We start from the raw sequence: 144,179 nt of genomic DNA, 5'->3' as shown, positions 1-144,179 counted from the left end.
GTAAAGTTCCCAGGTATCGTTGGGCAAAATTAGCAAACTGTTTAATGCAAAGCCCTTCAGTGAACTAACAAGGACAAAAGTGAGTTTGGGGAGCTCACTAAGAAAAGACTGTGAGCCTTTCCCAGTGCTATTTCTTTCTCCCCTGTGTTCTGAGCCCCTCACAATAAAAACGTAAAGGTTTTCTTGATGTCCCTACAAAAATATCACTGAAGGACTCATAGCAATTGGAGTCTACAGCTGCAAGGAAATAAGATGCAATCTATCATCCTGGCAAGATTGTAAATGTGGTGGGGCAGGATGGAAAGAGGTCCTGTGACCAAATTCATTGCAAATATCTAAGCACAATGGAACTTGGAAGACTCTGGGAAGGGTATTTGATTGTTTTTAGAAAGAGATTAGTTAGAGAAGGTTCAGAGAAAACCCCCAAGAATGATTGAAGGATTAAAAAACATGCCATATAATGATACTCAAGGAGCTCAGACTATTTAGCTTAGCAAAGAGACTGTTAAGGGTGACTTGATGACAGGCTATACTTACCTACATAAGGAACATATATTTTGTAATGGGATCGTCACAGTCTAGTGGAGTAAGGTAGATCATGGTCCAATGGCTGAAAGTTGAAGCTAAACACATTCAAACTGGAAGTAAGATGCAAGTTTTTAACGGTGACAGTAACTATCCACAGGGACAATTTACCAAGGGTCATGGTGGATTCTCCCATCACTGACCATTTTTAAATCAAGATGGGATGATTTGCTAAAAGATCTGCTCTAGGATTTATTTTGGAGGAGTTCTGTGGCCTGTGCTGTATAAGAGGTCAGACTAGGTGATCACAATGGTCCCTTCTGGCCTTGGAATCTATGAATCTATATGCCTAGGAAAAGAGATGGCTCTTGGGATAGGAAGTGAAAAAGAGTCCAGAGACCCCAGTTCAGGAAAACACTTAAGCACATGTTCAAATCAAATTGGCTTCAATGGGACTTTAGAAGGTTCTTATACTTAAGCATGCACTGGTGTGCTTTGCTGAACCAGGGCCAGAGAAGTTCTTCCAAAAGGACTGGGGCAATGTGGGAAAAGACTCTCCCGTCCTCCTTTGAGAGGCAGCCAGAGGGTATGTTCCAGAAGTCGGAAGGGAATGGGCTGCAGAATGGAGGTAAGAGAGATGGGGGTGGGACAGTGTGGAAATCCTGGCAGATCTTGAAGATGAGCAAATTAAGGTTGCCGAGGGGGCGGGGGAGGCACAGATGATCCCATTTCCAGGAACAGGTGGTGAGATGGGTTACACATTTTGGAAGAGCTAAAGGCCAGAGCACTGGAATCAAGGGATATGAAAAAGGCTGGTGTTGAAGGAGTCAACACAAGAGATGAAATGACAGGAATAAAGAATTTGGCAGCGGATTGGCTCAGATAGTGACTAACAAGAATGATAGAGGGAGGCCTACGGACCAAAGAGAAGGAGTTTGGGGTTAAGGTTCCTGACAACTGGGATAAATGTGAGATTCCAGTTGAGGAGGGAGAAGGAGGAAGTTTGATTGCAGGTGCCCTGTGTTTCCTGTCCACATCTTTGCTACTTTCTATTTTTCTTGATTTCTCTTACTACTCTTTATGTTCTCTCTCTTCTTCCTTCTTCCACTTCCCTCCTGGTTTTCTGCCTCTAGCCCCCTCTCCTCCGGTCCAGACACTGCGTTCCTCTCCTCGTGGTTCACTGAAATGCAGTGTTAGAAGTGTGAGAGGAGCTAGAATCCTGACGCTGCTGCATTGGCATCAGGCACTGGCCGTCCCCTCCAGGAAAGCTGGGCTTAAAATGGCTTTTGGGTTCAGAATCTTTTCAAGGGTACAAAGGGCCCAGGGCTCTGTACAACCTTGTATTGATTGTGTGAGCATAAATTAAACACTATGTAATGATGCACATGCATGAGGAGGATGAGTTAAAATTATCTGAACTTTTTTGTTGAAGGCTTAACTATATAATCTGTATGACTGTTATAGTGGCTTGTATTATTTTTGCATTTATGGTGAAATTCACCATTGTGCAGAGCTGTTGCAAAAGCTAAGGCACTGCTTAAGTCTCACTTAACCCTATTTTGAAGAGTCAAGTAAGATTTGAGTCTTTGTAGATGATGTCTAGCTACACAGGGGTGAATTGCAGCATTAAACAGTGGTATGTTCACACAGTGCTAGGATCTTTATTTAAACACCTACAATATACTGCATATACAGACACGGATCAATCCATATTTATATAAACCAGTACATAATATAAGAATTACAATCAGCAAAACAATATATTCATGCTATGATTGTCTCTAAAATAAATACACTTCATACTAAAGTCCATAGATATAAAGTGCCCTGCCTCCATGTTACTTCTTTCCTCTGATGTTTCTTCTCAATGACATCTTTTGAAAACTCCAGGTCACACTTTTCCCTCTATTATAAGCAAATCCAGAGGCAGGTAACGTGTCTAGAAGTCAGGTGGAGTTTTTCCTGTATCCCTCACCAGTGCAGAGCCTTCTGCCCTATTTATAATATTAAATGCTGTGATGATGGAAAACGTCGCACCTGTTAATTTTCATGCGTGTCACCTTGGCTGTACTGTTGCATTTATTTTCCGGAAGCACTGCCGTTTCCTAGCAACAGGTGAGTGGCAGCATGAGTTCTCCCACGGCCAGCTGGCTCTGCTTGAGAGCAGGAGGGAAGGAGGGGCTGGAACTGTCAATGAAAGTTACAAAGCTGTTATTACAGCGCAAATGGATGAACCATAAAAACTATCCTAATATCACTTACATCCTCATCCTGTGCTCATTAAGGGGCAGGATCCCAGTCAGTTTCAACTTCTCATTGAACTCAGTGGGAGCAGAACCAGCCCCCAACCACCCCTAACTAATTCAAGTAGTTCCAGGAAAGTCAATGGGAGTATTTACATGAGCAAGGACTATCCACCTGTTCAAGAATTTGCAAGATCAAACTGCAGCACAAAATACAGGGCCAGATCCTGCTCTGCCTATTCATGCAAGCAGATCCCTTGAGTACCCATGTGCTCAATGGAAATAGGGTCTGGCCATCAGCAAGCAGTTTATGCTACATCCCTGCGAGGACTTGATGAACAATTCTGAACAAATCAGTTTCCCATCAGAAAATGGGGTTTCACCAACATCTAAATTTCTGCAGGATGAGATCAATCTGAGAAGAATTTTCCATCAGGAAAATCAAAACCTTTCTTTTCAGGTCAGGTCAATATATATTTCTGCTTCTGCCTGTGCCATTGTGGTGTATCATAGGCCTCCCAGGATGCACTGCAGTGGCTCAGCAACAGGGATAGGCAGCAATGTATTATAAGAGATGTAGTTTAGCAGGGGAAGCAGATCCCATAGGAGAAAATGGGGGCACGAGGGAACCTGGAACAACATGGATCACTGTGGTGGATTAGGCAGACACAGTTTAATGACAACCTGCCCTAACACAAAACAGTTTGACATTTCCAAATTGAAACTTTTCTGAACTTTGTTCAATGAAAAGTTTTGATATTTCCAGCCTTTGTCCCAAACAAATATAGCAATATTGGAATTATCTGCTGGATGGAGATTCCGGGCTCTGTTCCCAACATTAGGGTCAGACCTGTGGGCTTGTCTACACTACTGCGTAAGTCAATGTAACTTACATCACTCAGGGGTGTGAAAAAGCCACCCCCTTAAGTGACACAAGTTACATCGACCTAAGAGCTGCCATACCAGTAGCACAGCAGTGTAGACTAGCCCTGGGGCAGGAAGGATATCTGCTTTCTTCTAGTGGCCCCATCATTATCAGTGTCATATATGGAGGCAGGAGAGTGGATCAGACATGTAAGGAAGGGCTGGATTCTGCCTTTTCTTCAACATAACTGAACTCAAAATAGCAAGTACCGCTTTGCATACCAAGGGCCAGATTGTCAAAAGCTCACGGCCACTTCAGCACCAAAATAAGAGGCCAGCACGTTGTGCCCTGAGCACTTCTGAAAATCTGGCCTCAATGGGATTTGCTGTTGACTGAATGCTCTAGAAGATAAGGCCCTGAGCTCTTTAGAAAATCTAGCCCAAAGGGGCCAGTCCTGAAGTTCTTAGTCAGGCAAAACTCCCCTTGTTTTCAGCGTGAGTTTTGCCTGTGTAAAGACTGGGAGAACGGCCCCGACAATGGCAGCATGATTTACATTGGCTACTGCTCCATTTGTCTTGGCAGATCTGCGTGTATGATTCTGCCTCTGGGTGGGGTTCCCAGATCCAGGCTCCTGGCAACTCTGCTCATTGCTTCACCCAAACCTGTGCTCATGCAGGGCTCTCCATTGACACAGCTTTTGTCTGCTATGTGCCTCGTTGTGGCTGTCATCCCAGAATGGTTTCCTAGTCACTTCTTTATTACACAGCTATTGTGGTTAGCATAATGACCCAAACTTTGTCTTGGCTTAGCCCTCCAGCCTATGCCAGAATATTAGGAATAAACTACCTTTGGCAGAAGACTACAGGATCCAAAGATCTTTGCTAATATACTGCGTGACTCAGAAACACAATGGGCCAGATTCTGAGCTCATTTGCTCTGGTATAAATCCAGAAGGACTCCATTATTGTCAAAAACTTATAGACCACCTCCTTCAGTGCAGGCCAGGCGAATAGTTACTGCAAGTTATTGTTGCCCTGGTATAGCTGTTTGGTGGCCCATATGAAGAGAACTGGTGGTTACCAGCCAGCTCCTAATGGAGCTGTTTCTGCATCACAATCCTCTTGTGGGCAGTCTCTCTCTCTGTCTCTTTTTCTGGTAGCTGAGCCCCTACCCTTCAAGATCAAGACAGAATCTTGTGCTGTCAATGCCTGTGCCCTCTTTGGTCTCCAGGGCTGTCCTTCTGTACCTCACACCAGCAGTACATTGATAAACACACAACAGGGTAAAACTCCTGACAAATGTCAGGCAACCCAACCGGGCTGTGTATCAATGATCACACAATAATTGTTAATTGGTTTTTACTGTTGTTGTTGTGGAGATATGGGCCCAAACCAAGCCCCTGGATGATCCAATCAGGGGTTAAATTGTGGGGGAGTAGAGTGAAGGACAGCTTCATCTCCTTTGCTAATGATACAGGGACAGCTCCCCTTTCTCTCCCTGGAGCACCCCCAGATCTCCCCTTCCTTTTGGGGGACTTACATCTGATTTACCACAGGGAAGATCAGATCTGCCTGTGACATCTGAAGCTCAAAATCCATCTCTAACCCTTGGCCAACATTTTGCAGTCAGGTTTGTAGCATGCGTTTCAGTGAGGGGAAAGCCAGATGCATATATTGCCAGCTGAATTCTCAGGAATTGCAGGCCACAATGTTAGATAAAATATGATGTGTCTGTCACTTAAGATGCATGCCACAAAATGCTACTCTCTCCTCCTCACAATATTGTATAAGCAATACCCATTGGCTTTAGCTCTCTTCTTGCACATGCTTCCCTGAAACAGTTAAATATTCTTCATTTTACTAAACTTTTATTACTCACTTGTATTGAATTATTCTTGGATCACTTATTAAATGGAGGTTTTCCATACTATGTCTGTCACAGATGGAAAAAACACCTGTCATCTATGGATGAGTGTAATCCATTCATTGGTTTATGGATAAAAACCTCTTTGGGGATTGTCAGAAATAAACCCTAGGTCCCTGGTTGTAGGATTTTGCATTTGGATTGCTGAGCTAGCTGACAAAAACTGTGTGAAATCACATGTAAGCAGACAGCTCTCTATTGACTAGGCGTATGAAGAGACTTGTGTGTCTTATTTATTACAGCAAGGGCATGGAATACATGGTACACAGGAAATGACACACTATTTTAAAATAGGAGGATAAAAATATTTTATCCTTATAGAACCCTTTAATCTGGAAAAATCAAAGCACTTCACAATGGACTGTAACTATTAGTGTCCCCATTTCACACAGGGGGAAACTCTAGCACAAAGAAGCTAAATGTCTTAACCAGGATCATACAGAAAGTCAGTAGCAAAAATGAGACTGGAGCCAGTCCGTTTATTCTAAGCAGCACCATAAATGATGAACTTCTGAGTGCCTAACAGGTGATATAATGCCCCACTTTGGGGGCTCTTCCAGCAAAGGTGAGTTAACAATGTAGATGCTTTGAAGAAGAGCCCCATTCTCATGGAGCAACAGCTTTGTGTCATGTTTGCTATTAATGTCCCCCAAAATGCAGAGCTGATTTGGGGTTTGGTTTGGCTGATTTTGATGCTGTTTGTGTGGTTTGAGGGGTTTGTACCATTAATGAGGAATTGAGGTCCTAATCGAGCCCCACTTGAGGATACACTGCAAGGGGAAACCAAATACAGATTTCCTAGAATATTCCAGGCCTTCCTCTCTTTCCCCAATGATATAATCGGGTTGTGACACTCCCCGGGGGTACCCAGAGTTGTGAGGTACCTCACTACCATTTAACAAAGAACAGAGATTCAAATGTTAGCAAGGAGGATTAATGGAAACAAAGATTGCATATAAAATCATACGCTTCTAGAGCTTAAATTTAACAAGATGCCCTCTTGTCTAATACAGCACTGCTTACCTCAAATCCTCACAGGGTTTTTCAGCCAGGACAGCTGAAATCCTCTTTTCATGAGACCAAGCCCGCTGGCAACTTGTCTCCCCAAATGAAGGATGTCAGGGCATTTTTCTGCACTCCTAGATATAACAGACCAGGTCTTTGTTCTTCACCTGTAAATAGGCTCTCCCTCCCCCACAGTTCAACCCCATCCTATTAATCTCTTTCCCTGAAGTCCCCACAATCAGTGTGCAAATAGACTTCTATTGCAAGACACAAAGGTCAGCCAGGGAGATTAGTGCCTCCCATGTCCTGTTTGGTGGGACCTGACTTAAGGCATGTTACTTCTGGGTAACCTGCCTCTAACTACAAGGTCTTCGGAACATATGTACCTATCTCTTTACATGTTATCTGCACATATATTTCGCAAAGGCTATGATGATCGGTGTGACACAGGCTTTCAACAGACACCTCACACAACACTCTTAGGTGAACTAGAATGTAAATACCAGACCCAGGGAATCCCTGCAACCCTCTGCCAGTTGGCATCAAAAGGTCCTTGGGTCACACAGATCTTAAAGAGCGCTCTCTGCTTCCCAGCCTGACAGCCATCTTTTCAATGGCAATGTAATTCCAGATCTGCTTGAACCGTCCAGAGGCATTTCCTTTTTCTATTTTTGTACATTGATCTACTAGCAAAAGCGATTATCTTTAAAGTGACTTTGCCTCATGGCCCAGCTCCAGAGTTTTATCCCCACCACTGTACCTTTATAGGCTTTGGGGCTAATTAGTTTCTGAGTCCCACTTGCTAGATTGGTACTTTCAGTGAAAATTATGTCAGAGTGCTTCGTTGCTCACGCTGCCTCCAGAGATGTTTCTGATGGATTCGCACATTGTGGCTCTCTGGCAATCGGGGGAACATTCAAAGCTATGAGTAGGCAGAGCAGGACATTTGAAATCTGGCCTCTGCTTTGGGCATGCAAGTGCCCTGGGCGCTTTGGCAGAAGTTGCAGAAGTGGAATGTACACCAGATAAGAGGCTTCTGCAGCACACTCACGTAACCATGATCCATGTCCTATAACACTGGCACACCACACCAGGTGACTGAACTCCATCCACAGTGAGCCAGGGAACCCACAATACAGGGAGCTCTGCTTAGGGAATCTGCCATTGGTGCACAGCCCATGAAGGAGGGCAAGGTATGCTCTCTCTATACAACTGGCTTGCAGGCACATAGATGTAGAAACCCCTCTAACCAGAGACACTACCTGCAGGGAATTCTGCTTCATATTCCCCTGCCCACCATAAATCAACTGTACGCCAAGTGCAATAGGTCACCCGATAACTTTGCTTTTGAGCAGTTGAAAAGGACAGTGCCAGCCAACATCAAGACAGAATGGAAGCAGGCTGACAGCAGGAAAAGGAGGACTCAGTCTGATGCAACAGAGGATCTGCTGGCCACCACAAATGTGCTTATCACAGCATCTAGGTCCAATCAGATGGAATAACTAGGTTACTGAACAGTGTCCCATGCCAGTGCCCCACAGATCGAGCAAAGCCAAACTCTAATAGCAAATGGCAGGCAGCAGGTATGGGGTACCAGCTCATTTACCATTTGGCTTCAGCCGGATTTTGTTAAGGGGAGGCTGATAGGAACTCTAATTTTCAATAGTAATAATTCTTAACTGTAATAGCAGATCATTAAGTACTTTAGAAAGGAGGTCACTACCCCATTTTACAGGTGGGGAAGCTGAGGCATAGACAGGGGAAGCGACTTGTCCAAGGTCAGCCAGTGGCTAGTGACCCAGGTCTCTTGCATTCCAGTTTAATGCACTAGCCATGAGGCCACACAGCCTCACGACTGCTGTTTTCAGTGATGACAGAGTGCCTAGAATGACTTTAGTATTCCCATCTCAATGGTCTTCTCCCCAAAAATCTTGAAAGGTTCTCCAAACCTAATAAAAGCACCACTGATATAATGGAAAGGATAATTAGAAGTTCAGGGCCTCATTTTCAAAAGTGGCCTTGAAGTTTCAGTCTCTGATATCTTTATTCAAGCTGAGTGGCCCCTTCCAGTCAAAGGGACTTCATATGAAGTAAGGTGCTTGGCTAGGAAAGTAAGTGAACCAGAATCTGGCCATAAGTTCAGGGACCTCTGGCTTTGGGTGCTCAACTTCTGAAAGTGAAGCCATTTTTTTTTTAACATGAGCCCCTGGATCTATATTTAGACACATATATGACCCAGTTTTGGTGCAATCAAAATTAAAGGCCATTTTTAAAAAACTGGCTATATACTTTCAGATATCTTTTTGTACCAATAAGTCTACATTATGGAGTCCCTGTGGTCTACAGGAAAGCATATGCACCTGGGAGTCAAGAAGTTCTGGGCTGACTTTGACAATAGCTCATTGTGCAGAGTTGGGTGACTTACTTCACCTTTCTGTCTCTGGTTCTCCATCTGCTGAATAGGGATAAAGCACATTTCCAGCTAACTTCACAGGAATCTTGTGAAAATTCATTACTTACTGTCTGCACTGCTTTGGACCTATTGAGAACTATAAAAATGCATGAAAAAGGTACTGAGATTGCTAAATACATGATATTTTAAGAAATGTATGTTCCACATCTACTTTTTCTTTAAGGCTGTTCTTGCAGCCCAGATCACTAACTCAGGGCAAACAGATTTCAGTTTTTAAATTGTAAAACTTCTCCTTAGACTGTAAATCCTTTCAAGAGGGACCATGTCTCTGTTTTGTACAACACCGAGCACGCTGTCAGAGCTCAACAACCAACAAAGCAAAATGAATCCCTTTCGCCACAAGACTGGTTGTCCACCAACTAATTCCCATGCAGAAGAGCATGTAGGTCCTGCCTTGCATGACACTTTGTCGTCCACCTACCACTTTAAATCCAGCCTTTGCAAGTCACAGACAAGGGAAGACACTGAGAAACGACTAGAGACCAAATGCAGACAACAGAATTAATATTGCTCTCAGCAGCAGACTTCTTTCCTGCATTAAAGTCAACACATCACTGAACAGTTACTTCACACTCTCCCTGGGGTGACCTCAGAGTTCCCTTTATAAGGTTAGGACAGACTCCAACACTCCCCTTAAAGAAACTGGATATTTCCTAGCTAATTTGTACATGTCTAATTTTCATATCAACAAAATTGCAATCATGATTAAGGTCTTTTATTTTAGGTTTCATTTCCCCTCAAATTTCCTTTCTCATTTGTTTCACATGTCCCTCTTTTCCCAGGCTTCACTAAACTTTTGGTTAACAACAAAACAATACATGCTGGAGCCTGTTCAGATGATTTTCTCTTGGTTGGAAAACCTTCCCCCACCCTTTAGCCTCCTTGCTTAGGAGTTCAAAAGGGACACGTTCCCAAACATACACCATGCTCACCGCACCCACGCTTGCTACCTAGAGTGAGGTTGCTGCGAGATAATTTGCTGGTGAACATTTGTGCAAATATTCATTCGGAGTGTGCCAATGCTGAGTTCTGGCTGCATTTGGACTAGAGGCTGTTCAGCAGCAGAAATGAATCGGGCAGACAGCAAACACCCAGATACATTTTATGCAGGCGTCAAGTCTGGGGAGTTTTGCCTTCTTACAGAATACAGATTCCAGCACTTTCTTTGTAATTCATTTCTTTGGAATTTCATTCCACATTTAAAAAATATATATTATTTACCTTGTGGTAGCACACAGAAATCCCAACTGAGATGAAGGCCCTGTTCTAGGAGCTGTACAAACAATTAGTAAGAGACAGTCCCTCCCCAAGAAGTTTGCAGTCTAAATAGACAAGCGAGACAAAAGATGGGAAGGGAAATCTTAGCACAGGGGGTGAGGGGATTTGCCAGCAGGTTGGTAGTATAGCTGGATCTAGAACCAGGGCTCCTGTGTTTCAAGCCAGTGACCTAGCCACTGGGCCCCTCAGCCCAGCAGTATTATGCTGTGTTTGTTCATTCATGCTTTTTTCATGTTTAAAAGTTTAGCTATGCCCTCTGAAGTGTCTGCAGAATTGCACTGTTAACAAGAAAGTCTCTCAATTTCTTCCCTTCTCCTCTGCATCTTCCATTGTTTTGAACAGCCTTAGCATATCTCCGGTCCAGTGACTCACTATTTCCTTTCTCCCTTGCCTGGGGCTCTGAATTTCTCTACCCCATTGCTAGTATTTGTTATTTAATTCTGTAAAACATTTTGAGATAGACTTTGTCTGAAAGGCACTATCCAAAATAAGGACCCAAACCAGCCAGCTCCCTTACTACAGGGGGCAGTAAGTACAAATGCAAATAGCCCCGTTGACTTTGAAGTACACGTTCCTGTAGGGGGCACCAGCAAGTGGACTTCAGTGGGCATCCCCCGGATAGCCACAACACAGAGAGTGAATTTCTGGAAACATCCAGCATGTATAGAATTAAGGCAAGTTACAGGGCACCGTCTAAAATTCTAGGGCAAAACTCCCATTGACTTCAATGGGGATGGGATTTCACCCCTGACCTCTGAGCATAGCAGGGTGGAGGATGGGATTGTCAGCTCCAGTAGAGCTTCAGGGCCTTCTAATGGAGCAGAAGTGATCCAGCTCAGGTGCATAGCTGTCTATCTACTGATCTGTCTACTTAAGGGGTTTTATACTGCCTCCTATCACCACAGTATCTGAGCACCTTCCACATAAAACTGCAATTAGGGAAGTCCCTAGTGGATTTCATGGAGTCTCTGGCTTTTCTCCCTTTTGGGGTTTAAAACTCTGCTTGGGGAGGGAATTTGGGGTTTGATTTTTTAGATTTTATTAATTTATTGTTGAGGCGGGGAGGGGGGGCAGTTAGTACCACGAGGGGGTAATAAGTGTACTGGTCCAGTGCCTTGGTTCTTCTTGAACACCCGTGAACTCACACCTACCTATAAAATCCAGATTGTGAGTAGAGGCTACTCAACATAATAGCATGAAAACACACTATGTTCCCTACTACAATAGCAAACACTGGACTTCTTAAAACTGCCTTTGCACAATAGGTATGTGTTAACTACCTATCTGTATACTGAAGGCAAGCTTTAGAATAGATTGCATAACTGTGTACATCATACCAAATACTTGTATACTCACCTATCTATCTACCTATATATACTGTCGTAGATGTACCTCTGTTAAGTATGAACAGCTTAAACACACAGGCCATCTCACAGTTTTAACTGTGTTCTCCCTGTAGAGCAGTAAGAAAAGGAGTACTTGTGGCACCTTAGAGGCTAACTAATTTATTTGAGCATAAGCTTTCGTGAACTACAGCTCACTTCATCGGATACCTTCCCTGAATGCATCCGATGAAGTGGGCTGTAGCTCACAAAAGCTTATGCTCAAATAAATTTGTTAGTCTCTAAGGTGCACAAGTCCTCCTTTTCTTTTTGCGAATACAGAGTAAAACGGCTGCTACTCTGACACCTGTAGAGCAGTGATTCTCAACCAGGGGTCCAGGGCCCCGCGAGCAGGTTTCAGGGGTTCTGTCAAGCAGGGCCAGCATTAGACTCACTGGGGTCCAGAGCAGAAAGCCAAAGCCCCATTGCATGGTGCTGAAGCCCAGGGCCCTGAGCCCCGCCACTTGGGACCGAAGCCGAAGCCCGAGCAATGTAGTTTCGCGGGGGCACCTGTGTCCTGGGGGCCCCAGGCAATTGCCATGCTTGGTATCCCTTAACACTGGCCCAGGCTTTTATATGAAGAAAATCAGTTGTTCTGGCACAGGTGGGCCATGGAGTTTTTATAGCATGTTTGAGGGGCCTCAGAAAGAAAAAGGTAGAGAACCCCTGCTGTAGAGAACTGCTCTATTAGTATAGACATTAAGGATCAGACCTTCAGCTGGTGCATATCACTGCCTCTCTGTTGACTTCAGTGGATCTACACTGATATACAGAAGCAAAGGTTCCTGCCCCCAGAGTTATATCACATTTGTTTTTCTGTCAGCCAGTGATTGCAGCAATGTTAAGCCATAGATATTTCACAAGATATGAATAGGTTGATGAAACTTAGTTCACAGTTTAGTAGCTAACTGCAAAAGTTAATCCACACTAAAGCTGCTTGAACATTTTCCATCTATTTTTCTATTAAACAGATCTGCTTATGAACACAATTCATTTTCATCAGGGTTTTTTCCCAGTCGTCAGTAACTGAAAACTGATTTTTTTGTTGTTGTTTTAAACTGAAAAGATTTTTTTTTTTTGAAAATCTGAAACCTTTCAAAGAAAATATGTGACCAAAAAAAATTGCTACATTTTTTTTTTCTGGGCAGAAAGAATCATTTCCAAACCAGCTGTAATCCACAGCCACTTAACTAGTTATTTGCCATTTGGAGTTTGGTTTTACCAAGGTCATTCATGTGTTTTGAACAGTAGTTTAATCATGAACACCTGCAAAGGTCAACCCATGGATTCACCTGGCCTAGAGGCTTCATCTGAGGCTGACAACAACATCAAACCGCAGACCAGGACATTATAACAGATGCCATGTTCCTACTAAATATAACTGGTAAGACGGCCTGGGGGCTGAGCAGTAATTAGGTTCGCTACAGCACAAGAGGCCTGGTTTGTGTGGGTTAGGCTTTAGCCTCTCACTTCAGTGGCCAACAATGATTTCTCCAAGGTCACCCAATGAATCAGAGACAGAACCCAGGTGCCCTGACACCCTCCTATAACTACTTCTTAACTCTCTTGCTCTCTGTTTCTCATGCAAATCCCACATGTTTGCTTATTCACTCCTGCATTACAGTTGCCCAGATATTTCACTTTGTGCCACTGGGATTCAAAACTACTTTATGTTTTACAAATATGTTGAAAAATCAATTAGGGCCAGAGTCTGAGCTCTGTTACATACTTGCACACGTGGAAAAACTCGATTGACATCCATGGTTAGTAAAACCAGTGTAAATCTGGAGTAACTCCAATGACACCTGAGGGAACTACTCCAGATTTACACCAGCGTGACTGAGGTAGAACCCTGGCTGTTTGTAAGTATTTCTGAACCAAGTGGACATAGCCCTTGGTTTATTTTTAAACCACAGTTCAGGCAAAAGTGCTTGAGCTGCCGTGATGAGGTAAGAAAGAAGGTGAATGAGAATGAATGGATTCATCCGTCACAGTCATTGCACATTGTGTAAATTAAGAAACATTTTTTTAATGTACTGACCCTCTGCTGGGCTGCTCCTTGCCAGCTCAGCTGCCCACAAATTCTGTCTTCCTTTTCACCGCTCTTCAGGTATTCGCTCCTGGAACACAGCACAGCAAAACATCAATAGGGTGACCATGTGTAAGGACTGTAGCAGCCGTGTGTTATTGCTGTCATACTGGAGGGACTTCTGATGGTAGAGGAAGCAGAAGCAATGTTATGGTAGCTGCCCACCAAACCCCATTCGCTGGTTGGCAGCCATACTTCCGTGAAGCCAAAAACCCACTTTTGGGAGGCATTAAAGCCATATGTACACAGATGGGTCTGAGCACAGCCATTGAGATGCTGCAGGTGTGTTTGGTGACGGGCGGGACGTCTGACAAGGCGGGAAGGGATGGCGGGCCTGAGCTTTCACAACACACGCTTTAGCAGCAATGCTGTTGCTACGGCGGCACCTCTGAGCCAGAGGAGTTTCCGACAGAGAGTTCTGATGGGCAGACATCTCTGGAGGCTGGGGGAGGCTATCCTGAGTGTGCAGAGGGAGGGCGAGCTGGAAGAGTTCACCCAGAGAAATTTCTACTTGCCTTTAGCTTTACTAGGGACTCCAGAAATCTAGCTATAGAAATTATGATATGGCCATGTCCTTCTGGCTGACTCCCAGAGGATTTCATATGATATGATCTGTTTTCCAGGGTTTGGGGACCATCCTGTAGAACCGACGAGACAATTCTATCCCTGCTATCGAATTCTATAAGGTGGTTCAAAAAAAAAGCTATAGAAAAGGACCTCATTAAATCAGTATTAAATTCTGTACATTTCTAGAGAACCCTATTAATCTCTCGAGAACCCTCTTCATTTCCTCCCTGTTAACTTCCATAGGGCTTGCCCTTAAGGGCTCAGTGGTTGGGGCAAGGGTATAGAAGCCTGCCATCCATGTTCAGCTAAACCAAAATCCTCCTTCCAGGACCTAGGCCAAGTTACTGGGACTTGTGCTGGGGAACTCCCCAAGGGAAGGGTAAATGCCACTCACAGCTACTACTCCACTCTAGTGTATGAGGTGGCCTCTGCAGCCTTTCCCCATACACATACAGACATGCTGGTAGATGGATTAAAGAACCTGTCTCAGAAGCAGGCCCTCCACTGTCACTTCCTCCCTCTGCCCTCCTGGCCCACTCTTCACCCCTATGCACAAGAATGTACACGGAGTATCTATGGATCTATGCTCCTTGGTGCACAGGTGGTCCACACTGCATCAGATCCATGACAGGAGAGCTCTGTGCATGGGATGGACCCACAAAGGAAGGGCCAGGATTTGGTCCTTCCTGAATAGGACTGTTACAAAACTGCTTCTCATTTAGGACCTCATCCTGTGAGAGGCTGCATGCCCTCGATTCCCATCATACTCAGGGACTGAAGATGCTCAGTACCTTGCAAGATCAGGCCCCTCAGTGCTGTTTTTAGGCCAAGGTATCAAGGTCTTCAGCAGAAATGTACAGGCCTGAGCCTGAAATCCCTCTGTGCATGGTACTCTTGATTGCTTCACTGATTGTCTATTCCCAGAGGGCTCCCTGGGTCAGACCTTCCCTTTCTCCAGTCAGGAACAGGGTCCCGTTCATTCCTTGTTTGGGTAACAGTGAAAATAGCTACTGATGCAAAGGTCCCATTTCAGAGCCTAGGGAAGTGGGAAAGGAAGACCAGCAGCTCACTCCTGCTGTCACCCCACTGACTGCCTCTCTTGGCCATCTCCGCAGGTCCCTATGGTGATCATTCCACATGCCTCAAGCCTGTCTCTCTGTTCTTAGTGGGAGTTCCTGGACGTACCAAAGAAGTTTAGGGGTCATATTTGGGAACAGTCATCTGACAAATGGGACCATTTTTAATGCTGGCACAGATCTCCGCCTGCACTGTGTAACGGATTGTAATGAAAATGTAACTCAGGAAATTTCCAGTAAGGCCTAATAGTAAACATCACGATGTGACTGCAATTTACAAATCGACAGCGCTGCTTCTTTGTTTAATTTGTTTGCCCAGAAAAATAATTAGCACAAAACTCACCACGGTTTTGGTTTGTGCCCTAAGACAATGTGATCCATACTCATCCCCAGTACATACTTTGCTGAAATTGTTTAGGTTTTGCCAGCAGTTGGAGAAAGATTTGGCTTGTCTATAAATAAATTTTTAAAAAAGGTATTTACTATTGGAGAAAAGGTTTAGAGAGAAAGGATTAAGCATCACTTGCAAGACAGCTGGTTAAAGATAATGGGCCAAATTCAGGTGGGGTGTAACTCTATTGACCTCACTGATGTTAAACTAGGTTGAATTTGGCCCAGTGACTTACCTGTATGTAACTCCAAAGGTTGCCTAAGTACTTTACTCACTGTGGTCCAGATCCTGCAATTGACTCCATGTAAGTGGATGGTCAATAGGCTTCCTGTGAGTGCAAAAGTCCACCTAGACACTTCTGACTGCAGGATCAGCCCCCCAATATAGGTATGACTTCACTTGCCACTAAAATACAGCTACCTCTGGAACGAAACATGATAGTGAGGCTATATAACAATTGATGCAAACAATACTGCATCTAAGTGAAACTGCAGGGGAAATGTCAAGCAGATAGAACGTAAAGATTACTCAAATTAGGCTGGGTTCTGGATACCTGAGTTACCACGCTCATGGAGCATTTAATGATCATAACCGGTCATGCTCATTATCTTACATCTTGTCCAGAAGGTGTTCTCATAAGCCTCTAGACCAGATAACTCTGGTTCTGTTCTCACTGACATTCCCCACGACATCGGGCAATGGCTACAGAAGTGACTTATTAACTCTTTACCAGAATAGGGAGCAAGCTATCTTTATAAATGATTGCCACTTACATTGAGGCTATTCCAGGTGCTTCAAGCTTAACTGACACTTGTTGCCAAAGGTTTTCTTTGGTGCATAGAAGGACAGCACAGCCCTGTTTTGTCTGGTTGTGAAGGAGCCAAAACAGGCTTTGATTTCCGTTCTGGTCTGCAAACCTCTTGGCTTTCTTGGAAAGGTGTTTAATGAAGCACATACTGTCACAAAATCCTGTTCCTGGCTTCTTCACAATACACTGCTACACAGAAGCCCCCTCTACATTAAAAAGGGGAGACTGATGAGTAGTTAGGAAATGGAGCCATCCCACTGGAATATGTGACCCACTTTCCAGGTGACCTGCAAAGGACTAAAACCAAAAGAAACAGCAAAGTTTGTACTTAGGAAAGGGATGGATCCTGTGGCCCTTTTTCAGATTTTGCTTCGTCCTTACTAAGGTAAAGGTCCAATGGATTTCAACGGACTCAGGAAAAGTGGAGTGAAGACTTCAGGATTTTTGGCCCCACACCTTAAGGGGAGGATTTCAGTTTATTCACCAAGTTGACTTACTTTTTCAAACAGCTCACTGCAGCACAGATTCCCTGCGAGCTGTCAGCTGACCCTCGGTGTCAGACCCAGGTTGCACCTGTCACCCAGCAAAGAGCAGGGCCAGCATCCACCTTAGATGAGCAAGGCCAGTTGGGGAGCGGTATTTATTTTTTGGGGGGGTATGTGTTTATTTCAATATTATGTTTCTCTAATGTTTTTAATATTCGGATTTCACACCTTTAAATGGTAGAAAGTAAACGCAACAGTCCTGATCCGTGCTGGGGACTCCTAGGTGCTGCAATAATACAACTAACCACGTCATCAATAACAGCAATAAAATGATTACACCAGATACAATGCAGAGGTGTATATGTTGTTTCCTGCACTGGATCCCAGATCAGTGCACTTTGCCCTTTCCCCGAGGGCCTCCAAGGACTCTCACTCACCTCAGACTCACACACTACAGCAGATTTTCTTGATGCGTACTCGAGAATCACATGGCACTCACTTGGAGGTCCTTAACAAAGGGTCTGATTCCTTCTGGGAACTTGGTTTAAGCTCTTTTGAATAGGAGTTGGGCATGCACTTCGTCCGGCTGACTCAAAAGCCCAGCTTCCCAGTATGAGGCGTTTGCAGCATCAGGCTGCAAATGCTTTATGTTTTTTAAACAAAAGCTTTCCAGCAAATGTTAGCCATCCACAGAGAAGCACACCTTCAATTTACCTACCCATGCCATGGTGCTAATTATATTGCTCTGCCTGGCCTAGGTGCTGAATAAATCGCTGTTGGAGAAGAACTTGGAGACCCCAAGCTGCAGTGGGCTATGCAAGTGCCAATGTTTGCCTCCAGTCCTAAACTGTTGTGCAGCATTACGGCGTGCCACTTGAACAGCGCCATGCCCCAGAGCCAGCTGCCTTTCAAAGGCAAGGGAACTGCCTTGTGTACATTGTGGGTGCAAAGTGCTTTGGGGTCCTTCCTCATAAAGGTGCTAATAGAAATGTAAGATGTGGTTCATAAAGATAGAATGGAGCTCTCACTGAGGAAAAAACAGCTACCAGAGGGAGACTGGAAGTATGTGGTGTGGAATCTGCTATGTGGGGGTTTCAAATTCTCAAGGAAAGAAATTCCATCTGAGCAGAGACATTGCATTTTGCTTTGTGGGATTACTGTCCTGCAGGAGAATAGCACTGAGAGGCCGTGGTCGGCACCTTATGCTGAACTTCACAATTTGCGACTTTTACATTGTGGCTGCTGTTCTGGAAATGACTAGGTCATAGAAAGTAGAAATAGAAAAGATCTCCTAGGTCAGTCAGTCCTCATCTCCTGGAGCAGGATTGTTTCCAGCTAGACACAGTCCAGTGCTTTCTTCAGTCCAGTTTTACATGGGTTTGATCCACAAGAATGTACTGCAGTGCCAATTCATATGCAACATTGCAGAGGTAGAACAAGGAGGAATGAATCTATTCACATGGCAAATGTGGTGCTGAGGAACATCCACCCTAAATACAAACCTTGGGGGACATCCTGGCTATGTGGAAATCAATAGCAAAGCTCTCCTTTGAAGCGTATGGGGCCAGGTTCACATGCCGTCTGTCTTTAGACCCTGGTAATACTAACTCTTCATTGTCAGAGAGTTGGTGCTAAATTCACCCCAGAAGCTTTTCCCCATTAATCTTTCCCTATTATGCCTGTGATACACTGGCCCCTTTCCGGGACACCCTGCTGTGGCAGACCATGGCACAACTGATGCACCTGCCTTAGCTTCCCCTTTCTACTGGACTCCTCAGTAACTCCACATACATTTTCAGTGAATGTAAATAGCCCTTTGAGGAGTTAATTTATGACAAAAATTCCCACAACAATACCACAATTCCCCAGCATAGTCTAACAAGAACACTCACTCTTTCAAGTCCCAACAGTCCATCAACCCCAAGTACAGCTCCAGCATCTCTTGCCATGACCCCAGCTGTCTGGCATGGCCCCAGCATCTCTCAGCATGTCTCTCCTCAGTCTGTCCAGTGGGGTTGTTTTTCTGACCTGTTTCCTTCCCAGTTATGGTTCTAGTTCTTCCCTGGAGACATCTGCAGGCTCACCCCTCCATCGTTCCCCAATCTTCCGCCCTCTATGGCCGTCCAGTTTCATCTGTCCACCTCTGAGAGCCAGTAGACATCTCCCACTTCTGCTCATAGCCTTCAGCCCCCTCTGGCCATGACTATTTAGTCTGGGGAAGTTTGTAGGTGATCCCCCAGTTGACTTCCTGGCTTCTACTTTCACCAGTCTGAACTGGTTCCCCTGCTCCTCCTTCGGGGGCATTCACCTCCCTGAAGCTCTCAGCCCAGCTCTGCTTTGCTCTCCTGAGAGCTCTCACAGGACTCTGGATCTCTGAATTGTGGACCCTTCTTTGCTGTTGGGCTGTATCATTTAATTCTCCCAGGGCAGCCTTGACCTCCTCATTACGCCAAACTGGGGCAAACCTGAACTGGAGCAGGAGAGATGAGCCTGATTTCATTTAAGGGACCATCAACCCTGCTACAATGTCCCTTCCTCCTAATGCTCTTGGCATTTGATTAATGCCTAAGATGAATTCTCCAAATTCTGTGCTATATTGCAATGATCATATTACCAGGGCCTGAAGACAGAAGGGAGAAAATCCTGGCCCCATAAAAGTCTGTTTCTTGTTTGTGTCCTACTAAATTCTTGGCCTCAATGATACCTTGTGGCAATGAGTTCCATGGATTAATTATAATGATGTTAAAAACTACTCTCTTTTGTCAGTTTTGAAAGTTTGCTGCCTTTCTATTTCATTGAATTTCCTCTCGTCTGTGTATTAGAACAGAGGTTGAATAGGAGACCACAATTTACTTTTTCTAGACCATTCAGTACTTTTTCCTCTCTAAACTACACAGCCCCAATCTTTTCAATACCTCTTCATATGGCAGTCTTTCTAGGCCTCTAATCATTTTCATTGTCAGTGTCTGAACTCCTCTTTCCACTATTTCCTTTCTGAGCTCAGGCATCCAGAGCAGAACACAGTATTTTAGTGAGGATGTACTATTGATGTATACAATGGCATTATAACCTTTTCAGTATTTTTAGATCCCATTCTTTATCCATCCAAATAGTTTGTTTGCTTTTCTGACTGCGCCGTGGTTTTTGTTGAGCTGTCTCATGTAACCCCCAGGTCTTTTTCCTAAGTGATTACAGTTCATTTAGAACCCAACAATGTGTATGCCTAATTCAAAGGACCCCTTCCCGTATGCATTGCCTTGTATATGTCAACAGCAAATTTCATCTGCCATTGTGCTGCCCATTCACCTACCGTTGTGTGGTCTGACAATATCACAACCCACAGCGGAATATGGTGGTAGGCACTACTGCTCTTGTTATTTACAATGGTTAATTAAGATCCTGCTACAACCCTCATCCCACCCCTATTTCTTACGAACCAGCCAACAAAAGGTTTTGATTTCCTTTTTGGCTGGGAGACCTTTTGGCTTCTGAGAAAAGGGGATTAAGAATGAAAGCGCATAAAGGTATGTGCACAATCACAAAGTCATAACAGCTCTCAAAGGGCAGTCTCCCAGGAATGAACATGGTATTAGCAAGGAGGGCTAATTGGGAGCTGGTTTAAAGATTGCACATTGTGTGGCAGAGTCCGGTAACACTTTTGATCATGCAGACAGCCCAGCCACGTATTGCATTCTTCCCTCTCCAAACTGTCTGAACCCAGAGGAAATGGCATTTTACCTTCCATGGAGTGGTATGTCTGATTCAAACGTAGCCAGATCTAGGGATTAATGCACCCTAACAGAGTGAGCACCTTCGGCAATGTTTGCTACAACCATTTCTCAATGGAAATCACTGATTTAGCTATTTTTCCTTTTCCTGTAACATTAGGAACCACCCCAGCAAAAACAAGGATCAGCTTGATGGATGAAGCCATGTTAACAAAACTCTCCAAAGATTTCTGCTCAAAGCTTCCGTGGCCATTTTCTGCTATAAACTTGGCTGAAACTTTCAAGACAGTGCAAGAAATTTAACCATCCATCATCCTTTGGCTTTAATGGAAGATGGGTGGCTTAAGTCCCCTGAAGTGCTTTGAAAAGCTCAGCCCTCATGTCTCCCCTTGTTCCCTGTACAGACCCAGCTATTTCCCTGGAATCTTTATCCAGACAAAGAGTGAGGAAGCTGTTCCTGCACATTCAATGCTACTCTTGTTCCTCAAGAGCCAGCAGGGGGTGCTTGGAGTCCAAGGTCCCCCAAGCTGCCTCTCTGAACAGAAGCCTGGTCTGAAAGCCACTGCCCAGAGAGCAAAAGCCTCGCTTGAGCTCTTGTGCCACAGAGCCGGCTGTGCGAGCCAACCCTTTAGAATCAGGAGCATTAGCTGCTGGCAGTGCCATCCAGAACATGGCATGGCATGAAGGAATCAATGAAAAACAGTCACCCAAGGACATGTGTTTTCATCTGTTTGCACGCGCCAGAATTTCTAGCTCCTCAAGGGCATGTGCCTGCGAAAGTTGCAAGTATGTTATTAATTTAATATTATTTTTGACCCTTATGACAGGAGGCTGCTTTTATCCTTTAAAACACTCTTAAGCAAAGATGGTCATAGCCCCACAGCCTGCCACTACTGTAAAGAACATTTAAGCTCCACATAGCAGGCTTTCAGCAGGAAACAGGTCCCTGAAGGAGTGGAAAGGTTTGCACCGTTTGTCTGCTGGGTAGACAGGTTATTCTCTTCGGGTCCTTCAGAAATCCCAGCCACCATTTTTATACTTTCTGATTGGTGCAAATGCAGTCATATGATCCAAGCAGTACCTGTGACCCCCCAGAAACTAATACTCTGATGTGAAATGACACTTCCACTGCTGTCCTGGGCAGCACCAGGGACTGCACGAATAAAAATGAAAACCTGGGAAAGAAAAGTCATTTGATTCCAGTTGGGGATGAAGGCTCAGGGTGTTTTTTATTTATCTGCAACATTTTACCCATCTCTGGTTATGCTACCCCCGCCTTAATAGTGATCTACCTCAAAATGGGTTATAAACAGCCCTACAAATCACACACCACCTCTGTGTTTGTCTCAGTGAGAAACTAACATTAATGAATGTAACATTGTGGGATGCATCAGGAGAGGTCTTCAGATATTGCTTTATAAACAAAGTTGTCATTTTCCTAACCTTTCACTTTGATTTTCTGTAACATTGTGCCTAGAAATGGATCCAGCCACAACACTGGAAGCAACATATCTGAACACAATGGAAGTGTCTATCTTGATACAGGACTTCATAGCTTGGCTCATCTCTAAATGTAACTGTTAAATATACCTTATACTTTACTCCCATTAAGACTAAAGCAATGTTTGTTCAACTATGGCACAGGACAACCTCAATACCCTCAAACAAGTTGCAACTTATCCCTCACTATAGGAGAAAACACAGAGTGGCACTGTTCCCTCTAAGCTGTGCGCATGTGTGCGTGCACACAGATCCTAAACCCCATGCGCACGGTGAAACACCATGAGCACAAAAATTTGCACAGAAGCAAAACAATTTGCACAGAAGAAATTTTTTGCGCACACGGCCTGTCAAAAATTAAAGGGAACATTGCAGAGTGGCTACTTATTACCCAACCCATAGTCTTTCTGCTTGCATTTTGCACCCTAACACACACATATCATTTAACTAGTACCTGATCCTACCATGTGCTTTATCACAGGAGAAGCGAGAGGAGGTTCCAGTTGCTTTCACCCAGCTGCCTTTGCTGAAGAAACATCATCCTCACTAGTGTCAGCCCAGTTGCGATGGCATCAGAGAAGTGACAGAGTGCAACCAACAAGATGTCATCTGGTCACTGTTTCACCCTAAATAGAGCTGGTCATTGCAATCCCAACATTGCTCCAATGAGGGACTGTTGGAGTCACAGTCCAGTGGCCTAATTATCAAAGGTGTTGAGCACATGCAACTCCTGTTGACTTCAACGGGACTGCAGGGTGCTCACCACCTTTGAAAATCAAACTAGTGTTGAGCCAGAAGTTACTTGCCAAGAGGGATGGGGGGAGGTTGAGATGATTCTGCTTCTTTTTCCTTTAAAAATGCAGGCTTTGTCTACCTTGGAGGATCCCGGGGTGACTGGAGAATTAGTGAAATAAGGGTATCTCAAGAGAGTGAGTGTTGAGGAACTGAGAAAGGAAAAGAGTTTTAGTTAGACTGTTTAAAATTCTGTATTGATTTTGTTAACTCCTATTTAGCTTCAAAGACTAGGTAACTTTATGAAAAAAGGAAACTTCTCTTAAAGGTTCAACACCCCAATCCCTTTAACCCAACTGGGAGAGACTACGAAAAGCAATACCCTGAGATATCCAATAGGGCTTCCAGCAAACTCAGACTTGATATTCCTGGGGTTTTTTTAAGCTGAAGATAGAGTATTCAATTTTCCCCCCTTTGATGTCACCATTTGGAACCCAGCCCATGTATACCTATAAGTGGGACAGACTGAAAATCATCCAATGGTTGTCGGGAAGGCCTACATGAAATGTGTTGGTGGATCTCCTTGCGGTTTCTATTAGACAGATGTCCACAATTTTCCTCATTATTTGCACTTATCAGAACCCTTGGTGACAGTGTTTGCATGCAGGCCAAGGAGGGAATAGATAAAGAGTCTGAGCTACCTTCTCATTTCTAATAGGCGTCCCTCCGTGTCTGGATAGAAGCATACATATGTAAATTATTTATGAAAGGAACACTCATACTGACCCAAGAAGAAAATAAGTGAAGAGCTGAGTTTTAGTTATATGAGACTTGCAATTAACAATTACTAGCATTTCACTTTAGGAGTCTCCATCTTTGAGCAACATAGGTTTTGCTTTGCAGCAAAACAAAATTTAGGGCCATCTTCCATCACCATACCATCACCTGCTACTTCCGACCATTGGTAGTATTATTTATTACGTGTATTGCTTAATGTCTCACCTCAACATTGCTTGAAATAATACGATCTGCACAGGTTACTAATTTTTATCAGGGATCTTCCTGCCTCCAGGATCTGAATATGAACATGGGGGGAAAAAAGGCAATGAACTAATGGTAGAACAGGGGTTTGTAATTTGGTGACAGAAGTCACCGACAGCTGTCGGGGTCATGATCATCCAGCTCTTCCCATATTAGTAAACGGGAGGAGTGTCCCAGTTAGAGGGGTGGGGATGCTGGACAGGTCATGTTATGGAAAAGACTGAGAGCCCCTGTTGAGCATATTTGTGTACTGCTGCACTAATGTAAATGTTGGGAATCGGTGGTGACAAAACCTTCTTGGATTAAAGAAGCTAACCTGTCTGCTAACGCTGTTTCAGTTTCATTAGTTTAGCCTAAAAGTACATTTAGTAGCAGAGAGACAAAGAATGTACCAACATGCCCAGAAAATCAGTGACCATCTACTGAGCAATACATCACTATTATTCTGTGGTAGACTCTATACATGCCTGTATAGTTGTATGCCCAGCAAGGCAATCTGAGACAGCTCATGAAGACTATGTATTTGCTTAAATCAGAACTAGGTTTACATCAAGTTCTACTTATTTTTAGCAAGATTGAATCAGCTAAAATAATTCCAAGAGTGACAGACAAGATGGTGATGTATTGAACGCAGTCCTTACAGCTATGAAGCATAACACATCACGGTATTCACTACAAAGTTATGCTTCCATTGTGCTCAGCTACATATGATGCCCTGAAAAGATACCCACTGTCAGTGGCATGAAAAGATAAAATATTTTGCCAAAGGATGCTGTAGTCCTGACTCCAGAAGCTATGTATATGAAGTCATGGTCTCATGGTTATACTCCCAGTAAAACCAATGGCAAAACTCCCAGCGTCACTGTCACAGGCCCTGATATTTCTGTCTTTATTATATACTGTGGGGTTCCTCACCCTGTTTATAAACTACTTTGCTGTGTTGACATTTTTATGCCTGGGGGACAGCCACACTCCTACCAGACGGTATTTCTTCTGCCTGAATCTTATCAGATTCAGACACTATTCTATGCAGATGATTACCTTAAAGGCATCTGTCTCTGTGCATGGGTGGCTTTCCACTTTAATAAAATATAACACAGTTAGCTGCAGAGTTCTGTAGTGCGAAAACCAGCAATCCTGATCTTGTTATGGGCCTTCTCACTGATTTAACCTACAAAAGAATAATGGGTACATCTCGAAAGGCCAGCCTGTGACTAAGTGGATGATATTGAAGGAAGAAAGGCATCAGTCATGAGGCTGGTTTGAAACTTAGTATTGACAAGTTTCAGAGTGGTCACCGTGTTAGTTTGTATCAGCAAAAAGAACGAGGAGTACTTGTGGCACCTTAGAGACTTAACAAATTTATTTGAGCATAAGCTTTGGTGGTCTCTAAGGTGCCACAAGTACTCCTCGTTCTTTTAGTATTGACAAATTCTACTCTAGATAGGGATGGTTTTTATGCTTAAAAGAAGGAGTTGCTAAAAGCCCACTGTTTACAAAGTAGGCAAATTAGACTCAACAATCCAACTATAGACCAGGTGCAGCAGCCACATGCTGATAAGTGAGGTGAGAGCTGTATTTGCATCAACAACCCTAAGGCCAAACAAGAATACCGTGTTGCTGAACAGGAAGCACTGTACTAGCTTGTGCCTGGGGAACTGAAAACCCCAGCTTCGGGGTTGCAAACTTACCTGGCAAGTTGGTCACATGTGCCAGCAACATTTTGTCTATGAGCTTGAACACACATTGTGCAATGGCTAGGCTACTGTCTGCCTTTTAAAGGATAACGAAGTACAAGCCAGGACATGATAATGTTGTTGTGAATGGCTTTCCTCATCTACCTTGACCAATAATCGGTACCTGCTTGGAAGAGGAGTTAAAATGATTCCTCTAGTAGTATGGATCTTGGTCCTGGGCCTACAGAATAGTTCAAGGCAGTGGAAGGGAACCAATATTTGATTTTACCTGCCTAGAGGACAGCCAAAGACTGCAAAACAAGCTGACCCACATGTTACCCTTCTTTGCCTTTGTGATGACTTTTTTTTAAACATAGTGTAAGGAGTGAGTCCAAGCTACAGAGTTCAAATCTGGACTGAGATCCAAAATTTTCCCAAAGTCTTTGGGGTGTTTGGATCTTTGGGTTTAGCTTACCACATCATAAAGATAAGGGACAACTACAAAGTTCAAAGTTCATATCCTGAGCTTGCAGATGCCGGGATGTGAGGTTTTCCTTCCAACCCATCCATCTCTGGTGTATACGCCATAGGTGGCACTCACCATCAGGTCGTTCCAACTGAACTGCAATACAGGTTTGTTCAACATGGTCGAGAAACTTGTCAGGGATTTGTCTGAACCAAACAAAGGCTCAGAGTTCTCACCTGGGGGCCTGGGATGGATGTACACATTGAAAATGCTATAGCATCCTGAGTTACTTGCTAAATTCATGAGAAAAAAACCCAGACATAACCCACATTGTACCATTGCATCCACCACTGCATTCCTTTACCTGACTCTGGACAGAAAAATGTTGCTATTGATACAACAGTATCTTCAGAACAATACCTGTGATATGCTATTATTATTATTATTATTAAATTAAATTAATTAATGTATTTATTTACAAGGTGCCCACCTGAAGCTCTGGGCACATTACGGTCATCAATTACTTCAGCAAATGGCTTGTGGTTGCCTTTCCTATCAAGGTTATTTCAACAGCAGTACTCACATCACAATTCACAAAGTAAATTAAAAAGTAACAGTCTACACAGCGAACCTCAGCTCACATACAGGGCATTGGAAGAATTTCTGAAATGTTAAGAGAAATGTTAAGCACAGATTTTCTTCCATGGTATAATCCTCAAGCCAGTGGGGAAATAGAATGTTTTAATCAAGTTTGCCAAGGCTGTTTGCAAACCTCTGACCCAGAAGGAAATCAGTTGCCATAGATTGTACAGAAATACAGAGCAACCTGACATGCAGCGAGCCAGATGTCTACAGCAGAATTGCTGCTTAGGAGGAGTATGAAGATCTAGTTAAGTGTTCCCCACTGGCCAGATTTTCAAAAATATTTGGAAGCCAGCAGCTCCTATGGCTCCCAATTTTTGGAGTGTTTCCTCCACCTCCATTTTCTTGCTGCTTTCTCCTGCCATCAGAATGCCCTCTGCCCTAAGGTGCACCGGACTGGGAAGCAGAAACCTATGAGATTTTGTCTCATCTCTTATGCAGACTGGTGTTAATAATCCTGTGTATGTCACAAACTTTCTTACTGAACAAGGCCTCATGAACGTATCATAGGAGAAAGGTAAGCATTATTCCCTCCTTTTTAGGGCTAGGTAACTGATCATTTGAGAGGTTACCCATGGTCACTTTTGGTAGAGCTATGAATAGAACTCATGACTATGCCAAGTCCATGTGCATGTCCATAGAGTTTGTAAAGTGAGGCTGCTCCTGCATTCCCACCTTCTAGACATAAGTGCATATTATTAACATGCCATTATGAACAGGCAAATAGCTTCCAGGAGTTCTAAATTAGTGCTGTGACCACTAGACCACACTCCCCTCCCAGAGCCAGGAAGAGAACCCAGGAATCCTAATTCACTACTGTCTGCCAAATAGCTTTGTAGCCAATGGCAAAGTGTGTGTCAGCCTCCCCACTAGTGGCTGGTCCATATGGTTAATCACCTCCTACTGCTACCATCTGAAGAACCTAGCCCTTTAGCTCAAGTGGTAGAGGTTCGTGCTGAAGTTCCTTTTACCCTCATACAAAGAGTTAAAAACCTCTTTCCAGATCCCATCATGGCACTCCTTATCCTAATGGAGTTCTGCTCCTCCCCCCCATCCTCTCAGCCCCATAAGATATTCCTCCTGCCCAAGACTAGAGCCTCCAAATGGTTTTAACTTTCCCCCATATGATTTTCTCCTAGGAAGTGGGAGTCCCATCCGTTTCCTCCCTGCCCCCAGAACCCAAATACTGGGTGACATGACCAAGCCTCAAGGACAAGACAATTATAATTCTCTGTTTATCCTACCCATCTGCCTGGATAAACCAACCCACGCAAATTTACACCCAGCACTTGTCAAAAAACCCCACTGAACCTTCCCCAACTCCTTCACCACACAAACAACAACTGACGCCAAATCCAAAAGGACCCCGACATACACTCTTTGACCAATCTGCAAGTATGCTACTGCTGCTACACGGGAGAGACTCATTCCCCTCCTCAACAGAAACTGAGGCTGCCGGGGGTGGGCTAGAGCTATGGGGCAGCAGCAGCTCCAGTCCTGGCCCCAGTGCTGCTGCCACCTATACTTCACCTCTGTAATAGCTCTGTCCCGCACAACCCCAGAGAAAGCTGTTTCAGCGCCTTCCTTCAGAACTCCTCTTCCTGGCAGATGTACATCGGTTTGCCAGCTCTTGCGGGCCTCATGCTATTTGCTGATAGCCCCAGCGGCTCTGTGAAACACGTGAGAATATCAGCTTCCATTTTAAAAAAAGAAAGATTCGAGTGCTCTTGGCACTGAAGAAAAGCCAGGAATTGTGAACCCAACGGTTCCAACGCCAGACCACCAAGACAAAAGAAGCCTGAATTTAGCCTTTTTAAAAATGTAATGATTTTAAGGCAATCTTGTGATTTTTGAACATTTGGGGTTGGCAATACTGGATTCAGTTTTCCTCCGCAGTGCAGAGATGTACTTCTACTACACAGATGCCTTCAGCTGCTGCTAGTAGAGATATGGGGTGAGGTTTTCAGGGGGCTCTCAACCCCTCGAGGCAGTTCTAGCTGCTGGATTGGTCAGGTGGGCTGGACCCACATTGATGCAGCAACCCCTAGATCCAGCTCCCACTTGTTTGTTTTAATGGGACTCTCACCCTCCCCAAAACACACATGAACGGTTGGAGTACAAACCCAGGTAGTTGCTAGAGTAAAGAAACTGTTAGCTGTGTGGTGCTTAGTACATAGTTATATGCAAACAACAGGCTTGGTTGTACAATGCAGTAGATTGGGAGACAGAAGACCTCTGTTCTAGTCCCAGCTCTGACTTACTGTATGACCTGGAGCAAATCACCTTGTCTCTCTGCTTCCCTTCCTACCCTTTTTCTGTCTCATCTATTTAGACTTGAAGCTCTTCAAAGTAGGCACTGTTGAGGGTTGGAAGTCCTACTGTCCTACCAACAATGCATAGCAGATTCATTGGAAGATGGGTTGTCAGGTCATTCTGGTTTGGTTGAGATTTTGGCCAAAGGTTTGGACCAACTAGTATTGGCTTGGAATCCTAATATTTATGGTTCCCATCTACTCTGACAGGAGTTGAACAGGTTGATACTAGGGCTGTCAATTAATAGCAGTTAACTCATGCAATTAACTCAAAAAAATTAATCGTGATTAAGTGCAGTTTTAATCACACTGTTAAACAATAAAATACTAATTGAAATGTATTAAATTTTTTGAATGTTTTTCTACCTTTTCAAATATATTGATTTCAATTGCAATGCAGAATACAAAGTGTACAGTGCTCACTTTTTATTATTTTATTATAAATATTTTCATTGTAAAAATTATAAAAGAAATAGCATGTTTCAATTCACCTCATGCAAGTACTGTAGTGCAATCTCTTTATCGTGAAAGTGCAACTTACAAATGTAGATTTTTTTTGTTACATAACTGCACTTAAAAACAAAACAAGGTAAAACTTCAGAGCCTAGAAGTCCACTCAGTCCTACTTCTTGTTCAGCCAATTGCTAAGACAAACACGTTTGTTTACATTTGCAGGCGATAATGCTGCCCACTTCTTATTTTAAATGTCTCCTGAAAGTGAGAACAGGCATTCATATGGCACTTCTGTAGCCAGTGTCTCAAGATATTTATGTGCCAGATGTGCTACAGATTCATATGTCCCGTCATGCTTCAACCACCATTCCAGAGGACATGCTTCTATGCTGATGATGCTCGTTAAAAAAAACTGTGTTCATGAAATTTGTGACTGAACTCCTTGGGGAGAATTGTATGTCTCCTGCTCTGTTTTACCCACATTCTGCCATATATTTCCTGTTATAGCACTCTTGGATGATGACCCAGCACATGTTGTTTGTTTTAAGAACACTTTTACTGCAGATTTGACAAAACGCAAAGAAGGTACCAGTGTGAGATTTCTAAAGATAGCTACAGCACTCGACCCAAGGTTTAAGAATCTGAAGTGTCTTTCAAAAATCTGAGAGGAATAAGGCGTGGAGCATGCTTTCAGAAGTCTTAAAAGAGCAACACTATGATACGGAAACTACAGAACCCAAACCACCAAAAAAAGAAAATCAATCTTCTGCTGGTGGCATCATCTGACTCAGATGATGAACATGAACATGCATCGGGCTGCACTGCTTTGGATCGTTATCATGCAAAACCCGTCATCAGCATGGACGCATGTCCTCTGGAATGGTGGTTGAAGCATGACGGGAAATATGAATCTTTAGCACATCTGGCATGTAAATATCTTGCAATACCGGCTACAATGGTGCCATGCGAACACCTGTTCTCACTTTCAGGAGACATTTTAAATAAGAAGCGGGCAGCATTATCTCCTGCAAATGTAAACAAATGTGTTTGTCTGAGCAATTGGCTGAACAAGAAGTAGGACTGAGTGGACTTGTAGGCTCTAGTTTTACATTGTTTTATTTTTGAATGCAGCTATTTTTTGTACATAATTCTACATTTGTAAGTTCAACTTTCACAATAAAGAGATCACACTATAGTACTTGTATTAGGTGAATTGAAATATACTATTTCTTTTGTTTTTTACAGTGCAAATATTGTTAATAAAAATAAACATAAAATGAGCACTGTACACTTTGTATTCTGTGTTTTAATTGAAATCAATATATTTGAAAATGTAGAAAACATACAAAATATTTAAATAAATGGTATTCTAGTATAGTTTAAATGGATGATTAATCATGATTAATTTTTTTCATCGCTTGACAGCCCTAGTTGATGTATGCTGTTCTGCAGTTAAATGTTTCTCATTAATATTTATCATTTACATAAGGGTTTTCATTGTCCAAAAACAGTACAAAACCATGAACTAGTTCATACTCACCCTGTAAGGTAGATAAGTGGTTGGTATTCTCATTTTACATGTGGAGAAACTGGGTTCCAGAAATGTTAAGTGGTCATGAACAAGGTCATGAACAAAGTCAAGGTTCTAGGGTTTAAAGGTATGATATTAAACTATATCGGCTAGCCTGAAACAAATAATGCCTTCTAAAACTCTAGTCAAGACAAGACAAGTTGTACTTTAACATATGTTAAACTGGTCACATCAAAGTCTATGGGGCAGATTAGCATAAAACTAGAGTTTTAGAAAGTGTCCATTAGATCTAACAACACAGCTTTCAATCTTAGTCTGGACAAAGTTTCAGTGGTGGAAGAACTCTGGGAATTCCTGGTTCCCAACATAGTGCTCAGCCCATTATGCCATGAAAGACTGATTTCTACTGGGGAAAACTGGGGGAGGATTGAAAATCAAGCTTATAATGGGAAGCTAGTTCTGACCTTAACTACAGAGTGGCTATCGCTGTGACATAAGGATAAAAGTTCATAGCAATAATCAAAAAGTGTGAATTACAGCAATATTTACATGTGTTTTAAATAATTTTTTTAATTGTTGAGGCAGTAATACTTGGTTCATGGAACTGCAATATACAGAGAGGTGAAATAAATAGCTTATATATATATAATATATATAATATAGCTGGTTTTAAAATATTCCCTTATCATTGGTGTATTAGGTCATTTTTAGTCACTTGAATGTATTTAGCAGCATTCTCCAGAACTGAGCATAATGCAGGATCACAGAGCCGTGACACCTTATGTCATCAGAAAGGTTACAGAAGATCAATGCATTGAGAACTCCACGGAAACTCAATCACTGCCGCACACACCATCTTGTCTCGGGACAGTTTGCAGCAGACAATAAATAGATTACTGCAAAACTGGTGATTTTTCGGGGCAGGGTCTCAGTAACTTTGGGAAAGAACTTTGGTTTTCTTTGGTTTTATTTTATTTAATATTAATTGTTTTTCCTCTGGGGATCTGCTTGAAAAGTTGTCCGTTCCAAAAAGAGAAATAAGCACCTATGTGTCAACAACAAGAAGTCAATTTAAATAGAGCAGTTCATTTTGTTTTTCAAGTCACAATAAATCCCTAACAGCTTCCCCCAGCATTTGCCATCCAGTCTTTTATTTTTTTAAAAAAAAATTTAATTATTTTTTTAAACACAATGTACAAAAATAGAGCTTCTTCCTTATTTTTAATGTAAAAATATTCCTCTGGTGCAGTTTTTTTGTGGTTTATTATTGTGACACTGTTTTTGTCTATCTTTTAACTGGGGTTGGTAGGTCGTATTCTCTTAGTCCTCTTGGTCACTGTGGTGTACTTGAAAGGTTTCTGTAACTCCACTTGACCCTTTGGGTACCTTTTCATAAAGTGTACATCTTGTTGGTTTTCCTGGGTCTTGGGCCCCTTTCGTGGCCTTCCCTTTTTGGTAAATCCAACGTACCAGCCAGAGTATTTCGCAGACATCAGTGCTGTGTAGTTGTTTTCTAGGACTTTTTCAATGAAGACACACTCTTTGCTGGTGCCGTCAGGCTGCAAAAGGGAAAGAAAATTCATTTCAATCAGTTGTAAACCCCTTGGCCAAATAGCAATTTTGCATAAAAGAACAATTACAGGATCTGGTTCTGTTCTCTCCTGCTTTCAGTCCAGTAGCTGGGGGGAGAAATACCAGCTGAAATATTCAAAATGAACCATTAACATTATTGTTTGATTCAAGGGTGCTTTTTTTTTTTAAAACACTCCTAACACAGGGATCTAGTTTTTGTGGGGAGATTTTCAAAGTCACAAATAGCAAGTAGTCACCGAACTTCGTAAACCTCCCCCATTGTGGCCTGTCCCAATAAAACATATCCCTCTGTGAAGCATACATCAGAAGAGCTACTTGTAGGAATCTTGAACAGGGCAAATAACAACACTTAATGTTTGTTTAGAGAAACCCTAAATTCTCAGCAAGCTGGGGCATCAATCTACCATTTCGAAGCGGGATAGATCAAAGAGCACTTGGGAACTTTTAATGCACAGCAGCAGGGTCCACAAGGACACTTAGTGTGCGGCAGGATAGTGTAGAATAGATTTACACCCCAGCTTGCCACGAACTAAGTATTCATTTAGCCCAGCCCCCAGAATTTAGACTGCTCTTTTCAAAAAGGTTTTAGGGGTTAGATGCCCAATTGCCATTGAACCCACCACACCCATGGAAGATGGGGAACTTCCCCCAGTTAGGTGCTTTTGAAATTTCATCCTTAATTTCCAGTGCGCTGGAACCCAAACATTAACTAGCCCTACGATTCCTGGGATGTGCAGATTGGTATTTTCATTGGAGAGATGGGGAGCTGAGACACAAAAAGGTGCTGAGTACCTAGTGGGAGATCTGAGTACCTAGATCTCCCACTGACATCAGTGGGACGTCCGGATTGCTTACCATTTTTGAAAATTTGGCCATTTACTTAGGTACCCATTTACTTAGGTACATTTTTCAAAATCTTGTCCCAGGCTCTTTATTTCGGTGCTGAACTGTGGAATCTAACTTTTGGCCTCTATTTTTTTTTTAAATCTTGGAGTAAAAATGGACACCCAAACATCAAAGAACTTACTTTTAAAAGTTTACCTTTACATCATTTTACTATGGCTACTAAGGCTACAGATGGTGCCATCATCAGAGCCAGAACTGGAGCTCCTAGGTCTGTACCCAGAGCACTAGGCTCACTTTCTCAGGCAGGTCTCCTAAGCCTCCTTTTCAAGGGCAATCATAATAATGGAGAATGGGGCATTTATACTAAGACAGGGGTGGCCAAACTGTAGCTCCGGAGACACATGCGGCTCTTCAGAAGTGAATATGCAACCCCTTGTATAGGCACCGAATCCGGGGCTGGAGCTACAGGTGCCAACTTTCCAATGTGACAGGGGGTGCTCACTGCTCAACCCCTCGCTCTGCCACAGGCCCTGCCTCCACTCCACCCCTTCCCACTCCCTCCCCTGAGCCTGCCATGCCCTCGCTCCTTCCCCTTCCCCCCTCCCCCCCCGAGCCTCTTGCACGCCACGAAACAGCTGATCAGGAGGGAGGGGAAGGCGCTGATTGGCGGGGCTGCCAGTGCGTGGCAGGTGCTAGGAGCAAGGGGAGCTGATGGGGGGCTGCTTATGTATTACTGTGGCTCTTTGGCAACGTACATTGATAAATTCTGGCTCCTTCTCAGGCTCAGGCTGGCCACCCCTGTACTAGAAATTCAGATGTCAAACATCCCACCATTTGGGACTAATGCTACTGAGGGTTTTGGTTCAGGCCAGTTTACAGTTGGGACCATTTGCAAAATTCTAAACCAGATCTGGATTTGGAACTCCAGCAACATTTTGATCTGTGGTTTAGATTCAGGCAAATCTCTAATTTATACAACACATGCAGCAGCACTGCAAGAGTCATGGCATCACATAATAGGATATTTACGTATTTCAGCCAAGTGGAAATCCTACAAACACTATAATCCTATGCCAGAATATATAGCTATTTTACCTTCAACTGCTGAATAACTGGAACAGCCTATGGAACAAATCACAGGTCAGATGATGACTCCTGTATCAAGTCTTTCTTTAACTTCTTTTTCTTTTCTAAATACATCAAAACTATAGCTATCCATCCCATCTTTGGGAATAGTTCCAGAACCTTCACAATAGTGTTCTGATCTGGGTAAAACCTCATTATGGGCTGAATTAATACCCCATTGAGATTGGTAGGTGTGAACTCACCCTTCCATTAACGTAACTGTAAGCGTAAGTACCACCTAAGACAAAAGGTGTGTGTGAACCTGCTGAGGAGCTTTTGACTATTTATTCTTTTGGATAGGGGAAGATGCCGGGATGAGAGATCTGAAACTGAGGTCAGACAAGAACAGACAGAGTGAGAGAGGCAGCCTGAATGAGCAGCTAAATGTGCATCACTGACCCTGGGTAGAGGTTTTTCAGGTCAAGGTGCAGGCTAAAAAAAACCCCAAAAACAAAGCACTCTTGGTGCTGTGAGCAAAAGAAGCTGTTTCTTGCTATTTTATTCCTTCTGTGTTCCAAGACACAGGGCTTCATACATTCTTTGTATATACACAAAACTGCATCAGAGAAATACCTGACTACCATCATTTTCTACTCTCAGTTCTAACACTGACAGGCCCCCAAACGTCAACTCTCATGTCAAAAAGGGGCAACAATAGTAAACAAAATATGGAACATTATATAGGGCCTAATCCACAATTCACTTAAGCAAAAGGAAAGATTCCCACTGACTTCAAAGGGAGCTGGATTAGACGGCTCCAACTAATTAATAAAGAATATAGGGCTTTTCATCTGTAGCCCTCAAAGTGCTTTCCAAAGGTGGGTAAGTACCATATAAGTTGCTTATACTACACTGAATAGCTATTATGTAGAATTATTACTGTGAACAAACAAAACAGTCAAAGTGCTTTCAGTCCTTAGCAAACTAATTCCCCAAATGCCCAAGAAAAATTAACATGTCACGGCACAGAAGCTGCAGCAGATCACAGGAAGCAAAGGATTGATCACAGAGCTCTGGCAGAATCATTGCTATGTATGTCTGAAAATGGGCCAGGTGGAACAGATGGGAATAGCACCAGCCGTTCACCTCCACAGACATGAGCACACAGAGTGAAACTGGTACTCTTCGGTCTGCTCCCTTCTAAACGCTTGTCTAGAAAATCGTTGCAGAGCTTGGTACAATTTGTCAGATGCTGTTAAACTCAGAATCTGAGTCAAGAGCAAAGCACAGCCACTCTGAGCTGGTTTAGAATTCATTAGACCTGTGATCTCCAAATAATTTTATATGAGCCCAAAATCAGCTGTAACTCAGAGTCAATGCCATCCCAGGCTGGATTCAAAGAGGCAACCAAAGGGGAAAGGCTCCATAATTCACCACTAATCTCCATAACTATCCATTCCCCCTTAGATCTTCTATTCATGGATGCATTTATGTTATTTGAAACTTGAAATCATTAACATATCATCTTGTCAAAGCTTTTTGTTTGCTACACAAACTGTACAGTACCTGTCTCCTTAAGAAGGTAAGGGGAGATCATAAATAATTCTACAACAGCAAAACAGAATCATATGAGGGAAACGTTTGAGAAGAGGCCCAGAAATATACATTGCCCACCAAATTTACATAATCAAGAGTCCATGCACATTGACAGGGGTTGAAGCCAGCTCTGCTACTAACTAGCATCCTCCATACTTGGGGAAACATAAAGGTCATGATTTTATTATCTGTAATTTTGAGCTTACAAATGCTTTGAGGAATGGCAGGGCTGTGCAAAACCCAGTGGTTTCAGTTCACCAGGGCTCATCCTTCGAGTTCAGAGTTTGATCAAAACCACAGCGAGAAAACAGTTGACACTGCAGAATTCCACCAAGTTTCAATGTGAAACCAGAAACAGCCCCTGGTTCACTCAAAACTGGGCCCGGCACATACCTTTCAACAATTAATACAATTTAAACACTAATGTGGCTGAGTCTCAAGTTCACACAAAATTAGGTGCTGATGAATCTACCAAATTCCTTCTGAGCTATTAGGTATAGCAGGGAACTGGAAAGCTCATTTCCCCTACATTTGCACAAAGGTCCTGGATTTGACCCATGACCTCGTTGCTATGAAAATGTGACCACTTTTAATATATCCATTTTGGGGCTTTCTGCTTGCACTACAATGTCATTTTCTTGTGGAACGCTTAGACATACACAAGGATGAGACTGGAATTAAAAGAAGAAAATGTTGGGGTGGGGGTTAAATTATTATTAAAGGTATTTTCTGTGTTTAGGTCTCAAAATTTGCCAGCAGAGTCTAAGGAAGAGCAATGAAAAGTAGGAAGAGAGGATACTACTTCAGGCCAGGTTCAGGGCTAATTTGAAGCAAATAAGGTCCATAAAAATAAATTTAGCCTGCAAAAGAAGGCACTAAATCATATAACAATGTGAAATTAAGGTGACATGTACACGTACTTTAAGATAATTCATGGATAATGAACAGAAATTGCTTTTCTCCAAGTAAATCATTCTTATATGTGCTAGGGCATGTTGTAGAGACAGACAGATGATTTTATAGCATCTGTTTTAAACCTCTGATAGACTGGGAATATAGAACATAAATCACTTATATAGAAGGGTCTCTACATCATGTAATCTGTCCCTTAGATAATCTATTAGTGAAAAAGCAATTTCTATTCATCCTTTAGGGATTATTAATAAAATAATTTATAAATGTCACCTTAATTTCAACAGTTGCCACTCATTTAAGGCCCAGTTCTGTTCCCATTTAAATCAGTGACAAAACTCTTATTGGTATCAGGCTCTCATTGTATGAATATATGAGCATGTCTCTTGTCAAGCCAGAACATGTCATCAATATGGGGCCAAACTGACTTTGCGTAACTGCACTGCCTTCATTGGAGACACAACAGGGAGGGAATTGGCTCAAATTCAATTCCAATGCACTTCAACTGAACAAAATCCCACCATCCTCCTGGGAAGTCAGCTGAAGTATCGAAATTAAAGCAGTAAAATACATGAGTGTGGAGTCCTGAAGGAGTCTAAGGTGTCTGGTGCACAAAAAAATATTTTGGTCTCCCTCTGTTCTCCTCTCATTCCAGTCAGATTCTGTAGTGTAAGGGACAATCCATCCAACCAACCACCCGCCTCCAGGGATGCAAATGGCCCAACACACAGCAATATTGATGCAGTTCCCTTACACAGAAGAAGAGGGTAGGAACTGGGGAGGCAGAAAAGAGAGATTTACTACCCAGTACACTGTGTTGGTGGAGATTATTAGTGCAGCAGAAGAGCTAGAAGTTCTACCAGTTCACAGAACTTCCAGTCTTTCGGGGAGGTGCGGAGGGGAGGGGGGCAAGGGTGCTAGGGCCAAAGAGTCTATGCTGAGTTATCTGCTGAGAGGATCCTCAGTCTGAAAGGTGAGTCCATTTCCCTTCTTCCAATGAGAACCTCAGTGCCCAGCCAAGTTACTACACCAAGGCGCTCAGCAGAGAATTTGGGCCTAAGAGTTATTATGTCAGCATTGCATTTGCCCCTCAGTGTGGCGATTTTCTGGAGTGCATTGTATTCTTCAGACTGACTGAGCCTCCTATGACACCTAGACAAGCTTCTAAGAAATGCTATTTGGTACAGGCACCAGTTCAGGCAGGGCACTTCAGCACTTCCCTAGCTTTGGCAAAGTCTCATTGAAGTCAATAAAAATTAAGCGCAGGCTTAAAATAAAGCACATGGTTAAGTGCCTTCCTGAACTGTGGCACAGTCCTCAGATTCATGTTCCTAAATCACAAGCAGCTTCCAATTTAAACCTCTAGCAGAAAATAGCAGTAAATCCCCAAGCTAAAAATGCTTTCAATGCTCCCTGGTGTCTTGTTTGTCCTGAAACTCCCACTGCCGCACCTGCCACACACACACACAGTCACCCGCGCTCCCCCACCCCCGTCCTCCAGCTCCTGATACAGCAACTCCCCTTAAGAAGATTCAAGAGGAGGAGAAAGAGAAATGGCCCCAGCCAGGTTTAGCTGTCAAAGGCAAGAACTGACTGTTTGAGGGTAAAGAAAAAAAAACCCCTGTATTCTAGCTGACTGTCTTTTCCAAAGAATTCTTAGTCCAAACATACGCTGCTGATATTGGGTTGCACACTACTCAAGTAGACTTCAGTGGGAAGATCCTGCCAAGTTACAGTATGTATTAATTTCATAGATACTTAGCTGGCAAAATGCACTCTAAATACAAAGTAGTAGTGCTCTAATTAAAGCAAGGTATTCTGAGAAAGATTCTTTAAACGTATAGAATCCCGGGAAAGCATGAGAGATGGACACTGCAGTGTGTCCCTTGCATGATGACACTGCTGTGCAGTGAGGGAGCGGGAGCTTCACACCAGTGCATGGGGCTGACACAAAGCTGCCCACCACTTCAATTCTACTTCAGCCCACAAAATAGGACTTATGTGATAACACAAGCCTGGTGCACACCTCAGCACAGGAGTGAATTTCATGCCGGGTTGGCACCTTTCTAGGACACAGTGCAGGTAAAGACCAGAGAGAGATATTCCACTTGTGAAGTTTGGATCCAGATCTGGAATTGGAAGGGCTCAGATCCAGGATCTTGGTCCAGTCCCAAACTTTAACTTCCAGGAAAGGCAACTTGATCTATAACATTTATACATTAAACAACACCCTTTTACGTAGGCTTAGGAACCTACTTTGTCCTTCTTTGCCTAATACTGTGCAGAGTGCTTGTGTGCTGGCTGGCCACCACCACCCTCCCCAGAGATGGCTGTGTTATTGCTGTACGTGGATTGCTCATAAGGGACTGGAGAGCCTTTGAGGTGAAATGTGCTGAGTACAATAGTCATCAAACAGTCGCACGGTTGGGCTACTGGGGCTGATTCCTCACAAGAACTGACACAAGTTCTATGGCTATTTCACTTTCTCAAGCTAGCCCCATTCAACTTTTATTACTTCCTCAGACACATTCCTTAGCCAGCAAAATAACTTGGGATGGAGTGTTATCTCCTGTATCCTTTAGATAGTAACTGAAAAACTCATGGAGATCTGCCTCCCTCACACATTCAATGTAATGTGTTACATCCTCACACATTCAATGTAACTCAGTTATACTGACAAACTATTTTATACTTAGAACATAAGAATGGCCATACTGGGTCAGGACAAAGGTCCATCTAGCCCAGTATCCTGTCTTCCAACAGTGGCCAATGCCAGGTGCCCCAGAGGGAATGAACAGAACAGGTAATCATCAAGTGAGTCATCCCCTGTCACCCATTCCCAGCTTCTGGCAAATAGAAGCTTCTGGCTGATAGGTCCATCAATGGCTATCCTCCATGAACTTATCTACTTCTTTTTTTAACTCTGTTATAGTCTGCGCCTTCACAACATCCTCTGGCAAGGAGTTCCACAGGTTGACTGTTCATTGTGTGAAAAAATATTTCTGTTGTTTGTTTTAAACCTGCTGCCTATTAATTTCATTTGGTGACCCCTAGTTCTTGTGTTATGAAAAGGAGTAAACAACACTTCCTTATTTACTTTCTCCACACCAGCCATGATTTTATAGACCTCTATCATATCCTCCCTTATTTATCATGCCGGTTCCTGAGCCAGTGTCAAACAGCATAGCTCTGTAGACATCAATTCTTAGGAAGAAAATTATCTATCATAGATATGTATATGGGGCTGTCCATAAATCATGTAACACATTCGGGGGTGAGTGGGTCCTTACTTGTGTGTTGTTTGTTTCAGCATCACAAAGAGTTACAAGGGGTGGGTGGGTCTTCAAAAACATCACCAAACAATGTGTTCTGTAATGTATGGACAGCCCTTAGCACTGGAACAACTGAGCAGCTCACAATCATTACTGCATTTCTCCTCATAAAACCCCTGTAAGGTAGGGGTTTTATCCCCACTGCACAGATGGGGAACTGAGTGTCACCCCACCTAATTTTTAGCCATCTACAAAACCTCTGGGATCCACAACCTCTGAGTTAGGTGCGTGGGTTCCTTATACAAAGAATAAGGAGAGAGAGAAACTTGGAATGGGATTCACAATAACTAACTAGGAGGCTCCTCAACTAAGGCATACAATGGGAGAAGGCAAGATGAGGGGTGTATGCTAAGCCCCGCCCCTCCCTCAGAGATGGGTGTGGGGAGGCCCTTCCCTCTGCTTGGGAGTCTCAGTTGCAAACACTCTTGGCATTAGGTGCCTATGATGCTGCTGCGAGCAGCAGTCTTGGAACTTTGAGCCCAGTGTCTGGAGCACTCACCTGGAAGGTGGGAGACCACCAGGTCAAGTCCCCCTTTCACCTGAGTGGGAGAGAGGATCTGAACAGGGATCTGCCACCTCTCAGGCAAGTGTCCTAACCATAGGGATATGGGACACTCTGATGTGGAGCTCGCCTCTTGAAATTGTTCCACTGCGGATAAATAATTTTTAAAAGTCATTGGCGCAGGGGACTGGATCCCAGCGTCTTTCACCTTCCAAGTGAGTGCTGTAACCACCAGGCTACAGGGTCCTTTTCATTCTTGCTCTCTCTGTCTGGCCAATGATTCTTTCATTATTTGTCCACAGTGGAAGAGGTTCAACATGAGAGAGTCCCCCATGAGAATATCCCACAGCCCAGCGGTCAGGGCACTCCCTTGAAAGGTGACAAATCCCAGTTTAAATCCCTTCTCTGCCTGAGGGGGGACTGGAACCAGGGATCTCCCATATCCTAGCTGAGTCCTAGCCACTGGGCTAAAAGTTATAAGGGACTTCCTCCTCTCCCCCTCCTCAGCCATTGTGCATAAGTTCCTACTGGACTGAGTCATGCAGGCGAGTTAGGAAGAGGAATGCCCATCTTCTGTGGTTTGTGCATCACTCTGGAGCTTAGGCATTCACACACCTCGTGTGGAGCTGCAATGCGCACACTCAGAGGCACAAATACAGGCACCTAGAGCACTTTTACTGCAAAAATTTAGGTGCCAAGAGAGTTTAGGCACCTACAGGGTTCGGGGGCACCTGAGTGGGGGTTTTATGAATCCCAGTGGGGCCTGATTCTGGGATCCAAGTGCCTAAAGTGGCAGGTAGGTACCTACGTCCCTTTGTGAATTTAGCCTTAAGTGGCTTGCCCAAGAAATCTGTGGTGGAGCAGGGAATTAAACCCAGATCTCCTAAGTCCCAAGCTGGTGTCCAAACCACCAGACCATCCCTTTGCTCATATTTCCTCAAAACATAATCCTATCAAACATTTGTATTGCTGACACGGACCCATTAATAAGACAGAAGTCTTGCAATCATGCATGAATATAAATGCCTGAAGGTTTATGTAAAAATAAGCCAAGAAATTAACTCCTAATACAAACCGTCAACGGCAATGTCATTCCAGAGTGAAGGCAGGCAATCTCAGTTCCTTGGAACAAATCTTGTCGAGCACATGTTTTTTAGGCAAGCTATGGAGGCTTTTTCCCCCACCTGACATAACTGCTTTGATACAAACACCCGGTCACAGTGCCACCACACGACACCTAGGCACTATATCACATCATCACTACAAATCACAGGTAATTACACAACACAGTCAAAAGCCATCAAAGGAAAATGCATATGGGAAGTAAGTGCTCATTAAAGAGGGTTGGGAAAAATAAGCTATGCAAACAAAACACCTTCCCAGTTCCAGTAGCTACCCTACCCTACCCATAGATACATCAGGTACTAGAGAGATGCCCCGTTCTTATATCACGAATAGATATTCTACCTTAGACAGGTACAATTTTTATGAGTGGGAAAAAAAAAAACCCACATCTTCCCAATCAATACTAGTTAAAGCTGTGGCTTAACTCCCAGAAACAACAGGGGCAGGATTTAGTGAAGAGACACCCAATCTTACAGTGCATTGCTGGTTTGGAAGCAAACACTCCACCTGTCTAACACCAAGGATGTGATTTTCTCTGCAGCCCATTGCTATATGCCCACATGAAAGGCATTTTCTTGTAGGGAAGCCTGTGGGCAAATGAAACTTTAAAGCATAAATGCTTTAGCTGCTGTTGCTCTGCTTTCCTTCTCCCTCTCAAAGCAGAGACTATTTGCAGCAGGCCTCGTCTTGCTTGCATCTGGCACACATGCATCCATCTGCAGGAGTCTGCACCAGTCAGAAGGTTCGGCTTCCAACTCACTCTGTGATCTGCATTGGGAAGAGTGATCGCAACCCGGATCCTTGCAGGTGGGGCTACAGGAGGGACAGTGTCCCAGTCCAGTAGTGAGGAGAACAACCAGGTACTAGAAAAACCCTTTCCTGGGACATCGGTTCTCACCTTGGATTTTAATTCAGTGAATTTTTTTTTAAACACATCCTTAATCCAGGCACAAAGATGTGGTAGCTGTTAGCTATTCTTTGATAAGTTTCTTATAAACTACGGTGTAAAAAGCTTGATCTATATTCCAGCTCCCAGAGAAAATTCTCATATATCCCTCATGGTTGTATAAAGGCGAGAGATGGCACTGCAGTGAGGAGAAAACAAACCCTGCTGGACTAAAGGAGCCAGAACCGCAGCTGGGGTAAATTGGCATAGCTCCATTGATTTCAATGGAGCGTCTCCAGTTCACACCAGCTGAAGATCTGTCCCACATTTTAAAATTGCTACCAGGTCATGAGATAATGAACACATATGGCTGCAGCTTCTTTATCCAGTGGGCTCAGCGAGGTAATATCTGCCCTGTGCTACCACTTCACAATGAGGTGTCTCTGTAAATGGAGCCTTTTATGCACAGCAGGCCAAGGTCACCCCTGATGTAACTGAACTCAGTGGAGTTAAAAGGGCTGAGTTTGAGCCAGTCTCTCCCCAAATGCCCTGGAATTACCAGTAGGCGGCCTTGTATTGTTTGTGCAGAGCATTTGGTGAATGGCTCTCCAGTATTAAACATGAAACATCTTGAACTGACACGAAGCAGATCAAAGTGCCAAAACATTTGCTACTTCTACAATTACACTCCCGAGTTCTTTGGTGCTCCTTCTTTCCCCGTCTCCTTTTACAGCCCAACTTGGTCTTATTGGAGTTTTGTTTTCTTGTTTTAAGTTCTCCAAATGGAAAGGATCAAAGGGCTCTTTGTTGTTGTAGCAGAAGTGCTTCTCCGAGCTAGGCATTACTTCCACTAATAGCTTCCTGCTCGTAGGCAATTCTCAGGAGCCTCTGTGCCACTGGACTGAGAGAAAGCATTATCAGGTGCAACACCAGCACCCCTCTCCACCCGCATTAAACTGGGGCACTAAGCCACCTGAGCAGCTTTGTATGGGAAAGGGAGGGCTAGGCAAATTCTTATTTATGCTTCAGAAATGCAGCTGTGCAGACAGGCTTTGTGGGACCCCCAAATCCTGCACCTCTCTTGGCTTCTGCAGCAAGAGAACCCCTGCATGAACAGTTCAGATAATAACAAGGTACAGTGATAGAGGCCCCCATCGTTTGAAGGTTTCTCTGTTTGAAAAAGATTATCTCATTCAGTAAGCCTCACATGTAAAGCTGTGCAAAGCTTTTGTTAGGCAGCCCACCCATCTTAGATTGGAAGCTCTTCAGGATGGTCTCCATTTTGTGTCTTGTTCAACTGAGCACATTGCCGGTGCTTCACAACTAATAACAAACAACAAGCTGCATGAAACTTGCCCACCTGCAGGTTTCTTTTCAACCTAGAAGCACATGTTTGTTGAAAGGTTCAGTGAGACTCACACCCTTCAAGAGAGACTGGGACAATTTACAGTTTCAAGACAAATACTATGATGTGCCCGTTTTGATTAATTATCACCTTCTTGCGGCTTGTTCGCAGCTGAATCGCGAAGTGATATTTGAGAGGGTGCAAACCCATCTGAAAATGAGGAAAACTTTGGTTCACAAATTTTGAACCCAAAACCCTTGAGCAGAGCTGGGTGAAAATGTTCTAAATTTTTTTTTGACGGAAAATTGGGGGGGGTTGACTAAATAAAAAAGTTCAGGGAAAGTGCCTGCTTTCTGTGGAAAAGATGGGCATGTCAAAAAAATGAAAACTGACATTTCTTTGCTTTTTGTCTGAAACCCAAAAGCATTTTAGTTTTTACATTTTTGTTTTTTCAAAGAAATGTTGAAATCTTCTGCAGAAAAGTCCCCATTTTCTGACCGACTCTGCCACTGAGCTTCTTGTTCTAATGCCATCCCCATGTGACAGGTACAGTATTATAGAATCATAGACTCATAGGGATAGAAGGGACTGCAAGGGTCAGTAAGTTAATGATTGCTTCTAGCTGTTACTCAAAAGGCTTCCTTTGTAACTGTGTATTTTTGCAAAAAGAAAAGGAGTACTTGTGGCACCTTAGAGACTAACCAATTTATTTGAGCATGAGCTTTCGTGAGCTACAGCTCACTTCATCAGCTGTAGCTCACGAAAGCTCATGCTCAAATAAATTGGTTAGTCTCTAAGGTGCTACAAGTACTCCTTTTCTTTTTGCGAATACAGACTAACACGGCTGTTCCTCTGAAACCTGTGTATTTTTGATTCCTCATTATTATACATGGTTTCATAACATACTATATATTATACATCGGCTGGGCAGAATTTGATTTGTATTTTTGTGTAATTTTGATGGATAATATTGATGTTTAGTTGTAATTATTTAGTCTATTTTTATCTGTTTACATTTTCAGTTGTGGGAAATTATATGGGATCAACCAATAATTATTTAATGACAGTAGACTTCGAGATTCAAAAAGTTAAAGCTTTATAATTGTTGGAACACAAATTGTCCACATCACATATCAACATATACAAAGTTAATATCTTTAAATCAAACTCTAATGAGTTCTCAAGCAGCATCCTTCTTACTTTGCTTATCGTAAATTTCAATTATCAACATAAATATTTCTCCTAGGTTTGTGTGTACACAATGAAATCCATGTTTACTGACATTTACAGATAAAAATCCAGTCCTTCCAAGTGTAATTAGACAGCACACATGGCCTACATTTTCAAAGTGACTAGTGATTTTGGGTGCTATTGTAATAATTGGCAACGAATTAAACAGTGTCTCCATTCTTGGGTGCCCAATTTGAGAAGCCTTAAAAAGGTGCTCAGCACTTTCTGACGGCCAGGCCCAAGGTGTCTCAAGTTAAGCACCAAAACCTGAGGCACCCGAAATCACTCATCACTTTTGAAAACATAGGGCTCTCTGTACAGAATCTGATGAAGTGAGCTGTGGCTCACGAAAGCTCATGCTCAAATAAATTGGTTAGTCTCTAAGGTGCCACAAGTACTCCTTTTCTTTTTGCGAATACAGACTAACACGGCTGTTCCTCTGAAAAGAATCTGCACAGTGACCCATGGTTTTCTGCAAGGGTCCCACTCTTCAGCACACTAGCAGAAGTTTGAGTTGTCTTGTTAGACTAACCTCTAACTTGGTAAGGCAATTCACATCTTTTCATGTATTTGTACCTGCTCCTGTGTTTTCTACTCCATGCATCTGATGAAGTGGGTTCTAGCCCCAAAAGCTTGTGCCAAAATAAATTTGTTAGTCTCTAAGGTGCCACAAGGACTCTTCGTTGTTTTAGCAGAAGTTTAGTGAAGGAACCAAAAGCTGCAGGGGTGTCAAAGAGCTCATCCTACCCAAAGCCGAAAATCTCAGTGGGGGAAAGGTAGGCCCAGGCCAGGTTGGAGCCATAGCATCTCTTGGCTGTGACTCTGCCACTGTCTGTGACAGGAAAGGAAGTGGGTGTCTCTTAAAGGGCTCACCCCACAACTTATTCACAGCTTGGAAATTCCCAGCAGTGTGACAAGCAGGATGGGTGAGAGCTGCATGTTAGTGGAGCAGCTCCCAGGCAGATGCAGATTAAGATTTACTGGGGCCCTGGACACAAAGAACATTTGAGCCCTCCACACCCTGGGAGCCCAGAGGTGCCAGCACTGAAGGCTCCGGGGGGGCATGCCCCCCCACTTTTTAACATAGGCATAGTAGTCTCAGGCAGGTGCGAAGCGGCGGCGGCATGGGCGTAGTTTGGGGGGCAGGGAACATTGCCCCCCCCGCAAACAGCAAGCTTCAGGCCAGAGATAACAGGAGGAGTGATGCCACATGTGGTGGCTGCCTTGGGCACAAAGCCCAGGCAGCAGCAGGGGCAACCTATCACTGGGAGCAGGAGGGACCTGGCAGGGGCAGCCTGGCAGCAGGACCGGGGCAGGCACTGAGTGAGCCCAGGCAGAGTGCAGCAGCTGCTGAGGCTGGGCCAGTAGCATTGGGAGCTGTGCCGGAGGAGTCCTCCCTGCCCGTTTCTTTCCTGCCTGTGACCTAGCCGGGGCAGGGCATCCTCTCCTCACAGAGCGTTCTGCTGGCCCTGGGGAGGGGGCAGGAGGCTGGACTGGAGCCCCCGCCCTGGGTCCCACTGGCAGCGGCATGCCCCGGGGGGGCGGGGACTTGGGCTGGCACCTGCTCGTGGGCACCCCAGCTCCCACCCAGGGCAGATGGAGTGTCTGGGGCTCCTCACAGCGACCTGGGCTCCCTGGGAAGCTCTTACCACTGCTCGGCTCCTGATTCAGGGGAAGAGTTGGAGCAGGGGGCAGGGCCCCAGTTCCAGTACACCCCCCCACTTCTACCCAGGTTCTGGCGCTCCTGCGGGGGAGGGGGCAAATGGCTGGGGTCCCTGGGCACGGACCCTGTCGACCTGGGCCCCATTGACCCGTGCAGTAATCTACCACTGCTTCCAAGTAGGTCGCTGTGGCTGCTCCTACCACTGGACGCTCAGAGGCTTCTCTTGAAGGGCTTGCCCTCCAGCAGCTTGAGAAATCCAAGTGAAAGGCTGCAGGCAGACCAGACCCAAGACATGTTCTTGCCCTTTACGTGAAGTAATGGGATAGACCTCTCATGAACATCTCCAGTGCTCTGCATTCTGAATGTATGCCAAGGAATCCTGAAACCATAACCACAAAGATCCTTCTTGATCCAAATGCAATTTCAGCTGCTGCACAGAGCTGTAAATCAGACCATATACATCTGTAACTGTATGCCAAGAGTTACTCCATTTCACGAACACTTTCTCCAACTTACTGGCCTCTGAACTTGCAGTGTCCTCAGAGGAAAATACTTGGGAGTCATGGCAGACAGTTCAATAAAGGTGACTGCCAGTGCACTGCAGTAGTTAATGATATATATAGAATGTCTAATTGCCTTACAAAGGCAATGGAAAATAATATAAAGTATAATGCGAAGATGTTATATTGAACAAGAGCACATATTGATTTGGGACCCACTTTTTAAATAGTCATGCACACTTACACACACACACACCCTCATAGTGCATACAAGCATACCTGTATGTGTGCATGTATACTCCTGATTTGTGCATATGCACTGGGGGATATACACACCTATACCAGGAACATTGAAGTACTGTGTCCACTCTTGATCACGACATCTTAAGGAAAGTACAGAAGAAACTGAAGAGGTCCAGAGAAGGAAAAGATGGTTACTTTTTTTTTTTTAAATACTCTTCTAGCACCTTTCACCTAAGCATCTCAGAGGGATCCAAAGATCTCAAATTCTTCACTAATATTTACAAATTAAGCCACCTAGCACCCTTGTGAGGTAGGTAAGTATCATTAACCCCATTTTATTGATGGAGAAACTGAGGCACATAACAGTGAAGTGATTTCCCTAGGGTAACACAGCAGTCTGCAGCAAAGTCAGGACCTCCTCCCAGTCCATCAGCTCTATCACAAGGTCATCCTTTCTGACATCATGGCAGGTTACCATTAGCAGTATGATAGGATAGAGGTATGTATGTGACAAGAGCAAATCTTAGAATTGCTTCACTTGGAAAGGAGTCTTGCAGGTGAACTTGATTGCTGAATTCAGAAGTATGAAGGGGAGGTATTCCAATTGAGTGCTAAGGATTCCTATAATCAATAATAATAAGACCAGTCACTTCCTTCTTTTGCCCTCTTCCATAAATAGAAAATTTATGTAATTAATTAATTCAAAATTCAGAAAGAGTAAATGAAGTGAAATACTTCTGATTTTATACTGAGTGTAGTCAACTGTGGAAATCACTTCTTCAGGAGGCCATCAAATCAAACACCCTAGCTGGGTTTCAAAAGGTCAGGATAATTTCATGACCCTTAACATCTGTATCTATGTTTGCTAACATAATAGATCTAACTGAGTCTCATGCTTCAGGATGTAAATTGATTACCTTCAAGGGTAGGAAAGTAATTTCCACCCAGCCACATAGAACATGACATATTTGGCTAAATATATTGGGGTGGGGGGGACTGCGCTTTTGTTGAAGCATCGGGTATTGATTATGACCAGAGGCAGAACATTGGCTTCAGAGGACCAGTGGTCTGGTCTGGCAAATCCCAGGCTACATAGTGAATAAACATAGAAACTGGCTTTGTACATTATAAGATTCCATTTACAGTAACACAATCCTATGCAGAAAGGGACAAATTACAGCCTAACATCCTAGTGACATGATTGGCACCTGAGTTTATATCAAGGTAGGGTTTAGCTTCAGCACAGGCAGTCACTGATTGTCTGCAGGGCAGATGCAAATCTCTGTGTTTCAGCTCATAAGGATGAAGAAAGGAAATAATCCCACAACCAAACTGGGAGCCTTTCTTAAAAGGTAATGTCAACAGCTGATCCAGTCTGGAAATGACAAGGTTCTTTCTGTTGAGGTGGAGGTGTATAGCAAATGCAAGGGCTTCATCACCTTTTACAAAAACCTAACACCTTTCTTTACATAACAAAATATAACATAGGAAAAGGCCTAGGACAAATCCTATTTTTAGCAATCTTCTGTACTTCTGCGCTTAAAAGTAGCTTTGCAATTGCCTCACCAACCGAGTTATTTTTTGCAGTGGTTAGATGGTAAATTAAATTCCTCCCTTCTAAATTACTCTCTTGTAAGTGACCCTGACTTCACTTTCCAAGAACATTCCAGAGAGCCAAGCAGAAGCAGTCCATGAACGACAGTGAGGTTCACCACAACCCGTGTCTCATTAGCTGCCTCTTCTAGAAGGTGATAGAGAAGTGCTCTGCTCAGCCCGTTTCCTATAAGTTAACGCGTCACTGTGTTTACCAAGTGTCACCAAATAGTTTCATTTGCATTCGGGGGGGGGGGGGGAGAAAGGGGGAATCAGAAAACCCAGAAGATGCTTAAATGCAAAAGAGAGACAAAAAATGTACTTGGGAGAATGTGGTGATTATCTGGTCAGGAAACCCACTTGCCTGGGTGGGTGAAATTCCCATCTGTGCAGGGACCCAAGGCAAGACTTACGCAACACTCCCATTCCACTTAAACTGTGTCTTGCACTGCTCATTGCCCAGGGGTGAATGTCTCCATCCTGAAAGCGATTGATTGACTTTGTAGTAAATAATTTAATCTCAATATTTGATCTGAAAGAACAGGAATATCCTTTTTCAATGTGGGAAAAACAGTCTTCCTTAGTGGCTAAAATATTCTCCCAACCCTGCCGCAATGCTCTCCTGGATGCAGAGATACTTTTTGCATTAAACAGGAACCATGCACCAACAGAAGGAAGAGGCATTCAGAATAAGCTTTTCAGAATCACAGCCATGGTAAGGGTACAACACACTCAGCTGCTGCCTAAGAAAAACATAAGGGCCAGGACATTAGCAGTTTTACAGTGAAAGTTGCTCCCTGAGCATATGAAGATAGTCAATTAATAACTCAAATGTTTTGAGATCAAATATTTTCTCTTAAAAGGGTTTTCAGCCAGCTTCCAATTGCAGATCAATAAAAGAGGCAGAGGTAAAGGGCTCTTGAGCTTCCAAGCTAAGCTTTACAAACAGTTCCCCACCTCTCCCTGGGCTGTGCTCCCCAACTCAGACCTGTGCTACAGTTTTGCAGGAGTTCTCTCTCTCTCTCTCCCTCTCTTCCCCTTCTTCCTACCTTTTATTATTCCTGTTAGGTTTTATTTCCAGTTTACTACTTTTTCTGCTTTATTAAAGATCTCCTAAAACTCATACTATGTGCTAGATCCAACTCCCAGCAAAGTTATCTGGAGTCTTTCTAATGACTTCCAAAGGATCTGGATTGGGCCCCAAGTAACTTGCATAGTTCCCTCTGCTTGGTGACCAGTTGTACCGCTCTTGTTTTGGGAAGCGGACTCTGTAACCAGAGTGTATGAAAATGTTTCCTTCTTATATAATCTGATGTACGTCACTTCTCATTCCAATGCCAATATTTTAAAAGAAAAAAAAAACAGAGTAAATGGCTGTCAATAGGAATACTTAGCTCTAGCTTAGAGCGAAAACTCAATTAAAAAAAAGAGAACAGCATTTGGGTACCAGTACTCTAGTACTTAGAGCCTGTCACTGTAGTAACTATTGAAACACCTAGGATAGGCAGAGACTTTGATATGCACTTAAAATGTGATTCAGACTATCTTTAGACCATTGAGCTGCCCTGTAGGTTGCCCTGTGCGCTGTGATATTGCAAATTCAGTTCCACATGAAGGGTTCTCACTGAAATCAAAGAAAGCCCCATTCACAGAACCCAGAGCTGAGATCCAGACTGCAGATAAGCAGCCCAAAATATGGAACCAGGAGGAAAAGTTTGCCCATAGTTTGGCTGAAGTAAAAAAATTCCTGCCCTCAGTCAGCCCAAGAGTATCTGTATTAACCTGGAGTGCTTTGAAGGCAATATAAACTGAACGTAATGTAAAGCAGCTTTGCTCAGATCTTAAATATTTACATTATTGTTATACACGTCAGGCTGACAGTGTCTAACATTGAAAACATTCTACCTGGCAAAGAAGCCAAATCCGAATCCAACTGCATCAACTAAAGGGGTGTTTACATATGCTTAATAACTTCCATTTATGAAATCTGTGACCAAAACCAGACAGAAAGAACACTAAAAATGTGTGCACAATACATGTCCTCTGAATATTACAGACTAAATGCTCCATAGATCAGTGAACGCGAGTGAGACTACATATGTAAATCCAGCATGCTTGGGCCTATGCTACTCTTTTCACAACCCATGCCATGATTATTATAGATTGTCAGCTAAACTGGGCCATCAGAGGCTTGGCACCAATTGCTTTAAATGAGAGTCACAGATATTCATCCCAGGGCAGAGTCTGTCCCCCAATGGAATTACAGCACCTTTTAGCTGCATATGCCAATATGTCCGTTTATTACATAGAATAGCAAAATTTCACTATCTCCTCTGACTTGCACCATCATCATGTGTACCTGAGTGCCTCTATGATACCTCCCCCTAGAAATCCCTTGATCATCTCAGATTCAAACTTCCTCATCTTTCCTCCCAAGCTCTGCCTCACCCATTTCTTCCAGCATCATTGCCACTGCTCTCCCTATCTCCAAGACCTGCAATCTCCTCTCTCTACACATCTGGGCTCCTTCCATGTCCTACTGCTTCTTCCTCTACATCCTTGCAAAAAATCCAACCTTTCTCCCACATCCTGGCCACTAAAACCCTTGTCCACATATTGGTCTCTCCTTGTCTTTCCCCCGCTCTCCTTCTCCCCCCGTAAAAAAACATATACAAAATGCTGCTGTTCGAATCATCTTCCTCCGGACAGTCTGCCAATGTGACTCCTCTCTTGGAATCCTTCCACCTGCTTCATCTCAGCTTCTGCGTCAGAGTGCTCAAAGATTTCCCCTCTGTGACTCAGCACAGCCTTGCCTCTGTCTAGATCTCTGCTCTCATTTCCTTACAAGCATCCCTCTTACATGCTCTGTTTGTACCTTCACTTCTCACCTTCATGCCTTTTTCCACACTGCCCCTTACACTTAGAAGTCCTCCACTTCCTTGTGCCTCAAACAACCTCCTTCTCTTCATACAAATTCCTCCTGGAAACATGTTCTTCTGCAAAACTTTTCACAGTCACTCAGAGCTGATAACCCGGATAGTTACTAAAAATAACTGCATCACAAAGAGACAGCTCTTAACCCATGCTTTGTCTATACCTATTATCTGTGCCTTAATTAGAATGGGAGCTCATTGGTGCTTGTCTTCCTCTGTGTTTGTACAGCAGCAGACACACTGTTGCCATTCAATAAATAGTAACATCAAGAAGAAGAAATTAATGATTTTGTCAGATCTGAACCAGATGGCAAACTCCTGGAGGCAGGGACTGGATCTTCTTCCATATTTATTCAGCACCAAACACACTGTGCATGCTCAATAATAGTATTAATAATGCACAGGCAAAAATAATTTGCCCAGTGCCTACACAGCTTTGAAAAAGCATCCCTTCCTGTACTTTAAACACAGTTATTTTGTGCCTGAATCTATAGGGAGCCCATTTTCAAAAGAGCTCAGCACCTGACAGTTCCCAATGTGACACTTAGGGCCAGGTTTGCAAAAGAGCTCAGCTCTCAATGTGTCAGGTACTTTGGAAAATATGTCTTCTTCTGACTGTGACTGAACCGGAGCTGAGCTCTTTGGAAAACCTGGCTTGGTACGTCCTGCATCAGAGCTGTTCTGACAAAAAGATGGTTGAAAACACAGACCCATGACAAGAACCGCTGCTACTTGCAAATGTTAATACTCTAAAGATCCAGTTTATTTATATAAACTCCTACCATTTTGGAGGAGTCGCTGCAATGTACTACGTCACCTCACCGTTGTGATGAATCAGCCTCCATATAACAAAGGGTAGTTTCACTGGGCCTTAACAGTAGGGCAATAAGCAACTGCTCTGGTAGCGTACCATGGTGTAATGCTATTCATAGTAAGAATTCTTGGAAAACCCATTCAACACTCAGCACTCTATATGTACCTTGAGGTAGCATGTGATCAATGAAAGAAACATTCCAATTTAATTCTGACTGTTCTGGATGCACAAAATGCTCCAGTAGAACGTGGGTGGGGTGGGAGATGTGTAATGTTTAGAAAGCATTCAGAAGACAGGCTGAATGGAGAGAAGGCAGAGCACTTGTTAACTGCCCAAGCATTCAGCTCAGACTGAGTCTGCTCAGGCTTCTGGAAGTTGGATATTAGGAAAAACTTTTTCACTAGGAGGGTGGTGAAACACTGGAATGCGTTGCCTAGGGAGGTGGTGGAATCTCCTTCCTTAGAAGTTTTTAAGGTCAGGCTTGACAAAGCCCTGGCTGGGATGATTTAATTGGGGATGGGTCCTGCTTTTGAGCAGGGGGTTGGACTAGATGACCTACTGAGGTCCCTTCCAACCCTGATATTCAATGATTCTATGATTCTATAAGTAATTTGTTCACAGTGGCGTTTGCTCAGGGGCTACAAAACAGGCATTGTCAGAGTCAAGCTCACACTAACCTTCTATCATATGTCTCACTTGTGTAGTCACTACATGCCAGTAACTTGATACTTTAGTCCTGGTCTACACACAGTTTACGTACCAGTATAATGACATTAGTTAGGGGGATGATTTTTTTTTACTGAAATAGTTATACCAGTACAATGCCAAATGTGGACACAGTTATATCAGTATAAAAGGTTTCTCACACCAGTATAGCTTATTCCCCTTCTTGTATGGGAATACACTAAACCGATGTTTGCACTATTATCCTGGTATAGCGGTGTCCATCCTAGGGTGGGAGCTGTAGCACTTTAACTTGACCAGTATAATTAAAATTGTACAACTTTTGTGTTTAGACAGCCTTAGAAGAGGGGGCTGTTCCTTTGTTTTTAATCTGTTTTAATCAATGATGTTTTACGCACTATTTTACATGTTAAATATACAGGAAAAGATGATGACAAATACTACAAGCAGAAATTGCATGTCCAAGTAAACTGAGTGTATGTAACAACATACACACTGTATAACAGCAACATCAACACACACACCCTTTGAGAACACATAGGACATGATTGAAGCACTGAAAAGATTAGAGACTGAGGCAGCTAGACCCAGATCCAGATTCTTCAGAGATCAGAGGTGTGTGGATTCAGGGACGCTGTTCAGTCTATACTAGATGGGGTAAGCTATGAAGTTCATAGTATTGCCAATTCTCATGAGTTTATCACAAGTTTCTGGAATCAAGTGGTTGCATGAGAATTTCGCTTTTATTTTGACCCCCCCCCCCCCCCCAAAAAAAAAAAAAGAGAGAGAGCACATTTCTTGCCTGCATGGCTGCAGAGGAAAGTCTGAAAACGTGACCCAAATAAGAAGAGAAAGAAAAAACCCAAATATTTGTTGTTCAAAACTCAACATTTTAAAGCCAATCTCATGGTTTTGGGAAGTCAGATTCATGATCTCTGAACACTTGGGGTTAGCAATACCGCAGTTGAGTTCCAGATCCAAAGTTCCTCAGAGTTCAAGGGCATTTGGGGTGCCTAAATAGACTATTAAAATGGGAAAGGAAGAGAAGTGTAAAGACAAAGTGTAGAAAGGAAAGGAGGAGGGTGCGGGGCCAGGAGCAGCTCACTTAACAAAGAACAAATCTCACTGAATATGAAGAATCACACTGCAGTTCATAAAGCGCCCTGACTGAAACTCACAAAAGCCAGGTAATTCAAAACCCTGACAAGCCTTGCCTCTGAGGGAAGTGCCGTCAGGACAGTCCATGACAAAAGAGAACTTTGAAAAAATGTGTGAGATTAAAGCTCAGATTGCATCAAACATTCCTTGGTTCTGGTTTTGTTGTAAACTCAGTGCTAAACCCAGGAATTGCTAGGGTTTACAGAGCTTTTGAATGAGCCTGGGTCCAGGACTGAGTGAGCCTGATAAGACTGACTGTTTAATGTCAAAACCTTGTGAAATTCGCAGTTCTGACCCAAAGCCAAGTGAAATCTGATAGTTTTCACTGGGCATCGCTTTGAAGTTTGGGGTCAGTTTTAATCTCAAACTCAGGGGGGCAAATCTGATGCACATTGAACTGGGAGGAAAATGTTTGAGCAACAAACCCCCGCAAAGCAGAAGGGCGGAGTTCAATACAGCTCAAGGTCTACGGGCAGAATTCTCCACTGCCACGTGCACACCTCCACTGCCACACAGCTCTCTGTGGCACCCTCTGCATTTGGTCCATGCTCAGAACTCACACTGACCGGCAACAGAGAATCCCCATGCAGAGAAGAGATCTGAAGTGCAGACATGCAGAGGGGAATCATGCACCATGTATGCTGCACCATGCATGCTGCATAGGCACATTCATGTGAGTTAAGGGCACAGTTCCAACCTTACCTTGGAATCTTTCTTCATCTCTATTTAAATCAGACCCTTAATATTACCTTAAAATAATATTAAAATGTTTCTGTTTAATCCGTGGTTTATGGGTGGGTTTTCCCAAGGCTCCCAAAGAAGTCAGTAGTAAGACTCCCACTGGTGCAGCTAGGCTAGTGCTGAGTGCTTTTAAGAACTCCACCCTGTATTTCCCACCAGATAGTCCTGGCCCTTAAAACATTCTTTTTGTCCTCCAGGGGTTTTCCCACCCTGCATGGAGCATTCCATTGAAGTTCTTGTAAAAGAAGACACCCCTTTTCCTGTAAACCAGGACTACATACATGTACAATAACCAACACCTTCGCTCTTTGATGCTGTTGGATTTACTTTTCCCCCAACCGTCCTGTTTTAACACACACACACATATACCCACACACGCTTCAAGAAACCCCCCATTACATTTGCTGTAATGTAAACAACCCCAAATTATTACTTTCCCCTAAAGACCACTGCTGGCAGGATTCAGTGATAAAGCTCTGCCAAAACAGTCTTTGGCATTGAGCAACAGTTTGCAAAAATACAGAGATCCTTACCATATGGTATTAGCAACAAGCTGGTAACATTAAATTGGTTTGGAAAGCCACAAGGAAATGGTTAGTTTCTTAGGCCAGGTCTACATTACAAACTTCTTTTGCCGGCCATAGCTGTGTCAGTCAGGGCTATGATGGGGTGTGATCTCTGACCAACTGTGCAGGCAAAGTCCCTAATGCAGACACAGTTAGATCAGCAAACTAGATTTTTTTCTAGTACTGCTTATTTTGCTCAGGGGGCTGGAATAAGCTATACTAGCAAAACTGCATCCACATCAGGAACACTTTGGCAGTATAATATACCAGTAAAGCAGGGATCGGCAGCCTTTGGCACGCGGCCCACCAGGGTAAGCCACCGCTCCGGGCCAATGGGGGCTGCGGGAAGCGGCGGCTAGCACATCCCTCGGCCTGCGCCGCTTCCCACAGCCCCCATTGGCCTGGAGCGGCGAACCGCGGCCAGTGGGAGCTGCGATCGGCCGAACCTGCGGACACGGCAGGTAAACAAACCGGCCCAGCCCACCAGGGGGCTTACCCTGGGGGGCCGTAGGCCAAAGGTTGCTGATCCCTGCAGTAAAGCTATACTGGCAAAGCCTTCCTAGTATAGGCCTGAATGTAGCGTAAAACTTTGCTTCATCTGTTTTTATTGTAGAGTGAGTTTAAGTTCAGACCATTCAAGTGGCTGCATTTTATTCCCTTTAATAGGAACAGGGGTAGGAGGTGGAAATTGTCCATAAAAGATACAGAAAGGGGGAATAAAAGAAAACCCTTACAATTCCAAACTTATCTCAAGAAATATTGAAAATATTAAGGTGATTTCCTGGGGAGTTTGAATTTCAAGTCCTTGTGGTTTTTAAAAGAAAACTCAGAGAGCTACGGTAAAAGTTAGAGTGCTAGTTTGGCGCACAACAGCGTATTGTACAATACGGACATGTTGCACCTTATTATATTTTGTGTTCTTAGTAAATAGCTGAGTTAATGTAATGGGTCTGAGATTTTGTTAGGACATGACCTTACATTTTCTTTTTGCCCGCAATGTCATACAATCCCAATCCCCACTTGCTGAAAGGAGCCAAACCCTGAGGAATCTACTTACTCCTTACTCAGGCAGAACTCCCACTGGGCCAAATTCTGAGGCCCTTGGCAGCTTTTATCAATGGGTGTTTTGTAGAGTGTAGCTGCCACTGGAGCACGAGTCCCCGATGGGAGAGGTCCCACCCCAGAGACTCTTACAGATTTGGGACGGGGCAGCACAGTGGTTTTCATTTGACAGCTCTCTGGAAGATGTAAAATGGGTGGAAGGGCTACCCGTCACCCCTGAAGAACACATGACGGGGCCTCTGTCCCAGAGAGGAAGTGGGAAGAGGAAGTCAGACCACCATCTTCCAGAAGACACCTCAGATTGGGATGGGATGGGGGAAGGGCAGCTAGGGCACCAGCTGGGGGTAGGTGCCTGTGGGATGGGAGCAGGAACTGGATGCCTTACAGTGGTGCAGATAGAATCAGCACAGGCCCACAAACTGCGCATGGACCCAAGCTGTTGTTCACAGGAGACTAGAACATGAACCCACCTTGTCTGCAAGTTCCAGGAGATGCACTGCCCAACTCATGAATTCTGTTCCCAGAGTGACATTCATATATGGCTAACCAAACACTTGTATGCTGCATAACCATGGACCGCTGCATGACCCTCCTTATTGGGGAGCAAAGGGGAAACGTCACAGTGTCCCCAAATTCTATATAGCACCTAATTCTGCAACAGAAGGAACACTGTGTAGCAAGCTTGTGGAGCCTGGCATGATGAGCCTCGTCTACAGTGCTTGTTTTGAAATGAAAATTCAAGTTCTCAGAACCGACACACCTCCAGTATGCTTAGCAGTGTACAAACCAACAGCCATTGGCTTGCATGACTGTCTGCCATTCCCTGCTGTAAAGATTTTGTAGTCCTTATTGCACACAGAATATTACTTAGCTCTTAACTTCAAAGTCCCTTACCAACATTGTCTCATAACTCTCCTACGTTATATGTATTATTATCCCCATTTCTGAGATAGAGCAGCTGAAGCAGAAAGGAAAGCGACTTGTTTGAGGCCCCAGTGGGAGTCACTGGAGGTGTAATTTCCAGCTCAGGGAGACATACCTGTGCTAGCTCTGATCGAGCCCATGGGCGGTGAGAGTGGGTACCTGCCCCCAGGATGGTCCTGTCTGAAAAAGTAGGCAAGTATTTGGGGCTGCCAGTCCATCCCGCTACTCACACTGCTAGGACTACATAGGTAGTCAGTCAAAGTCAATCAAAGCTAACATGGGAAAATTACACCTTCTGCTCCAGTGTGGATACACCCACTGTCAGAATCAGGGTTAGAATTCAGGAGATCCTGCACAAAGACTACCAAGCAGGCCTCACCTCTCTCACACCAAAAATTCAACTTTCGCAAAAACATTGAGCCCTTACGCATCCGGTTAGCCACGAGGCATGGAATTAAGCAACATCTAAAATAATTGCGCCAGATTGCCAACTGATGTAAATCAGAGTCTCTCTGATGCTATTGTGTCATTACAATTAGCAGCCAGTCTGAAAGAGAAAGTGTGCGTGTACATACACATACACCAGTGTGCACACAGCAGTGAGAGAGAAAACCAGTCAGAACAAATAATGGATAGTATCCATTGGTTATCATCCTGTCTGGAACACATAGGAAACCAGATTTATTTAATATGGAAATCCCAAAGCTAGGAGAGATTACTAAAATTAGCTGATTAGAGAACTGGAATTGAAACTTTCTCAGCTTTCATTTGTATGGGCCAGAGTGTTAAATCTTTCACATAAAGCACTCTTCTCCCAAGTGTGGGTCAGAAGGCTGAGTTAAATGAGCATTAACAAACAAAAAAAAAACAACCCAGAAAACAAAATTTAAACAAAACTAACAATTCCCTTACACCTAAATTGCTGTTTTCAGTCTCTTTCCTAGTGATGTCATAATCTCACTTAGTTCATCAGCGGGCCACAGGCACCGCTAGTAAAAACAGGGAAATTAAGACATGGTGTTTCTAAGGTAAAATAAACAAATAACTAAAGCAGAAAACAAATATTTGAAACCAACCACCAAATAAAAACCAAATTAGGCCTTCTTTACACAACATCAAGCAGCAACTTGAGAGCATGCACAATTCAATTTGCTTTTCGGCTGCACAGGTCACTTTGTAACATAAAAACAGTCATTCCCTATCCAGCACTTGCCTAGTCTCCAGTTTTCATTGGACTTGGGAGGTAGTGGGTCAGCATGCGGAACTTGAGGATGAGAGCCAGCAGCTTCCAAGTTCTAATCCTAGATCCACCACTAATTCCCTCTCTAACCTTGGACAAATAACTTAAACTCTCTCTACCTCAGTTTCCCCATCTAGGAAAACTCAGAAGTGGCCTGCAGTAACAACAGAGTTAGAATCCTGCCTCTGACACTTTTCATACCTTTGGCCAATGTTAGCTGTGAAGCCACAAAGAATAACTAACAAGAAAGGAAAAACAACGAGGAGTCCTTGTGGCACCTTAGAACTAACAGGTTTATTTGGGCATAAGCTTTCGTGTTCTAAAAGTGGGGTTTAGCCCAGGAAAGCTTATGCCCAAATAAACCTGTTAGTCTCTAAGGTGCCACAAGGACTCCTCATTGTTTTTGCTGATACAGACTAACACAGCTGCCACTCTGAAACAAGAAAGGGAGAGCACTGCTGCAAACACCAGATTCTGAGCTGCTGAAAAAGCGCCATTGGAAGCCTTGACTCAGAAGAACTGGCACGGATGTAAATGAGTCGATGAAAAAGAAAAATGAAGGCTGCTCTTTTGAACTCTGAGGATTAATCTGTTTGCCTTCAACATAACTAGCTCCAAGGTAGGGAACGAGCCCAGTTTCTGAAATGGTCACTTTCGTCAGACGTTCCAGCTGCGAATAACAACAACCTGCTCCGATTTGTAAAACCCTTTGTAGGTGATTATGGGAAACAAAAAAGAACTAAATTCAAAGCAGGTTTTCAACTGGGGAGAATCCAAAAATGCTGACTGAGGAGGAGAACAAAGCCAGATGGCATCTGTTGGTATTGTTACGGATTATGCAGTGTAAGGCAATAGGAAACGAGCAGAGAAAAAGAACCAGTTTTGCCTCAAATTTCCACTATTGCCAGATGGACATGCTGGGGCAACTGCAAAATGATCATCGTGTGTTTCGTATTTCCTCTCAGAATGTACTTCGAGATTTGCATTAGCCCAGGCATGAATTTTTATCTAACGTTTTCCTTGGGGTTTACTAGCTGTTTAGAGCATTCAGCCTAAAAAGCACTCCCTCAAACTCTTCCCACAAAAAGAGCTGAAACTATGATACTAATTAAAACCACACTCTTTGGTATCAAGAAGACATGCTGTTATTTTCATTTGTGCTCTTGAGAAGCTGTTAATATGGGCAACGCGTCTGGAACATTTTCCTTCCAAACAGAACGTTCAATGCCCCCTCCTGCTCAAGGCGGCATGTTTTATGAACTTGTCAGCAATCTGGGTCTTTACCGGCGTGGGGCAGGAAGGCTCAGATACGATATTTACAATAAAAGATTTATTTTAAAATGAGGTGTTTGCCAGCTTAACATCATGAAAAGCACATTGAGAGAAACTGAAACATCACATTGCATGACGAGAACAAGCTAAACAAGTGTCCTGACTCACACCCAATGAGCCAAATTGAGAGACTTGTCCTGAAAAAGACTTAGGCCTAAATTTTCAAAAGTGGCATCTGATAAGCCTGTTTCTGGATATCTGGCTTAAGCCCACTAAGGCTCATTGGTTGCTGCCTGCACCATTTGCGGTCATTTGCACCAGTGTAAACACCACTGAAGCAGAATGGTGGCATTTTACAGTCACTTTACATGTATCTATCTTAGATTCTTGCACAGCCCTCACGGCTGTGGTATCTCAGCACCTCACAGCCATTAACATATTTAACCCCACAACACTCCCCGTGAGCAGGGCAGTGTTGTTAGCCTCACCATGCAGAGGGGAAACGGAGGCACAGAGAGGTTTAGGGCTAGATTTTTAAAGGTATTTAGGCACCTAAAGCAGGGCTAGCTCTACAGTTTTTGCAGCCCCAAGCAGTGAAAAAAACTACCGCTGTGGACGGCAAAAGGGAGAGACTGCCACCAATTTGCCACCATGGCCAGTGGAACAGACAAGCTGCCACCGAATTGCCGTGGCTGCGGAAACACTGCCCCTTTCCAACTGCCACCCCAAGCACCTGAGTGGAAAGCTGGTGCCTGGAGCCGGCCCTGGCCTACAGATACAAATAGGAGCCTAGTAGGTTTTTCAAAAGCACGTAGGTGCCTAACTCCCATTGGCCCTGGGAGTTAGGCACTTAGGAGCTTTTGAAGATCCCACGATCTTTTTCACCTATCTGTAGGCGATTAAATACCTTAAAAACTATGGCCCCATGTTACTTCTCCAAAGTCACACAAGACATCTGTGACAGAGCAGAGAACCAAATGTGCTTCTGTTAAATTCCAGGCCAGGGCCTTAACCAGTGAATGATCCTTCCTCTCATGATGAAGGGTGATGGTGAATCCAGCATCTAGGTCCGATTTTCCAGGGTGCTGAGAATTTGCAAATCCCATTGATTTAAAATGGAATCCCAGAGCTCAGCACTTCAGAGAATCAGGTCGTCAGCATCTTAGGTTGGGCACCCAAAATTAATGGGTGCTTTTGAAAATTATGTCTACACTACCCCCCGGATCGACGCTCTGGGGATTGATGCATTGGGGTCGATTTAGCAGGTCTAATGAAGACCTGTCAAATTGACCACAGATCGCTCTCCAGTTGACACCGGTACTCTACCCAGAACGAGAAGAGTAAGGTTAGTCAATAAGAGAATGTCTGCTGTCGACCCAGCGTAGTGAGGACCCCGCAGTAAGTCAACCTAAGCTACATCGACTCCAGCTACGTTATTCACATAGCCGGAGTTGCGTAGCTTAGGTCAACTTACTGAGGTAGTGTAGATATCAGTATTTAAGGTAGCCTTTACTTGCATGAGTAAAGGGACAGGAGAGCACCCTATGAAAAGACTTTCCCATCCCCTCAAGCATCACTCCTGGGACCACCGTAGTACATAACATCTCACCAGAGTGGCTATGACACCTGGTTTCTATTTGGGAATGTGGCTTTCAGTGCCTTTGTTGACTCAAAGCAAAAAACTCAGCTTCCCTTTTTCACTGCCACAGGGATAGCCAGTGTTTTAATTCATGTGGTACAGAGGGTGAGTGCTTTTTATGTGCATTTGGTGGTATTTAACTTTGACAGCCTCCTGCCCAATTATTTAACTTTGGATTCACCAGCAATACAAAGAACCCATGTAAGTTACAAAAACAAGTTAATGCATTAAAAAAAATATGACTTCAGCAAAGAAGTTAAGCTACACAGGCAAATATGTGTAATTTGTTACATGCTTCTATTGTGCTGGGATCCAAAGTAATAAAATATTCCTGTAATGCTAGAACCGTGGGGCCCAGCCCTAATAAGATGTTCAGATTCCAATATTAGTTTTGCTACAGTATATTCTGACTCTTGTTATTAAAACAGGCATTACACTGCTAACCTCCCTAACATGTTCCTAACAATTTTATTTATTTTTTTTACCACCAAGGTAAAAGAGATTTATATCATGTAATGCGAGTGCTCGATTGTTTTTGAGATGCATACATCTTTTGTCAATCTATGCAACTGTAAAATGGAAACCTGTGCATACCCAAGGCATCAGTAATAAAATCCCGGTGGTTGGCTGCTTTATTTTATTGTGGGGGAAGGGTTGGTAAAGGGATGGACTGCTTTAAAAATTCCACATTCCTCAAGTCCTGCTTTTCATTTGGGGTTGACAGGCAAAGTTCGGAACACATCATTACGACTTCGCAGTCACTGCTAAAGGTAATGCTCATGTTACAAATGAATTAATAGGAAACACTTACCTTCCCCACTAGCTTGCCTTTCCTGTTCATGCAAAGGTAAAAGTCTGTCTCTTTCCCTTTGATCCGGACTTGACTGCCAAATGTGTCTGTTTCCACTAGAAGCTGGGCTTGTAAAAGGAAGAAGAAAAAAAGGCATTTACCAGCGCAGTCAGATCAAGTCATGGCATGAATGAGGTAAGTCAAGAAGTTCTCCTGTGTCCACCTGGATCACTGAATGTAGACACAGTCCATATGGAAAAAAACCCCACACAACCGACCAACCCACACACCTTACCTCAGGCTGAATTCTGCTCTTGGTTACACAGGTATAAATCTAAAATAATGCTACTAACTTTATCTGATTACCCCAGATTTACATCAGTGTAACTGAGAATTTATACACACATGCACACTTTTACTGCCCAGATTAACAAAGCTATATTAATATTTTTGTGTGGGGAGGGGAGTCCCCCTGTAAAACGTCTTGTGAATTACGTTCTCAGGAATGGTGCCATTAACAGCAAAGTGAAAACTAAATTCTTTACCACAGGCCAATGTTTGGTGTGCCAGCCCTAACCGAAACAGACAAAAGTGCACTTGATTCTCATGGCCCCTTCAGGCTCTGGCAATTTCACTGAAACCGACAACAGGGAGCAAATTAGTACCATTGCTTTGGTGCCTTTTTTGATGGGGACGCCGGCTCTTTAAAAGTCCTGTATGTGTCCCCTGGCATACTCAGGAGCCCACCAACTACCATTGTGACAATCCCGTGGGGCAGAGCCTAGAACCCTGCCCATGGCTGGGCATTTAATGCCTTACACAACGTAACCTGGTCACCATGTTGGAGTGCAGAGTTTCCCTGGCCCTGCCTCCATGGTGGAAGATGGTTTTCTTCTCTAAGTTAATATGCCACTTGCCATGTCACAAGTTTGTTGTCAGAGATGGGCCAAAATTGGCATCCAGGTCTGCAACCCATCGCTACAACCACCCCCACAATGGGGAGGCATTTGGACCCAGAATTTTCATTTTGTCTCATTACAGAGTTAGGGGCCAGCTGCAACATTCAGTTCAGGACCAAGGTTAAAGCCAAAACATCCTCCCATAAAGTTTGGGGTGTTCAGATCTGGCCTTTTGGCCCAGGCCATCTCTAGAGCTCAGAATAGAAAGCAGACATGATAGAAATAAAATCTGAGAATGTCTAAATGTCAGTGCACGGAAACCCGGGCCCTGTACTGGAAATTCATACGAATTAATTCTTACCCTAAAAATACAGCTATGGCCAAACACGGAAGAATGTTTGATCTGTGCTACAGAAAGTCACATTCTTTTTGACCTTCATATTTCAGAACTGTAAAACCCTCTAAGAGCAAATATGTTCACTGTAAGGATTTACCAAGGGGATAGAAATACGAGTTTGTTTCATTTAAGCACATTAATATTTTTCCCACTTGTAAAGTCAGAATTTGGCTTTTTCAGCAGTGTAAATATCACAAAACTTTAACCCTCAATGGAGATTTCCTTCTGCAGCTCAGACAGAGATGTGATTTTTGGTATTTTTATTCTTACAATTACCAAATGTTCAACAGATGCTTACATTTATTTAGATTCTTCATTTGTTAAAAGGGTATCCCGTGAAATTAAACCTATATCAAGGGAGAGAGAAATTATTGTTTAAGTGTCTAACAGCAGATGGATTTAACATGTATGTGTATTATATATATTTCAGTGTCTAAGAAATGTACCAACCTACTTGACCACTGGGGCTGGTGGGTCAACCTACTGCTGATTATTTGGACCCTCCCTCAGCTGAGGAGGTGGGCACCAAGACCCACTTCATTTGGGCGGGGGGGGCAAAGAAACCAGAAATTGACATTGTGGGAGACAAAAAAAGAACAAACAAGGATAGGGGTGCAGGTCAAAACAAGGGATCCAGAAGGTGACACCAGGCAGGGAACCCCAGATAATGCCCACTGCTTCAAGAAGGTGTCCAATGAGTTAGTTTGGACACCCCTCAGAGGAACCCTGCCCAGAAGTGGGAACAATTAAGGGACCAGAAAATAGCATACATGGAAGCTCTGAAGGCTGAAGTCCTCCATTTATCTACAGACCAGGGAGGGCATAGGCAATAGCAATGCAAGTTACCTCCACACTGACAGCATGCCTCAGCCTTCTTCTGGAAGCACTGCCTCTATGGGCTAGAGAGTAATTCATTCTCCGTGTCCATTCAGTTCTGGGAGCCTCGGTTAAAACTACTAAGTGTGATGCTGACCATCAGATAACAACTCTTGGTCACTTTGGTTTGAGAATTATAAAGGGCAACGTAACAATGAAAAGACTTCATATTCCATTACCAGTTCCTTCAGTCACCTCTTACCCCTCTGATGGCTTTAATTTTAGAGATAAGCAACCTGCACCTTTTTAATCCAAAGGATTGTTTCACTAGGGCAGAACACAGACGTGAACGCGGCGTAGGTTAGAAATCAGAGGACACACCACGTCACCTTCAAACTACAGCATGTATGAGTAATATCCAGGCTGATTTTAATTTGAAAAATATCACCTTCAAAAGAGGCCGGTTCCCTGCTGTGAAAATTAAAACCATCTGGACAGAGTAATTTCCAATAATTAATCTAGCTCTCCTTTGACACGGCTACTAATTAAAATATGATACCCCCTCTTTTTTGCCAAATAAAGAATTTAAATAAAGTTTAAAGATCTAGTAAAATAATGTAATAATTTTAGAAATAAATTGAACTTACCTTTCCTCCTACTCTCCCTGGGCTGCAGAAGGTTATGTCTGTGCCCTCACATCATCATGCATTAGTACCCAGAACAGAAACTGAGAGCAGCAGCCTTGATGGGAAAACATCAAGAGTGACGTTTATACCAATAAAAACAGGCCCCCAACAAAACCCACAAAGGGGTTCTCAAATTCTAGAAGCAGTTATTTCAGCCAAGATTTTCAAAAGTGGGTGCCCTTAGTTAGGCTCCTGAGTGTACATTTAGGACCCTAAATAAGAGGCCTGATTTTCAAAAGTGCTGAGCACTCAGCCACTCTCATTGAGCTCACTGGGAGCTAAGACGTGTTCAGCACTTTCAAAAGTCAGGTCAGACTTATTTAGGTGCCTATATATGGACTTAGAAGCCTTACTTGAGGCGCTCACTTTTGAAAATATTGGTCTTGTGCTCCTCGGTTGTTAAAATGTTATTAGCTGAAATTAAACTTTTATCCAGGTGAGATACAAATTATTGTTTAGGAAGCTAACTGCAGGTGGATTTACAGCTATGATTCTTTTTCATGCTTGAGTTTTTTCATTATTTGTATTACTTTTAGGGATCGTGACACACGCTGGATTGACAACCCACCAAAGCTCTGTCCTTCTTCCACAGAAAACAGTGGGAGTTTTGCCATCATGCAGACAAAGCACAGATAATTGCATAAACTTCTATATCTTGCCCGTGTGTCTCAATGATTCTCTATGGGCACCAGGCCAAATCTTGTTCTCCGTTATAATGACGTAACCTCACGGAAGTCAATGGGGCTACTCCTGATTTCCCGTGGTATAACCAAGCGCAGAATTTGGTCCTCCAAATTCTAGAAGTGGAGAGGCCAATTCAGTCTCAGTGGCCTATTCCAACCTTGATCTCTCTGCTGACACTACCAGTCACAATGATGGTTTCTGTGATATGGACACATATCCACCAGAACCAGGATTGATATTACCAGCTCATTACACATAGGCCAGATGAACAAGGATGAGACAGTAACAATTTTCAGTCACCACAAACATTCAACAAAATGCTTGAATGCAAATTTTCTTGAGTTACCTCTTGGATAAAGTCTCTACATCTCCATGAACAGGTGGAGGTAATTTGTAGGGGAATTTTTCCTAGTTTTTCTGTGGGAATCAGTTAGAGAGGATTGTAGGTTTCTCCCCTGCTGTACTTTTCAGCTAGACGGACTTTCATGACATATTGCTTTGAACCCAATTAATCTCTAGGTGCGCTGTAGGGAGATTGCAATCTTTATATTACGAAGCACTGCACTCCAGTCTGTAGATCAGGTATTATTGTTTAAATTCTTTGACAGTTAGATATTCTGACATATTTTAAAAAAAAATTCTTTAGAGGGTAAAATCTTCTGCTACATGCTTTTCCCTTATTGGCCCATTTAACCTGAACCTTCCTGAGAACTCCCACTGGAAGAAAGTGGAATTCCTCACATGTCTAGGTGAAAAGGATTTTATTTATATATATATATATATGTTGAAAAGCTATCTTCCAGCTAAAAAAACATTAAGTCAGGGAGATATTTGACGGTGGTAGAAAATATACCAACTTATCTTTCAAATATTTCCCTTGAGTGGGAGGATGGGAGCCAGAATGGTAGAAAGAAGATATAGGGGGCAATGGAAAAGGCCAAGGCTTGGCTTGCCTATATCATAAAACCTTAAGTTCTGTCCAGTTTCACTGAGAGAAGGCAAACGAGATACAGATAAGTTTAGCAATATGGGGGGGAAAGATTGGTTGGAGCAGAGGTGAGGGGACTGGCTTCTTGCAAATATGTTTCACATCAAGATCTGATTTTAAGCACCCACAAAGGGTCTCAACCTGCTCACTGAAGTCAACAATTTTGCTATTGACTTCAATGGGAATAAGATAACCCCAAACCCAGATGTCTGAGGAGTCTCTCTCATAGATTCATAAATTCTAAGTCTGGAAGTGACCATTATGACTATCTATTCTGACCTCCTGTACATCGCAGGCCAGAGAACATCCCCAAAATAATTCCTAGAGCAGATCTTTTAGAAAATCATGCAAACATCCACTTGGATTTAAAAAGTGGCAGTGATGGAGAATCCACCCTGACCCTTTGTAAATTGTTCCAATGGCTAATTACTGTCACAGTTAAAAATATATGTTTTATTTTGAGTCTAAATTTCTCTAATTTCAACTTCCAGCCACTGGATCATGTTATACTTTTCTCTTTTAGATTGAAGAGGACCATCATTAAATATTTGTTCCCCATGTAGGTACTTACAGACTGTAGTCAAGTCACCCCTTAACCTTCTCTTTGTTAAGCTAAATAGATTGAGCTCCTTCAGTCTATTGCTGCAAGGCATTTTCTACTCCTTTAATCATTCTTGCAGCTCTTCTCTGAACCTTCTTCAATTTATTAACATCCTACTTGAACTGTGGACACCAGAACTGAACACAGGATTCCAGCTGTAGTTGCATCAGTGCCAAATACAGAGGTAAAATAACCTCTCTACTCCTACTTGAGATTCTCCTGTTTCTGAAACCCAGGATTGTGTTAGCTCTTTTGGCCTCAGATCTTCTATTAGGCCCTCCCAGTAAAATGATCAGCACCTGGAGTTCAGGGGGCAAACGTGGCTCCCTGACTTATGGACTCTTTAGCTTAACCTGAGCTTCAAGGTAGCTCTGAGTAGCACCCACTGCAATGTCCTCCAAAGGGCTGGCAGATTTGGCCAGAATGCAGGAATGCTGCAGCCATGCCCACTTTCCCCGGTCACAACCCCTGTATCAGGAGCCATGAGGAAGAGGAGCATGGAGCCAGCTGTGCAACCCAGAGATTCACACACACGTCTTCAGCAGGCAGGTTAAACTGGCTTTACCAGCAAAGTCCCTCGCAGGGACCAGAATCTGACCCCTGATCCCACATTTTTCTGGTTAGCATCTTGAATTATTACTAATTCAGTGAACAATTTTTAGAGGAGAACACACAAAACCCTTTTCAGTTAACTAATGTAAATGATTTACAGATAAATCCAGGTTGAGGCTGTCTGACTTTGACCACAACTTCTGCAAGGGAGAGCAAGGGAGAGCAGCTTTCCAGTTCAGTTCATCTAAAGCAGAGAGCAGAGGTGGAGTGTGCTTTCCACAAACCTCATCTACCATGTCTAGCTCTCCCTTGTGACAGCTGTAGAAAATAAGATTTACTTTCTTGTAAGACCCTATCTTCTGATGAAAACCCCAGTATTGCTAAGGAAGAATTCATATGTACATCCATGCTTAGAACAGTTGAAACACAGTTTGCCCCAAGAAAAGTTGAATCCTATTACATGACCACAACATATGATAGAATGACCCTGTCTCCACGTTTATGACATAATGAAGAGGGAAGCATGCCAACATTATATAAAGTCTGTGGGGAGCACTAAAACCTGCAGGCCCTGAACAAGTGAGAGAATCTATGCTGCGCACATATTGAAATCATATTTGTACATTTGCATATTTCTCAAAAATTATCATCCCAGATGGTAAAGCCTATATGACCTGATTCTCATCTCACTTACTCCGGTACAAATCAGGAGTAACTCTGGTGAAGTCAGTGGAGCGACCCTGGTATAAAACTGCTACAAGCGAGAGAAGTACTGGGTGCATAGCCCTTGCCTACACCCATTATATTTAGCAATCTTAAATTATAAGATCAACACAGAGTGTATGTTAAGTTAGAAAACCAGAGGCAGATCCACTGGTGCGTTCCTGCTGATTTGTGCCACTCCAGTGGTAAAAAGCAACCACAATGTGCATCTGACTCCAAGATTTGAGCTGATGTTATTTTTTATCATGACTTTACCCAATAATATACTGTCCAGTTCTGTATCTGTGTGAATGTAAAGGGAGTGGCCCTGAAATTCTGAATCAGATGTAGAATTTCTAAAAAAGAAGGGTCTCTGTTTCAATGAGATTTTCTTGTAGATGCCCAAAAGAACCCATAATCCCAAAGCAAAGTAAGAGGTTTGACTTTTTCATACTTCTATTTGTGTGGGAGCTTATCAAGTCAGAGCCCAATCTTGCACACACTTTCACACACAAGTAACACATCTCATTGGCTTCAGCAGAGACCTGAGGCACCTTCCCTCTGAACAAGCCAATAAGACCTGCGCTAAGCTCATCTCAGGGAAAACCACTGACCATATTTTACAAGAACTTGTCTTCAAAGGGTCTCATCCAAGGGCAAGATGTTCTCTAAAGGAGTATGTCAAGGCATGTTATTATGTTTACCATGACACTTTCCATTCTATTTTATTCAGGTTCTTATACCACCCTCTTCACCATAGTACCGGAGTGCTTTCCAGTAGAGTAGTAAGTGTTATGACGAACATCGGTCACACCAATGTTTTTCAGTCCCAAACATGTTCTCTCCTACTTGGGCTCAAACATAAAGGGATACAAGCATAAGAATGCAAAATGTCAGCACCAAGAGTTCATCAGAACATACACAAGGGATGAACCTGACTTGTCGCTCTACTGGATGTCAATGGTGTTAGACCAGGAATAAATCTGGCTCAGTGTTCCCCAAGAGAGCTGTCATCTCAGCCCAGCATGAGGACACGAAGAAGAGCTACAAAATTATGGAACAAAGATGTACTTTTTCAGAACCACCTCACTCCATCTTCCAAAATATGGAATAGATCTTCAAACGGATGATCTATCCCCCCACCAATCCATTAAGCGATCACTATTCCCCAGTGCTTCTGAAGAACTTAAACATGATGGGCTAAAACTTGAAGCCTTTAATCAGGCCCTACTTGGGCAAAATTCTCATTAATTTAACCAAAGCAAGGATAGAATAATAACTAAGTAAGGCCCTTCGGATTTGGTCCAATTTTAAAAGTGATTTTTTTAGGATAGTGCTCAAGCTATAAGCCACATGCTACAGGCCTGACTGTCCACTGCCTTGAGCCCCCAGGCCCATTTACTGATGTGCAAAGTGAATGCAAAATGCTGCCATTATGAGTGGATTGCCTTTTGCACCCATTTTGCACAGGTGTACATGCATCATAATGGTGCCAGTAAGTAGAGAATCAGCCCTGCAACTCGTGCAGATGTTTTGTACCTAATTCACCATCAGCTAAAGTAAAAATATACCAGACAGGTGTCAAAAGTCTGCTAAACAAGATCCAGTAGAATGGCAGTGAGGCAATAGGCCACAAGCTGTAAAAATCTGTCGGCGTGGCAAGTAGGGACAAACAATCTCTGGACTGTGCTTTAGCACCTCCAACTGTCCTGTGACTAAGAAGCAGGCCTGGACAGTGAAACGTAAAATTTAGAAACTGAAATTCCTCCATCACAACAGGGTGTCGTGCTGTCTCCACACACTGCTCAAGTGGACAGTATTTCTACAGAGGCAGGAAAACTGATTGAAAAGCAGCCAGCTTCAGAGTCTGGAAGTAGTGATGGATGAGCCTCAAAAGGTTCAGAAGTTCTATTATGCTTGAATAAGCACCTAAAACTAATGTCCTTGCTCACACACACTCCCATTGACTCAGTAAAGACCAGTAAATAAGGACCTTAAAATTTGGGCCCAAATGCTTAGTAGAACTGTACGCAAGCTATTTGAACCTTTTGGGTTTGGAAATCTCATCAGTACTTCCTTCTCCCCATGAGGGTAGAAAAATACCATGAGAGCAACTTTGTTCTTGGTATTTTGACTCTCTTGTTTCCAGTCCCAGCTGAGACCAAGAAGTGCTGATGTATACAATAAACAAACACCAGAGAACAACAATGATGTAAACTTCACGCATCTTCTTCCTCAAAGTGATTTTAGTTCTGCCCAATGGTTCATGTCAGATCAGATTTTCTCTGACCCATGTTGCCTGTCTATCTTTGGAAGTTTGGTGATTGACTGCTCATCTCCAGTTATGAAGTAGGTGTGATGTTAGCACCACTATATCTTCTTACCGAGGAGTTGCAAACACACGAATTTCTCAGCATGCCAACACCATGATGGCTTTACATGCTCCAAAAAGTCAGTCTGCCCAGCTCCCACTGTTGTGTGTGTGAAGGCTCCAAACTGAAGCTAATGAGGAGAAATCTGTTGCATATTGAAAGTATTGCTTGGATTCAGGCTACAAGCTGTGCCTGATATAAAAAGATGTTATTTTCTCTGTATGGTGAGCAGGTTTTATTACTCGGTACCCTCCAATAAAAGTTGAAATTATGATGATTAATTTTACGGATGGGAATATGTGTGTGTTTGTACATTTTCTCAAAAGGGCTCATTGTAACTTTTTTTTCCCCCAGCAAGTGAGAAGTATGCTGAAAAGAAAGTTGCACTATGCTACTGTATCTTCAACAGGATTCTTATGGCTCTGGAACTCAGGAAAGAAAAGGCAGTAACATAATCTAATGCAGCCTGGGCTGAATGCGGGGAGGATTTTTTCACTTTTTAAAATTAAAAACAGCCTTTGTTATGTATGACAAATGGATGTGAAAGTAAACGAAAATATATTCGGCCTTGATCTTTAACCTTCACACTCCTGCCGTGTAAAGGATAACGTATTATAAGTAAAAGTGGTGAAGTGCTACGTATGCTACAGTAATCTTCAGATAAAAAATGGGGATAAGGGAAGAAAAGGAAGAGCAAGGAGTTTCCCCTCTGCAGAGCCAGGGTCCATAGGGTCCATCTTCTCTAAGGACTTGCATAGTTTGGAACATTATGGGTATTTCCAGCTGAATGAAACTCTTATTTTAGTGGAAGCTGCTCTATTCTATTCACCTGGTAAAAATAAATTCTCTCTCAGTACACTAAAAACAGCAACAACAACAACAAACAACCTTAGCTCTGCCCTCTGGCACTGGACAATAACCATACAATTACAATTAATGTATTTTAGCATCTGTGGTCCCACATTAGAGGACACTGATTTTTAAAGACATTCATTTTTTTCATATATATGTCACTACAAGATAGAGTTATGATTGTTTGAGTGTCTTTCGATGAATTTTAACTATGGAAATTTTGAAGAATCTGTTACTTCATTACTGAAAGATCATCTGGGACAAAAAAGGTCTGATACAGGATGCTAAATTTCTAAAAGGACCCCTTTTAAATCTAATTTTAAACTCAATCTTATGAATTCTCAGCACATTAATTCAATACTCAAAGAATAAGTACTAAAATTTAGCAGAGGATATACCATATTCTATGTACATAACAGAGAGTGAATCCCTGCCATTAAGTGCAAAAGTCAATCCATCTTTAACTATCGAGGCACAACCAATGTCTCCATAAGATGTAAAAGAATTCATTGATCTCCAGGATTCTTTCTTTGGGTTTAGATGCTGGACATTGATAGCACAATACCTGTGTTATGTTGTTTGCTATGTATCCTATCTATCCCAGAGACAGGCCAAAGCCACCAAAACCAGAGAAGATCTGCCTTCATATCTGAACTTCCTTGACATTCTGGGTGGTGGGGTGGGGATTGGATCAGGGTTTTGATTTGGGCTCAGCTCTACTTGACACCTGTAGGTGAAGGATTTTTCAATAAAGGCCCAAATTCTGCCCTGCTTTACACACGGTGTGACCCAGCTGAAACCAATTCAATTGCATGGGCAGCAAGTTAGAGCAAAATGTGGCCCTTTCATTTGACTAAATATTGATGTTCTATTATTATTTATGCTTATTGATCTTTTGCTAGGCAAAAGTTTGGTGCTAAGGTGACCCTTTGGATGGTGCAAGTGAACCTAAATGAGTCCTCATAGAGGGAATTATCCTCGAAGCAAGGGAAGGCACACTAACGGGAGACAGGATGTGAGAAGCTGGCAATGCTGAGGCCCAGGCAATGCCATGGATAAACAGTTCTTTCAGACTCTAGGGCTCTCAACCCAGAACCTTTCACCAGCAGATAACTCACTTTAAAAAGCAACCTCAGAAATACATGCCTTCTCCAGCACTCATTTCTGTACTCCCCCAGAGCAGGTCTCTCCTCCTTTATTGTGCTACCTCATTATCCCCGGTTATTTTATCCCCTTTTGTGATCTTTAAGCAGAGAGGAGTGAAGATGTCCTCAGCAGCTGAAATGTATCTTAGGCTACCAGTGTAAAAATATCTCTGTAACAGATGTGAGAGTGCATTGTGGGGTGAATGCATTATAGATAGAGATGTGATCACATTTTCACCTGCTCCTATTGTGCACATCTGGGGCACACTGGCAAACTGTGTGGCTGAAGCGTGGGAGGTTCCCTGCTCCGGAACTCCCCTCGTGCCTTTCAGCTCACCTCTGTGCATCTCTTCCCCACCCCAAGGAGGTTTTATAAATAGGCGAGTTGTATTTTTAAAATGCAGCCCTGACAGCCAAATCTCTGACCTAGTTTGCAATTCCAAGGAGTGGGGCTGTTTACTGGACTGCTCCACAAGAGCAGGGGAAGGAATCCTCCTTCCAGGCCATGCAACAGCAGTGGAGACACTCCACAACTGCTACTGCTGCTGGTAACTGGTGACTGATGACTTCTGTGGGATCAATTGATCGGTGATTTTCACAGCTGCAGATCTTCCCTAATGCACCCACATGCTATGGCGAGTGTGTGGACCACCTGCACTCAACTGTCCTCACATCCCACTCTGCCTTTAACATAATGGAACTGCACAGGTTCAACTGGGTCACAATCTTCTGAACTTGCAGAGGATGGAGCAACAGTGAGTCCTTATAGAATAAGTCTGTATATTTTTTAATGTGTTCCGCTAGGAACCCTATGTGGTTTACAGAGTATCTACGTCAAAATCACTTTAGCCAGTGCTGAAATGAAACTGTTTCTGAGGATGGAACATGGCAGGCAATCTATGCCAACAACACTATACAAGAGCTTTTGTGGGGGAAGTGAAGAGTAACTTCACCACCTGAAAGTTCAGGGGAAGCCAATGAACCAGTTAATTTGAAAGAATAAGCAACCACAAAGTTCACTATTGGCTCCTGAAGAGGAGACTGGGTTGCTGAAAGAAGAGTGGACGGGCCATCAGTTCATCCTAAATCAGTAGAAGACTCACCAAAGACAGGGAGCAACAGACCACCAGGCCTCTCCCTTCTCCAAGAACGGTTCTTAGTGAGAGATGAGCGGAGGTTGTTTGGAGGTGGGGGTGGCATGGGTACCCAGAAGGGAGAGAGATAACTGGAGACTCAAGATTTCAGAGAAGATTTGGGGTGTTTATCCCAATCCCTCAGACCTGGTGTTCTGCTTCAGGCCCCCTCCCATTTGAAAAGTTAAAATTCATCCCCAAATGTGCAAGGATGAACAGGAGACAGAAAGACAGGATGCCAGTGAATGAGAACAGTGGGTGGCCAAACCCCTGCTGCCAGTGTGCTCTGTATACAACAGGCACAGCCAAGTGTGTCTGGCAATTTCTCCTTCTCGGCAACACACAATTATTTCACTCTAGGTGTATGAATTGTGCGTTCCCAGGGCCATTCTCAAGGCGAGTCAACCAGCCATGTCCGCTAACAAAAACCACTCTCCGTGACACGTCGCTCTCCTTGCTCTCATCTCCTCACCAGGTTTTTCAATGTTGTCCTTCCTGCTGTGGCATTTGCAGCTCTCAAAGCAGCAGGTCAAACATCCTCAAATCCTGTCTTCCGCAATTCCCTCAAGTTTCCACAGCTTTTTTGCCATTTTCCTACTGGACTTCCAAGTGCAAGCAGTATTTATTGGGTAGCAAAATGACCCTTTGGCACTGGTGGTCTAGAGTGCTTGACGTTAAGTGCTGCTAATGCGTTTTGCATTAGTGCTTCGGGGCAGGAAATCTCAACTTCCAGTGCCAAGGGGTTAATTATAATTTATATAGCAAGATCCTGGGCTGAGGATTTTTTCAGCTAATTAAAAAGTACAATTACCTCTGAGAATCAAAGGGACTTTGGTACCCAGCTTATAGAAATGGCTTATGAGCATTTAATACACAAGAACATCTTGGCTTTTTACTTACTCAGTCTTCAATTTAGAAATTAAAGAAAAGAACATCTTATTCCCAGGTTTTACCATTCTGATTACTGTGGATGTCTTGTGAAAGCTATTGCAATATAGTAATATTCTGTATTGGTGCTTTAGAGGGCCTCATAATAATGCTTTGTACGGACACATCCCCTGTCATTCAAGGATCTTAGAGTGCTTTCTGTGTGTTAATTAATGAAATCTCATAACATCCCTTGGGTAAAAAACAAGTCAACTGACTTGGCCAAGGTCAGACTGCAAATTTTTCCCTTATTCCTCCTACTAGATGGATACTTTTTACTGTATTATCAGTAAACAAAGGACAATGGACAATGAATAGTTACCAAGCACTGTATAATGTGGGGATTCAGAAGAGCAACTTGGGGAAGTGAACTTTCAGCAAATGTATGTTTATTTGCCTGTGTTTCCCATGTTCTGTCTGACAGGACAATATAACCATATGGGACTCATTTCCAAGATCCCTTGGTTACTGTGCCTGGAGATTTTACATGGGCACACTGGGTAGTTAGATATACTATCACCCAGTTTTCAGACACAAATGCCCATCTGCACACACAAAGAGGTTCATACCCAAAACTTGCTTGTGCAATGGTGGAGGTTTGGAAATATGAATCTTGAAGCTACCCTCAACTGACTCCTCAGCTCATGGAATCTCTCAGGGCATATGCTGTACGGTCCAGCAAAGCAGCACAGCTTTGGGCAGACTCACACTTTTTTTTTAAGAGCTATTCAATCACCTCTCATAATCTCTCTCTGTTGGCTGCTTTCCTGTATGTTTGTGCATGGGCTACAGCCAACCCTGTTCTCTCTTCCCCATAATTATTGGAGGTGTTTGCAAAGGAATTAGGTTGATATCACTGAATATTCTGAAGTATGAAAAAAAGTTTAGTTTGAGGCTAAAAACAAAGATTCTGTGGGACCCTTAAAGCCCTCCTCTGGGGAGTCACTATAGTTACATACATAACACAGGCTGTAATCTCAGCTTAATTTGGCTCACACTATCTGAATACGTATTCCATCATTCATTATTTTTTAGGGAGGTGAAGGGCTATTTCACTCTGGGAAATTAAGCGCTACAGTTGGAAACCGATATATAATTGTCAGCAGACCACATAGGCTGCAGGCAGTTACAATGCAGGCTGTCTTACACTTTCATATCAGCGACCTTCACCCTGACCTAAAAGGTAGTTCAAAATGTGCATGCTAGTTGAGCACTGACAATGCAGACCACTCATTTTTCTAAATGAGACAGGATAGGTTTTGGAGCTGATTTGAACTGCTGTCCACTTGGACTGGAACCGAGGCATCTGCTGCAATTAGAAACTTCATGTGCTAGTACCAACAGGGGTCCTCAGGATGGGGAAGCTTGACTATCACAAACACTCTGCCAACACCCTGACTCAATCTGCACTGGTTTACTGGGTTATTCTTTGATCCGGGGCCCATGCTGAAATCAGCAAACTTATGCATGTCACTGTTGCCATAGAGTTGGGGAAAGTAGCAAACACATAACATGTATAAGGCATTATTGTTGGGGAGATAATATAGGGAAGGACTCAGTACAGTTAGATCTGTAGATTAATATACCTCATCTCAAAGAGAGTCTGAGGAGAATTTGAAACTGACATTCAAGAGCTTGTGACCTTAAAAAAATGCCCCTGCTTTTTAAGTCTAAATGTTTTGTTGACCAAAACCTTCACTTAATGGTCTGTTGCAGAATTGTAGTCCAAGCTGTATTTCCATTCTTCTAAATCACTCCCTCTCAATAGGCTGTTGTCAAGGAACAAGCATGTTGATTTAATGAAACCTCTCATGGCAAAGATCTACCAAGAAGCCATGTGATTCTTTAACAAATATAATGTTAGCTGTATTTTCACACTGTACCACAGGAGGTAAAAGTAGGATACTAAGTGCAAATTAGGAATGCTATCCCATTTAAAGGCAGAGAATCTCAGGGGGAGTTTAATAAGACCAGGGAGGTGCTCCTTAGAGAGTTTGTTATTGTATACAGAAAGGGGATAATCAAAGGAGGGGGAGAGAGAGAGGAAAATATACAAGATCTACCATATGGCCAATGCTAGTGAGGCTCCACCAAAGGGAAAAATAAAGATTGCAGCAGTGTTGCATCCTCCTCATCAATAAATCTGCAGCATCTTTCCTAACACCAGGTGTTATAATGAGCACTGGTGCAGAAGAGAAATTAATAGCTTGAAAAGGAGCCTGGCATGGCCCTGGAAAAAGTAAGATGGAAATTACAAAATGTCACTCATGTTCATGGCTCAACCCGCTACCCTGCATTGGGGCTCAGTGGATGGGACTGCTAAATGTTATTCTAGTCCCAACACGTGTCATATTTAACTAGCAATTTGGCAGAGAAAGAGGAAGGAGAAGTAGATCCAGAGAGTATTCCAGTGTTACTTTTCCTCACCACTTGACATTTATTGAGAAAGAACTCAAAGCTCCAAAGCACAGATACAATACAAACGCTGACACTGAAATTCACAGTCCTGCTTCATTTCCAATAGGGAAAATATCATACTGACCGCAGTCTGTTTGGAGGTCAAACAAAATCAATAGCCTTTCTCTAGTCTGTCTCTAAGGTAAGCCTCTTTCAAAGACATCCGGAGAAAATGGATCAGCTTTTGTTGTTGTTGTTGTTGAGTGAGGCTTTTCTTAGTTGCCAAACATTCATATGAATATAGGAGATTCCTTCCTCCGCCAGCGTGCTGATAAGATTGTAGTGCTGTCAAAATATCCCATCCTTTTTATTACACAGTGGATGGGGTTTGCAATTCTTGGGGAGGGAGCCAGGTTGGAAGCTGCTTAGCACTTGGTAAGGGGGAGGGGGGAAATAAATCAATGAATCTGATTGATCAGGGGTTATATTTAAAGCCGGTCGTCAATTAGTTTAACGCAGGTTGCAGCTAAAGAGCACAACAATTTAGCCACAGGAGCTGAAATTTGCTGTCTCCCCTCAGTCTCTTCCTGCTGAGAGACTGAGAGACAGATATCGGTTTTAGCTGGGTCAAACTGCAAGGAGGTGGTTTGTAGCTGAAAGTCACATTTGCAAAGTTAGCTCTGAGAGAGCAGGATCAATAGGAGACACAGCGGGAATTCTAAGGCAACCCAGAGAGTTTGGGGAGGGATCCAAAGAGTTTCAATCAGGCCAAGAAATGTCTATCACCCAAAGGGCTATGTAGAGGAGTGAAATCCTTGAGGAATGAATGAAGATTATAAAGCATCAGTCAATGTGCCTCTGGGTAAAATTTGCCTCTCTAATCCACATTGCATACCTTTTATCCCTACTGGAGAAGCACTGTTTACTACAGATTATATACTCATTTTCCATGAAGAGCATCCACCGACTTGAATGCACACCCCATGCTCAGGCAAAAGGCAAAATGTTCAGCAGAGATGTACAGGACAAAGTGGAGAATTTTTCCTTTTTTCCTCCATGTTTACAAAATGCAAAATCAGTAGGAAGTGACAAACTGGTGCAAAAAAGGACAGACCAACATAATAGTGCTACTAGTGGCCCCAATTAAGTCAGCCAAAGTTTCACTATTGACTTCAGTGGGAGCAGGAACAGTATTGCTGACAATTTATGACAAAAGAATCCTAGGCTTATAGTAGTCAGAGTTGGAAAAGACACACTGGATCATGGTGGTTAGAAGGGGAATGGGAGTCCTCAGCCTTATTTCCAGCTCTGCCAATGACTATGAAACACTGACGGGGGTACGGAGGGGGGTTGTCAGGAGTGGGGATTGAATCTGGGACCTCTCAATCTTAACACGTGAGCCTCTGATGCCTGAGCTAAAAGATTCCCCTGTGTTAGCCCAGGCGGTAGCAGGCTTATCAAAGTCTAGTTGGACTAGTCACCACTAGAGGGAGAAAAGCATCACTCTGAGGCGGTATGGCCTACAACTATATGACTGTGTGTCTTGTCTACACAAGAAAGTTGCTCCTTTGTATTGGTTAAAGAGTGCTATATTGATTTAGCTTAAGTCTGTTCCTTCCCAACATTCTCATGCAGACAAAGCTTTAGGCAAGTCACTTCTCCCACTGGGCCTCAGTCTATAGCCATCAGTAAAATGGGATACCAATACCTACCTACATACCTCACGGTATGGGTGCACACAAGTATTCTTATAGATCAGCATACACTGATATGCTATGCTAACTGTCTTACAGAAAGGGAACGTGACCAAGTCCCTTCCTTCTACAGGTTGCAGTCTAAATTAGGTTTGCAATTGTTTTCTTCAAGTATTGGTTTATGATTTTCACATTCTATGCCTCAGGGAGCTATGTGTGGACCAAGAGAACGCGATAGCTGACCTTCTCATGGTATTTCAATTCCTAGGTGGTGGAAATATCTAAGACCAGAACTCATGATTTTGATCTCTGAGGAAAAATATGGTCCAGGAAGAACAAACGCATATAAACAAGATTTATTCAGAGGCCGATGAACCCTGAATTCACAGCCCTACCTACCTCACAAGATGTTGTGAGACCTCACTGATTTCTCATTCAGGGTTAGTCTACACTAAAAGTGCTACAGCTGTAGCACATCTGGCGAAGACACTGTATGCTGATTGATGGGAGAGCTCTCCCATCAACACAGTAAAACTGCCTCTGTATGAGGCAGTCGCTATGTCAGCGGGAGAAGCTCTCCCGCCGACATAGTGCTGTCCACACGAGCACTTAGGTCAGTGTAACTTATGTCGCTCAGGGGTGTGAATAAGCCACCTCCCTGAGTGACATAAGTTAAGCTGACCTAAGTGCTAGTGTGGACAGTCCTCACTGTAAAGGGCTTTAAGATGAAATAAGAGATTCAAGGTTAAGCAGAGAAGCCACAAGGTGGACAGTGCTAGCTGGGGAATGGGCATAGCCAGGACACCCTGGCATGTGCCAATTTGTAGCACTTGCTTAGGAAAACCTCACCAGAGAAGCTCCTACAGACTTCTGCCACAGCTTAAAACTGCTTCCTCCAAGTAGAACCCACAGGGAGGAGCTGATGAAGTCTTGCTTTTGAGGAAAGGCACCTCTGGTAATAATAAAAAAAAGACAAAACAAAATCCCAGACAATATCAACAAAACAGTTCATAAATTGGCATCAGCTCCTTAAAGCTTGAAGTCAACGGAGCTACTCATGTGAGTAAAGGCAGCAGGCTTGGGCCCTATGCTAGGACAAGGTCTACTTAAGTAGAAGCTAAAGATTTCAGTTCCACAGACCGAGGTCAGAGGTCTACAATGGGAGCGCTTGTACAGTACTCTATACTAGTATACAGGTATACAATACCAGCAAAGCACTTCCAGTGTGGACACAGCTTATACCAGCAAAACTGCATTTTTTGCTGGCATAGCTTATCCCATCACCCACAAGCAACATACGCTATCCTGGCAAAAGCTCAGTTTGCTGCTCTAACTGCATCTACCTGGGGGACTTTTGCCAACACAGCCATGTCGGTCAGGGATCACACCTTGTGCCACCGTGACTTGGTCGGATTTACCAATAAAATGCCGTAAAAACCAACGAGTAAGATTTGGAAGCCATAAAATGAACATTTTCCCACTACTGAGGCTTATAAATAGGCTGTATTTGTTTATTTGTTGACAGGTAATGGCAAAGCTTTTAGTGTTTCAGGGTGACAAGTATAACATACAAGGCAGGCAACTAGAGAAATAAGCGCAATTACCTCCCAGTGCCATTCCCCCCTCCCGGTTGGATTGATTTTCCTAGGGGCTACAAGGCTTTTAGATTTCATTGTCGGTATCCCCAAATTAATAGGTGTAAAATCAATATGTTTTTGGCTAGCTGCCTGCTAACAGGTCACCAGTGAAAACGTAACCTGTAAAAATCAATTAAAAATGTAGATGGAGAAGCAAATAAAACAAAGACAACTCCTGATCGGATGTCACTGGGTGACTAAAAGCCAGCACTAAATCACAGCGACCCCACTACAATGAGTTATACCACGGGCTAAAATGTAATAGTGTTGATTTGCTTCCCACTTGGTAAAATGGTCTGAAATGCAAGGTCTTATTCAAGGTGTAAGATACAAGAAGTACCATTGCTATTAGGCACTAGGGGCCTGACTTGTCTCTTGCCCACATGGGTGTAAATCAGGAGCTGCAACACTGAAGTCAATGAAGCTTCACTGGTGGAGGTCAGAGGAGAACCAGACCTCAGTTGTGATAAAAAGGTGCATCCAAAGGCCTTTAACTCGCACATGCTCCACTTTGGAAAAGCCACACTGCTGTTACTCTTAGAACTATCATTTCATAGGCAAAGAAAGCTTGGGCGAGAGTCTCACCTCATGTAAACTGGTACAGATCCACTGGAGTCAATGGAACCAGGCCATTTCACACTAGCTGAGGATCTGATCCATTGCCTATAGGTGGGTACATCATTTTAAACTAAGAATTAAAAATGCCTTTAAATTGCTTCATAATTCACCACAACTATTTTGAAACCCTTTTCTTTCATTAAGTGGAGGTCTGGGTTGCAGTGTAGGTTGCAGTAAATGGAATCTTTTGGAACGTTTCCCAACCTCTGTGTATAGATGGTACAAGAACAGTATATCAGTGTCTGCTGTTCTGTGGCTCGTGGCAATATGTCCCCTCACACCCATATTTCAGGAGTGAGAACCACAGTACAGGTCTCACAACACCACTGATGCACAAGTAGACACACTGCCAAGAAGTAAGACTTTTTTATATCTTGATTTCATTCCTAATCCTTATCTGTGCATCCTTCCAGTTCTACACTTAGCCATTCCCCTCTGCTTTGTCAGGGTTCCTCACCTACTCTCCAATCTTCAATGGGATCACAGGCAGGTCTGGCCAATTCTCACCTGCTCCTTCAGCTCCCCCACCCTAACTCTTCTCCAGCTGCTGCCAGTTTCCTCTCCCATCCATTCCTGAAAGCCATTAAAGACAAAACAAAACACAGCCATGCCATCTTGAAGCCTGGATCCCAAATTTATTCACCTCCCATTTACTATATTCATTGGCCATACATTTAAGCCAATCTCCTGTCTAGATCAACCCATAATACTGATCCACAACCTTGGAGCCCCAACATGCCTTCCACCTCCTTTGCCCAATCCCAGTTCTAAGATCAAGAACAAACACTGCTGGACAGATAATAAAGAACTAGAGAGGCTGCAGGACAATGCTCCATACAGTCCCATCCCCTTCCAGCCAAAACAACTGCCAGCCAGTTGCGATGTCCTGAGAATTACTTCCTGAAAGAAGATTCTGAGGCTGACACTGCTGAGCTCATTATAATTACAGGGAATGCAGTGCAATGTGTATGTGTCTATAGCATAGACCCACTTTTTATTAGAGAGGCAGGAGCACCCCGATTTTCTAGCAGCTGGGAATGCAACGGAGAAGAAAGTTCTGTTGACACTAATTCCAGTCTCCTAGTTGCAAAGGATGGCAGGAGAAGTTTAGTGCAATACACGGCCATTCTGCAAACTAAGTCACACCATTCCCTAATGCATTATGTGGGGATTCTGCTTAGTTATGTAGTGTAGTATAGAGTGTCTATTAGTCATGTATTAGGCATCTAACTCCCATTGATTTCAGAAGGATCTGGGCCACAGTGTACACAGAGTAGAGTAGAGTAGAGTAGAGTAGAGTAGAGTAGAGTAGAGTAGAGACCCATTTGCAACCAGAGCTGGGAGCATTCAGTTAGAGACATGTTCAGAGGCTCCCAGCTCAAAGCACACCGTCTAGTGTAAGAGTTCTGAAAACGCATTATGGCCGGAGTGTATTTTCCCCCTACAGCTGACGTAGATCATTAGAAGGATGTTCCCGCAGAGCAAGCCGCAGACCATCCTGTTATCTCCTTCCATCCCTCAGACCCTCTTCATGTGCCACAAGAAACAAATGTTCGTTCTCTAGGCCCTCTTGACCCCTTTATTTCTGATTTGCCTTCTATGTCTTGGGAACTCTTTGGAGACTGCAGACACCCTACATGTGTCCTCCTTGGCAGGCTGTCTAGAAAATGCCAGCATTGGAAGGACCTGAAGTTAGTGGTTGCTGAATGCTGATAGGACAATATTTAGTTCAAACCACAGACAGTCGCAGGTGGGATGGGGGTGGGTGGTATTTTCAACTCCCTTTTTGGATTCTTCCAAATTTCTAAGAAACACACATTGGTTATTCCTCCCCTTAAGAGCCGCAGTGAATGGCTTCATGCTTTTTACCTTTCTGCCTAGATAAATCTGTTTTGCAGTTCCAAGAGTATTCTTTTTAACTTCCTGTCCCAAACTGCTGTGCACTGTTGCTGTGCATTGTTAAATATTTGCTGTGTTTCATCCAAGAGGTGGCTGTAGAGATTCCCACATTAAATGCTGGAGAGTCTATGGAATGAAAGGCACTGTGAGTATAAGACATTATTACTATCATGGCCTAAAAATAGGACTGATCTATCAGCATCAGAAACAGCAAATAGCTAGTTCTACCTAAACTATGACACGTCCCCCATTACCAGAGTACTTGACCACCTCATAATTTTTTATATTTATTTTCACAACACAATGAGGATAACTGCACAGATGGGGAATTGAGATATAGCAAGAGTAAGTGACTTGCCCAAGGTCACACAGGAAGTCTGTTTCAAAGCTGGGAATTGAACTTAGGACTCTTGGATCCCAGCATACCATCCCAGCCACTGCTCATCCTTCCTCTCTTAAAACATGAAAATCTGTTTCCATGAAAAAAGTTGGAATTTCAAAGTTGCTTTCATTTCGAAAGGATTTGAAACAATTTTTCATTTTTTTTAAATGTTGAGCAAAATTGTAGGGGAAATTTTTTATTGAAACCACAAAAACAACAGGGAATCCGGTGGCACCTTAAAGACTAACAGATTTATTTAGGCATAAGCTTTCCTGGGTAAAAATCCCACTTTTTCTGATGCATCTGAGTATAACAAGTATGCATCTTATGCCCAAATAAACCTGTTAGTCTTTAAGGTGCCACTGGACTCCCTGTTGTTTTTGTGGATACAGACTAACACTGCTACCCCCTGATACTTTATTGAAACCGTTATCCAAATAATCAATGATATTTTTCATTTACTGAAGACCAGGTTTTCAGTAAAGGGAACATTTCAATAACCTCTTAGGTAATATTTTCTATTAAAATCTCCCCTCCCCCATTTATTTATTTATTTTTAAAGAAAAAAGGCACAACAAGTTTCATAAAAATAAAAAATGTTGACATCAATCATTTATTAAGAAAAAAAATCATTTTTGGAAAAAAGGCCATTTTGGGGGCTAAAAACCTTCTCATTCCACAAATGTTAGCCAGCTCTATTTTCAGGGCACGTTTAGCCATGTTCCAGCAATTACAAGAACCTACTTCAAATCAGCACTGTCTCAAATGATTTAGCATAAAGAAAATCAGTCAGATACCACACAGTTCTAGGCTTGATATAAATACCTAGGTAGAAAGACTCACCAGACCTCGATAAACACAAGATTTAAGCGCTTTCTGCCTTTATACTGGAGAATCACCCTTTTGTGATCCTGAAAATACCAAAGCTTAAAACAATGAAAAAGATTGTCTCCAAGATTTTGGAGGCTCCCATTAATTGACTGACACACCACTGTACAGCTCCTGCATAAAACGATAACGTCATTTTTGTACCAACACACACAGTCTCTTCCAGAATTCGTCTCAGAATCAGCAAAAACAGAGAGAACCCTAACTTTGTTTCTCCAATGTTTCACCACAGCTAGGGAAAAACATGTAGAAAGGCAGCTGCACAAACTCTGTGGAAGGAAAGCCTAATCACAGGAAAGCAGGAACAGATAATATTATATTGCCTTGTCTTCAGGGTCTGGCATTCACATTTTCATAAAGTGCCTAGAAAGATAAATCACTATACTAATAATATTTGTATTGATTATCTAAACTGGAGTAGCAATTGACTCCATTGTCTCACTTCCTCTTAAATTGCTCACAGATGGGATCCTGTTTCTTATTCTACATTTCTAATGGGAACACTTAAATCACAGTATAGAATTATAAACACACACACACACACACACACATACAGAGTTAACCAACAGGAAAACCCTTTAAATAAAGATCTTTCATTGACACTCCCCATGTTAAAACTTTACAGCCAAATTTTCAGTGGGTCTCTAAACACTGCACTTTCACTATTTGTGGGGACCTAATATATCTGTAGGCATAAAGGCCTACATTTTCAGAAGTGACTAGTGATTTTGTGTGCCTCCATTTTTGGATGTCCAACTAGAGACACCTTAAAAGGGGCCTGATTTTCAGAAAGTGCTGAGCACCCACCCTTTGAAAAGCAGGACTGTTTAAGGTCTCTCAAGTTGAGCTCAGAAGTGAGGAACCCAAAGTGATTGGTCACTTTTCAGGCAGGGGCGGGGGAGAGGAAATCAAGGCTCATGTCTACATTTGCACACAAAACAGGTGGACTGCATCTGGGCTGTCAGATATGGAATTAACCATTGTGCACTCGTATGCTAGACTTTGGAGTCACAAATATTGTGGATGTCTGTGGAAGGGCCTGCTGAAAATTCACTGGTTGCTACTCTGAAACTGGTTGAAACAGATTTTCAAAGCCTTGGTTTTGCTTTTTTATTCCTTATCTTTCCTGAGCAGAGCTCCCACGACCTGGGCACAAATGCAGATCACAGCAAACACATGCGTACACACACGCACACACACCCCTTCAATGTACAAATGGCTCAAATAAAACAATTACAATATATTTCAAACGGTTACTGAACCTTCCAGAATAGACTCTAAGGTGACTATCACCCAGCTCTGGGAGGCTTGGCTCCAGAGTTACTATTAGTGGTTCAACAAAGCAGCCAGTCTGCTCACAATGTTTCTAATTCATCCAGCTGCTCTGTCACTCGTGGTGTATCCTCGCCTGCTTTCAAAGGAAAACTTTGCCACTGGACGCCTGCTCCACCCAAATTAGAAGGGGAGACAATCACACACAGAGAATGATAAGGAGATGTTGGGGGGTATGGGGAGTGACAACACAGCAGCTGGACAGCGAAGGCGTCCCTGGCTTAGCCCAATCACACAGCCCTGTATGACTGTACAGCTGCCATGGTGAATGATCATCGCTACACTGAGGTCAGCTCTGCCCCCAGGCCAAGTAAGCGAAAATAAATGGTTTAGAAGATAAAAGGTCTTTCTGAAAAATTATTTGTCTTGTTGTCGTGTCAAAACTGTAATGGCAAGAGACTGGGGGCAGCAATACGTAGTTTAAATAGGAAACAGCCATCCTGATGTTTTGACTGAATAAATTACAGAGCAAATCACAATTAATTCAGGGTATTTGAGGATCTGTACCATGATAGGCAGGTCCTTTTGCATATACCTGGGAAACAGCAGATTTCTAAATGTCATGCTTGTAACTGATGCTTGTGGAAAGATGTCTATGTTTCACTAGCCACAGTAACTGCTTGGGATATCTCCCCCTTGCTTATAGGTAAACACTTTTACTCTGTGCCTTCCAGGCACTGAAAGGAGGTTTGTTTTTCTTCCTCCCATTCCCAAGGGAACCACAATCAATATAAACTACAGTAGGAAGGGAAAGGGTTAATGGGTTTTCCCAAGGCAACTTGCTTTTAAGGTGCCAGAGATATTGAAGGGAAGGAATGACTTGCTCGACATGGAACAATGGCACTGGTATTTTGCATTGTTTCCAGGCTTTGAGAGAGAACAAATGGGAGTCATTAGTGAAATGAGTTGAGAGAGTTCTAGGCTAGCTGTCAGACTGCCAAGCCCAAAGAACTGCTACATCAGCTCGTTAATTTCAGAGAGCACAGGCTGACTGAAACCTAAGAAAGAATTCAACAATTACAGGAGGCTATTTTACCATACTACTACTTTCCACACCCTTCCCTCCGCCTCCCCCTCCCCCTCCCTGGCCCCCCCCTCCGAGCACTGAGCCCACCTACTCCACAAATGAAGTCTCCAGCAGGGAAGGATTGTGTCTGATGTCTAGACTGCTATAAGATGCTCTACATGGGCTTGTACACCGGCACCAACTGAAAGCTCAAGCTAGTACTGAATGCAGTGATCACAGCTGAGTGGTCCATCACACAGGGGATACAGCACCTATACTCAGAGTTGCTCTGACTCCCCATATGTTTCCAGGTGGTATACCGGTGCCAGATTTAACCTTTAGGGTTCGAGACCTGACTACCGGAGAGACTGACTCTCTCCCTGGGTCATAATGCCATAGATGATGTGAGTGGAGACACTGGAGATGATCCTCCTTTATAAGCGGGGGAGCTACTGACACGGGGTATTCTCCTTGTCTCTGGAATTTGCTTCCCGACAGGATCTGCCAGGGCTCAGACTTGTTAATATTCTGTGAACAATGTATAGCCCACTTTTTCTCACAGGCATCTAGGACTTGATCCAAAACCCAAGGAGGTCAGCGAGAATCTTTCAATGGACTTTAACGGGCTTGGGATCAGGTCCTCAGAGAGGCTGGAAGTCTAAAGGTGAAGGGCTTGGAAACTGAAAGACAGTTTAGGATGAGGGGGCTCCTCACTTCTGGTGCTCTCCCCAATTATAAAGGAGATTACTGCACTAGCCCAAAACACTATTGTAAACTGGAGTGTTGGGGTTATTCCTGTGGAATATTTTGACAAGGGTCACGCTAGTACAATACTGGCATGACTGTGCTTTAGAGAAAAATACCCTCTAATAACAAATTATAATAAAATAGTAATAATAAACCTACGTATAGCACCTTCCATCCTTAAGAATAAGCAATTTACTCACTATGGGTAAAATTAATCCCAGGTCAGAGGGTCAGCACAAGGTCTCACTTAAGCCTCTATTTTTATGTCTTAAGTGGTGCAAGGCCGTGATCCGCCCAGAAGTCACCCACCACTGAAATACTGCCATCTCTGGGGAGGAACGCACCAGCCAAGGGGACAACTGGTGGTACGCATGCCACACAACAGTGAAGGGTGGGGAAATCACTTCTCCTGGATTAACTTTAAACACACACACACACCCCATCCGGTACAACCTTAGACTGTGACAAATATACTTTAAAACAAAATCACACAGCTGTGAAGTACAAATGAACCAAAGTGCCTTCACCCATTCTAGAGAGCTCCATCCAGCCAAGTGAACCGGACACAAAGATAGTGAACAAACAGTATAGAATGTCTTCTGCCTTTTGTGAAATGAAAATAAATGAAAGGCTCTAGTGTTTCAGGTCACTGATCTCTATCTCGCCTATCTGTACCATTTATCTGAGCTAGAATATAAAGGTTCCAAGTCCTTCTTCCCTCCCCTCCTTCCAGCCCATTTCATTTTCTGAATGAAAAGAACCACTTAGACACCTGGTAAAGTAGTAATAAGTTGTAACAAGAATATTGTTTTTTCTGGGCCAGAGCAAACTACATCAGAATAGATTAAAGGATCCAAAATGAATGTGTAATCTGTAAACAGATTGTCAGTCTTTTCGTTAATTTATGGTAGGTTAAGAGAAGAGACAGTATTTTTGCATATATATATCGTCTTTTATCTGAGGATATCAGAGCACTTTAGGAACAGCAATGAAGCCTCACCCACCCCCCCACCACCACCACCACCAGTGAGATAGGTAAGTATATTTAGATAAATTAGGGTTTCTGAAAGCAGTAGGCATCGTTATTAGATGTAATTTAGTCTGATAATTGACTTATCTGTTCAAATGGATTTTCATACGTTTGAGAAGGGATAATAAAATCCATCCAACTAAAAGGATTAAACAGACTCAATTAATTCTATTAACAGACTTAATTTTCTGTTTAATAAATCAGACACATGGGGCCAGATCCTGGCCTCAGAGCTAAGGCCGCTTTGCACAAACCCAAAATTGAATCCCCAGATTATTACATTAGTTATTTTATGGACCTTAGAACTTGTATTTGTCCTCACAAAGAGCATATGCACACCCATATCAGGTGGTTGGGCTGCCATACTTCCTCCATTTAGATCTTGGTTTCTTCCTACAGCAGCTGTCTAATACACATTACGGGTTGTTATTTTACTGATCTGAAGCTGCATGAAATTGTGCTGTAGTGATCACCAAGTCTATGAGCTCTGAAACCACCACAGCACTGCCTGGGACCTCATTTTGACTTCATTTCTGTGCATCCTCTTTAGCCAAGAGGCAAGGAAAGTTTGCACAAGACAGTACGGCCTACAATAAATCAACCAACTCTCCCTTTCCTGAAAACCCAAATAACGGCACCCCCCTTCCCGCCCCGGACCATTGTAATGCATTATTTGGATGCTGGATATTCAGAAAGAAAGGTCATCTCTTCACTTGAAGACTAAGTCCTAAACCGCCCTCCCATCTAAAGAGTGACACAGCAGCTATGGAGTTCGAGTGTTATCTGGAAGAGGCAGATGAAAGGGTTCAAACTCCCAGGTTAGGGAAGACTACCCCCACCTACCCACCAGCCTGCATCCTTTCTGAAGTGATACTTCAGTGTTTGGAGGCACCTGTGGAAAACACACCATATTATACAGTGTTCCAGATATGATTCCCACACACTTCCTTCCCTTTCTCTAGACTTGTGCCTGCAGCAGCAGCCTTTGGAGCTGACTCTATTTCATATGCTCGGGCACCTTTTCCTTTGTTGCAACTTCTCAGACAGGTTCCCACTCTCCCTGCAACACTGTGACTCTCTTTTACATCCATTGCCAATGTTATTGCCTCTCTCTATGTTGACCAATGCATGAGGTGGAAGAGAGTTTCACCCTATGAAAGGCAGCATAGTCCAAGACAGGCCCCTAGAGGAACGAGCATGGGATTGGGAATCTGGGATTCCCAAAATCTAATCCTGATTCTGACTCAGTGGGCCCGATTCAGAGATGATGAAAATTATACTCCAGAGGAGGAAGAAGAGAGGATGTGGAGCAGGAGAAAGGGTCAACCAATGGGTGTGAGACAAAAGTGTTCTCCAGACTATGTGTTAGAGATACACCTGACCAACAACTTTCAGATCTGGTTCCAAAATTCAAGAGTGCTCAGATCCAGGGTCCTGCGTTAGGTCTATACACGGTCCTGATCAGAGGCGACGCCTTAACAAAGCCTCTGGGAGCGTTTATGGAAAATAATTAATTCTATGCCATCGCCTTGGTAGTCAGCTTTGGCTGTTGCACAGATGGTTCTCCACACCCCTGACTCTGACATCTCTCCACTCCATTATCACAGCTACTGGTAGGGGCCACATCCTGCATCTAAGGCCCCACTCACTGCCACATGGATTATCATGCTTTAAGTGTCCCTGCGCCACGTGTAGCCGGTCTAGAGGTGGGAGGGGTTTGGAGCTGGTCAGGGAGGCTTGTTATTAGGATGATGAAAGAGGGTTTTAGCAACTGGAATAGATGGGTCGGGGGGGGGGCTGTCATTACTGGGGGTGGGTCACAACAAGGGTGGTAGGGAGTTTTTCAGCAACTGGGAGTAGACTGGGCTGCAGCAAGTCATTGAGGGAGAAGCACCTCAGTGCATGACAGAAGGGGACCCCAAAAAAGACAGGGCTCCATGCTGCCATTCACTTGGTGCAGGTCCAGCACTGGCCTTCCTGGCCACTGCCCAGTTCCCTATGGGACCTCAGCATCCTCCTCTTCTGGAATTTATTCCCCATCCTAGGGCCTGGGAGGAGTATTTATGATGACTGTGCAGGCACAAAAGGGACAGAAACATGACAAAAGCAGCCTAATGGCCTAAAATCAGCAACCAAATGGTCTTCTCCACCCCATATTACTTAGAAATGTTGGAAAAACAAAGGGCAACCGATCCGCCTGGCCTTTCTTAGCTATGTAAAGGGCATGCTGTAGAACAAACTAGGGCTTTGGCAATACCAGAGGGGTCATTTTCACACAGATCAGCTATTTCTGAATTATTTCTGCAGTGGCACAATTAGCACACAGGCCTTATCCTGCCCCACTTTATATGCTCCTTGCACACTGGCAGAGGCCGTCCCTGTGTGGCACACCTCTATGCCAGGCAAGTACTGCACGTTAATGTTTAAAGTTCCCTGAGAGAGAATTATTTTCAAAAAGTTCCCCCTTCACTCTACATTCCAAAGCTCGTATGTAGATCAAACACAGTCAGAAGCAATATATGCTCATGAATTTCTGCAGTGACATATCAACCAATGGGCCAAACCACAGGGCAACAGTCAATGAGGTACAACATGCAGTGTTCAGAAGAGAGAAAGAAATGGGATTACACAGATGAAGTTTCATAAAACTCTTCCATTTTCCTTTTGATAGGATGCAGTTGTGTGTTTTGCTAGACTGAGTGGTGCACTCACAGGAAACTAGAATGATGGGTTCTTTGATTCCCTGGATCTCATCCTACAAGATGCTTAAATTTCTTTTGACTCCAGTTTATTTGAGTGGGAGCTGGGAGCAGCACTCAGTACTTTACTGTATCCAATTCTAAATTCCTGCTAGTGAGGGGTCTGCATCAAGATGATTGGAAGCATCTTTGCCAAAGACATCTCAAAGGGTTTCAGGAACAAACAGTTTTTCTAATTCAATTTCACAGCTTCCTTTTTCTGATGCACCCCTTGCATAAGCTAAGATACAGGTAGCCCATTCTAGTGCAAGGCTGTGACCCATCTTCCCACTTGTTCTCACCCAAACACATTCATTTCAAACCTTTGTACTGAACCCTGGATAGGTCACAGTTAATATTCTTACCATATTTGTCTCCATCTTCCCCCTTGGCACTGATCCTCCTGCCTAGAACTTGGATGTGTTTCCCACTCGTCCTGCTGTACAGCTGGTAGAGTCTAAGCTGCTTCCTGCTCACATCGTCCCTTGCTCGTGTCTGATTCTCCACGTGTATCCGAAAATCCACATTCTCCTCGGCAACGAACATCTGATGAAAACAGAGAGACAATAAACCATGAAATAGATACAACATCTTGCCTACGAAGACAACAAATCAAGCCTGCCAAACAGCGCATCACACAGAAATAGTCTACTGTGGCTTGACTTCATTGGTGGTCATGTGGATAAAGGCTGCAGGATCAGGTGCTCCGAGTAAAGTTCTACCTAGGTGCTGACAAAGAAACTGGGCTTCTTTCTTCTCATGTATCATTCTCAGTAATAAAAGCTCCTGCAGTCTCAATTCTGTCCTGATTTAAACCTGCACAATGCCATGGTCTTCAAATGACGTGCTCATTGACACCTGGGTAGGCTCCACCACTGCCAAAGGGCTTACACAAATGTTAGTGATTGGATCTGTAATTGGAACAGAGTTAACAATTCTGATAATGCACAAGGAAGAATCCCAGTTCCAGCTCCAATAGCTGTGCTTGTTCTGCAATGCCAACTTCATTAAAAAGGAAGAAAAATCCCTATTTTTGTCACTATAGTCAATAGATCTGACTCTACATACACACAGGGAGAAAAATCTGTTGAGTTAGAAAAATCTGCTTTTCAGAGTAGCACTTTAAACAGTTCTGCCAATTTAAAAGTAAAGTGGAGTCAGTTGATTGCATAAGGTCTATTCCTGTGCATCTGCCTAAGCTTCCCAGATCAACTGGCTATCTGAGAACAAGGCCACTTGGATCAGAGGGCAAGAGCAGGCTTTCCAGAATGAGCTCTTATCAGCAAGATTCCTCTGCTTAGCCATTTTCCACCATTTTTATGGCCTTTGGCTCTTTGAGTAGAACTAACCTTAGTTAACTGCAGCTTTAAAGAACTAACAGCTCCTTTTGGCAGCAGACACCTTTCTGGAGATCTAGCATCCAGCATTAGCTTACATTTTCCCATATTTGCCAAAGCATAGACCAATTTCTGCCTCCAGTTAGAGACATCCCAACTCAGTATAAATCAGATGACTAGTCAACCACGAACTTTCTTGAGAAGGCCTTTCTGAATGGGTTTCAGAGAGGAAGTATCATCAAGGTCCCTTTAACACTTCAGCCCCAGACATTAATTACTTGCATTAATTCAAGTTTCAAATACCTGAGAAGTAGCTGGCAAAAAATAGGAATCAATCTGGTATCTAAATCTAATGATACCCAGAGGAGCCTTTTTTACCTTTTGTTTGAGTCTACATGAGACTTAGACTATATTTCAATGGCAGATTACCCTCAAATGAGAATAAATTAAGAGAGTCTGGCATATTATCATCTACCAAGCAAAAGAAGCATAGAACTCTTGAGCCACTAAAAAACCCTACTTTACATTGGTGCCTTTTAGTTTGGCCAAGGCAAACATTGTTCAAAGTTTATTGGCTAAATTCTCTGGTGTCAGTGGGATCTAATGAACTAAACTGTGGACCACCTGCATGTGGGGTGAAATTTACAGCAAAAGAGGACACAAGTGGGAATTTAGTGATGGTCAGGCATTGTGCTGTCCCTCTACAATGGGGTGATTTTCAGCCAACGGAGAAATGCTACTTCTGTGCCTAATAGATTTGGGCCATAAAAATCTGGTTCTTCTAGCTTGGAAACAGTAGAATTCAGGTATAAATCAAAGAGAAAAGGAGCAAGTATGTACCAGAGGGATGCCACTCACAAAGGAAAAGGGTTAGGTAAGCCCCAATTCTGTCCCATTCCCATTCAAGGTGACAAACTCAGTGAAGGAATTATTCAACTAACAATAACAATAATTCCCACTCTCAGAAAACGGAACAGCAAGAAGCAACGTCCTGCAGATTAAAAAGCAACATCAGGCTCATCCACATGCTATACAGTACACAAGGTTAAAGGATCTTCCCACCCTGAACTAATCAAGTCCTGCTCATCATACTCACCCAAATCATAGGGGCTATGTGTGAGAGTAAAATGAGCAAGATTAGGCCTGCACTGTCAATAGCCCATTTCCCTTTCTTCTTATTCTTCCCCACCCCACTCACCCAAATGAAACTTCTAACAAAGGAAATTAAACTACCAAAAGAGAGATGTTCAAATAATAATATGTTCAAATAAAGAGTTGTCACTTTGGATGGGCTATCACCAGCAGGAGAGTGAATTTGTGTGGGGGGGTGGAGGGTGAGAAAACCTGGATTTGTGCTGGAAATGGCCCAACCTGATGATCACTTTAGATAAGCTATTACCAGCAGGACAGCGGGGTGGGAGGAGGTATTGTTTCATATTCTCTGTGTGTATATAAAGTCTGCTGCAGTTTCCACGGTATGCATCCGATGAAGTGAGCTGTAGCTCACGAAAGCTCATGCTCAAATAAATTGGTTAGTCTCTAAGGTGCCACAAGTACTCCTTTTCTTTTTGCGAATACAGACTAACACGGCTGTTACTCTGAAACCTGTCAAATAATGTTGACACTCTGCCTCACACCACAAAAGCAAGGGGCTTTGCAGTAAAGACTTTGGCTCCATAATATTAAGATTTAAAAGAGATTTTACAATCAAGATTGCATTGTTGCATTGCTTTCACCACATGTTAATGAGTTGCAGATTTTTCTAGAAAAAAATAAAAAGGTGGGATTTGTGGGGGAGGCTTCCATTCACAAAGGCCACAAATTTGCCAAGCCAAATTTGGACTGTACCATACCCATTATGTTGGCACTCCCACTTTACCCTGGCTAAGTTTGATTTCTACATCAGTAGTGTGTTTCCCTATTCACTAGCCCACAAACTCACATGGCGAGAAACCATAACTGCTTCCCAGTCTCCTTGAACAATGTGTACAGCTCACTGGGAGCATTATAGGCCCTGATCCTGCAGAGACTTGTACATATGAGTTATTTTATGCACTGTGGATAGTCGTATTGATAGTCCTATAATCAATGGGATTAGTCACTGAGTTTAAAAGTAAGTACATGCATAAATCTTTGAAGGATTAGAGCCTCTGTTGTTATCCCCTTACAGCAGAGTTCTTCTCTCAAATTTAGAAGAGGAAGCTGGGAGATGTTTCTAATAAATACAAAATACCAGATGAATTAAACCCAGATTTAAGGTCATCTATATGCCTAATAATGACAATACTTGGGCACTGTCCCTGTAGTCTAAACTGCAGGGGCAGACCCTCGTGGGAGTCATATTGGTTGTAATAAGAGTCTGCATGGGTATAAGGATCAGTCTGCATATAGTAGATTTCAAGACTGGGGCCTTAAATTAATATTTCCATACTACTCTTCAGCTAATTAGCCCTCACACTCCACTCCTGGAATGATGGGTAAACTGCCAGGGGCAACAAGTTATATTGTCCCCTGGTGCTCGTGCTTTAGCAAATTCAGGGCCCAGGGGTCCGCCTCCACCAATATTCAGGGCTGGGTCTCTCCCCTGGCCCTACCTGCCGCCCCTGCACACCTCCCCCGGCCCTGCCTGCTGCCCCTGTGCACCTGCCTGGGAGCATCCCTTCCTGCGCCCTGGGTAGTGGGCGTCTGTCCTGCTGCTCCACCCTGTGCTCCATCGCCGGCCACTGCCAGCTACAAAAGGGAGTGGTACCGGTGGCAGCCATCACTTGTGGAGGCGCAAACATGATGGCATCCCTCCCCCACCCCCGGCACCCACCACAGGGAGGCAAGAGGGCTTCCTGGACCTGAGAGGGGCCCGTCCCCTAAGAGCACGTGCAGTGACAGTGCTGGGTGAGCGTGCTGCTGGCGGGGAGAGGGCTGCGGGGACTGTGGAGTCCTCCTCTCTGGCCCCAGCCCCTAGGTAGCCTGCCTGCACCCCAAATTCCTCATCCACAGCCCTACCCAACTCCAGAGTCTGCACCCCCAATCAGAGCCCTCATCCCTCCGCACCTCAATGCTCTGCCCCAGCCCTGAGCCCCCTTCTGCACTGTGAACCGCTCATCCCTATCCCCACAGCCCTCATCCCCACACCTGAACTCTCTGCCCTAGCCCTGAGCCCCTCCCACACCCAAAACTCCTGATCCCCAGCCCCAGCCAAAGCCCTCATCCTCCCGCACCCCAACCTCCTGCCCTACCCTGAGCCTCCTCCCATATTCCAAACCCCTCGGCCCTACCCCATTCATTCTGTTATGTGCACCAATATGCACGTGCGGGGGCGGGACTTGGACCTGTTCTGGGCACCACCATAAATTATACAAACCTGCCACCCCTGAAAATTGCAACAGAAAGAAGTTAAGTGGCTTGCCTCTGCCATAGCCTCTTTCAGCAGGGCTCCACCACATCTTAGCACTTGTCTTCATTGCAGGATTAATTTAAATCCTATCCACACATCCTTAATCTGAGAGGGCTGGTGCTTTTATCTTGAGTTGGCCTGCCCGTCAGTGGGTATAGGCTACAGCGGGTTATAGTACAACTGTAACCCCCATTTGGGCTGAGCCTCTAGAGGGGGTCCTGCTCTGTGGACTACCATTTCATGCATGTTTGGAGTCCGGGGTGGGGACAGAATGGACTAAATACTCCGTATGAGGCCAATAGGAAGGCTGCCTCAAGGGTGACATGGCTCAGCCTGATACAGACAGATAGTGTAAATTTCATTTCAGTTTTGAGCCTGGGAACTGCAAGAGAAGCAGAACAGCTAAGGGAGTCTCTGATTAACTCCCACAAAGGGGATCTTTGAACTGCTGTGGGATCTAGTGCATGGGTCAGACAGTGCCAGCCCTGCAGAGACCAGCATCAAGAGTGGCAGTGATTCAACCTGGTGCCAGTTACTGAGAGCCAGCCGTGCTCTCCATGGGACTGCAGGCCAGAGAGCCAGGAGAGGATTCTGCCCCACCCAGAGACCAAGACACTGTAAGGGGACCCTTTTTGTGTAAGCTGGCCAATGCACTCATCTCTGGACTCAATCTCAGTGTGCCATCAGCCTGGCAAGGTGCCCGGGAAGGAGTTAGGGGCTGGGAAGCGCTGAGAGTATTGGGAGGTGGGAAACATGTTGAGTTGTTGATGTTAAAGATTAGTTAACCTTAACCCTTTCCTTCCCCAGAGCCTATTTTCATGGTCCCAGTAAAGTCCCCTGTTGTCATATTGTTATTTTTGGGTGCATCATTTCTTTGCTGGGGTTTGTGGTTATGTACTTCATTGTTTCTTGTGTAGGGGATTTATACTCCTTGCCAGCAGTGGTAGCACTATTCATTTTTCCAAGAGTCAGCACCTCTTGCGTCATGGGCACAGTGAAAAGGAGTCACCTTGGGTGGAGGTACCAGGTGTCACTGAAGAGAACCGATGAGGACCCAAGACATGTGCAGAGAGAAGCTGCTCCCCATAAACACAACAAGCCCCAGGCAGGAGGCTTGAGCCACACCTTGGGGAGGGGCTACACAATTTACAGCATCTTACACACACACTCTGTGCAGCTGAAGTGTTGCTTCCCAGTGGGGCCATTCTCACATGAGCTAATTCAAGAGGAGTTGATTTGACTGTAGATAACTCGAATTAAGTGCAGTGAAGACATACCTTTAAAACTGCTCTCCTGGGGCAGAAGCCCTGTCGGAGAGTAGGCAGAGATAGCCCCACCGATCATTCAGCAAAGCACTTAATCATTGAAATCACTGGGATTTAAGCATCTGCTTACAGATAAGCATGTGCCTAATTGCTTTATTGAAAAGGGATGCTTTGCTGAATCAAGGCCAGGGTGAATTATTAGCTGTGCCAGTTTGGGTTGAAGCTGGCCCATTGCACTGATTATCAATATAATCAACAATCAATATGTCACATATTGTTCATTAATAAAATAAAACCTTTATTCATTGCTGAAAGCCTCTTTCAGAGTATCCCAGCAAAACAAAGTGTACTACCTCATCTAGAACATTTTATTGTGACAACAGGGTACATTTTTGTATGCCATACTAGAGATTCCATTTCATAAGTCTCCAGAAAAGTGAATCAGTAACATTTGCCTGCTGGCATATGATCAGTTGATCACCAAAGCTCAGTCCAGCGGGTCACCTAAAGACAAGTGTCTTTTTTCCAAAAAAGTATTCTTATTGCAGTTACAAACAAACAGGAGAATGAAAACGTATCTCTGTGTTACCAGCTACTCCTGAAAACTTAAGCATCTTATTCTCCCTCTAACAAAAACTCAGAGGTTCCCTTTTTATTTAATATCTATTATTGCTGAACATCGAAACATCACATTCAAAAGGATGGCTATTTCTCTTTTCTTCGCAACAACCACATTTCCACAGATGTTACTTGTTTTGGCAACCATAGGCCCTGAGCCTGCTAACATTGTAAAGGGCTTGATCCAAACCCCATGGTATCAGTGGGAGCCTTTCCCACTTTGGACTTTGGCTCAGACCCAAAGTTAAGTGAGCAGTCCTCTCAGTAGGACTGCTCACGTGCATAAAGGTAAGTTCACGTGTAAGTGTTTGAAGGATCAGGCCAAACTGCACTGTTGTCTGCAGTGAAAAAAATTCTAAACCCTTGTTTAATTTTGGCAAATCAGGACATTTTCCGAACATTGTAATAAAAGGAATGTGTGAGGAGATAGCCACTGAAATAACTCTTGCATCATTTTCTAGCACCAGACCAGAAACCTTTCAATTTGGGACAATCCCAGAAGACTGCAAGATGATTCTCTATGTCACAGGGAATATGTAGCCACAGTACATCCCCTCTAGCATTGTGTTGTGAATTTTGTGTTTATTTCATGTTGCAAGATTGGTGTGCAAAATAATAGTTTTCTACTAATATTCTCTCCATGAAGGAGAATTGCACCCACTCATAGTAACTAGCAGTATATTCTTCCAACCAACTGTATTATCAATAATTGTTTATATTCAATAAAATCTTAGTAACTAAAATGGACAATATCAAGTTCAGATTTCGTATTTTATTGTTGCATTCTTTTTCTTTTTAAGCAGTCCCATAAATATTTAACAGTCCTATTATTACTGAAAGATATAATGATATACAGCTACAAAGCCATTGTAAAAATACAACTAGCAGTATAAAAGTTTATGCATGAGATTAAATAATATCCCTGCAAGAAAACCAGTGAGCATTTTAAATGAGTGATGTATCCCAAATGCTCCACCAGAAATGTGTGCATTTCTGAACATGGGAAATCTCTCTCTTCACCCATGAGTAGAGCTGCTTCTTTTGTTTTACCTGTCTAAAGACCCAGACTGTGGCCACTCAACCCAAACCTGATTTCAAGCAAACAATCATAGAAACTAGAGATGACATCTTATCCATCTCCAGACAATAAGGGATTGTACTCTACAGTATCTTCTCACATGCTTTGTGCAGTCCACTTTTAAAAAAAACAAAGGATTTTTATTTAAGTAGCTTTTAGAGTTAGTAATTAATTTTAAGAATACTTTTAAGGATTAGATCACATTCATATTAAATGAAAAAAATCTGTGTTAATGCAACATTAAGGTTTCACAGTTCAGAAAAATCAAGGAAATAGCCAAGAAGTGCAACAAAATCACCATTCTGATGGCAACGCTGGGGCTCAGTCCTGTACACACTTATGTCACAAGTCTGCAAACACCCCTGCACATGTTTAAGCATGTAAGTAATGCCACTGAAGTCCTTACTATGCCCAATCATGTACAAGATCTGGTCTTTAATCCACCACCCTGTATATTCTATAAATATAGAATTTTCTATTTTTAACTTTCTGCTTAATGCTATTGTTGGTGTCATGAAGTGTTAGGAGATATACGAGAACCCAAGATGGCCAGATTAACACTGTTGTTGGAAGCTGGACTTCGGAATTTTCTGACTTTTTGCTTCCTATCATACAGTTTAACAGAGTACCCGAACCTCATTAGATAACAGATCATATGCCTTTCCCAAATTTAAAATAAAAATACAAAATCCTTCTTACTAAGGCCTTATTGATTTCAAAAGATAAACAAATCAAGTGATTCAAAGTCCTTTCAAAACCCACTCTGATAAGCAGGAAATACTTATTACCTTTCATCCACTGAACCAACTGAATATTAATGATTTTCTCTGTGACCTTCTAAAGACATGAAAGTTAATAAGGTTAACAAGAGGATATCCAAGATAGCTCTTTCCCAGGTTTGTAAAGGTAGCTAATAATAGTTGCTTTGCTTCCATGGTTTTGGCAAAATTCCCCTATGTCAATTACAATTAGAAAAATTTGCAAGACCACCTCCAGAGTGGATATTTTAGGCATATGTTGAAACATAGTGCACCATTTATTTGCTGCTGTTTCCTCTTCTTTATTGCAAAGTCAGTTGCCAGCCAGGATGTTGTTAGGTTCAGGTTATACAACCTAGTTAGAAGTGGGACTGGATTGGATGTGTCTTGAGCTAACAATGACATATTCGCTTCTTTGTGCTTGGAAGCACATTGGGAAATTAATGTGACAGAAAGAAGCAAATGTATTCAAAATCACAGCAGGAGCTCAGAGGCGAGAGCACTGCTCAGCGACTCTCTATGCAGGTCTATACTGCATGGTAAGTATGGGGTGGCAGTACCTCAACTGCACCCACTTAGTAAATCTATTTAAAAACTAGGGCTGGTCAAAAATCTGCCATCAAAACTGTTTGACAATGGAAAACTGGGTTTCTGGTTAGGCTATGTTGTTTAAGTGAAAATATCTGCCTTCCATGGAGAATTTCTGGTTTTAGGGTTAAAAAACTGACACCCCAAAACAAGCGTTTTCAGCCAAAGCCTGTAATATTTCTATTTGGATAGGCTGCTGTGGTGAACTCAAGTCCCCATTCTCCTGTATGGGCAAGTCCCCAGCTAGACTTCAACTCACATGATACGTCACATCCATGATATTCCCACAATGACTGCCTCTCCTCTCCAAGAGGGTAGAACATGGTGCATCATGGGTGATGAAGTTCTACCAGAGAGTCCAGCCTATAAAGTAGCATGAGACACTCAAACTCCAACTCCCATGAGGCATCACAGAGGCATTTCCAAATCAAACTATTTCATTTTTTCATCTGAAATATATTGGTGGGTTTGATTTTTTCCCCACCAAAAAGCCAATATTATCCTTAGAAAAAAATTCCAACCAGCTCTATTTAGAACTTATTTTACCAATACAACTTGTGTGTTGATAAAAGCACTTGGGGCACTTTTCCTCTGAGAATTTCACAGCTCTTCACAAATATCAGCTAACTAAGGGCATATCTGCACTTCAAGCTAGAGGCATAATTTCCAGATCAAGGAAACATACTCACAACTAGCTCTGAGCGATCTAGTGCCCTAAAATAAAAATGTTGCCATGGCAGCGCAAATGGGAGCAGGGGCTGGCATCCCCAAGTACATACCCATCCAAGATGCTAGGGATGTACACAGGGTGGCTGGCCCTTACCGCTGCGCATGCCACCAAGGCTACACATGCAGACTCAATCAGAACTACTGCCGGCATGTCCCCTAGAGCTGGAAGTCACACCTCCAGCTCGAAGCATAGGCATGCCCTACGTCTAATAGTACCACAGATTAGGAGCATTGTCCTCATTGGATAAAAGGAAAAAACTAAAGGCACAGAAGGGATGAACTATTTGCCCAAATGAGTCAATGGGAGACCTACGAAGACAGCCCTAAGGCCCAGTCCTCAGGTCTATTAGGGAAGATTTGTACTGCTATGTCAGTGCAAATCTGCCCTGAGAAGCCTGTGGATCCACCCAATTCTCATTCTGTTGGGAAATGCTTCAAACCCGGCTCCTGGCCAAGGGGGTGGGTGCAAGTCAAGGGAAAGGGGGCAGGGTCAGTGCATCCCTACCTCCAACAGCCATATCGAGCTGACATGGTATAAAAGCAGCCCTGAGTTTGTTTTAATTTATGCTGGCCATCAGGCTGGTACAGAGCCAGGTCCAGCATCAGGAATACACAAAGGGTTCCTCTACACCCCACTGAAGGCGTAGCCAGCATTCCTCGAGTACAACGGAGAAACCAGCCCCAGCAGTCCACTCTCAGACCTCCTGCTCTAGCCAACAGGCAGCCCTGCCTTCTCTATACAAATGCAGATTGCTATAATTATTACTCTGACAATGCCATGCAGTGGGATATTCTTCTTCTAGTGCTTTTGCACAGACCCTACTCAACGTCACCCGAGGGTCATTTTAACCCATCAAACTTTGTGGATGAGCAGAATTCCAGTGACTCTCCTCCTCTCTCTTCCCATGCCCATTCCTACTTTGGTCTCCTCCTTTCCCACCTGCAAACAGAACAATAACTCCTCCCCATTCCCATATAGCCCTCCCACCAACAACTTACTTAGCTGTTGTTGAAGAAACAAAACACACCGCAAACAAAGTCTCATTTTCACTAAATGTATCTTCCAGCTAGGACTTGATCTGAACTGGGGAACATTTATTTGGCCTTAAAAGCATTTAGAATAAAAGCCATAGTCATTCATATAAGGTTGGTTTAGTACATTTATGGTGCCCTCTGGTGGCTAAAACAATGCCTGTGGATTCCCAGGGCTGTTATTCAAAGATTGTGTAGCATGGTGGCTAATGTATCGGCCTTATATTTTAAAGACACTTGTTCAAATCTTTCTGGGGTTCTATTCTTCCAAACCTTTCTAGTAATTTTTAGTTCCATTGATGGAACAGATTATGAGGTGATAGATTTCAGAGTAGCAGCCATGTTAGTCTGTATCCGCAAAAAGAAAAGGAGGACTTATGGCACCTTAGAGACTAACAAATTTATTTGAGCATAAGCTTTCGTGAGCTTGAAGTGAGCTGTAGCTCATGAAAGCTTATGCTCAAATAAATTTGTTAGTCTCTAAGGTGCCACAAGTCCTCCTTTTCTTATTATGAGGTGAATGGTCCAAAATATTTCAGGTGTAGAACAAACCAAGGTAGAAAACAGGCAGTTCAGAGCAAGACTGGTCATCAGAAGTCCTGGCTTCTCTTTCTGACCCTTGGTGCCACTTGCCTCATGATCTTAGATAAGTCATTTAATCTCGCTGTGCCTCAAGGTCCCCATCTTTGCAACCAGGGATAACAGTGCTGCTTACCCACCTTTGCAGGGTGTTTGGAGATGCTTGGATGAGAGGTGCTCTATCCATGCCTTCGGGGGTTCCCTAGTCTAGCCTCCTCTGCAGGGAATATGGTCAATGTCTCCTGAGTTCAGGAGACAATGTATGCAACTAAAGTGTTTCCCTTCTCCCACTAGGCTATTTCAAGGGAGAGACCTTCACCTGGCAATCCCCATAAGAACCTGCTGCAGGAGAGGCTGCCAAACACCTCCTGAAGGCACAGAGGAAGCTACTCAGAACTAATGCGGCAGAAGGAGGGGGAGCAGGCATCCTGGCAACCAGAGACATGCAAGGCAGTATTAGGTCAAAGGACCTGGGGCTTGTGGAGAGGGGAGAAAACAACGGTATGGAGGAGGCGCAGTGATGGTGGGGGAGGAGAGTGGCTTTGGGAACCAAACCTCAGTCTGTGTTCAAGGACCATTCAGATAGCACCAAATGATATTTTGGTGAGGTTCTATGCAAAATGCTGGCACAGCTCTATGCCTCACCTGCCACAGGAACAGTAACTGCTGTCACTGCAACCTCAGGCCACTTACAATGAGCACTACACTTTATATGGCATATCGTAGCACTCAACTTCACTGGGAAGAATCCCAGTATATCTGCCTTGGGAGTGCTGCCCAGTCTGCCCTTGACACAACAAGCCTGGAGGAAGCTCAGCTATGCAATGTACCTTTCCCTCAAGCTTTTACATCTCTTATGTTGATGATTTCTGAAATTAAATACAGTTGGAATCTAATTTCTTTTTCAGCTTACCAGTTACAGAATTGATTGGAGTGCTTTGAGTTGCTGCACAAGGTGAAATTCAGTGATGTTCACTTAAAAACTCTTTGCTAATTCATTCTAACTAAAATGCATTTGGAGCTGGAGCTGAAAGGGAGAAGGTTGATTATAGGGTCAAACCTGTCTCCCCTCAGAAATATTCCAGCAATGGATATTCTAGGGTTCAGAAGAGGTGACACAACTCAGCTGCATAACACACACTTGGATTAAGATGCTGCTTTTCATGATGGAACCTGCATTCTAAGTGCATTTCCCCTTCTCATTTAAGTTAAGAGTGGCTGCATATCAGAACTCTATGGGCTGTATGTGGCACCCAGATGATACTCTGGGTCTCCCTGAATTAGGCAATTTTTTTAGAAATGTGGTTAGCATTCGGCCAAATAGCCCAGCATCTGCTCTAGGTTCCCTCATGACTTTCCAATCCATACACTTTACATCCTATTTCTATTATAGCAACATGTCCCGCTGTGTTCATTTTACAAAACATGATATATTAAGCATCATGTCAAAATGAGATCAGAAGGTGTCAGACATAAAATGTCAAAAAATGGCATTTGTGCCAGTTTTCAGGAAACTGAAATGTTTTGTGATTTGATCTACAATTATTTTGCCATTTTCCACAAATGAAAAGGTGGTTTCTCTGTGAATGGGATTCATTGTCACCAGAGACAAGCGTGTGAAAATGCAGAGTTTGTTACAGGGTGAAATTTTAGCTTTATCCCTTTAATACAAGGAAAAGGTTCAGCAATAGAAAGAACAAGATTTTACTCTTGAATGAATTCACAAATTCTCAAAAAAAAATCAGTATTTTTCATATGAAAATTGTGGAAAACCAGGGCTTAGATGGTTTACATAACTTGTGGTCAGTCAAGCAGTTTCTAATACTTTGGGAAGTCATCAGATAGAATTATTGCAGATGATTTTGCTTGTTCTGTTTATCTGAATATACAGGAGTTAAATCTCAGATAAATGCTTATTGTCAGCTGTGATGCAGTTCTCTTTGTATGCTGATCATATCACCAGTAAAGTCAGTTCTCCATGCCTAGATCACTCTGCCTGAGTCTGTCTCTTTGTCATGGGCTGAAAATCATGCTGCCTACAGATTATAACCATGCAAACAAAACATTGCATGATGCCAAAACATTACAAATGCTTCCATCTTTCAGTCACTGGTTTGAATCCAAGCCAAGTTATTAATGAAATTACCAAACAAATGCCACTATATCTTGCCTGTTGAAGTCTATAGAAAATGAGCCTAGAGAACAGGTGTCCATTTCACCTGTAGCACTAATCTACAGAATTATTGATAGTCTCAGTAGTTGGGTCAAGGACATAGAGACGGACCTACCATCTCAGCTACATAGGTGGTCTCTGTGGGTCAGGAGAGGTTGTGCAGCTTGTACCCCTGCTCCCCATCCTGTCGACAAATTTGATTCTCCAGGGTTTCAACCCAGTAACTCACAAGCACTAAATTCAGTCAAGCAAAAAAGAAAGTTTATGAAGTAAAATGTGACTTTTGCATTCAGGGATTGTTAGGGCTAAAATGACTTTACGGGGGAGAATACTGAAAAATCATTGGACAACAAATGACTTTGTTTCAAGGCTTGTTGTGCCTTTCTTCGGTATTTCTTCTCCAGCTGGATGTGACCTCTCAGCAATGCTCCTTCATGGCTCGATGATTACTGAGCAGACTTTTAAAGGTGTACAAGAAGGACCACTTATTCATTGGATTTGCTTGCCCTTTGTTTCCCAGGCTGAAGTACAGATGCTCGAGTCTAACAGACTAGTGACTTCATTCCAATACTTGTTCTTTTTTTATCCCATTGGGTCAAGCTCACCTATTGTGAGACCTCACCGACTTCATTTACTTTAGGGGTTAATTTGTTTTTTTGTGCTGAAGCTGTTAATACAATACTGGTTGGCTCCAGATTAGGAAGGGCATAATCAAGCCCTCCCCTGCACATGGGCTCCACATGTAGAGCGTTCAGTGGTAGAGTCTTGATTTTAGCTTCCTTTTTTTCATTTCACAATCCTCTCTCCTTTTTTAAGTCATCCCCACTAGAACTGGGTGGTCCTGCTGACATTCACTGTTACTGGCAAAAACTTCCTTGCAATGGCCCCCAGCCAATATTCACAACAGATCCAGCACCGTGAATTAGCTCAGTGGCATAAGGTCATTCATAACAGCTTTCTGATGCTACATAAACTTTGGCACATGTTCTGCCCTTGGAAGTTCAATTGGTAGCATTTGGTTGGCTACTTTTACAAGTGTGTTCTTTTCCTCTCTGCTGCACTTACGCACCCAGTGCAATAAGCATCCACCTCTCTAGTGAGGTACTTATATGGCCCTCATCACCTAGCCTGTGAGGGCTTGATCCTGCCTACTGCAGTCAATGAGAATTTTTGCCATTAACATTAAGGGAAGCAAGATTGGGACCAAGTTGTCTGTGGCAACTGGTTTACTGCTCACGGATTAAATGTTAACATTGGCAGCTTTATTTTAGGATGGTTTCTTGTAGCCCACTACAAAATCTAAGCTTAAAGTGGCACCCAAATCTGTTTACCTGTACATCTTTCTACCAATGACTTCACGCTACACTGACATCCATTATAATTCAAATTTAATCCTGCAGTTTCCTTGGCTTTGCTTCTCCTCCTGAAGGTATCACTAATAAGATATTTATTTTCACAAGGCATTGGTATGTTATTGTAATTATAATCCTTGCTGTGGTATCTGAGCACCTTGCAGTCATCATTAATGAATTCAGGGCCCGATCTTGCAGAGGTGCTGAGCACCTGCAGCTCCTATTGGCTTCAAATGGAACGATGGGTGTCACAGCTCTTCAGAGCATCAGACCCTTAACCTTTATAACACCCCTGTGATTACGTAGAAAAGTATTTATATCTCCAATGTGGCAAATGAGGAACCTAAGCTACAGAAGTGTCAACTAATTTTGGATATGTCCATTTTTGGAACCCGAAGTGAGACACCTAAAATTAATAGATAATCACTGGAGCAGGGGCTGCAACCCAGGTGTCCCCCTACCACTGAGCTAGAGAGTCTCTCTCTGTCCCAAAGATTATTTAAATGTTTTATGCAAAGTGGAACAACTTCAACAGGAGACAGAGACGCCCCACACACACACTCCAGCGATTAGGGCACTCACTTGCCATGTGGGAGACCCAAGTTCAAGTCCCTGCTCTAAATCGGGCTGAATGGGGACTTGAACCTAGGTCTCCAACCCACATCCCAGGTGAGTACTCTAAACATAGTTCTAAAGGATATGGGGGCGGGGGCGCCCACCACTACCTTCATAAATTCCAAGGCCAGAAGGGACCATTGTGATAATCTAATCTGATCTCCTTCTCTGGTCTTGCAAATTGTATCTAAATCCCTTTGTGAAATTAACCCCCAACATTTTTTGGGAGGAGGCCAAAACGACTCAGCAAATTTGTGTCCCACTCACCAATAGTTTGGGTCAAATCCAAAACTGCATTTTTCAGTGAATAAAGTATTTGCTCAAAAACATTCACCCAGCTCTAATCTAAGTTTATCCAGCCAGAAAAATACGTTATACCAAATCCTCAACTGGTGTAAATCAATGTAGATTCATTGACTACAGTGCAAGTAGGCTGATTTACATCACCTGAAAATCCATCTCACAGGATTTGCCCTGTGTTTCTTGAGAAATTAAATCAATACCTCTCCTCTCATTTAATTAAAAAAAGTTAGCTCAAATAAAATAGGATTATATAAAAAGCAAGAGTAATGTTTCCAAGATAATAAAGAACATCAGAATAAGAACAGATGGTAAGCAGGAAAAGATAGAAGAGATTTCAAAAAGAAAAAGCAGAATTCCCTCTTGTTTACTGAAATGGATTAAATTCCCATGTTGGTTTCACAAGGTCATTTCAGGCTTACACATACACACACACACACACACACACACACACAAGCACTGGGTGTCTGCCTCGAACTACAAGATATTGCAAAGAGCTAAGTCTGTAGCTATTAAACTGGCCAGACAGAATTTGAACAGTCTAGTTTTAAGAGCTCCAAGTCCGCTCCAATGCTCTGGACTGAATTCTCCACAATGTACAAAGTACCTATTTACTACTGCACTAATTTTTTTTTTTTTTTTTTACTGGAAAGTACGTAAGAATAAACTGGACTGAAAGAGTCAAACTGTTTATTTAGTTCTGCAGCTCACCCTGGTCCTCTCCTCTGCGGTGCAGGGATGGGATGGTCACCCACTGCATACTATGGCCCCTCCACACCAGTGTCTATACAGCCACCTGCCGGGGTCTAACCTTCTTGGTCCTGTTGCTATTGGTACCAAATAGTGACCATGCAGTACATGCCAGCTCAAAAATAGAAGGTTACCTCCAATTTTCTAGTCCAAGAATCAAATCATTTGCCAGGCAAATCAAATATGGATTGTGATATCTGATCAAAAACCACACAGTAAGAGAAAGCATGTGGTTTTTCTGCAGCTCTGAAGATCTATCGCACATATTTTATTGAAAGCTCCCTCTACCATGAAGGGTGTGCAACAGTTTCCATTATAACCCCCCATTTTTATATGATCAGAACTTTCCAAAACATTCCCCATTAGGGCTGAAATTTTCCATGCTTGGTCCCTGCTCAATTGGTTTGGCTATATAAGATCTAAGTTATTTACTATTGTTATTATATATTTAATAATAATGTAGCAAAGTTCCTTCAGGTGCTTAGGAGTTTTGTGAGGGTGAAAAAAATTACAACTTCCTGAATGGATGATATCTTCTCTTAAGAGGTTACAGTTCACACCAATTTGCCACCTGCTGTACGTTTCCAGCTATGAGTACTGTTTTGCCTAGTTAACTGAACAATGCTGCCATGCCACTGCTCTGGTTCATAGCCTCTGCTCTGGTTCTTATAATCCAGTGAGGTTAAGAAAGTATGACTGATTTACATAAGCAGCACAAAACTTCTTCTGAAAGCAGCTATTGTAAAGCCCGAGAGAGAGATTCTGTGCTCTGAGAGGCACAGCATAGAATTCACAGCCCAAGGGGCTCTGAGCTACCTTTGTGCCCCCCACCCCACCCCCAATTATACCTCCTGGTGTAATTTAGACAGCCTTGAGGGCCTGTTTAAGTTACACAGTTTGTCCCTGCCTGCCTAGGCAGCTGCAGCATTGCCCAGAATCTGGGCAGGGCTAGGTACTGCCACCTGACCCCCAACACACCTTTTATACTAGAGGGCTTGTGAAGGGCCCTGGAAAGGCAACAGTAGGGTTGTCGTCTTCAATTCCTGCTCTAGGGACCCCACCTCGTGGTGTTAGTACCGTCCAAAATTCTAATGGTCTTCTTAAAACCAAATCAGTGGCGACTTGTGATCATAACAAGTCAGCTAAGAATTTAAGATACATACGTGCCCAATTCCCCATGAAATCCTGGCTCTACTGAAGTCAATGACAAAACTCCCATTGTCTTCCACAGGGCCAGGATTTCACCCTCTGAGTCCCTGTGCCATTTTAAAATAATTTTATTTCTTTTCATTGGGGGGAGGGGGAAATATTTCTTATGAGTGAAATGGGCCAGCTGACATAAGGACTACAGAGACCCAGTTCACTAATATACTTTGCAAGCATTTATCCGGAGCTCTAGGTGCTTTACAGTAATTAAAATGGACACAGACAAAAATAACTCCAGAATATGGAGATGGAAAATCTACCCAACCCATCCACCTAGAACAAAACTGGCCCCAAATAGGTAGTAACACCAGCCATGTCCAAACACACATGTTTGTTTGTCCAAACAAACAAACCGCCCCTCTCCAAAAGCTGGAGGGAAAAGGTGAGAGGTGAAGCATGCCCTGAGGCATGCAAAAGTTGAGGACCCTCGGAGAGGTGACACCTTGCTGCCAGACCCATATGCAAAGGCCACAGACTCCCACATACAGGATGCACAGGGCTAAGGGAGGCTCTGGAACATCTGCACTGAGGAGCCTGTCCTATGCCAGGCACATGAACTGGGGGATGGATTCCCCTCCCTCTGAGTTTCCCATACAAAGATCATTTCCCTGAGTTTTGAGCAGGGGTTGGTGGGGTGACCTCGCCCCCTATTAGGGCATGCTGTCTAGGAGCCACTTACCAGTCTGCATTCTGGCTATGAACTGCTCTAACAGCAGCAGCACACAAGGGGAGATGCCAAATGTCTGTTCTGTTCACGGCTGTTCAGCCTTGTTGCACGCACAAGGCGTAACAGATAAATTGTAATGAGACCTACACGACTGCTACACTAATGGGGGTCCGAAGGGCACCACAACACGCCTCACAGCAGGCTGGGCCATGGAACCACAGCAAAGTTTACTGCAGAAAAGACACTTCTGTGCAAATCACCCGTCTCTGTTTCTGTACATTAGGACTAAGTGAAGTATTCACCGAGAAAATGGAACACACCTGAATTCTAAACACTATTACCCCTTCCCTCCCCTCCCCTGCTTCACCACTAAATTACTTCCAGACTCAGGTTCTCCGGATCTGAATCTGTTCAGTTACATTAATAATCTAGTTCAGAAAATCTTGACCCACTACCCTAAGAGGATTCATATTCCCCTGATGAACAATCTGAGGAATCATTCACTCCTAGGAATTACCAGGCCAGTTAAAGCATTGACTCTCAAAATCCAAAATTCTCTGCCACTGCCTGATGCTTCGAGGAAGTGGAACCCCATAGTGCACCCGGCCAATTGTGCCAAGTTATTTGTTTGGGGATGGGAGGGAGAATTGTGATTCCCCTTCCTGATCTCCATGGCAATCAGCTGAAACCCTGAAGCCTGAGAATGGTTTGTCCCTATCTCAGCACATACACATATGTATAATCGAAAACAATAATGTATAAGGAAAAACAAAACTGTCCTGCCCTTATGAGACCTAGCCACAGAACAAACTCTTTTCCTAAACAGCAAATGTTCACAATCAAAATACATTACATAGCACTGTCCATTCACCTCAGACCATTTTATGAAGGTGGGTAAATATCAGAGTATCATTATCCCTACTCTTTATGGGTGGATAAACTGAGGCACAGAGAGATGTGTGACCTTAGGCAGATCATCTCCTGATTTCCTGTTACTTGTTCATATTCCAGCTGAGTGCCCCTGCTTTTTCAGAGCAAGGGAACAGCATGTGCCAAGTGAATTGTAATCAGATATAGTTTCAAAAGGAACCAAATTAAAATGCAATATCTGCACCAAATGGTAAAACTAATATTATTCCAATTTAATACATCATTTCCCATTGTTCGGGGATACAACAGGCTAATAATTTGCCTTTTTCATTCCTCTTCAGCAAAGATGACTTTTCCAACTAGCAGTCACTCATCTGGGACAGACGCTGTAACAACCACCTCTAAACAAAGCTTAGGATTTAGGACCAGTGCTGGAGTGTTTCTAGCTGGCTCCTAAGCCAGCACCCAGAAGCCCTCATAAGAGATATGTTTTGGGAGAAGCAGGTATGGCTGGAGTGTACTTCAACAATCCTCAGCTACTGTAAGGTCATTTGGGGGCTGTACATCAAAGCAGCCTGTAGACTGCTCTATCCTATGCTAGGGCAAATCAGCCCAGAGAGTTAAAGAATCATGACTGGCTCTCTGACAGCTCCAAGCCAAGTGGGCCTTGGAACAGGAGAGTATTTAGGCCCATATTCTACAATGACCTCTTAGTTATCATCAACCTGCAGTCAACCTGCTGCTATTACAGGAGCACCATGTATTACCAGGGAGGAAGTTCTGAAGTTTGATGCTCAAACTAGGTCCTTCACTCTCTCTGTGTCATTCACTAACGTAGAGCAACTCTCTCTAGCTAAATTATAAGCAACACTGATGGCTTCCGTCTCAGATGAAAGGATTAATGTCACCGCCCACAATCTTTGTGAGGAAGAGAGCAAAAGCAAGACACGTGGGTAGACGGGATCTAAGAAATACTCAAGAAACAACCACAAAGACGGAGAAAGAACGAGAGAGAGAACTCAGAGTAACAGCCATGTTAGTCTGTATTTGCAAAAAAGAAAAGGAGTACTTGTGGCACCTTAGAGACTAACCAATTTATATGTAGCATAAGCTACAGCTGTAGCTCACGAAAGCTTATGCTCAAATAAATTGGTTAGTCTCTAAGGTGCCACAAGTACTCCTTTTCTTTTTGAGAGAGAGAACGTAAGAGACCCATTTCCCGCCACAGAAGTGGACATCTGCAGCAGAAGCACAATGGTAATCTTACACTTGCATAGCGAGGCTTCTTTCATCCCAAAGAATCTCCCAGCGGTTTCCAAAGTATACACAGAAATTGCACCCACCATTGAAATGCAGCCACCTCTAGCATAAAACACTGCAATTGTTTAGCAATGCACAGCAACAGTACAGAGCAGTTTAGGGCATGAATTTAAGAACACTATTTCCAGCTGAGATCGCAGGGGAAATTCATGTAGGTAATTACCCCAAGAAGAATTTGGCCAGCACACTGAGGTTACTAGTCTTACTCTTCAAGTCTTTAGTCACAAGCTGTTATAGCATCAGATTGTAATCCTCTCACACCACCTATATTTCCCCTTGGAAGCCTCCTGTTCAAATCCTGATCAAACCCAACCCTGCTTAGCTTGGAGCCCTGACTGCATGACAACTTAAGCAGGTACCCCCGTGAGCACAACAGATAGGAGTTTATCTCAGGTGTCATTCACCCAATCAAGGGTTCGATAAAATTTGCCTAATGAGGAAATAGCTGTGACCAGAAACAGGAGTGTTACTCCATTTAACAAAACCTGCAGGCATCTTAGGGGACTTCTTGAAAGTGCAGGAACAATTTCATGCAAATATTAATTTACAATTATTCCACTGATAACTCAATTGTCATTCCCGTCCCTTATTTCTCCAACCCCCACCCCCTTGTCTCCATTACTGACTCTTTTAAATCTACTTTTAGGATTGCCCGCCCTTAATCATTTAAACTCTGAAACAGTAGTATTAAAATCCTCTTTCTATAACCAGCATCATTTTCTCACCCCTCCCCTCCGTGGTTTATGTTATAGTCTCACTTGTGTGTCTTCTCCAACACATAGGGCCTACCAACCCTTGCTACTGAGCATTTAGGGGACTACTGAGAGCAGTTCCATTGCCTTCATCTACTCGTGGTAGTTAGCACTGCTCTGAACAGCAAGCATTTACAGAATCAGGATCCTGGATTGTGAACTCTTTGGGGGCAAGGAGTTATTTCATTTTATCACTGTAAAGCACCTGGCGCATTTTGGGGATAAATAAATAATAATGCCATCAGTTTGGCGCACTCTGAACCCAAGTATGCTCGTACTCTTTATTTGTGGGAGGAAAGATACTTGTGTTGGTAAGGCACTCTTCCGTTCAAATCATGGCTCTGTCACAGATGCTGTGTGACACCTGATCTCCCTGTGGCTCAGTCCCTCACCGACAATACTGCTGCCTCGCTCTTTGTCTTACCTATTTAGATGAGAAGCTCTTTGTGACAGAGTCTGTCTCTTTGCATGTGTATGTTCAGTGCCCAGCACAATGGGACCCTGACCTTGGATGGGGATCACGGTGCCAATGTAATACAAATATTAAACAATAATATCAAAGAACTGCAAATTATAAGTGCATTTTGACAGCAGTATTCTGCAGTATCTGGTAGCTTTAATAAAAGAAGAAGACGATGACGACGTGCATGGCAAAGAAATGCTGGCAAATACTTTTGGTCCGCTCTTAATTTTAGGTTAATTCTGTTTCACATTTTTCCAAAGTATTTAATATTTATGACTGTGGTTACCTGAATTCTGGATTCTCAGCCATTGTCGTGCCTATTACTTATACTGAGTATTTCATCAGTAGATCTCAAATTATCTTTGAATGTATTTCTCCTCACAACATCCCTGTGGAGGCAGGGCAGTGCTGTTATCCCCATTGTACAGCTGGGAAACTGAGGCAGAGAGGCTAGGTGATTTGCCCAAGGTCACACAGGAAATCCATGGAGGAGCAGAGACTTGAAACCCATGTCCTTAGCCAGTCCACTAACCACTAGGCCACCCTTCCTCTCTCAAAGTTATATCACCCAATTATCAATTGATAGGGGGTTTCTCAACCTGCTCATTGTTTATTTATTTATTTATTACTTTTTTTTATATAACAGTAGATCTTAGAGGCCCTAGTCAAGATCAAGGCTGCAAATATGCTAGGTGCTGTACAAATATACAGCTCAAGCCAGTTCCTCTCCTTTAGCTTGCTCCCACAATGCCCTCCCCATATGTGACTAACTGGGGTTGAACTTGGTACCGTCTTTCAGGGACAGTGGTACAACTTTTATGAGGATGTTGTGAAATCTGCCTGAGGAAGGCCCCCAGTTCATTGGTAAAGCTGTGGTTAAGCAATGTGCTTATGGTATGAGTGATATGGAGCAAAAGGGGAAGTCCCCGTGCACAGACATGACCCTGAATAGACTCTCTCTTTAACATTAAACATCAGCGCCATGGGACAATGGAGAGTAAAGGAGGAACCAATCCTGGAGAGAGTGCAAAAGGAAACTAAAGGAGACCAGTGAGAACACAGCTGCTTACTGGGCCATAGGCATGCTCTTTAATGACTCTTCCACTCAACTCACTCCAGCTAAATAAAGTGTATAACATATGGTCTATACTGCAGGTGGTTCATCCAGTGCATGGGTCCCTGAACATGAATTTCCAAGTGAGCCAGCAGCAGGGAGATTTTCAATGTAGACTCCTGCAATTGTATATATAATCTGCTGAGAGAAGTATACACACACACACACTCAGTGTATTTAACCTTGGCCAAAGGCTAATCTAGTTGAGCTGCTGCTCTCACTTTTATCCCCCAAATCAATCTCATTCTGATTCAGTACTCTAAACTAATCTGGTGGCTCCAGAACTGCAGATACACTGAAGACACCCAGCTGTCCTCATCTTCTGCTGATACTACCATCACCAGCACATAGACATTAGTCTCTGCGAGAGATAAGCACCTGGATGAAAAACAATTAGCTGAAGCTCAGTCCAGGAAGAGATGCTGGAAAGGAGAGGGAAACACTGAGGTGATAGCTCTGACCCTGCCCTGAAAGTGCCTTCCATCTGACTGTTAGATGGTCTCATGGTCTTATTAGATTCGTCTCTGTTCCTCAAGAACCAGAAGAAACTCCATCCCTCTCCATTAGATGGTCATGAAGCTATATTTGTTCCTCTTGGGCCCAGTTGTTAAAAGAGGTTTGCATCCTCGACTCCCAGCAAAGCCAATGTACTTGGCATTTACTACTTTTGTTTATATAACACAAAATCCTAGAGGCCCTAGTCAAGATCAAGGCTTCAAAGTGCTAGGTGCTGTATAAATACACAGCAAAAGCCAGAGCCTGCCCTTAAGCTTGCTCCCACAATGCACTCACCATACATGGCTAACTGGGTTGCACTTGGTACCGCCTTTTAGGGCTAGTGGTATGACTTTCATGAGGATGTTGTGAAATCTGCCTGGGCCCAAAATCAGAAAACAAAAGTGAGATCATAAAATAGCTGAACGAGGGGAAAGGGAAAACAAAGCCTTTGGCAGAAGGAAAGGAACAGAACCATACCCAAAGAAGATCCAGCAGATTCACAGCTAGATTTATCTGTAGCGGAAATGCATGGCAACCCTCAGTCGATCAGTTCCCGGCCTTTAAATACCAAATAACTTCCCAGCTGCAGCCTGTATTTTCTTCTCCTTCTAATTTTCATTTGTTCACTGTATCGGCTACACACTATGCTGTACCTCCCAGAAAAACTTCAAGATCCTTTGGCTTCTCCCCAACTCTAATAATTCTATCAATAAATCTGTGACTGGGTATTGTTGGAGGAGGAAAGGATGTGGTTTAAGTGACCCAAAATGCTCCAAACTTTTCAATTAAAGGAAAAACTAAATAAATAAAAATAAAGCTCCTGATAAGTGTAAACTAGGCTCACCCTAGTGAGAGGCATTTAAAGAGAAGGAATGAAGGGGGCAGGGCATGCATCTGCCCTGCTCACCACCCAGCAAAAAACCCAGCCCATGGTTCAGTGGCACAGCACTGAACATACACTCTGTCACATGGGAGGCTCAGGGTGGAGAATAACTTTGAGATGCTCACTCCTCTCATCCTTAATCAGTGGAGAATGAGGGCATTGCAGAATCAGTCTCCTCCAAAGGGACCCTGCTGCAAGTCAGCTCCCAGGAACAGCAGACACCAGACACCGCCTCCCCCTGCCCAACTCAGGAGGTACTACCAACTGGAAGAGGAAAGGTCCCATGAGGGCAGACAACTGAATAGAAAGAAGCCAGGGGTGAAAACTGCCAGGAGTGAAGAGGCAATGTATAAAGAAATACGTACCATAATTTATCAGAAGCCCTTGCCTTTCAGTGTGTGCAGCCTGCTGCATAGCCAAACTCCTAAGCCAAAGATTTGGGCATCCCCTGTGACGTTCATCAGCATTCACCCCTTTCAGCCACATGCTTTGTCAATGTCCGTGTGTTTCGTTCCAAAACATTGTCCCCTTCAGACTTAGTTCACTCCACTCTGTCCCCACTGAGCACCCTGGAACATGACAGTTATGTCCCATACTTCACTCCTATGGGCACTCTAACAGTGATATGGAGAAACACCTTTCCCAGCCCCAGCTCTCCATGCTACTCCTGGAACATGGAATTTCAGAGCCAGTTTTTGAAGCATAAGATGCAAAACTTTCTCCCTCCCCTCCCTGAAAAATGAATATTTTCTACCTTTTTTATGCTTTGTTTAGTTTGCTTTTCATAACATCCTCTATGAAAGCCAAAGGTTGAAGATGCTCTCTGGGCTGCGCTATACATCCCAGTATCTCACCAAGGTAACCCTGGTGAAGTAGGAGATGCATAGATCTGATTTCCATTTGAGAGAGGCTACCTACTTTTTCAAATAAATCTCTTCACATCAACTTACCTGGGGATGTTGCATTTAGCAAAACTGAAATGTACTAGAAGTTAATAATATTCTCTTCGTTTTGAGATGGGTTCCTCAATACAACCCCACTTGGAAGCCAGGACCTAAGAGCAAAAGAACTAGAGATGGATGTTTAACAGAGTATAAAGCAGTGGCTATTGGTGAATAAGGCCACTGGGGTAACCAGGTCTGACAGATTCAACAGGCTGCCAGGGGCCAAGAAGAGCAAAATTTCTCCACCCAATTTTTTGGTAGTGAAAACACATTTTCACTGTAAGGCCAAGATTTTCCAATATACCTTAAGTCTGCACCCTTCAATCCATATTAAGGCACCTAAGAATGGGCTCAATTTTCAGAAGTTCTGAGCCCACACAACTCCATGTAGGATCAGTGAAATCGGCTGGGTACACAGCACCCGAAGTCTCTATTTCAAACACAGTGCCTAAGAGTCTCTCCATCTGACAGAAAAAGTTACTCTGAGCCCAAGCCTTGCACCCTCACCAACTCACAAACCAGACTTCTGTTGAGATCTCATGCCCCTCTCTTCCCCTGCCTTGCACTGTCAAAGGGGAACTTCAAAACTAAAAAGGAAATGGAGGTAAGTCCAGAAATCTGCGCTGAATGTCCTCACTAACCAGCTTTGACATGGAGGGAACGGCATTCAGCACAAAAGTGAGTTTTCACTTATCTCCTTAAAGGCATTTTTCCTTTCTGTGAAACCCTCTAATGACATCCCCAAAAAAGCATAATTCTGTGATATGCCAGGTGTTATTATCCCCGCTGGTTAGTGGTCTGCAGGTGTAGGGAGTAGGAGGTCCACTACAAATTAGCATGGTTATCTATCTGGGCAGTGCTGGTCTCTACCTCTTTTATTCTGCTTCTAATCACTCTAGCAGGACTTGATATAACTTCAGTTAACCGTTTACTTCAAGTTTGGTTAAGTGGCAAGTTCACCCATGACACTGATTGCTTGGATTGGAATCCGACTAAGCAATCCTGGCTAGTTTATTTGACCCCTCTATCCAGTCAGGGTTGGAAGCAGAGCTGATCTGTGACATTGCTGGTATTATCAGCAACCCATGAGAAGAATGGTTTCAGTGATGGCAAAGAAAAATGCATTCTGAGAGGATTTCACCAAGGAGAAAAAAAATTTTAGAACAGCTACTTAACACGGAATGCTGACTCACCCCTCTGCACCCTGCACCTCAGCAATGAGGTAATCAGCACGTTTTCAGTTTTCTTTCTAGGTTCACATTTCTTCTTTAAAGGCCCCTGGTCCCGTAGTGGGATAATAGTGTGTCCTGCAGCATCCTTATATCGAAGGGTTCAACCAGGCAATATTGTAGTGCTGGTCACTGCAGCTCTTAGATCCTCAAAGGAATTTAGGTGCCCAACTCTCAGAGCTCCTAAATCCCTTTGAGGATCTGAGCACCAGTGATGAGTGGCATAATCAGCAGCCTCACTAAATTTTGCTTAAACAACGACCACCTGAGATGAATGCAAACCCAGCATCCTAGAATAATGTGATACATGAGCATTCTCATTTTAGCTTGTCAACATTGAATCTCGCAGCACCACTGACTCCCTGGCAAACTGACCAGTGGCACAGCCAGGGCAATAAAGAAATCTCCCAACTTCAGTGTTCTGTAAGCACTTTCCTTTTCCATTGTATCCAACCCTTTCCGCACAGCTGCAAGCAAAGCAGCTTAAAAAGTTTTTCTCCTGCAAAGAAGTTATTCTGAAATCCATTCAAAACCACACTCCCTTTGTTATCAAGAATCTCCAATTTATAAGCTCACAAACTCCTGCATAAGATGATAATAGATCACATTTATATACCACATCACCTACTGTCCATAGCATGGTAATGACCCCCCTCCAAGATTCCTCCCACGGGGCACTACTTGTCAGGACAGCCCACAGAAAGAAGCAAGGCAGGGCTGAGTACGACTGCAGCTAGAGAACAGAAACCCAGATGGCATTCTCATCTGTTCTACTGCCACAGACTCCACATCGTCCCCTGCGAACTAAACACAACACTGATTAGAATATTCTAACTAGCCAAGTCCAGAGGGGACTATGTGAAGGTGTATTTGAAACCATGTATTATGAACCCAGTAGACTGTAAGAGCTCCACTGAGGCTGCTCAGATCTATCAAGATTAGGCTTTTTTTAAACAGGCTGTTACCTAAACAAACTAGCTACAGTCTTTAATTGACAATTACAGCTCTGTGGGTTGAGGTCTATGGACAGAGCCGGTAGTCTTTTGGACCAGTGCAGGCGTATGCAGTGAGCCAGTGCAGATATGTGCTGTGTATGTTCTATAAGACTGTGTTCTTCCAAATCTGATGCAGTTTTCAGAAATCCCCACGCATGATCCATTCACGGCAAAAGGACTGTTTTGCTTTGAACAGTCTTTATTATCATTAGGAAAGACTCCCAGTCCACATTATACCTGACCTGCAAATCTTTCATCTCCTAATATAGATATAAGGACATTAATAAGCACCTTAAAAATCAAACCCAAAGAGGGTGGATGTGTTCTTTTTTCCCTGACAGAAGGATGGAGCCCATCAAATTACACATATATGGCCAGTGGGGTTGTTGGGGTTTTGGAAGTGTGCCCAGTTCTGGATTTTCTTTTTCACCGAGTCGCAAACCCGTGAATAGCAAGGTTTTACACAGGAGTGCTGACACAACCTTAACTACAGCATCCTGAACATGACACTAGAATAAGGAAGCTCCTTGTGTGGCCCAATGTATGGTTAAATAAAGCATTTTATCAGCCAGTGCTGACACAGATCATAAACCTTCACAAGCATAAATATCAACAAAAACCCAAAAAGATAAGAGGTCTAATGGGTGAGTCAGGCTGAGATGATTTAGAGTTGGGCTGAAAGGGTCATTATTTCTGAATAGGCGGGGGTGGGCCGGCCAAAGAAATCAATAAACTGTTCAGCTTTCAGGAGGGAAGGGACCTTGTTAATTGTGCAAACAGAGGCTCACCATGGTCCATTTCAGTATGGAGATTTCTGGCTAACTCAGTACCAATACAGGCCACTCACAGTCTTACCAGAGACTAGGTACATCCTAAACACTACAGAAAATTCCCTTGCTCTAAAACAATCTCCCTAACTCAGATCTTGCCTAAAGACCTTCAAGGAAGACAAATAAATCAGACATTTCATGAGATGCAACTTCAGATTAACACTCTTTTCCTAATATGGGCAGAGCTGCTGATTCTCCACCCCTTTTATGCTCCCCCTCATCTCCTAGCGGGACTTGCCCCCTCCTCTTCTATAAAGTCAGAGTGGTTTCTCAGCTGATCTAGCTGCTGCCTTCACACCTGTGCCATTCAGACTCCCAATTCCAATGTTTCAAAAATGCACAGACACTCAGCAGACTTACATCCTGCCAGTTCCATTTCTTTTTGGCCAATAACCAAGTTCGTCCCTGATTAAAACACAGCTGATGTTTCTGGAGCTGCATCAGGAACGGATTTGGCCCTGTGTGTGCATGTTCAAGTGGTTCTGGAATTCCAGCCACAAGAAGTCACTGTTTCTGAGAGTTTCGTTTTCTATGCAAGGATTCAGCTCAACAGCTTTACATCTACATTCTCACCAAGACCTCTGTCGAGTCCCATACTCGGTAGTTTGACCAAAATACACCTAGCAGCTCCTCCTTTACTTATGCACTCCTTTTCTTTTCTCTTCTACTGTTACATTCCTTTCTTTCCTTTCAGTGAAATTAGTGCTGGTGAAAGATGCTGGATTAAAAGCTCTGGAGAATGAAGCCCTCCATTCATCCACACAACAAATACAGGGCAAGTTTCCCTGCATTGCCCAGCCAATATGCCTTAGCCAGAGGCCCACTCTAGAAGGTAGTTCATTTCTATGGAGATTGTCATCAAGGGAACCAAGTGATGCAGCTGTCCTGATAACTTTTGGGAAGTGAACTGTGATCACCAACTCTTTTCATACAAGCCACTGGACCGTTGTAAAGAGGTAACTGTGAACTAAGGCAGTGAACTAATGGGGAAAGCATTAAAACCTACTTCCAAACTCTCACAACTGCCTTTCTAATGAAACAAAGTAAAGGTAAAAGCTCTCTGTATCAGTTAACAGAATAGCTTTAAATCTGACAGCATCATGTCAAGTTTACTGCCTCCCCTGAAGTTAATAGGCTTCAATGGTTGTTGGGGTTTATAAAGTTTTAAAGTCAGTAATAAAGTCTACACTCCAGAAGTAAAATCCTGAGTTGTTAAGCTGTGATGATATTCATCAGAATGGACTATTCTCCCTTTATCCCATTAATGTTCTAAAGACAGTGCCAAAACACCGACTAATATTAAGCCCTATCAAAGGCACTGTATAAAACTGTCAGTTGTATTTAATCCAAACTGAACTGGCAGTCTGCATTCTGGATCTGAAGTGAGTACATGAGACTAGTTAATGAAACCCATGAAAACCATGGTGTGTGTCTTATTCAGGGTTTGTAATGATTGCCATTGGCTGTATGATCACATAGAAACTTTTGCACCACAAGTGCTGGACAAATGGAATTTCACATCTTTCACATCGGGGGGCAAAATTTTAGTGACTAGTGATTTCGGTTGTCTCGCTTTTTGGGCACCCAAATTGAGGCATCTTAAAGGGGCCTGATTTTCAGAGGGCAATTTCTATATCGTGTCCCCCAAAATCACTAGCCACTTTTAAAAATCTTGGCCAATATATTTAATTTTTGCTTGCCAATATTCAGGGTAGTCTGACACTCCTATGACCTGCTTTGCTTGCTCTGTCACTAGCCACTGCTCTTCCAGGCATTCTGGTAAGAAGTGATTCTTGCTAATGCACTTACTTTCCTCTTGGAGTTAAATTCAGACCCGCTGTGAGCAGATGTGACACCCTGGTGAAGGTGCACCTACTTATGCTGCCTCTGAATTTCACCCAGAGTATCTAAGAGGGTTAGCGAAGTTTCCATCACAACCACTTCTTCCTGGAATACCTGTACTTGTGACTGTCTTTTCTGGACTTTGTCGTATACCTCGCCTTTGGTCACAGACCCATATCCCACTTCTTATCTAAGATGTCTGTTAGATGAGACAAATTCTACTTACACACACATACCAGAGCCCAATACAGGATCTCCCTAGGTGAACAGCGATATGCACAATTAGACAACAAGAAAAATTCACTGGTCGGTCCGGGAATGCATGTTGATCTCCGTCTATCCACACTTGCTGCTAAACTAATGTAGCAGCTCAGCGAGCTGAAGCCAGCACGGGCTCCATGTCATAGCTAACACATATTTCTTTAGAAGTGAAAACCCATTACCTAACCTAGTGTGTTATTCAACTTCTTGGCAGGAATGGATTTTGGTGCACGCTGGGGAAATTGGACTCCCGGGAAGAAATAAAAACTTCACAAGTAAATTACATTTTTTTGTATAAATGCAAATGCTGATTAAACTCTCATAAGCTATTTACTCAACTCAAATGACATAAAAGCAAGTCCTTTGCTGACATAGCACATTATTTTATCTATTTAACTCCTCTCATAAGATTTTGATTACAGTAATAAAGCACAAGTGACCCAGAAGCTAGAGACACTACCTCATAGTCAATGGGTCAGTGGCAACAAGTCCAACAAAGAACCTCTAAGTGATGCCATTAGGGACAACAATCCCTGGCAAGTTTAATCATGATGGTAAAGTCGGTGATGAAGGCGGACTTGGCTATCCACAGCTACCCCTCGCCAACCTGTGCTGGCCAAGTGTGGCCAGACTCCCGCCGGAGCTTTCAACAAGATGGAGGAAAGCTGAGCTGGAAAGGTCTTTGCCCTCCAATGGGCTAAGAATGGCTGATAGGGAGATGGATGGATGGATGGATGGCATGGAGCACAAGTCATCATTAAGCAATTTCAATAGTGAGCTTGCCACAGAAACACAGAGCTGTAATTATGCCAACTTCAGAGCCTCTCTGCAATAACAAGCTGCCTGTATCCCTCCCTCATAGACAGTAACTAGGAAACTTAATGAGTAAATATAAACATCTCATGAAATAGAAAATGTAGCCCAGCCCCTAGACAAGCTGAGTAGGTAAAGCAAAGAATAGTTCTAATGCCTTTCCTATGTGGTCAACACAGTCCAAAAACCATCAGTGGGAGTTAGAAAATAAACTCAATACGGATTTGAAACAGCTAAGAAAGCTTTTGACCAACAGGAAGCTCAGGACTTGTGCATACCTGCTACAAGAACGCCAGATACACCATAATGGCTCAGGTCCTTCAAGCCTAGTATCTGGCTTCCTGACATACGCAACACCTGATGATCCAGAGGAAAGCAAAAACCTGCCAATGGCGCAGGGCTGATGGCAGTGGAGAAAATTCCTTGTTGACTCCAGCCAGAGATCAGCTTTCACCCTGAACCACAAGATTTGATTATGTCTATCATTAACTTTGTTCTGTCCTACAGAGCTTCATACACTATTATCAGAAACTTGATATTCAAATGCAAAACTGGATGGCTGAAGAGATGTCATTGTCTTTTGGCAAGTGAACTCCCTATCAGATGCAGGGAACAAAGTCAAACCTTCAGCAGAAGCTTCTATATAGGGAAAAGAGCATGATATTCTTCAGATGATGCTTTATTTCAAAAGAAATAGTTAGATGGAACACGTACCTAATGCTTCGTGACGACAAGCTCAGGGGACAACTTTGGGCAAGACAGCATAGCTATTAGAGGAGACACTCAAGAAGATTAAAGATTTTGGGGGGGGAGTTCAGTGCCAGAAAAGGTGATGGCATGGCACAGGCTGGAGACTGCAGTTCTCTGTCCACAGAATAGGCACAGTAGCGGTGGAAACTTCCCCTACATTGTCAGCGTAACTAAACCGTGCCCTGGAGGTGAAGTCTTCGGGGATGAGAGAGGATTTCAGTCTCTATTGTCCCATCAGTCTCTGGCCTCTGATGAAGCTGCCAAGAGGACTGCAAGGTGTGATGGTGTTTTTTGTGGCATTGGCACTTAACCACTAGAAACTGGACTGATTTTGCGTGCTCATTTCATGTGCTCCCCAAACAGCCATCAGATGGTAACAACTTTCAGTCCTTGCCAACTTGGGCTTGATTGAAACTGACAGATCGTTAAAGGCACCATAGACCTTTACCAATTGCCTGGACCATTCAGTCCCCCACACTCAAGCAAATTAGGCTCAATTGTCAAATGTCTAACTGACAAAACTGATAGGGAATGGATCCTAAACAACTAGTTTTCATTTATGGAATACAAGTCACTCAATAGCTGTAAATCTAACAAAAAATGCAAAAGCAACTGTTTATCTCTGACCATCCTCCCTGCATAGTCACCAGTTAATTAAAAACCAGATTGCCAGTGGAACTCATTATTTTCAAGCCTCTGAGAAGGGGTTACAAACAATGGAGAGCATTAGACCAATTTAAAATCACATCATGGTTATCCCCGTCAACATTTTTCATAGGCTCATGACTTGCAAAACAGTGGCAGACTGACCATTGCTACCTAATATTCAGGGCTATGCAGGCTGGAGGAGGTGGGGATGGAGGCACATCACCTCACCAGGAGTTACCTGTGTACTTCTGGGTGACTCAGCCAGATATCCTCCATGGACGCTGGCTCAGTGCACGCTAAGCGGGGACAACATGAGCTCTCTCTCTCTCCTGCCATTTGTACCAGCCCTGCTGTGCTGGCCAGTGCAGAAGAGGGCAAGACCACAGCCTTGGAGGGTTTTACTCAGTGCTATATTCTCCCTGTCCCTTGCACTGGGGGAGCACAAGGACTAGGACTGCAAGGGGAAGGGAGTCTATCTGCCAAGGAATTTCTACCAGACTCATCACAGTGCTGAGTACGCTTGCATGGCCAACCAGAATCTGAGCCTTGGGTTGCAAGTATGTTGGGATATGTAGAAGAGTAGGCAGTTTGTCACTACCTGTAAACAACTGAGGCAGAAGCAGAGCGTGGAAAGAAAGGGCATCCTCTGTTTACTTGTCTAGTTTCAAAATACCAGGTGCTTATGGCTCTGAATTGGCTTTGAACCAGCTGCTGTGAGCTGACCTGGAGATAGATCTTCCATTATTCTGAGCTTCTTAATTCCCTATACACACTGCATCTCCTAAATACACGTTATTCTAATCACTTTATCCCTGAAGGCCACAAGTATTTGTAGTATATATTTATATGTTATTCGGCACAACTATATTCTTATGGGCAGACAGTATAGACCCTAAAATTTTCTCATGTTATGTTCTGTTGCATTAGTTTCCACCGATGGTTGCCTATGTGGTGGAGTTTCAGTGTTAACTGTTTGTTTTTTTACAGTCTTATTGCTACAGCCCCATGGGGTATACATGGGGTATAAACCTTATGTAGAAGACAAGCTCCTTGCACTGAATAGCTTGACAGACAGTGCTGACCAGTGGATAGAGCACTGGACCGGGAATCAGGAGACCTGAGCTCTGTCCCTAGATCTGCTCCGCATCTGCTGTGCAACTGATGGCAAATCTTGGGGCCTCCACTTCCCCTCCCACCCTTTGCCTGTCCTATCTATTTAGATGTTAAGGTGCTGGTGGCAAAAATTGTCCATTACCAAGTATTTGTACAGTGCCTGGCACAAAGGAACCCGAGTGTCGGTTGAGGCGTTCATGTAACACAAATAAAAGCACTAATAATAACATACAATCCATGTTAAGTAATGATACAAGGAGGTACAGTGAGACTTTAGACCAGAACCTAACTCAACGGTTACCAAACTGTGGTCTTCAGAGAGCTGGCTGGCATTTGGGACCAGATTTTCAAAGATATTTAGGCACCTAGTGGGAATTTCAAAAGTGCAAAGTAGGTTAGTGCCTAACTCATATTGATTTCAATGTGCTTTGAATATCACACTATACGCCTATCTGCATCTTTATGTGCCAAAATACCTTTGAAACTCTGGCCATAAAGACATCCCTCTACTGAAAATCAGTAATTTTGGGCTACAGTTCAGCAAAAAAATTTTGAACTCCAGGTCAGAGATAGTGCTATTTCAGCCTCACTAAATAGACAGTGTAACTACTGGAAATTCTGAATGCCGAGACTTTAGAGATTGTGATTTACATACCAGTATACCATTAGTGTTGTGTCATGATACTGGCTAGACCTGCACCTGTTATGCTCTTTGTAAATTTGAAATATGTGATTTGTGTTGGAGGTTACAATTATTTTCATAACATTTAAGTGCCTCATTCTCCACTGCATTACACCAGTTTTTTGTCAGTGATTTCAATGGAATTTTACTGGCAAAAAACTAGTGCTAACACAATGGAAAATTAGGTCCTGAATTTTACACACCATTCCAACATAAGTTAATAACAAAACTGCCTGCTCTTTTGGATAAAATGTTGTGTGTACGCAACCTAAAACTGTATTCCTGTCAAAGGCACCAACAATTAGAATTTCAGGTTTATCTATATATTGATTGCTATGGGGCTGTTTACTATTCTGATCTCAGCTGGTAGGAAGTCTTGCCAATCAACGTAAGGTCACGACCACAGGGTCAAAAGCTTGCACTACATACATCATAATTTATTTTACAGATAGTCAATACCAAATTGCACCATGCAATTTACAGTACAACATCACATTTAGTGCCTAAAGCCACCCATACGGTACTTTCTCCTTAAGACCTTTCCTATGCAGTTTAAAGGGTTGATTTCTGCTTTCAGTTACGCTGGTGTAAATGTGGAGGAACACCATTTGCTATCAGATTTCCACTGATGTATCTAGAGCAGAATTGGGAGCATGATTTGAATATACATTTGAAAAGGGTTTGCTATCTCTTTCGTTTCACGTCTCACTGTGGAGCAATTTTTTTAAAATTGTGCTAGCCCAACTAGTATCAGGGTTAACATATTACTGAAAGGTTTATGTGCATACCTATCATAGATGGAGCAATAAACAACATACCAAGCAGCTGTACAGATAAAATATAACACTTACAGCTAGACAAATAACTCAACATGAAGTCTGTGAATATTAACTCAAATAAAAAATGGAATTATTTTTCACTGGGTGTTTTCTTTACCCCTTTCATTTTTACTTTCAGCTAATATTCTACAAACAACTTCACAGGCTCCTATGCTCATGGCAACAACACATTTTAAGTGAAGATCAGATAATGTAAACTGAGTTTTGAACTCATAAATGCAAGTATTCACCCCAAAAGTCTGATGTTACATTCATCCAGGCAGGGAAAGCGAAACAATCCATGCCAACAATTAGGGATTCGTGTTTTTATCACACCTGCTGAATAGGAAATATGCTGAGAAACCTCTTCCCCATGTGCAGTTCATTTCACATAAACCACCAACTAGCCATCAGGAGGTCACTACCAACCTGGGCAGGATTCAGATCGACAGGCTGGTGGTGAAAGATTCTTCTATCACTTCACCAATCCATGCAGGTTGGCACCCAACAGCATGCTATTGGAAACCCTCTTCTATATCCCATTATCACTCCTTCAGGCCATCCAGCATGCATGTACCCATACATTTCTTTCTATCTAATAATTCCTTAATTCCTCCCCATATTTTAATGTAAATCTGTCTTTCATAGAATCACAGAATATTAGGGTTGGAAGAGACCTCAGGAGGACATCTAATCCAATCCCCCACTCAGAGCAGGACTAAGAAGGATTTAGGATTTTGCCTAAGAAGTGTACAGGATATTCCAAAGGACACTGGAAACACTAACAAACTAATCTGAAGAACGAAGCCAACAATGGGGCTTGGGGAAGAGGAGAAGACAGTTGAGATTTACAATAGAAGGAAGAGAGCTCGGAGGAATAAGCAATGATGGTGATGCCATGTAGGAAGTGCAAACCATTATTAATTCCTTCGTTCTGGTATTTCTATAGCTGCTTTATGCAATTCCACTGGAATTCCACAGAGATTTAGCATTAGTTAATCTCAGTATCCCTTTTATTATAACGTGGTGATCAGAAGAATCATTTAGCACATTAGGATCCTTTTCATTTTAAATGCTGCTTCCTCTCTATGATGTCATCTAATTGTTTATTGAATGACCCTTGCATCTCGGTCTTATCAACAGTCCCCAGTAGCCCATTCCATGCAGAGATGATTTTTGTTGTGGTAAAGTACTTCCTGATGCTCATTTTTAAGCACGTTTTTCTTCAGCTGCTTCTCATCCTGTCATTGGCACTAGGCGCAGTTTTTGGTTTGATTGCCCCTGTAATCTGATGTTTCTATAGAGTGCATTTCACCACAAAACAAAAAAGCAATGTTCAAGAAGTGGGTTGGAGGTTTCCCCTGGATGACAACTAGATACACATGTCCCTGGATATAATGAGCCTCACAGTAACGCTATATATGTGTATAAAGCCAGGTCCCTTTACATATCAGGAAACTGAGGCACAGAGAGGTGAAGTGACCCAAACTTGACATGTGCTGAGCCCCTTCAACTCCCACTGAAATCATTGATCATTGATTTCAGTGGGAGTACAGCAGGCTCATCTCCTCCCAGAATAGGCTTTTAAATTACTTAATTAAAGTCAGAGAGCAAGTCATAAGACATAACCATAAGACAGCACTGCCTCCCAAATTGCCCTGTCTGAGATCAACAATCCCTTTAAGCCACAGCCCTTAGTAGGGGTTTGCATGGAGCAGCACTGCCCCAGTCAGAGTCCCAGCAGAGTTCCTGATGGGGGGAGGGGGGCACAGCTGCTGTTACCCGCTTTGAAAGCATCAGACATGCACCTTTGCAGTGGGCATTAGCTGGGATAGAGGGAAATGGGCCATAGCCCAACTGCCTCCTTCTGAGAGGATAGTGACACTATCAACACTAGCCTGGAACACTCTATGTACCCCACAGTGCAAAGACTGGAACTGTGTCTGGCTTCTGGTCAGGACTGTGCTCACCTCCCTGGGTGCACCTGTCCAGATACAATCTGGTCCTTTCTGCATCCTGCAGTGGGTTCTGCTCGTATATCTGCAGGTAGACACTCATTTGTTGCACTTTCAAGCGAGCCTCAACTTTCTGAAAATTTGTCACAGTATATTTAGCAAAGAAACTGGCCTCTCTTGTCTCTAATGTCTGAGTCAATGATTCCTGAGAAAGATTGGCAGTTGGACTCTCTTTTCCTAGAAATTGTTGGACAACATTCATGGAGATGAGGAAGACCTATTAGAACATCTGCTCTGTTCCCCTTCCAAAGCAGGATTGTTCCCTACAGCGTATTTTATTGTGCTTTGCTTTGTCCAGTGCAGTTTTAAATGTGTCCTGCACAATGAGACTCCTCCACAACCTAATACATTCCACCGCTCAGAAGATTTTCACAAGACTCAGCCTAAAATCTCCTTTCCTTAACTTTGAAATTCATATCCTCTCACTAAGGAAAGTTTGCCTGTGTAACTATTCACAAAGATCACCATCATGCTCTGAAGGGTTTTCACTAAATTACAAGAATGAGCTTTAAAGACACTGGGCAAAATCTGCACAGAACATAGCTGTAGCCTTCTTTTCTAGGATGTTGCGAGACTTGGTAACAACTCTAATGACTCTGTGGCTAATGTACTAAAGGAATACAATGCATTTCCTAGTATACTGGTGTCACAGCAACACATCTTCCATTGAAAAGAATGGAACTTTGCATCTGATGATGATAAAATCTCCATAATAAACAAGGCATATTACCAAGTACTCTAAAGAGTATTACTACATCTATTGAGGAGATGCTTTTTCTAACTTGACTATATCTGCTGCATAATTTTTTTATTTGAGTTTCAATTCCAGTTTGCATGGGCAAATCAAGCAGTTAGATGCCTACCTGTTCTGTGTGCCAGCAGAGTTCTGCTCTCCGGCATCGACAGCAGCATGCCAAGTGGGAGAAATGACAGCAGCGAAGGCAAGCGAGTGGGATGGCTCCAGGAGTCCACAAAATTGTGAACCTCCCCTTCCCAAACCAGGATGATTGGCATGTCTGCTCCCACGCAGTGCAGACTCTGATCTCTGGAAGGAACTATTACAAAGGAAAAGATGCAGACCATGACAGTAAGTCTAGTCTTTCCTCTCACTGGTCTCCTTTATTTCCCTCTTCATGCTATAGCAAGGCCACTGAATGCCAATAGGAAAGTACTTTGGCAGCCTTAGACTGTCTTTTTTCCAGTCATTTCTTTGGATGCCTAATCCTCAGTATATATATTAAGTGATACCAGGTAGACTGAGTCAGTCCCAGACCTGCATACGTTCTGGCTGGACATGGTTACAGCACACTGTGTGATCAATCAACGATATAAAATCCAACACAGGAGAAAAGAAAAAAGGCCTGCTATTGCTACTGATCAGCATTGCAAATTCCTAGTGACTTCAGGGGGAGTTCTGCTTGAAAAGCCAGAATCAGACCTTAAGCAAACTCCTAGTCTCAGCAGGGACACAGTAAAAAGAGCACCAGTGGTTTCTGTTTGTCCTCTGTCAATGAGTTCAGTGTGCAGTGTGCTCAATTTACAAGCAAAAATGTTTTTATTCTTTTTGACTAATTGTTAACCTTGCAAACTCTACCAGGAATCACACAGTTGAGCTGGGTTCTTTCCCTCTTGAGCATTATAACCAGTAGAAAGGTTCTTCCAGGCAAATTATGCTCTCCGTGACACTTGTCCCATTCCCTTCACCCTAACCAATTATACCATATTACACGATTCCGCTGGTCAGAGGGGATGAACTAGAATGCAGCTCGCTATTGTATAGTCATGTTAGTTCGACAGAGCTAGCAAGAGCAAAAAGCTGTGACAAAAATAAGATTGTATAAACAAGTTTTATAAGTTTTTAAATAAACTGAAGCAGTTACAACTGTGAACACGTGCCTAGAGCAGATCTGATAAGTGCCATTTTCACAGTCAAAGTTGAACCATACTTAGAATCACAGAATCATAGAATCATAGAATATCAGGGTTGGAAGGGACCCCTAAAGGTCATCTAGTCCAACCCCCTGCTCGAAGCAGGACCAATTCCCAGTTAAATCATCCCAGCCAGGGCTTTGTCAAGCCTGACCTTAAAAACCTCTAAGGAAGGAGATTCTACCACCTCCCTAGGTAACGCATTCCAGTGTTTCACCACCCTCTTAGTGAAAAAGTTTTTCCTAATATCCAATCTAAACCTCCCCCACTGCAACTTGAGACCATTACTCCTCGTTCTGTCATCTGCTACCATTGAGAACAGTCTAGAGCCATCCTCTTCGGAACCCCCTTTCAGGTAGTTGAAAGCAGTTATCAAATCCCCCCTCATTCTTCTCTTCTGCAGGCTAAACAATCCCAGCTCCCTCAGCCTCTCCTCATAACTCATGTGTTCTAGACCCCCTAATCATTTTTGTTGCCCTTCGCTGGACTCTCTCCAATTTATCCACATCCTTCTTGTAGTGTGGGGCCCAAAACTGGACACAGTACTCCAGATGAGGCCTCACCAATGTTGAATAGATGGGAATGATCACGTCCCTCGATCTGCTCGCTATGCCCCTACTTATACATCCCAAAATGCCATTGGCCTTCTTGGCAACAAGGGCACACTGCTGACTCATATCCAGCTTCTCGTCCACTGTCACCCCTAGGTCCTTTTCCGCAGAACTGCTGCCTAGCCATTCGGTCCCTAGTCTGTAGCGGTGCATTGGATTCTTCCATCCTAAGTGCAGGACCCTGCACTTATCCTTATTGAACCTCATCAGATTTCTTTTGGCCCAATCCTCCAGTTTGTCTAGGTCCTTCTGTATCCTATCCCTCCCCTCCAGCATATCTACCACTCCTCCCAGTTTAGTATCATCCGCAAATTTGCTGAGAGTGCAATCCACACCATCCTCCAGATCATTTATGAAGATATTGAACAAAACCGGCCCCGGGACCGACCCTTGGGGCACTCCACTTGATACCGGCTGCCAACTAGACATGGAGCCATTGATCACTACCCGTTGAGCCCGACAATCTAGCCAGCTTTCTACCCACCTTATAGTGCATTCATCCAGCCCATACTTCCTTAACTTGCTGACAAGAATACTGTGGGAGACCGTGTCAAAAGCTTTGCTAAAGTCAAGAAACAATACATCCACTGCTTTCCCTTCATCCACAGAACCAGTAATCCCATCATAAAAGGCGATTAGATTAGTCAGGCATGACCTTCCCTTGGTGAATCCATGCTGGCTGTTCCTGATCACTTTCCTCTCATGCAAGTGCATCAGGATTGATTCTTTGAGGACCTGCTCCATGATTTTTCCAGGGACTGAGGTGAGGCTGACTGGCCTGTAGTTCCCAGGATCCTCCTTCTTCCCTTTTTTAAAGATTGGCACTACATTAGCCTTTTTCCAGTCATCCGGGACTTCCCCGGTTTGCCACGAGTTTTCAAAGATAATGGCCAATGGCTCTGCAATCACAGCCGCCAATTCCTTCAGCACTCTCAGATGCAACTCGTCCGGCCCCATGGACTTGTGCACGTCCAGCTTTTCTAAATAGTCCCTAACCACCTCTATCTCCACAGAGGGCTGGCCATCTCTTCCCCATTTTGTGATGCCCAGCGCAGCAGTCTGGGAGCTGACCTTGTTAGTGAAGACAGAGGCAAAAAAAGCATTGAGTACATTAGCTTTTTCCACATCCTCTGTCACTACTTTATGCCCAAAGGCTCCAATCCTACAAACACATGCATGTGAGTAAGTTTTCACATGTGAGTACCATGCCTACAGTAATTTACATGGGTGTTTGCCCAATCAAATAGACAGTTTGGAGTGATCATATCAGAAGCTCTTGATGTGTGTATTTATCTTGACACATGTAGCACGCAGTAGCCTATGTTTTAAAGGGACAACATCAACTTAAAAATCACACTACTATGTGAACATGTTTAAATCTATTATTCCTGGAAGTAACATGGATGGTTCCTATCGCTGGAAAAGATGAGAGCAAAACAATGTTTTTTCTTGGGGGGATGGGGCCCGGTTTATTTACATTGTGCATTTGACCACAAGTTGTATATAGTCAGCTTCAGTGTTTCCCTTGTATAATCAATTTCCTTGTTGCTTTTGTGGGTCTTTCAGGCAGGAACATGGGAGAAGAAAAAGCAATTTAAAAAAAAAAGACAAGAAAATGTGATTGTAAATCAACAAAAATGTGCAGAGGGGATAAGGAGCAGGTGTAGCGCCTGAAATGACTTTCAACTCCCTGGGAGTCTGTCCACTAGCTTCAGACCCCCCGTGCTGATGGGAATGTCCATCTCTTTTGCTCACATGCCAAAATTACACTCCAGAAGACAGAAAAGGCCACACTGCGATGCTACAGTAAGGATGGAAGCTTTACAACATCAACTGTTCCTTGAAAACAAAACATTTTAGATCACAGCCTGGCTCAATCTTATGTTGTCAGTCTGCAAATTTGGTCCTTTTTGTGCCTCACAGGCCTCCCAAAAACCACCACTACTGCCACCATGATTCATAGATTCATAGATACTAAGGTCAGAAGGGACCATTATGATCATCTAGTCCGACCTCCTGCACAATGCAGGCCACAGAATCTCACCCACCCACTCCTGCGAAAAACCTCTCACCTATGTCTGAGCTATTGAAGTCCTCAAATCGTGGTTTAAAGACTTCAAGGAGCAAAGAATCCTCCAGCAAGTGACCCATGCCCCACGCTACAGAGGAAGGCGAAAAACCTCCAGGGCCTCTTCCAATCTGCCCTGGAGGAAAATTCCTTCCCGACCCCAAATATGGCGATCAGCTAAACCCTGAGCATATGGGCAGGATTCACCACCCAGATGATGGCAGTCTTACCAGCAAAGATTTAATAGACAATGGTGTAATGTGGTCTCATGTTATTGAAATGCCATTACTTTTACAATCTTCACTACAGTACATTTTTAGGGTAGCAGGAAGAATTATCATAATTAAAACCAAATGCTCCTGTCACAACATGAATAAGCAATTATAGTGACACAGTATCGTCAATTTTCATGTTGTTTCCCCACTCTCCATAAACACACTTACTTATTAATATGCAAACTTTAGTAATTAGCAATGGGTCTTCTGGTCATTAGCACTAATTGGTGGGGTTCTGCGGTAACTATTAAGTTGTGCTTTAGCCATCTATCTCATCATACAATTAAACAAACCACTGAGGAGAGGTCTGAGGGAAACATCACGAGAAATTTACATTGTTTATACTTTACATATTGGGTTAGCTCTTTAATGTTATTTACCTGTGCCTGCAAGGGAACCCCCAGTGACATACTGTCTTATGATCTGTCTGACCACCCCCCTACCTGACTCTGCATCCTTTCCAAATACTTCCAATGCAGTTTTAGTCAAATCTTGGCAAGAGAAGGCTGTTCCAGGGTGTTCACATTCACACGTCAGACATTATGTGGGAAGCACATTCTTAGCTTGTTCCACAGTATGTGAGGCAGCTTCTGAGTAAATTAAGACTTGACTTGCAGTAGGCTGTCATTCCACCAAGGGTGCCAGCCTCCCTCCATTCCACCAAGGGTGCCAGCCTGGATACCCCCCTTTTTTATTTGTTCTTATCCCTGTCCATTCTTCTATGCTACCCTTATGAACAGAACACCCACCTCACACTTGTTCAATAAAGTACCTCTGTCCCCTCATTTAAATGACCTCTAACACCTCACTTTGCCCAAGTCACCTGTGAGAGGTGAAGGCAAAAACAATCATTCAACTGAACCATCAAGATGGTATTATTGTAACGCTTCTCTTTCGTCTCCTTCCCCCTTTTCTATCAGGGTGATATGCACCACTGTGCAGATGGCCATTGCAAGGCCTATGCATCACTTGGTACACAGACTTTGTGCCTGACCCTGCATGGGATGAATTTCACCCTTATTGTGTCTCACCCAATTTCAACTGCAAGCTCAGGGCAGGGCTGGGTCTTTCCTTGTTTCTGAGGCACCTAACACACTTCTGGACACTTGAAAATAATGATAAACAATAACCACAATGATATAAGCATAGCAGATCCTTCAAGAATTCAAGCATGAGCACAGCAGTTCTGCTTTTCTGGCCAGAGCCGTACGGCAGTGTCAGTACTTGCAATATTGAAAATAACCAAAATCCTGAAATAATGTAAATGCGTGTTTCTTTCAAGAAGCCTGGAACAAGAATTTGTGTGGCAACTAATTTTTTTGCAAGAAAATGAGGTGTCGGTGCTGAACATACTTTGTGCCTTGTTTGGACCAGTTTTTACCCAAACATCTTAAATGTACAAAGAAAAATATGATTCATTTTGAATCAGAAAGTGAAAGTAGATGGTGCACTGGCCCCCTGGGAGCTGTGAAAACATTGCTGTGTCACATACATTTGAGATCACATTAGCCACATAACACGTCAACTTTTGAGCCTTTGGTCAGAACTGGAAACCTGCAAGTGCAGAAGCTCCTGCAAGAGAAGGGGGAAAGGAGACTGAAGAGTGAGTTGGAAGCCTCTTCATCCAAAAAAGACACAGAGAAGGAGGCTTTCATTACTCCTTTTTGCATAGTGGTAAGTGGATACAGGTGTCGGAGGACAAATACCATTCCACACTTCTCAGGAAGACCTACGAGTCTGGATAAGTCTGCTGCTCAAATCAGTTACAAGTCATTGGTCAAGCAGCAATGGCTTATTTATGACCTCCCTAATTCCAAATGACCATGGCACGTTTTCATACAGGCAGCCTGTTCCCTGTTTGTCCATAAAATCATGAGCCCCAAGGACTATGTGGATTGAGAGAGGTGGAGTCACAATGTCATTATCTGTAGACAGGTGGAATGGCTCAGCAGATCACAAAACCCCTGGCAGTCAGTAAGATCTTTCCCTTAGGGGTAGGGAAGTATAAAAAGAAAGCATAACTGCAGAATGGAAATAGAAAACTCCCCAGCGTGGGGTTGAACCCAGACCGATGACTTGAATGAGGATCCCAAGTTTCCCAAACACACCCTTTGTTCTCTCTGGTCTCTCAAGCTGCCACTTTTATCAACTCTCCCTTGTGCATCCGTACAAGGGTAGGAGGAGCTGAGCTGGAGTAAAAGCACAATCACAGTCCCACTGTGGAGGAAAAGGGAACCGGGGGGAAGGAGGTTTATGACATCTAATCTGAAAACAGATGTTTTATCCGTGTGTTTTACTGTCATTTCAGAGAGCACCTGTGAGGCTGGAGGCAGAGGCAAGTACAGGGACATTGCACCAGCACATGAGAACCAAAGCGTGTAAGTGACCACGCTACTGCCACTGTCCATGCTGAGTGATCATTTTAAGGTCCAATAACACAGACACCTCCAGAAACTACTTCTACACAGTAATGGGAAGTGGTAACCTCACCTCTCCAAAAGCATGTAGTGCTTTGTTCTGGGGAATGGAGGGACACTGGACCCATAAACCCAGGCTGATTTTAGTGGCTGTTTTGAAGTCTGTGGCTGAGTCCCAAGAGCTCTACCCACCTGTCTCTGGCATCACTCACCAACCTGCAGGGCCGGCTCTTAAGGTAGAAGCTGTGCGTGCGATGAGTAGCAGGAGGATGAGAAGAAGGAAAGGGCTGGGTGTCTGTTTGCACAGGTTGGGAAAGAAGGGATCGGTGGGGGGATGTAGGCAAGGAGAGATACTTGCTGAAGCATTGGGTGAGGTTGGCCTAGTTTATACATGTGCTTCTTCATACGTCCATAAAGGACAATCATCATCAGTATCCATGACAAAAACAAGCACAATGGGTTAGATCCCTTAATGGGATGTGGCAGCAGATTCTAGCCACAGAGCTAGTATATCTAGCTTCAGTCGGAACATGCAGTGCAAGAGTGACCCTCTGGTGTCCTAAAGCCTGGGTAGAGGCTCCTGTAGAACACATATCCTGGTCCTGGCATAGGGGGCATGGCCAAGAGAAAAAGTATGACCCTATGCAGATCAATTACAGCAGTTCCTGCCTCTTGGGTAGCCAGAACAAGTAAGTGCAGCCTGCTCTAAATTATGCCTGGGGACCAGCCCCACACCCAGCCATCACAGGAATGGGGAATTGCAAAACTAATCTACACACCATGCTGGCAGACCCATGCCTCCAAAGTCTGCTGTGCTCAGCCAGGCTGCAGGATCTGGCCCATGAACGTGTGGAAACAACACTTTTCTATGTCTCACTTTACAACGACCCAGACAAAAACTGTGCCCACAAGAACAGCTTTAGGAGAAACAGCAGCTACAACTCATGTAGCACGCAGCAGCCTTCCTCTTAAACAATGTGCCCAAATATAGCCAGCCACCTTGCTCCATGTGCTCCACGGACTCCCCATTCACTTCCAGACTCTATTCAAAGCCTTGGTCCTAATCTACAAGGTCACAAAAGTGAAGAGCCTAGCCAACTCAGACTGTTCCTGGAAATAGAGGAAGTAAACTGAGGAGATGCTGAATGCTCAACATAACTGATACACATAGATCTTAGATATCATGGAGATATATTCCTTATAAATACCATGGATAAATAATACCTATCTTCTGTATTTATGAAGGCATCTACTATGTGTACTATTTTCAGAGTAGCAGCCGTGTTAGTCTGTATTCGCAAAAAGAAAAGGAGGACTTGTGGCACCTTAGAGACTAACACATTTATCTGAGCATAAGCTTTCGTGAGCTTCAGCTCACTTCATCGGATGCATTCAGTGGAAAATACAGTGGGGAGATTTATATACATAGAGAACATGAAACAGTGTATATGATAACACTCATTGTTTCATGTTCTCTATGTATATAAATCTCCCCACTGTATTTTCCACTGAATGCATCCGATGAAGTGAGCTGTAGCTCACGAAAGCTTATGCTCAAATAGATTTGTTAGCCTCTAAGGTGCCACAAGTACTCCTTTTCTTTATGTGTACTATGTAAGGCTGGATTTTGGATTTGAATGGCCCCAAGCAAAGGACGGATGGTCCCAAGAAACTAGAGAAGGAAACCAGATGAACTCGCCACCAAAAAAAGGGGAAGAGGATGGACAGTGAGCTGCCTTCTTTCCAGCCTGCTGGAGGAGAGGGACGGTTGGTTTGCTCAAATTGCTCATCTCCATATAGTCCCCAAAATCATGGGTCCCAAAGGGCTCATTTGTGCTTAAGACCCAGCTCTATTACTAATAGGTTGCTGCCAGTGGGGTACTTTTCTAACTTGCCCAAAGGTATTTATGTTGAAAGTGACACATGCTGACCTAGGATGTCCCTGTTAAACATTGGTATCATGTACGCATACCTTCACTTGAGAAATCCTTCTAGTCTTAGCAAGCTAACTATGAAGAAAGATAGATCTTTGTCCACAGTGTTTTCTTTCAGGGTTCAGGATAAATTCCACCTGCTCCTGAAAACTACTGAGTTATCTTAACTCCCTTAATTCCTCTATTTATTGATCCCCAACTCTTCTAAAACACTGGAAACCCATTTCAGACACCACACAATATGAAGCTAAACTAACTAGCAATGGCACATTGATATGACAGTCCAAAAAATTGAGCCTAATTTCCCACTGCTAGTAATTTATAGATAGTTATGGTGAATTGTAATCTGCTTTTATTGTCTAGAAATTTACTGAAGAGGGAGGATTTTAGGCATGGAGCAAAAATCTCATCTGGCTTCATAGATCTTATTTTGATATGCTGCACTGTTTAAGTACTAGTTCAGTAGAAAAGTAAAAACCACATTCTAGCAGGTGCTAAAATTTCTGTAACCACTGACTGCTAAGCCACCAGGTAATATTCAGGAACCATGGATCATAATTCTTATCATTAATATGTAGGTCAACTCACTGATCTTAATTTATATAGGATGGTGAAAGTAGGTCTTGGAATATAATTCATTTGGGACATTCCTAAAGTCTCCCAACACACAGCTTTTTAAGCAAAACAAATATTAAGCATAACAGATGCATTAATTTACTCTAGTTCACCAAAGGTTAACTCTTACCCAAACCGATCATTAGAAAATAAATCCTATAATCCCTCTTTCCCATTCAGGCTCTAAACATGTAATCGCATGAATAAATCTAGAGAGAAAGTGTAACAAAATAGGCAATAAAAACTCACTGCATTCGCATCTTTTTATCTACCATTAATATTGTAAACACTCTCTTTCAGGCCCTTTAGTATGACTAATCTAACGTTTTGGCTTCCCACACTACTAGCCATAATAGTGTGCCTCTTGTTATAACAACCAGTTTGATTCACCACCATAGAAAAGTGGTAGAAGAAGATACCTCAGAGTAAATCCTAGTGTCAGATCTTCTTGCAAAATGCTGCAAAATCAGCACTAAATCTAAAAAGTATGGTTCTAATAGTAAGAGAGTACAGAACTTTCTCTTTTTTTGCTTCATTATTTTATTGCTCTGGAAGCCTGCAAGCTCCAACTGTATAAATGCCAATAACTTCCCAAGTTTTAAGGCTGTTGAAGTAAGAGATCAGATTTTAGCAAGTGCTTTCCAGGCAGTGAGCCAAACTTCTTCTGATTCACTAAAAGCAACAAGGGGGCGGGGGGGGGGGGGAGGGGAATGAAGAGTTGATTAACTTCAGTTACCACACAATTTCAAAAATGTCTTAGTGCGAAGGGTGCAATCGCTGATTGCCCTGCCTGCCCAGCCTGTTGCGGGGGGGAATGAACTGGAGAAATACAGCAAACGCCTTCCAACCACAAAGTAGTTTACAGCTGTAGATCCCCTCTCTTGATTAGGAGGCTGCTCTGCTGAAATAAGGAGTTATTTTGTTTTTATAATCTAGCTGCAATTTTGCGGGAGGCGGGGGGTGGGGAATATGACATTTTTTTTCAATTTGGCCCCAGGCACTGGTCGTATTTCAGACACTTTAATCAGTTTGCAGAGGATCCGTTCCTCCCCACCTCAAAAACTGCCAGAGAACCCTGGAAGAACAGGTGCATTCCTGGCCCTCGTGCATGGGCATTGACCCAAGGGGTGCGGAACGACTGGGACCGCCACCGGTTTACACGGCAGCGCCTCAGAATACGAGTGGGAACCCAGCCCAGGTCACACTAGCAGGGCAGAGCAAGACGGAAGGGCTCCCAGAACTGGAGCACCTGCTTTGCCAACTCTGAAACACTCAAGATCGCGGGTGTGTCCTCTCCAGACGCACGTGTTGCATTTACACCAGCGAAAACTATGTCCTAGCAAACCACATCGTTTTTAAACCGTATTTTTGTTGTCGTGGAAAATGTGATTCGACTCACTCCACCCCGAATTTCAAACTCCCCCGCTCCTCCCCCCGATCTCTATCCCGCCTGTCTGTCAATTTCACGAGACAGCAGAAGTCTCGCTCCCAGTGATTTTCTAATTGTTTCACTTCTGCAGCTCGAAGGCAGCATCTTGCTTGGGTGGCTTTCTACTGAATAATTGGCGGGGGGGAGATGGGCGAGCAAGAAGCCTCCTTTTTCCGGCAAAGGACACTTGTGTTTTTTTCCAGTATCACTTCGTGTAAGTTCCCTAGGGAAAGGAGATCTAACAAGATCTAGCGCGTGCTATTCCACTACACATGCATCCATCCACATTTTGCAACTAGTAGAGTCCAACACTCCGCTCACATCATTAGCCAGGCTAATGCACTCCAGAGAATCCTTTTAATGTAGGCTACTGGCATCCACAAACGAGCTGTGGCCATTTGAAAAGGGGAGGGAAGGGAGGAGGTAAGAGAAATTAAAGATCATTTGTTCGTACAGTGGGTTGCCAGAAGTAGTCACTGAAATGAGGCTTAGCCAGAGGTGCAGCTGGTTTCCAGAGCAAGTGACACTCCACTATCTGGCGTGGTGATCATTTTAATCAACCTATAAAACTAGGGGTGGGGGGTGAAACCCCTTTGCAAAACTGCCTGACACTCAGAGGTCAACACGCCTCCTTTGTTTCTTTTTCCAACCCAAAGGGAGAGAAGACAGAAAGGACACATACCTGTACCTGAAAGCACAGCAGCAGGGAATGTAAACATCTGGAGAGGAGAAAAAAAAGCAACAAAAGATCAGATGATGCCGTGAAATGGCTATTATTATTATGAGTATTATTATTGTTAATACCACAGATCGATGCTTTGGTTAGGAAAGGCTCGGGTCTCAGTGACCACCTGATTGCAAGGAAAATGCAACCGGAGCCTTAAAAGATGAAAGTTTTCCCCCCCACACACACCACCCCAATTTTTTTTTTTAAATGTCATAATCCTTACAAGCAAGTGCAGGCTGAGAGCAGTGAATACATCGCTGAGTGAGAAGTGGGGGAGGCCAGTGGCTTCAAGTTAACGGAGCAAAATCCCCAGCCGCAGCCTTGACATGGGAATGATCCAGTTATAAACCCCCGCAGATTTCCAGCGATCTCGCTTCGCGCTGATAAACAAAGATGAGAAGTTGAGACACTGCCTGGTCTGCCTCCTCCGAGTGGCTCTCTTAGGCATCAGCTCTCCTCTTCCCCCGTCTCTCCTCCTCCTCCTCCTCCTCTCTCCGCCTTTGGAGAGATGAAGGTGCTTATTGTCAGTAACTTCCGATCATCAGCAAATAAACCCCCCCCCTTGCCTCCCCCGCTGTGCTAAGGACCCAGCCCTGCGAGGCGGATAAAGCCTTTTCCTGGATTCAGCTCCCCCAGATAGAGGCGCAACAGCAGCAGCCGCAGCGCTAGTATTTGCTCGAGGTTATGAGGGCTGGCGTTTGCCCTCTGATCCCCTTCCTTCGGATGAATCCCTCGGTGCTTGGGAGGTTATTTCAGGGGGAGCATGGCAGGGTGTAGCCCACAGGTCTCCTCCACCGCCGGATAGGTTCCTCGAGAGGTCAGAGAAGGGGGGGAAGGATGGATCTTTGCTCTCATGTGCACCCGCGCAGCTAATAGTCCGTCTGCCGGGGGAAAGCGCACACACAATGCTGGAGCAAAGGCTTCAGCCCTGATCTCTCTTCTCTTGCAGGCTCATGTTTCCTGCTCTCCCTTTCTCCTTCCCTCAGCATCACCACCTAGGGAGAGCATCGACCAGTGGTGTTTCCAATCAGTGCAGCAGGAAAAAGCAATCTCTCCACTTGCTGGGCGATCAAGATAAATACAATTGACCCCCCCCCCCCCACCGCCTCCGCAGTTCAGAGAGGCGATGAGCCCGGGCAGGAGTCCCCGATCCGCAGGCGAGCAGGGGCAGTCCCGGTGTATTTTTAAGGGTTCCTTCTCGATCGATGGGTGGGAACCAGACACACCTACCCCCAAAACAGTACCCGGCTAAGCAGACACGGGAAGGAAGCTCCTCGCTTATTATGCAGTAAGGGCAAGTGCCGAGCGCTTGGCTCCGAAAAGTCCCCTTCAGCTAGAAGAGCCCAGAGCTCTGCACAAAACTATCTGGTGGAGGCAGCTTAGCCGCTGGTCCTTCTCGATCCAGAGCCGTGACATCAAAGCCCGAGGGCAGGTTCCTACAGCAAAGGGTACGAAGCATCCTTTAAAAAACAAAACAGACAAGTTTTTTTTTTGTAAGGGGGGGGAGTGGGTGTGCCAAAGCCAAAACACCGCTCTCGGGATGCGTAGTGGGTGTCAAATAATACCACACACACACACACCCTTACCCACAAAAACAACAGCCTTCAGCTTTCTCCGACAGCTCGATCTTGCTTCCTACACAGGTTTGGAAACAATTTCAGTCCTCCCTGCGCCTCTGCCTTGCCCAGCTCCAGCAGCAGGCAGGGAAATCCGCAGCCCGCTCAGGGTTGAATGTCTTGCCCCAAAATCGAGCAAGCAACGCCCCTCTCCCCCCACGCTGGCTGCTTGGTGGGAGCTAGAAGCCAAGCGGCTGCGTCTGACTGTTCTCTTTGGATGGCCCACCAGCGCCGCGGATGCTTCCCTCGCCTCTGCCCCTTCTCTGTCCAGGAGCTCAGTGCTGACCACTAGCAAAGAGCCACCCGCCGTCCAGAGCGCTCCCCCGTGTGCTGCAAAGCGCGCAGCTCCTCTAGGCTCATAGAAGCGGCGGCAGACACGTGTCAGCCTGAAACAATCCAGCATGTTGCTTTGTTGCCATCCCTAGACAAGCCGGCCAAGGGAACCAAACCTCACATGCGCCCACTGTGTCCAGGGCTGCTGCTTCGTTTCTGGAGGGTGACACGAAAGACAGAAGCTGTTTCACTGGTGCTCAGAAAGCAACACGCCCGAGAAACAACCAAAGAGACTGGTGAAACCATTGGAATGGGAGGAGAATGAAACTCTCTCTCACATGCACACACACACGTGTGGGAAACCCTAAGAACCCAGACTCATGTCCTTTGTTGGTGGTATCAAGATGCTGCCGAAGAACAGCTTCTAGGCCCCCCTCTCC

At 43.5% G+C, this 144,179-nt stretch overlaps 1 protein-coding gene across 1 annotated transcript; it reads right to left on the bottom strand.

Moving 5' to 3' along the window:
- Positions 1–31,582: 31,582 nt before the first annotated feature.
- FGF18 (fibroblast growth factor 18) lies at positions 31,583–143,932 on the bottom strand. Its single transcript, XM_075131376.1, has 6 exons — positions 143,437–143,932; positions 142,074–143,310; positions 141,806–141,842; positions 92,933–93,113; positions 63,467–63,573; positions 31,583–32,750 (listed from the first exon to the last, which is right to left on the bottom strand). Exons 2-6 carry the CDS (start codon positions 142,103–142,105, stop codon positions 32,484–32,486), a joined length of 624 nt encoding a protein of 207 aa, XP_074987477.1. The 5' UTR covers positions 142,106–143,310; positions 143,437–143,932; the 3' UTR covers positions 31,583–32,483.
- Between the last annotated feature and the right edge of the window lie 247 nt (positions 143,933–144,179).

Source organism: Caretta caretta, chromosome 8 (assembly GCF_965140235.1).
Source record: "Caretta caretta isolate rCarCar2 chromosome 8, rCarCar1.hap1, whole genome shotgun sequence".
In the NCBI taxonomy this organism is placed as follows: Eukaryota; Metazoa; Chordata; order Testudines; family Cheloniidae; genus Caretta; species Caretta caretta.
Note: the sequence above shows the minus strand (reverse complement) of the source record. Positions and strands in the feature narration are given on the sequence as shown.

What these genes read in the sequence shown, in the direction of transcription:
- FGF18 (XM_075131376.1), bottom strand. Translation starts at nt 142,105, where the DNA reads ATGTATTCACTGCTCTCAGCCTGCACTTGCTT. An exon ending in GGAAGATGGAGACAAATATG is followed by an intron (nt 63,574 to 92,932) that starts GTAAGAATATTA and finishes TCCTTTTACAAG; the next exon opens with CCCAGCTTCTAGTGGAAACA. An exon ending in AAGGCAAGCTAGTGGGGAAG is followed by an intron (nt 32,751 to 63,466) that starts GTAAGTGTTTCC and finishes TCCCTTTTGCAG; the next exon opens with CCTGACGGCACCAGCAAAGA.